This window comes from Lemur catta, chromosome 16, assembly GCF_020740605.2.
Source record: "Lemur catta isolate mLemCat1 chromosome 16, mLemCat1.pri, whole genome shotgun sequence".
NCBI classification, from domain to species: Eukaryota; Metazoa; Chordata; class Mammalia; order Primates; family Lemuridae; genus Lemur; species Lemur catta.
The window spans coordinates 35,054,668-35,198,846 of record NC_059143.1 but is presented as its reverse complement, the minus strand read 5'-3'; the positions used below and the strand labels follow the sequence as shown (position 1 = coordinate 35,198,846).

Below are 144,179 nucleotides of genomic sequence, written 5' to 3'. Positions count from 1 at the left end.
ACTTGAGATCACAGTGCTGCTTTTCAAAGAGAGCCCTCTGGCTGGTGCATGCATTGTGCCACAGTGGGAGTGGGTATAGCAGGCCATTTAGAAGGCTTTGCAGAGGCCCAGGGCCCAGAGGACAGTGGCTGGGGCTGGGCTGGTGGCCATGTGTTGAGCAGAGATGGGAAAAGAGGAAAAGAGCCATGGGCTGGCCTCACTAGCTCAGGAGACTAGAATCCTTCATGTGGAAGACAATCAAACAGCACACGTGTGCATAAGGGTAGCCTAAACTGCATGTCCCCAGGAGCAGGTGGAGGTCGGAAGACAAGCTGATGAGCCAGGTTGCAGTGGTCAGGGAAGGCTGCATGGAGGAGGAGGACTTGAACACCTTTGAAGGGATGGTAAGTATTCGGATTGGCCTAAGGGCTTGGGCACACACTCAAGATAGAGTGTTGGGGTCAGGCTCTGGATAGGCAGAAGGGTAGGCCTTGAGGTGACATGCTGTTGAAAGCAGCCACGAGTATCCCTGGTGAGACCCCTTCATGTTGGGCAGGACTGCAGCCCTGCAGTCAGGCCTAACCCAAGGGCTACAGCCAGATGTCTGCACATGCAGAGGCTGTTAGCAGGAGAGGAGGAGACCACCCGTGAGCCCCCCAAGGGCCTGTAACCTCTCTCCTCGAAAAGTGGAACTCTCATGTTCTGGCCACTGCTAGAGGTGTATGGCTCCCATGCCCTGGGATCAGAGGACTTCAGCCAGGGCTGGCACTGCCAGTGCCCAGTGAGTACTAATTCCAGCGTTAAACTTCTGCTCTAGACTCTCTTTCATCTCTAGGGAATCTCACACAGTGGGTTTTAATTTTCCACCAGATCTGGGCATTTCAAAGTCAGGGGAAGAAGGGATGAAGGAAGCGGGTGTCTGCCCTGACAAATGAGTCCGTGGAGTGGAGGTCTGAGGAGGCTGATCTGACTCTGCTGTGTCCTGGGAATGAGCCCCACTCTGCTGACCACTCAGGGACACATGCACGTCTGTCCCTGGGGCAGCTGGTGGGGTCTGAGGGTGTGTGCCTGGGCTCTGTGGCCCCCGTGCTGCTGTGCTCCTGTGCGAGCCCCCCACTCACACGCTCGGCGCTCAAGTTGCACAGTCTGAGCATTTTCACTGGCAAGCACTACAAATCCAGCTCATCTGGGGCCCGGCTTCAGAGAAGCCAGTTCCACAAATATCGACTGAGCGCTTTGTCCCCTTGCTGCTTTAGGGACAGTCATTTGTTTAGGGCTACTGAGACAGGCTTGGAGCATCCTTCCTAATGCTCACAACATCCCTGCAACGTAGGTGTCATAGACCCCTCTGTGCAGGGGAGAAGAAACAGAGCTTTGACTGGTAAATGTCGTGCCCAAGGCCACAGTCAGTGAGTGGTAGCGCCATGGTCTCACCCCCAGTCTGACTCCCAGTCCCCTCCCCTTTTGCTCCCCCACTGTGAGCCAGTCCCTGCCCTTAAGGTGCTTCCATCCCACCAGAGAGAGAAAATGACAGACATGAAACAGTGACTACCACTGAAAAGTCACAGAGCTCCCAACACTCAAGATGAGACCAGGAAGAAAGGAGCTAGCTCTGTGCCTGGAACTTCCTATTTAATATCACATTTAATTCTCTTCCAACATTATGAGAAAGGATAAATAATATCCTCTTTTTTACCAACATCACGTAAGTACCATGTCACATAAATACAAATTGGCATTAATATTGCTATGACGTTGTAGTAACCCTATTTTAAGTTGAATTTCAAATTAATTTTGGGATCCTACTCTAAGCTCATGCTCTTTACAACTTGTAAAAAAGGAGACAAAGTCATGTACACATCAGGCTGGTCGCTCGTTGCCATGGCAACACAATATCCGCAGGACCATCCCTAGCACCTCCACCTGCCACAGCTCTCTGACACCCCTGTGCTCCCCAAACTGCTCAGCCCTCCTCTCTGTGGGCGCCGTGTTCCTCCTTCTGCAGGGAAAATGCGCACACTCTTCCAGTCTGCACACCCGCAACCTGCCCCTCAACCCCCTGATCCCCCCCCACTCCACCGGCCCGTGAATCCCATCACAGCCCCTTTCTTTAACAATCAGACCTCCTTACCCAGCTCCTATCTCCCCACTTTCTCAGAAAACGCCTCTCTCGTGCTTGTGTTTTCTCCCCTCTTCCTCCGTGACTCACCCTCTGTGCACCCTTCCCACCTCCTTCTCCTTGGTGTCTGTCTTAGACCATTGCATTTGTAGCCCCCAAAGAGCATCAGGTCAAGGTTGCTAAAGTTAAGTGCTGTGCTAATAATACTCTACCTCTAGGGACGGGCACGCCTTAAGTTTTGACATGAGATTAGACAACAGAAAAAGCCAGAGCCATCAGCCTCTGAAGCCTTGGACAGCGCCCTGGGGTTTCCTTTACCAGATCTGTCCTGCCGTGTCCTCTCCCACCGAAAGCTAAGCCTGCCAGTCCTCACCCACCTTTCTGGTACGTTCCAGAGTGCAGGAATGTGCAATACTCAGCTCACTTCGCTTCTCTGACAGGGTGAAATATTAGAAAGCTGCTTCCTCTCAAATATGCCCAGATACACCATTCTAGTCACTAAAAGAAGAGGCGATTTCGCATCACTAAGTTCGGTAATTATATTTTAAAATACATTTTCCCCCATGAGATTCAATTAAGTGATTTTTATTTTGGATGAAAATGAAATGAAATGAAAATATGCAGCCCATAAACGTATTTATTTTTTCTTGAATTGGCCCTCATTCCAAAAAAAAAAAAAAAAGCTTTCTCACTACTAATATTTGATGTCACACAGACTTTGATTTAACTCCTGCCTCTGCTGTTCTCCAGCTGGGCAACAAGGTATTTAAGTGCTCTGTGCAGAGTAGGGGTCAGAGTGAGCCATTCCTGAGGCTGTAAATCAGGTAGGTAGCCAACCAAGTTGACACATGAACAATTGGCAGTGAAATGCCCAACTATTTGTTGAACATTATTCTGGGTGTTTCTGTGAGAGTGGTTTTGAAATTAACATTTCAATCAGTGGACTTTGAGTAAAGTATATTGCCTTCCTTAATGTGGGTGGGCCTTACCCAATCAGTTGAACAGAACAAAAAGACTGGCCTCCATCAGCAAGAGGGAATTTCTCAGCAGACTGCCTTTGAACTTCACCTTCATCATTAGCCCTTCCCGATTCTATAGCAGTTTGGAATATCAGCACTTCTGCGTCTGCAGCTTGCTGGTCCACTGCAGATTTTGGACTTGCCAGCCTCCATAATCATGTGAGTCAATTCCTTATGATACATCTCTTTCTATATATATTCACACCTTATTGGTTCTCTTTTTCCACACGGACGACTATAGAATGGTTCTGTTTCTCCAATAGGATGACTAAGACACCCACCCAGTGCAATGCCTGTAGTGTAGCGAAACCTAACACGACTCGGCAGTTTTCAGATTGTGAAGTCCTCACCCTCAGATTTATCTGGTGTTGGATGAATTTCAGTTAAGCTTAACTGGCAAACTCAGAAATATAAATGATAAATCAGGAAGCTTATAACTGGCAAATGGAATAGAATTTTGCCTTTGCAAAATTCCTACTCAATTCAGTATCTGCAGTGGTTATTTTTCAACCTTTTAATTGTCAAAGGCACATAAATGTAGGGACCTAACAAAATATTCTAAAGCAAACAGATGGGTAACCACCTCAAGGTCAAGAAATGAAACCTTGACCCCGAAAGGCTCCAGGTCTGTCCCTATGATCTCACAGTAATCCTTCCTCATCTTTCTTGTGGCTTTCCCACCCAAGAATGCATCACTGAATCCCCACTATACATATCCTTCTGCACCGACTTCCTTTCACTCACCATTGCACTCGTGAGATTCATCTATGTTGTCGAGTGTAGCTACAGTTTGTTCAGTTCTATTCCTGTATACTGTTCTGCCTTATGAATCAACCACACTTTATTTATCTACTCTACTGTTACTAAACTTTCAGTGTGAAAAAAGATGACCTAAATTCAGAAATATGGTGTGCAACTGAGCCATGGCGTCATTGTGAGGATGCTGAACGTTTATAAATGCACCTGAAAATATTGTTATAAAACCAACAAAAAAGAAGAGAAACTTTGATCTCTCAACAAATGGATCAATTGAGTGTGACATACTTCTGTGGACATGAACCACATTTAAAACTGACCAAAAAATGCATATTGGAATAGAAAAGATTAGGGACAGCTTATTATAAAGCCAGCCACAAATGAACAAACACATAACGATAATGAAGTCTAGTAAGGAGACAACTTAACAACCAATGCAGTTGTGCTCTAGATCATATACATGAGGCCCAGCACGGGTGAGCTTTCGTGGAGAACTTGCTACAGGGCTCTCTGGGAACAGAAGCAGCGTATTAAATATAAGGAATGGAGAGAACCACTGATTGTTCACGGCCATGCTGAGCGATAGTGGATCCTCAGAGCAAACCCTGCCAGCCACTCTGCAGGGGACAGAAAGATGCGGAGAATGAAGTTCAAGGCTGGCATGCACATCTTTGACCAGTTCACCTCCCTGCGTCAGAACAGCCAGCAACACTTGTCCAAACCAGCAGGCAGCATCGGAGGGCTTCTCAAGCTTGCAGTCAAGGCTAGCACGGTCCTTCCTCAGCGCCTCATTCCCTGCAAGCTGATGCTACTGTGATCACAAATAAAAATCCTTTTTTTATTTATTAATAATTTTTGTTTAATCATTACTGTTATTTTCTACTAATATCTTTATTCTGACATATGTTTCTGGTGCATTATAGTCTAAGCAACGTTTTTGTGGGTGAGTGCGGCACTGTTATTTATAAGTTAGGACGTGAGGTTTCAGGATTTCAAGTGTTTGTCAGGAGGGGACTGGGACATGGTTTCTACATCACACCAGGGGAAAGGGAGCCAGCATTTCATGAGCAATTGCTCAGTGCCCAGGGCTTACACGAGCCATCTCATTTCATCTTTATAAACTATCACCCCCACCAGTTCCATATTTTTGTCTGCATTTCACAGTTGAGAAGAGGGAGGTCTAGAGAGGTGAACGACTTGGTGTGGTCACACAGCTCATAGGACCAGCTAGGAATCTGGACTCTGAACTCAGACAGGCTTAGGGGATGATGGAGTTTCACCACTTACTAACTGTAGATCTTGGCAAATCACTTAACGCCCCGTGTCTCACTCTCTCCATTGAAAAGATGGGGATAACCGTGCTACCTGCTCCATGAGATTGCACGGGCAAGGTGCTCAGCACAAGCCTGGTCCTCGAGAACACTCTCCTACAGTAAGCTGCTCTTGTTAAATGGCAGAGCCAGGAATCAGACCAAAGTGGAGACTGACTGCAAACATCCTGCTCTGTCCCCTGTCCTGTGCAGCGCTGATTAGCTCATGTTTCTGCAATCTGGGCAGGCTTCGGCAGAGAAAGCTGGTCTCTGCTCTATGTGGTGTCGGTTGGGACAGCCCGGCGGGGGCTAGAGGATCCAAGCTGACCTCACAGCTGGCCCAGCTGGCCACTGGCTCAGCCTCCAGGGCTCCTCTTTGGCGTACATGTGGCCCGTCTGTCTCCTGCAGGGTAGCTGGCAGCCATGGTCACGGGGCAGGGGAGGAGGAGAGTCTGGAGTCAGCAGGAATGCGGGTCTGAGGAGGTGAGAGACCAGAGTTACCCAGAAAGAGGAGGGCAGGGGAGACCGGCTCCTGTTTAGGATTCTTTGTGCACGATCTTACATCTTTTCTGTGGTGACCTGCCCAGGAGCAGGGAGAGGTCACACATTGAGGGAACAGACAAGGCCTGTCTAGCTGCCTCTCCCTGTGTGACAGACCCGACCAATCAGGAGCCTGCATTGGTCAGGGAAGAAAGTGATGCTCTCAGCCATCAGAGGAGGTTTGAACCAACTTGTTTTTTCTCCAAAAGGACCAGTTTTCAGGGAGCCATTCTCATTCTTCTGTCCACAGAACCCAGCACCAACTCCTCGGCGCTGACCCAAGGTCCCCAGATCCCATCCCTCCTTCCTTATGCAAGCATTCCTTCTAGAAAACACCCCTCCCCGACTCCCAAACACACCCTGTGCCTCCCTGCCTGGGCTGTGGTGTCCTGGACACCTCTGCCAGCTCCTTTTCATCTCCTGTGACTCTTGGCCCATTCAGAGCCCAGCCACAGCTGCTCGTCTGAGAGGCTTCCCGGCCCACGCTGGCAATCCCTCCTCTGAGCTCCTCACCCCCCAGCACGCCCCAGCACTCATCCGCATGGTCTTATAAGATGTTGTGTGAAACTGTCTCATCAGCACAGCTACACAGGAGGCCTATGTCATTTTTCTTTCCTTCAAAGTGCTTAGAGCAGCGTTGACCACATATTAAGTACCAAATGTAAAGGTAGAGAAAGATGATTGTTCCTGGCCTCAAGCCCTCAGCTTTCTGTGCAAGAAAGGCACAGATTCTTTGATGACTAGCTGGAGTTAGGGGGCATCACAGTGAAGCTCATAGTCCCCTGGAAATCAACAAATATCTATTCCTATTCCTATTCCTGTTGCCCTTGAATGTTCCTTATCCTCAGAACCATTAGAAGTGCTGAAGAATCCCCCTCATTTGTAGTTTGTTTACATAGGCAGGGAGGGTGGTGTGGGCCACGGGGCCTTAGGCTGGGCTAACCAGAAGCAGAGCCTGAGGCAAGGATTCAGCACACACGACTGACAGGTGAGTGTGCCCAGGAGCAGAGGAAGCAGGACAGGCCAGGAAGGAGCTCAGCCAGGCTGTGGGAAGTGGGAATGTGATCCTGTCAGGAGCTTTAGAGCACAGATTGCGTGGCAACGTTAGCACCACCATGAGAAAGTGGTAGCATGACCAAGTGTCATGGTTTGCCTGGCCCTGTCCTAGTTTTAGCAATGAGAGTCCTTCATCTCAGGCAAACATTTTGTAAGGGGCCTGGCTTTTAGGTTCCAAGCCAGTCAGTCAGTCCTTGGCTTTGGGCTGATCCCAAGCAGGGGAGGAGCAGGGGCAGGTGGTGTTCCTTCACCCAAGGGCAAGTCTGGAGACGCAGGGTGGGAATGGCATACCAGCCCAGGAAAGGGGCTCTGGGGGATGCGGGAGAGGGGGTCGCTAATGGCATCCACTGCACCAGGCAAGCCCCCCAGAACATCTCTGCCCCCCTGCACAGTGGGGCAGCCCTGAGGCGGGACAGGCCATGTCCCCTCCTGCAGTTGCCAGCAGAGGCCAGCCTCAGCTCAGGACCCAGCCCGGCGGCTGATCACGAGAACACCTAATAGGTTTCCTACAAACCCTGTTGGCTTCCTGCTTGTTTGTGACTCAATTAAATTAACAAATTGGTGTCTTTGCCCAGAGTCTTTCTGCCGCCTGTATTTTAGCATATGCCAGTCAGGGTGGCCCAGCGACTCCAGATGGCTGCGAGCACACTCTGCGAATCCAGTGCCAGCTCATCACTGGGGACGCGTGTGTGGCGAGGACCCGAGACACAGACACGGAGCCATAGCGGGGAGAGAAGGACCGTGAGGGGCAGGAGAGAAAACAGGAGGCAGAGAGGGAGAGGGAGGGTGAGCGGAGCCCAGAATCTTCCTCACGGCTGAACCTGGAGGTGCCAAGGACCCTAATTTCCTGCAGAGAAGCCCTCTGTACCAGAAGGTTGGGGGGAGGGGTGTCTGATGAAGACTCTTTCAGCCTCGAGTTTCTCTGGAGGACCTGAGATTCGTGATTCTCAAAGTGTGTTCCCTGGACCAGCAGCCCCAGTCTGCCTTTGGAGCTTGTGAGAAATGCAAATCGTCAGACCTCACCCCATCCCTACTGCACCAAAAGCTGGGGGGTGGGGGTTCGGGGGGGCTGTGTTTTAATAAGCCTCCAGTTGGTTCTGATGCCCACTCAAGTTTGAGAACCACCAAGCCTCCTCCTGGGACACTTAAGAGTTTGACCTGCTCTCAGTCATAGCCACACAGCTGTGGCCTTCCAAGAGGAGTGAGGTGGGTGGTCCTCAGAGTCACTCAAATGATACCGCTCCAGCCTTCAATAAATGTAGGAATTGGGGGGCCACGTGCAGTGGCTCACGCCTGTAATCCTAGCACTCTGGGAGGCCGAGGCGGGAGCATCGCTTGAGGTCAGGAGTTCAAGACCAGCCTGAGCAAGAGCGAGACCCCGTCTCTACTAAAAATAGAAAAATTAGCTGGATGTGGCAGCGTCTGCCTGTAGTCCCAGCTACTCGGGAGGCTGAGGCAGGAGGATCACTTGAGCCCAGGAGTTTGAGGTTGCAGTGAGCTATGATGATGCCACTGCACTCTACCAGGGTTGACAGAGTGAGACCCTGTCTAAAAAATAAAATAAGTCAGAATTGGGGAAGCAGGGGGAGGAGTGAGGGAAGAACCCAGAGGAGGGGAAAAGACAACCTGGAGAAAAGGGTGCTCGAAAGGGCTCGAGCTTCAGCTGGTCTGTGAGAGCCCACAAGCAACAGGCTCCCGGCTGCCCTCCCAGAGCAGACGGGAGGAGGCACTGATGGAAACGCAGCCCAACCGCAGCTTCCCGATGGAAGGTCAATCCAGGGATTAATTGTGGTATCTGCTGGGAGAGGGGACGGGGAGGCTGGGGAACAGGTGGCCCAGACAGAGGCTCCTGCCCCAGGCCTGGAGCTTCCAGAACACCGCTGTGCTGGTTTCTGGGGCTGAAGACTGGGGGAGACAGGCTTGCTGTGCCCCCTGGTGAGAGTCCTGTTCTCATTCCAGCAGGGATGGCCCATGTGCCTGGCATGGGGTAGGACAGTCAGTGGCCTCAAACTCAAAGGTCTTTTGGGTCCACACAGATGATCTAAGAGAAGCAGGTTGGACGTGCAGATGTCGTGTGAGTGGGAGTTGGCGTGAACTGGAAACGCAGGCCTTGTCTAGCCCATGCAGCAGCTGCCAGACTCCAGCCTGTTGGCAGCACCCAGAAATGTAGCCCTCTGCTGCTGGGTTGGCTGACTTTTTGAGCAGGTCCCAAATCGGGATGCAGGTATACAACTGCGTGTCCTGAGAGAGGAGCTATAAGAAGCTCACATATTCCTTGTGTGAAGCAGAGATCCACCCTCCTGGCAGTGGACAACGGGCTTGTGAAGGGCCTGGGGTGTCGGGACTCCCTCCCGTAGGGCGGCATTTTACGGAGAGGACCACTGTCAGCATGTCCCTCTATGAATTCTGATCCCTGTCCCCTCTCTTCTCTCTCAAGGGCCACTGCATACATTCTTTTCATACAGCCTCTGTCTTCAAGAATATAAAATATTTATCTTTTCTACTTGACACAGCACAGCTTAGGTCCAAAAAGTTAAATAACCTGTGCCCAGTCCCCAGCCAGGAGGTGGCAGATCAGGACCAAGACAAGAATGTAGTGTCTGGCCCTGGGGGTCCTGTCAAGGATCTGTGTAGGGAGGGTGCTGGGGGCAGGCGGAGAGGGAGGAGGGGGCGGAGGAGGCAAGTGCTTCTCAGTCTTGTGTCATCGATGAAGTCCTTTGGAGTTGGCCTTGGTGCTGAGTAGCAGCTTCAGCTCTCCTCACCGTTGCCTCCTTTAGATGTCCTCAAACACCTAATATTTATTTCTACTTGGAAACAGCAACAAATCAATGAAGAAGCATCAGGGATGCAGCTCACTTTCCTCTGTGAGGTTCCAAGGCCTGGTTCTTGTTTTCCAATTGGTATATCTGGGCATGAGGGTGTCAGTCCGCTGTGGTTTGAAAACCTCAGGTCTAAGGATACCTGCAAATTATACTTATGGTCCTTTTGTTTTTCATTTTCTTTTCTTTTCTTTCTTTCTTTCCTTTTTTTTTTTTTTTTTTTTTTTGAGACAGGGTCTCACTCTGACCCAGCCTGGAGTGCATCATAGCTCATTGCAACCTCCAACTCCTGGGCTCAAGTGATCCGCCTTCCTCAGCCTCCTGAGTAGCTAGGACTACAGACATGTGCCACCAGACCTGGCTAATTTTTCTTTCTTTCTTTCTTTTTTTTTTTTTGTAAAGATGAGGTCTCACTCTTGCTCAAGCTGGTCTCAAACTCCTGGCCTCAAGCAATCCTGCCTCGTTCGGCCTCCCAAAGTGCTAGGTTTACAGGCTTGAGCCATCACACCCAGCTTGTTTTTAGTTTTCAATTGAAGAACGATGGTTACTTTTTACTTATATACTCCTGCATGATTTGAGAGTTTTTTTTTAAAAACAAAGAGCAGGTGCATTATTATAATTTTTAAAGACAACAAAGAAAAAATAAAAGGTGTCATAGGAAGTAGCTATTTGTATCAAACTATTCACTCTTTTGCTTATTTTAGTTTTGTTGTTGGTGGTGGTACTGAACTCTAAATGCATCAGGAGCAAATGGATTGACACTGTGGGGTACTTTGAACTCCCCTCTCTGAATTAACCCTTTCCTGGGTAGCTACCCCCCCACCCCGGGAAGGCTGGAGTACCTCCTGCTTAGCTTTGGCTGGTGCACAGCAACAACGACTGACTTTTCCATTTCAGCAGGCAAAGGAGGTGGGGGTGGAGATTAAGGTGGATTAAAGGATTACGTTTAGGAATAGTTCCTCGAATGCCCAGTATCTACAGAATTGAATTTGGATTGAGGTCAATAGCATGTTCCCGTGAAATCAGGTAATTATTTTAGCGAGCACCTGCTTAATTCAGTGGGAGAAGGGCTCTGGTTTACTAAGCACTTGTATGTGTCAATATCTTGAATGCAGAATTGGCAGGAGCGGCTGTAGGAATGACCCCAGGTGGGAGTTTTTTCCTCGCCTTATTGATTAGCTGGGTTTTCAGCCATGTTTGTCTGTCTTTTCTAGAGTTGCTAAAAGGAAATTATATTCTGAAATAAATTTCCCTGAAGCACAGCCAGTTATTGAAAACAAAACAAAAAACCAATTTGTCCAATATATGAGAGATGCACAACAAATGGTGATATGTGAAATATAGACAAAGGATAGGCAGGGAGGTGGCAAGGCATTGGAGTACCCAAAATACTCTTTGTTTAAAAGCAAAATAAATAGATTTTTGCCTCATCTAGACGGAAAGAGAAAGGAGAAAATAACCCTGGTGGTATCTCTCCACTTTTTGTCCCCCTTCCCCAATTTCCATCCCACCCCACCACTGGACAGGCCATGAACCCTGGACAGCCCCTTTTCTGAGCAGGGCTTCGAGGGCCCCGCACACCCGAGGGAGCTGGCAGGAGCGCCATGGGCGTGGGAAGACGGAGGCCGAGGAAGGCTGCCTTGGCTTGAAGAGGAGATTTATGGAGCCTGAGGCAGGAGGGAGACCAGAAACGTGTTCCAAAGGGACGGAGCCGCAGGAGCCCAGGCCCAGGACCAGCTTGGGGACCAGATACAGTGCATGTAGGGCCAAAGGCAGGCTGGGTCTGTTTCCTCTTTGGCAGCGTGGGCGCTGGTCACGCTAAAAGTTGCTGAATCGGGAACCAGTCTGACCACAAGTTGGAGGCTGGCTGTGGCCTAGTGGGAGTGAACTGGGTCAGGCGTCTGGCTCAGGGGCAAGGGACTCAGCCTCTTCCCAGGGTGATGGTGTTGACTCAGCTGGCACCAGGCGGCATCACACACTGGGTGGGCCTGGAAATGGGGGCCTGCTGCAGACACCCCAACCCACTCTCTCGGTGCCCGCAGAGGGGCAGTGCCCAGGGCAAAGCCAGCCCTCCTAGGACAGGGGAGATGCTGCCGGAAACCGTGGGAGGCTGGGTGGGAGGCGGGGCTTCTTCTAAGAGAGGCAGTGGCATTAAAAACCCCAGAACTTCTGGGGGGGTTCAGATAAATTTGGTTTGAGGCACAGACTCCAGTGTGGTAAAGGAAGAGTGCCACGCCCAAAGGAGATTCAGAAATGGCAAGTGGAGCCATCTCTGTGATTACCGCTAAAGGTGGGGTTGCCAGGTAATGTACAGGGTGCCCAATTAAGTTTGAATCACAGATGAACAATGAATAAATTTCTAGTATGTATCTATCTTCCGGATATTGCATTTCTATTTTTCTTTACAAAATTTGGCAACCCTAGCAGAAGGAAAGTTACAGGTAACTTTTATGTCCTCCTCTGACTCTGTATTTGCTAAATTATCTCATGAACAGGTATTACTTTGGAATCAGGGGAAAAAAATCCCAATCTTATACTCTCTGGTTCTTGAATAAGTGGCAGTTTTATTGCTGGGTCAGATTTAGGATATGGAAAGTCTAGAAGCCAGGAGAAAGGCTGGGGCAGCCCAAGCTCATTGCCACACCCACACTCAGGCCCACGGGCCCCGGAATGTGCAGCAGCTTCCAGCCTTACACTTGTGCATCATGTGTCAATGCCCATCACATCCAAGCTCCTTAAAACTCCATGTTCCCTCCCTCCTGCCCCCAGTAAATCCATTAACAGCCTCTGCACCCTGAGGCCCGAGACTGTATAGATCTTCCCTGCCCATCAAGCCTTTCCTGGGAGAAAAGAGGCCTCAGCACTCCCGTCTGCTGATCTTACAGATGAAGCACTCACACAACCTTTCCTGGCGAGATGCTAATCTCCTGGAACATCCTTACTAAGAGGTTATGTATAAAATCACACACACACCAAAATTTGTCACCTTATTCCAATGTTCCACCCTTGCTTATTTTTAGCCGATTGGAACTGTTAATGAAATTCTGTTTAAAAAATACATCTGTATATACCCAAAGCATCTTTAAATATTTAAAATCCAGACTATGATCAGAGCACTCATCCGGATCTCCCTATTTAGCGCTAATTATAAACAATGCAGTCTAGCCGTTGTCTTTAATGGCTTTATAAGTATTAGGCTTGTCTTTCTAATTAGACTATAAACTAGTCTTTTGCGCCTCTAATGTCTCTCAGAGCACCTGTCACGGAGCGGGGCATGCACGGTAAAAGTTTAATGATGTGTCTGACTCCACTTGGCCTTCGTCTTCTGTTTGCTCCTCTTCTTCTCCCTGCCTGAGTGCCCCCTCCCAGACCAGCACCCCCCACCATTAAAACAGGCTCAGCTTTCTTACCCGTCACCTTTAACATCTGTGTCCCCTGGTGTGCTACTTACACACTTTAAAGTTAGTTGGCACGTCATTCAGAATCACACTTCCTCAGCTATTAAGTATGCCCAGAATAAATCTCCACTTATCTCAAAATGGGGGGTAGTGATCTCTTGCTGTCTGAGTATTTATTAACATGCATTAGGTATATTCACCAATGGTCTATATAAACTTGGACACAGTGGTACCCTATGATGTCATTTAAAGGAATAAAATATATTTTTCCCTAAATAAAAAAGCAAGGCAAACTTTAAAAATAGGGAAAAACACAGAAGCAAAAAACAAAACCCAGACTTTAATTCTCTCATACTATACTCATTCATATGTTATCTTTCCAGTAGTTTTCTATGCATACAGGTAAGCGTGTATGTAGGTATCTACATAAATGTGTATGTGCACACGCTTTAATGTATATCACAAAAGAAAGGCATATATCATTTTGTCTTATGGTATTCATTGAGCAACACATAGTAAACCTTTCCCTGTGACCAGTCCCTTATTATTAAACATTTAGGTTGTTTTCAGTTTTTCTCTGTTACAAATAATGCTGCAGTAGAGTCCTTGTTCATGCACCGTGTGCTTACCTCTGCTATATTTCTTTAAGAAAAGAGTTCTTAGACAGGAAATAGTTGGTGATGCCTAGTGTAAGGCTTTCAATGTTTAGCCAACCCATTCTCTGGCGAGGTCTCACTGTTTACACTCTGCCCTTGGGAACCTTAATGAGAAGAAAGTGGAGGGTTTGGGATCCCTCCCCACTCCTACCTCTAGTCATTAACTGGGAGGCAACAACAGCTTTTTCTACAGGCTCCAAAATGCTTCTCTATTTGAAGCCACCCAATCCCATTCTAGCCTTTTTTTTTTTTTGAGACAGAGTCTCGCTCTGTTGCCCTGGCCAGAGTGAGTGCCGTGGCGTCAGCCTAGCTCACAGCAACCTCAAACTCCTGGGCTTAAGCGATCCTCCTGCCTCAGCCTCCCGAGTAGCTGGGACTACAGGCATGCGCCACCATGCCCAGCTAATTTTTTCTATATATATTTTTAGTTGGCCAGATAATTTCTTTCTATTTTTAGTAGAGACGGGGTCTTGCTCTTGCTCAGGCTGGTCTCGAACTCCTGAGCTCAAACGATCCACCCGCCTCAGCCTCCCAGAGTGCTAGGATTACAGGCGTGAGCCACCGCGCCCAGCCTAGCCTTCCTTCTGGGTACATTCACTCACTCATCCAACAAATATTTCTTTGAGCTCTTACTATGTGCCTGGCACTATTCTTGATGCTGGAGGTACAGCAGTGAACAAAACCAAGACTTAGTAGCTACTCTTTCCCTATCCCAGAGAAAACTCCTACATCATTATTCCTTTATGGAGTTTTTCCTGATCACAGCCTGAACGTGCAGCAGGTGCTGTGGAGCACGGGAGGTATGGGATGGGGTGGGCCACCGCGCTCAGCGAAATTTTTATCTATTTGGAGGAAATAAGCCTAAATCTCACACGCGCGCGCGCGCACACACACACACACACACACACACACACACACACACACCCCAAAGCAAAACAAAAACAGAAGTAATCTTTTGGGAGAGGATGTAACAAGTGCTAAATTGCTGGGTACAGGTGCTGTAAATGCTGCAGGAGTTCGGGGAGGAGCTGTATTAGTGACTCTCCAGGTGCAACAAAAAAACCCTTCTACAAGAGCTAGGCCAGTCCCATCATTTTCTGGATGTGGACGCTGAAGGCCCCTGAAAGGAAGGGGTAGAGCAAAACGTGCACCCTTTGCAAGTCCCAGGGGCACATCTTTGTCTGACACAGGGATATCCGAGGGGCCGAACTCAATAGGAGGAGAAAGACAAGGTAGAAACAGGATGGTGAAAACATCTCGGTCATTTAAAAGAAGAGTAGTCCCTTGGCGGGTACTCACCCCTCGGGCTGCGTCCTTGACTGCACTCCTCCAGCCTGTGCCCCACGTCTGCAGTGGGGAGGGCAGCTCTTCCCCATAAGGCCTGCCAGGAAAAGCCTCTGTAATTGCCTGAGGTCAGGCCTGAAAGGTCACACATAGGATTTGGCCTTTAGTATATGCAAGTGAAAAAAATAAACCAAATGACAGCAACAACAGCCACAAAGAGCTGATCTGGGTGTTTCCAGATCACCTGGACCTACTCCACCTGTGTGTAAAAGGTAAAGAAACAGTTACTACCTATTTGATACTTTTAAAACTCTTATTTCAGGCTGGATGGGTGGCTCATACTTGTAATCCTAGTACTCTGGGAGGCTGAGGCGGGAGGATTGTTTGAGGTAAGGAGTTGGAGACCAGCCTAAGCAAGAGCGAGGCCCATCTCTAAAACAAAATAGAAAAATTGGCCAGGCGTGGTGGTGTGCACCTGTAGTCCCAGCTACTAGGGAGTAGTCTGGGGCAGGAGGATTGCTTGAGCCCAGGAGTTTGAGGCTGTGGTGAGCTTTAATGATGCCACTGTACTCTAACAAGGGTAACAGAGTGAGACTCTGTCTCAAAAAAAAAAAAAAAAAAGAAAGAAAGAAAACAAACTTTTTTCAGTTTCTATTTTTATTCAAAATTGTACATACACAACATATTTTTTTATAAAAACAAATGTTTCTAGTTTTGTCGTTAACAAAACAGCAGTCCATTGTTTACCAGCCTAATTTCTCTCTTCCCAGAAGAAACCACTTTTATCCTCTCAGCTGATTATTTTGGTATTTACATGTGTGTCTCTAGATAGCATCCCCAAATTGTCCCTTTTGCTTTTTCTGCTTTAGCCATGACCTATGACTTGCTATTGTGGACGACAGCGCTCAGCTCTCTTGTCCCCGGCCATTCCCAACACACACTGCTTCCTTTCCAACCCCTGCTTCCCAGCCCACTAAAACTGTCACTTGGATCAAATCAATACAGTCATCCCTTGGTGTTTATTTGGGGGTTGGGGAGGATTGGTTCCAGGACCCCTGAGAATTCCAAAATCAGAGGCAGCTTAAGTCCCTGACATCAAATGGGGTAGTATTAATATTTGAATATAACCTACACATCCTCCCATATGCTTTAACTCACCTCTAGATTATTTATGGTACCTGATATAATGTAGATGCTGTGTACATATTAAATAGTTATATGATATCTTTTTTTACATGTATTTTTTATTGTTGTATTGTTATTTTCTATTGTTTTTTTTTCCTGGATATTTTGGATCCACAGTTTGTTGAATCCACAGATGTGGAGGGTGAACTATATTTATTCTTTGCATTATTATGGTTAGGTGAAGGCTACCTATAGCTGAGCCACGTGCTAGATTGTGATTACTTTTACTTTCCTGTACTTTTTGTTTTCACTAGAATAGTTATCTTATTTTCTCATTTGTGTGTTTTCTGGGTTTCACTAATTCAACCCCAAATTCTTGGCCAGTTGACTGTCTGCTCTCAAGAGAATTGTATGCATCAGTTTTTCTAGTGATTTACTCTTCATAAAGAAACATCTTCCAGAGCCTTCTGGCACACTCCAGTGTGGCCTGGCTCTTCTTTACCACTGGTACTCACCATTCCTCCTGGCATCTCCTGTTCCCATCATTGGGGGGATCCCCTACCCCCCACCTTTTGAGGTGGCTCTCTGGTTTCCTGAATCTCAGATTTGTCTTCCTCTAGGTTTACTCTCTCATTTTGGTGGAGCACATCCCCTAGTAGCTTTTGGAAAATAGTGTATGGGAAATACATTTTTCAGACTTCAACTGTGTGAGAATGTCTTGATAGGCTGTTTGGCTGGAGATTGTTCTAGCTTGGAAACAATTTTCCCCCAGAACTGTGAAGACCTTGCTCTGTTGCCTTCTTGCTTCCTGTATTGCTCCTCAGCAATCTCCTGCCATCCTGATTCTTGATTATTTCACACTTAATTTTCTTATTCTCCTTGGAAATGGCAGGATCCACTTGAATCCAGTGTTTTGAATTTTCCAGTCATGTACCTCCATCTGGGTCCATTTGGACACTCACAGCGTTTCCAGTCCAGAAAATATCTCAGGTCTGGGGAATTTTATTGAATTATTTCTTTGATTTCTTCTCCTCTATGTTTTTCTTTCTCTTACTTTCTGGAGTTTCTATGCTCAGTTGTCAGAACTCCTGGACTGATTTAATTGTCTTCTCTTTTCCATCCAATTTTTTACCTTTTTTACCTTTTGCTTTCTTTTCTGGGAGATATCCTAAATTTTAACTTCCAAGTTTCTATTAAGTTTTTCATATTTTCTCTAGTATTTTCCATTTCTAAGAACTCTTTGTATATATGTGTATGTGTATATACATAAAAATATACATTTTAATATAATATATTACATATATGTATTTCCATATAAATACATTTTATATAGCTATGTTTGTATAAATGATGGATAGAGGGGGTGTTGGTTCTTGTTCTAAGTAGCAGACTCTTTAAACAACTTTATTTTCTGTTTGTTTTTGTCTCTATTTTTCATATTAGAGGACTTCTTTAGCTGTGTGGTAATCCTGTGTTTGTCTACTTATCCATCTATAGCAAACACTTACATAACTCCTACGGTGTGCCGGGCACTATTTTAAGCACTTCACAAGGACCATTTCACTTAATCCTTACACCAACCCTATGCTGCAGGGTTACTGTTATTCCCTTTATAAGAGAGAGGGGTGTCGTTTATACTTAAGTCCTGGGGACAAAGAATCTTATTAAGAACTCAGGGCTGTAAGTGAACTTACCAACTGCAAACTTCATCTTGGTGTGTTTGATCTTTCTCTTGTGGAAAGTGCATGGCAGTATCTTCAGGTCTTCCCTGTGCGGCTGCTCAGATCATCAAAGGAGACTACTGAGCTCCTGCCTAAAGGGTGAAGGTCTGGCTGGCAGATTTCTGGGCGTGGGGGAGATGGCTCCTGGGGACTTCGATGTCCCTGTCCTCTGCAGTGCCTGCCTCTCCCAGGCCAGAGGACCTGAGTGTTGTTCTGTCCCATCTTTGTCCACAGTGGAGGAGAACCTGGCCACCTGGACTTGGGCAAGGAATATGGAGATGTGACTGCCTCGTCAGCAGACCTTAACCAATTCTCCTAATTTTAGTACCCCACACCCTCACCTCCACTTCCAGAAGCGCCTGGTGCTGCCAGCTCTGGAGCCACATGGGGATTCTGGCTTACAGATCGGCTTGGTTTCCCACATTCTGCACTGTTGGCTTAGGATTCAATTTCCTCTCCATTTTCTTGTGCCTGCTAAGTAAATTACTCCTTCTCTAGTTGCTTTTCAGGTTTCACATTTTGTTGCTGTTTTCTATTCTCCCATTTCTCCATTCGTGTGGGTCTGTGACTTTAAAAATCCCTGTACTGGCATTCTAATAGGGCTTCATCAAGGAATGAAAGCCAATGTTTGCATCTTTACATAAGACTCCCGGCTGTTCAAATTTTCCCTTTCTTTGCCTATCTATTTATTCTCCTACCTAGAAATCATATAGTGAGAACAGAGAAATGCATGACCTTGTCATAAGCTGTAGAGCCTTGCATTTAGGGAAGGGTATCAGAAAAGGGGCAAGGAGGGACAAGAAAGGACAGGAACTGTATGGCATATATGAGAAAAGCATGTTGGACATTACTATGTAATCGTCATTGTGATACTTTCATAATATTAATTTTTTAAAATAGGGCTAAATGAAGTCTTGGTTTATGATGTTACACTGAAAATACAGCATTTCTTTCTGGGGGATTACACTCCACCAAGGACTTTAGTTTAGAATATCCAGAGAGAGATGAGATTTTAATTTTGATCCAAAGGAGGTATGTGTTTAAAAAAGGGGTGGGGATGTGTGTGCTGCATTAAAGGATTGGCCTAGGCAAATAAGGATGGCCTCAGTGGCACACGGGACTTTAGTGTCCCAGCCTGGAAAACCTTCTAGCCCAGGCACTGGTCTTTAAATCCTGAAGAGCTAAGTTCAGACCTCAGGCTAGGTGTCTTGCAGGTATGCATGTCTTTCCCAGCGGGCCTTCTGTAAGTTGTCATTTGTATATGCTTTTTTCATAACGTGGATTGAAATCAGATCCTTTGAAACAATGATTCTTAACTCCATCCAAGTGGCAGAATCACCAGGGGAACTTTGAAACATAAAGACTCTCAGACCTTATAGCAGCCCTCCTAAATCAGACTTTAAAGATATTTGAGAGCCACTGCTGGAGTAGTAGCTCTGTGCATGAGATTCAGAAGATGTATGACCTCCTGGAAATTATAGGCAACACTGAACCTTGAATCTGACTTTATGTTTTTGAGAAAAGAACCACTGCTTTCATCATATTCTCATAAGAAAACTTCATAGCACTTATCACTACCCTGTCACATATATTATATTACATTATATAATTATTTGTTTGCTATCTGTTTTACGTACCATAATAAAGGAAGAAACGTTGTCTATTGTTAGTGTCCCCAGAATAGAAATAATCCTTTTCCCAGCATTAAACACATATTGGTTGAATGGATGAAAGAGTGAATGAATGAAAGAATTCCTAAGCTCCCCCTCTCCCCCAAAGGCGAAACTACTGTGTAGAACAAAGTGCAGTGGAAACTCTGGATGGAAATTAGATATTTATTCAGATTCCATGAGCACAGTGCTGGCCTGGATACAGGGGGACGGGAAGGAGTGAATGCAGAGGTCAGTGATGCCACCCCTGGCCCTAAATCGCTTGAATCTCTACCTACACTCTCGTTCAGGGCCCTTCATGGGTGGGGGCATTTTTTTTTTTTTTTTTAACACAAAAGAGATCTGACTGCTGTTCTGGTGTTATCTCCCTGGCTTTATTTTTAGCTCTTCTGGTCTTATCAAATAACTGAAAGGACCCTCTCTCTCTTAAAAAAACAAACAAACTGCTCTCCCACAGCCCTTGGCTCCAGAGCTGCTGAATGGCTGTTCATTGCTGGGAGAGCTTAACTGACAACTTTGTCACAAGACAGGGAAGGAGCTGTTTGCCGCTTCAGCTGCAGCTCACTTTCTTCTTACCGCCAGATCTGTAGGAGTGACATCTGGCAAATACTGCCAAAGGGGTGTGAGCAGTAGTGGGAGGGGTCCAGGGAATTTGCAAGAGAAGGACCATTTGATTAAGAGATTACTTGATAGTAAGTTGTCCATTAGAGGCTGAAGCTCCCATTGGAGACACTTGAGAATGTCTCAGAAAGGGCTGAGATGGCCTAAACTGGCACATGTCCTCTTTCTTTTATTCTTAGCTTCCTTTTGGTGATGTCACAGCTAATACCATCCCTTACTGCCCTTAACGCCCTGTCAATGACACCCATACCTCCAAGGGCACCCCAGCCCTGATGGCCTCGATTGGGAAGGCCATGTGACTTGGGATGGAGTCACTTGTGGCACAATTGAGGCAGAGCATAAGGATGGGGGGGTGCAAAGGCTTTCTAAAACAAGACAAGCCAGCATGTGGCACTCCTGGGTGTACTGATGGTGACTGGCTGGTAGGCACAGGAAGGTGGTACGGCTGAGGAAGGAACAGCTTCTACCAGCTGCTGCTCAACAAAGAGACCTACATGTAGGGGTTGCTCCTCTATCCTTCTCTTGCTCCCCTTGTCCTACCCTTTTGTGATACTTTCACTTCAAAGTTATTTTTTGTGGCCAGCAGAATTCTAGGGTGGCCCTCAAGATGCCCCACCCCCTAGCACGGTGTATGTGTCCTAGATAATCTCCTCCCCTTTGAGTGTGGGTGGTTAGGTACGTGGCAGAGGTGAAGCGATTTTGCAAAGGTAATGAAGGTCTCTAATCAGCTGACTTTAAGTTAATCGAAAGAGCAATCATCCAGGGTGGTGGGCCTGGCCTAATCAGGTGAGCCCTTTAAAAGAGAGCCTGGGAGTTAGAGATGGAGAAGGCAGAGAGATGCACAGCAGCAGAGGTGCTCTTCTGTCGGCCTTGAAGAAGCACCTGCCACATTGTGGAAAGGGCCACACGGCAGAGAACAGTGGCCTCTGGAGCCTCTAGGGTCTCAGACCTACAACCACAAGGAACTGAATTCTGCCAATGATTAGTGAGCGTGGAAGAGGACCCAAGCCTCGGATGACAGTGCAGCGTTGGCTGCGACTCAATTTCCACCTGGTGAGCCCTTGAGGAGAACCCAAGCTAAACCACATCTAGACTCCTGCCCCACAGAAGCTGCCGGATGATAAATTTGTGTTGTGTTAACCTGCTACATTTGTTACATAGTGATAGGAAACTAATACATCCTTAATGTTTATTTTAATTTCATCTAACTGGTATTATGATCATGACTGTGGGCAGAGTGGGGAAGAGAGAGGCAATAAATCAAAGTCAAGCTAAACTGCTGGCATTTGGATCTAGAACCACTTACCAGCTGGGCAAACGTGGGCAAGTTACTTAACCTTTCTGTCCTTCAGTTTCCCCCAGCAGGTGTGATGACAAGAATATTGCCTTATATTGCGAGGAATAAATGGTTTAATATCTATAAGGCACTTAGAACATTGTCTGGCACATAGTAAGTGCTGAGTAATTGTTAATCTTGCAGTGATTCTTGGGTCAGAAATGTGGCAGGAACCTTGGGGGGCATTGATGGCTGTTGAGAAATGCCACCATATAAGATACATCGTGTTAATGACTCTCATTCTGGGCTCCTGGACTTGCTGTCTACTGGCTTTTCACTATAATCTTAATTATCAGGTCAAGCATTACCTCTAGAAAGTACTTTTTTACTTATTATTTTAATGGGCATCTACCCAAAGGAAAAGAAGACATTCTATAAAAAAGACATCTGCACTCAGATGTTCAGAACAGCACAATTCACAATTGCAAAGATGTGGAAACAACCCAAGTGCTCATCAATACATGAGTGGATTAATAAAATGGGGTACATGTATACCATGGAATACTACTCAGCCACAAGAAACAATGGTGAACTAACACCCATTGTATTATCTGGATGGAGCTGGAGCCCATTCTTCAAAGTAAAGTATCATAAGAATGGAAAAACAAGCACCACATGTACTCACTATCAAATTGGTGTTAATTGATCAATGCTTATGTGCACATATGAAAGTAACATTCATCAGGCATAGGGAGGGTGGGAGCGGGGAGGAGGGGATGGGTAAATTCACACTTAATGGGTACAGTATGCGATGTCTGGGGGTTGAGCACGCTTGTAGTCCGATTTGTGTGGTGCAAAGTAAATATATCTAAAAAGTACTTTTGAAGAACGTGACTCTTGCCAGGAGCTTGGCTACTGACCCAACTAGGAAATCTTCTTTTAAAACCATAATACTATGGACCATTTGAGGGATTCATCTGGACAATCCAAACACGATGAATTCGCAATTGTTCAGAAGTGGAATCAGTGTCTGGTTCTCATTCTATTCCAGCCCTGGAACTGACGGATTGATCCCAACAGCACAAGGCAGGCTGGACAACTGCAATATGTCCCAAATGAGAGAATTTTGCTGTTTAGTAACACACTAATTCAAAATAAAGAGTTTTATTATAATTTTTGTAAGGAAAAGAGACACTAAAGCATCTGGCTTAGAGAAGTTTTGGAAGTTGGGAAACCTGAGTTCGGTCTCATTAGTGCGCAGGCAATGGAGCCTTTCTGGATGTCAGCTTCCTTTTCTGTGAAACGAGAGGGTTGTTGTCCAGAGAGATGGCATCACCACTCTCTCTGAAATCCACCAGAAAGAACAGAGCCTGAAACAAAGAAAAAAATTTCACCCATGATATTTCTAGAGAATGACCACAATCTCACACCATGAATAGTATAAAAATATTCATTCATTCACACATGCATACGTACTTCATGAATTCAACATATATTTACTGCCATGGAGGTACCAGCCTGGTCCTAGATGCCAGGGGCTTTAGCTGCCAGGTATAAAGAAAACTGAGCCAAAAGACAGGAGAGCACCAAGGTCTGATATCTTTTCCCTCTAATTCAAAGCAGGTACGGATTTAGAAATGTAAATAAAAGGGTACGTAGAAACTGTGTAGTGAAGAATTTAACTTGCCCAAAGAGAGGTCTGGTCTTTGCCCTCAGCTTCTGGGAGGTAATCTCTAAAGCCTTTGGAATGTCATGCCTGATAGGAATGTTTTTGTTTGTCAGGGAGCTCCGGGTCACTCCAGATAGTCTAACAATGTGATTCAGGGTGGGGGCTTTGGGTCACACAGTATCAGCTCCACCTCTGGAGGGGATGGATACTGAGATGGTCACATGGGCAGTCAATGATGCCTAGTGACAGCACCCTAGTAAAAGCAACAAGAGCAAAAACAGTGGGATAAATTGAGAAGGAAAATTACCAAAGTGCTGGTCCTGGAGAGTTTTATGGGTGAATACTTCAAGGAACACATTGATTTTGACGCTATTCAAATATTCCAGAGCATTACAAAATAAGGAACCCTTTCTGCTCTCCTAAAAGCCTGTAAAGCTAGAATTTCAGTCATTATAGTGATACCAAAAGCTGATAAATGTGGCAGATGCACGTGATCACCCGTGCACACACACAACCCATGTGTTGGATGAGATGCTTTGAGCTGCAAGTAACAGAATCCTTGAGCAAAAGTCACTTAAATGTCAGGCCATTTATGATGAAATTTAACAAAAGTCTAGGGGTGGGTGTTTTCATTTTTGGGTCAGGCATTTAATGAGGCCCTCTGGGACCACAGCCCCAGGGGTCCTGTTCTCAGAGGTGAAAGAGCAGGAATCAATAGGTAGGTGGAGGAGCCAGAGCCAAGTCTGGAAATGAAGCTGGTGCAGCCCATGCCATGCTGGTTACCTGTGTCTACCCTGTGTCCCTTTTCATGGGCCCTTTTCCATGATGTGTCCATGCCCTGTTCCAATTGACTGGGGGGGGGGGTATTCTGTATTGTATCTGTTTTTAAATATTTTGAATATCGCCCTAAATATACCAATTGTCTTTGGAAATTCAGTATCTTCTAAAATTGGCGTTTCAAATCAGCAGAGGAAATAGGGCTTATACAGATACCCACTTCATTGTTTAGAACAAATTAAAGCTGATTCCCTGCCTCACTGGTCCTATTGGTCATTACCAATAATTCAAAGAATAAAATGTTTAGAGAAAGAAAACATAAGTTTATTACAAAAAAACAGGGATGAATTATTTTTATAATCTTGGAATGAGAAAGACCTTTCTAAGCATGATGTGAAAACTACAAGCAATAAAGGAAACATTTGATTAATTTGACAACTTAAAAAATGTAAACTTTTTGTATGGGGAAAAAAAGGACATTCTAAAAAAAAGCCAAAGGTCCAAAAATAAAAACGTAAAATCACTGCAAAAGCTTATTTTTGTTTGACATGTGACAGTTAAACGGGCTAATTTTCCTTATGTACAAATCCATGAGCACTCTTACAAATCAAGGTCCAATAATTAAGAAAAAGTCCATGCCATCACTAATACTACTTTACACACATAAATCTCATTCTTACTTTGTTTGTCCACTAGATAATACCTAATGTTGGATAAGGTATGGGAAAATGGGCACATTCATATGTTTGTTAATACAACTTTTTTAAAAGGAGCATTTGTCAAATCCATTAAAGCTTAAAATATTTATACCTATTGGCAGAATCATTTCTGGAAGCATCCTTTGTAGCTTCAGAAAGTTGAAAACAACTCAAATGTCTATTGCTAGGGGATCAATGAGACAACTTAGTGTACATTTACTAATTCAACCAAATGTTGATTGTCTACCGTCTGATAAGCTTGCACTTTCGTGGGAGGAAATGTAGAGCAAATAACTAAACAAATAGTCATACGAGGTTTGTGACAAATGCTTTGAAGGAAATAAACATGATATGTTATAGAGCAAGAGTTGGCTAAACATGGCCCCTGGGCCAAATCTGGCCTGCTACTTGTTTTTGTATGGCTTGTGAGCTGAGAATGATGCCTGCATTTTTAAATGGTTGGAAAAAAATCAAAAGATAAATGTTATTTCATGGTATGTGAAAATTATAATATATGACATTTCAAATTTCAGTGTCCATAAATACGTTATTGGAATGCAGTGATGCCTATATGTTTGCTTATTGTCTATGGCTACTTTTGCACTGCAATGGCATAGTCAAGTCATTTCTATAGAGATTTTCTGTCTTATAAAGCCTAGAATATTTACCTCCTGACCTTTTGCTGGAAAAGTTAGCTAACCCCTATTTTAGAAGGAGTTAATAATAGAGGGTCCAAGAGAAATGAAAACATATGTCCACACAAAAACTTGTACATGAGTGTTCAAAGCAGCATTTTTATAAGAGCCCCAAAGTGGCAACAACCCACATGCCCTTTAACTAATGATGAATGGATAAACAGAATGGATAAATGGTGAATAAATAAAATGTAGTATATCCAGACAATGGAATATTATTTGACCATGAAAAGGAATGAAGTACTGATATATGCTAACACATGGATGAACCATGAAAACATTATTCTAAGTGAAGGAAGCAAGTAACAGAGGACTATATACTATATGATCTCATTTATATGAAATAAGCAGAATAGGAAAATCTATAAAGACAGAAAGTACATTGGTGGTTTCCTAGGCCTGGGGGGTTTGGGTGCAAATGGGGAGCAATTGCTAATGGGGGTTAAGAAAATGTTCTAAAATTGATTGTGGCAATAGTTTTACAACTCTGGCAATCCCAGCTGCCATCCTGCCTGTGTGACATTGCCTGGTGGGTGATGTGGAGACACTGAATGGGATAAGCAGGGGAGTGACAAGATCACAAGTGTATGTGATAAAGAGGAGTATGGCAGTGGCGGATAGCAATGCAACAGGGAGGACACTGAAGGCATGGACGAGTCAGGAGGCTGCTGCCATCCTTCACTTCTGAGTAGTGAGGCCTTGCAGTGGGGGTGGTGACAGTGGCCCCCAAAGAAATAGCTGAACATAAGAGCTATTTCCATGCAAGACATAGCAGGATTTGGTGTTTGATCAGACTAGGGAGGCTAGGAGAGGAGGAAATCAAGGAGGATTCCAAGGCTTGGATGTCAGACATAGAGAAGCTTCTAGAGTCAGATGCAGGGGAAGTATATATACAAAGAACAAAAGGCTAAGGATTCCCTCACCCTTGGGGAGTATCGCATGTTTAGAGGGTGTGCAGACCCTGTTAGTTGCCAACACGGTATGCAGCAGATTTTCTTTACTAATTTATTCCTGAGCAGCAATGCGCCTGCTCCCAAAAATACATTTCCCGGCTCCTTCACAGTAGGGATGAACATGTGACAGCCCCTAGCGATGAGACTTAAGTGGAGGTGTGTTGGGTATTTCTGGGAAGGCTTTTCTTTCCTCATCTAAATGAGAGCCTTTCTTCCTTGGGGCTTTCTTCTTCATTCTGGCTAGATGGAGGCAAGAGGTTGAATAGTCATTTTGCAACCATGGCTAACCATGAAGACGAAGAGCACATGCTAAGGATGCGAGAGCAGAACAAGGTTGCTTGAGAAAGTGGAGACTTTGTAGAGCCATTGCACCAAACCTGGACTGTTTACCTCTGCATTTCTTGTGATCTAAGATATAAAATCTTGGCCAGGCATGATGGCTCACACCTGTAATCCTAGCACTTTTGGAGGCCGAGGTGAGTGGAATGCTTGAGGCCAGGAGTTTGAGACCAGCTTGAGCAACATGGTGAGACCCCATCTCCATAAAAAATGGAAAGATTAACTGGGCATAGTGGTGTGAATATCCTTTGGTCCCTGGGCACAACTGTGTGCCTATTGCTCTGTGTTGGCCAGGCCCCAGCTGCATGGCCTCACCCGGGTCTGAGTGCCCCTTTTCAGACCATGTGGCAGCCAGGCGCCTGCCCAGGACGGTAGGGGTGTGGACCCCTGTGTGCTTGTGGAGCAGTGGAAGGCCCTGGAGAAGTATAGTCGGAAGACAAGACTGGAAGTGCCATGGCAGCAGTCATTGGACTCCTCAAGGGACCACTAGGAAGTCAAGTTTTACCTTAACAGAAGACTGTAAGCCAGGCGGTGGTATGTGCCTGTTGTCTCAGCTACTCAGGAGGCTGTGGTAGGAGAATCGCTTAAGGCCAAGAGTTCGAGACCACAGTGAGCTATGATTGCACCTGTGAATAGCCATTGCATTCCAGCTTTGGCAACATAGTGAGACCCTGTCTCTAAAAAAATATATATATATATATACACATATATGTAAATGTTCTAGACGGAAAATGGCTTGTTTTGAGAGGAAGAGGAATTCCGTGGAGCTTGCCTCAAGCACAGGTTAGGTGACACCGTCAGGAAGAATGAACAGGATTCTTTTACTGGGCAAAAAGTCAGACCATATGATGTTTAAGGTCCCATCCAATACTAAGATGCCAGGTTCCGTGGCCTGATACCGTGGCAGTTTACTGGGTTTGTAAATGGAGAGTATCCAAAGTCTATGTATGTGCACGTGTTTATGTATCTCCTGATCATTGGTTGTTAAAATCCTTCCGGCCATAATCCCGAAAGGAATAGAAAGCACAATTTTTATTGCACGTAAATGGACATAGAATATCACAGATTTAGAGGTATATTTGGCACTGAAAATACATAGCTGCCTTGTTTCCTGTGTGCTAACATGGAACAATAGTCAAGATGTATTAAGTGGAAACAAAGCAAGGGCCAACAGGGTAAAGAGAATACGTCCCTCTGTTTTTAAAAATGACCTGTGTATACATAAACATATATATGTATATTCACAGCATCATTCTAGAAGGATACCCAAAAATCTGATCCCAGCAGTTTTGTCTGGGGAGAAGAACTGAGTGGCTGAGTGTAAGAATGAGAATTACATTCCACTGGTTACTTTTTTGGTACTTTTTGACTTCTGTACAACGTGCTTGTATAACCTGTCAAAATAATAATAATAATAAAAAACCTTAGCTGCCTTACCAAGAAACCCCAGTTAATGGCAGGCACAGGGGGGCTCTAGAAAGGGCAGCATTTGGGGTCCAAAGAGGAAAATATCTGTATTTAAATACAATTTAGCCCTGCCCAAGTTTAGAAATCACTTGTGGTGAATTCCAGGTGGGACCAGATTAGTTCGAGCTTGAGTCACCCTCAAATACGTCATAAAAACGAAAAGAGGTTTCGTGACTGTTGATGGGTAACAAGTGGTTACTTTGGGCTGTGTTTTCCTCGGACGCTGTAGCACTCCCTGGATGAACGGTTTGGTGCCCGGGTCCCATCCTCCTTCTTGCACTAGCTAACGTGACCTTGAGTAACAGACTCCATTCTCTGGGCCTCAGGGAGAAATAACAAACAAGCTCACAAAGTCATTGTCTAATTCATTCCGAACCAGGGTGTGCTTGTGGAAACACCCATCACTGCACAGCAATAAAACCCCAAGGCTGGTCTTGGGGAATCAGAGAGCATATCAAGGAAACCACAGCAGAGCAGGGCTAAGCCTCAAGAGAATTACCATATCCTGTTTTCTGCCGGAGTCTCGCCAGACTCTTAGGCAGGTTCCAGTGAATCACCAAATCGCTCTGGGCACGGTTCGGTGCACAGATGGCGCTGGGAGCCGGGAGAGCCTCGCTAGGCGGTAAATCTCCTCTCCCGCGCTAATCCCAGCAAGCATATGCTTAATTAGGCAAGGGTGTGCTGGACTTCCAGAGTACAGATAATTGAAAATCAGTGCAGGGGATGGCTTGTTTTCATCTTAAAAAAACACATAAAATATACTCATATGGGTGAATGATGAAATTAAGGAGGCTCAACTTTCTTAACCTTTGGATTTTTAGGGTACACTTTACAGAAAATAATCTTAACTAAAACACCACCCTGGAGTCTCTTCTGACCTTGTTTAATATACAAAAATATTTTAAAAATATATTTATTGTACTTTTTTGATTTAAAAGATAATACATGCTTTTATAAAAATGTAATTTTATGTAATTATTGTTGTAGATATTTGGAAAACAGAAATATGTAATAGAAAAAATAAAACTTATGAAAGCAAAAGTGAAAAAAAGAAAAAAGGTACTACATGAGCAAAGTTGCAGATTACTCAAGTTCCACTTAGCTGTATTAAGAAAATATAGTTTCATTATTATTTAAGATTGAACTGATACTTAATATTAAATATCAATATTTTATCATTATGTCTCTGATATTCCTCATGAGCATCTCCCCACTGGGTGACGGGAAGCCCTAAGACCTCCAGTGAATAGTATTCCCATCTCTTCTGGTCTAAACATGCTATTTTCTTTTTTCTTTTTTGAGACAGAGTCTTGGTTTGTTGCTGAGGCTAGAGTGCCATGGCATCAGCCTAGCTCACAGCAACCTCAAATTCCTGGGCTCAAGGGATCCTCCTGCCTCAGCCTCCTGAATGGCTGAGACGACAGGTGCATCCCACCATGCCGGCTATTTTTTGCTATTTTTAGTAGAGATGGGGTCTTGCTCTTGCTCAGGCTGGTCTTGAACTCCTGACCTCAAGGGATCCTCCTGCCTCGGCCTCCCAGAGTGCTAGGATTACAGGCGTGAGCCACTGCGCCTGGCCTAAACATGCTATTTTCAATTCACAAATTCATACTTCTCAGAGACCAATCCCCCATGGGGTATCAGCTGCTCAGGGATAGAACCTGAACCTGTTACTGCTGAAGGGCACTTGTCCCCACGTGGCCTCTTGTGATTATGTGCTAGAGTACATTACTGGGGTCTGTGAGCCAGCAATTTAGTCTCGTTTGCTTCTGCTGGTCTCCTGACCCTCTCAGCATTGTTGTATTCCAGGGCATTTGGCTTTGCGTGGAACCTTTGCTAGCTGCAAGCAGGCCACGGAGAGCCAGGAGCACATGGTCCACCTAACTGTCCATCTCCTGCTAAACTTGTCTCAGATACCTCTGTGCTCCAAGTAGCCACAGGTAGGTTTTCTCCTGCATTGCGTCCAGGGAAATGAGCTGCTAGTCCCAACGTCCTTGGGCTTCCCAAAACTTATTTGGATGTTTAAGCGCCTGCCTGGCATATGTGGGGAGGAAAAAATAGGGATCCTAGCACCTGACTGTCTTGTACTACATCAACCTTTCTCCTCTGTTCTTCCACCTGAGCAGGAGAGGTCTGATTTTGGACTCTCTCCACAGTCTCTGTAGTTATTAATATATCACTGCATCTGATGTAAATGCATTAGTTTGTGCTATTTGTCACTTAACTTTTTTGAATGGCAAGCACAAACAAACTCTTATATTTAAATGACTGGTTTTCCTCCTGAGTAATCTCTTTAGAAGGTTACACAATTATTCTAAGGATGCTTTCATTGCTGGAAGTTCTTTGCTGATTTCCTTTGAAAATTGGCTTTAGAAGCAGCTTTGGAGTCACATAGAAAACCAGCCTTATAAATTAATAATACTTTTTTTTTTTGGAACCAAAATTACATACTGCAGCTTGATTACCTATCTTATTTGCTGGGTATTCTGTTTCTAAGGAAGAAATACACTTTTTAAAAATTCCAGACAGGGTCTCACTCTGTTGTCCAGGCTAGAGTGCAGTGGTGTTATCACAGGTCACTGCAAACTCCAACTTCTGGGCACAAACAATCCTCTTGCCCCAGCCTCCTGAGTAGCTGGGACTACAGATGGTGCCACAAAACTCGGCTAATTTTTCTATTTTTTGTGGAGACAGGGTCTTGCCATGTTGCTCAGGCTGGTCTCAAACTCCTGGGCTCAGGTGATTTTCCCACCTCAGCCTCCCAAAGTGCTAGGATTATGGGCGTGAGCCACCATGCCTTGCCAGGAAATACGCTTTTAAGGCATGTTGAACAAGAAGAAATGAATGGGCCTCACTTCTGCTATGTTTGTTTTAAAATTAGTCTTATGACTTTATAATTGCACCTGATCAGACGTGTGTATGCATGTACACAAATAAGGCTCAATCTTCCTGCTCTGCATATGTGGCTGTAACTAAAAATTCAAGTCCAGCCTGACAAAGAGAAGCATGAGAAAGGGTCATGTGCACCAGGGAGGAAGATGGCCTTCTAAAGACACTGGCCTCTAAACAAGCTGAGTGGGCAGCTTTTCCCTCCAGGAAAGGCCCCATCAGGCTCTGATCCTCCCACAGTTGGATTCACCATGGGGATGGGAAGTGATTCTTGGAACAGAATAAGCTGTGTATGTCAGGAGTAGAGCCCATGGTTCCATTTAATTTTTTCCAGGGCCCTACACATTTCTAACAACAACATTGACTAAAGGAAAGAAATGCCAAAATTGATATCCCTCTGGATTTTATACATTTCCCAATTTTCTAATTGCTACAGCTACTGCCAACAAAACACACTGAAAGAACGCCCCAGGAGGAGAGGTCTCGGAGCACATCACAGGATAGGACTGCAAATTTCAGTGATTACACACAATTAAAGCAGGCAGCCAACATGTCATTTTCTTTTTAGGCATGGGCATAGAATGAGAAATGACTTACTGGGTAGGAATAGATAGAAACAGAGCCGTTTCCCTTTGTGTAAAAATCATACTTGATCGAGTAGAGATTAAAGCTAATGTGCCCTCCCTATTTGCTTTTAAAATTGAGGGATGTGGAAATTAGTGAAATTAAATTCACAGCTGCATTATTTGCAAATAACAAAAATTCTATTTGATTTTGCATCAGCAAAAAAGGGGAACATTTTGGCTTGTGGAAAAAAAGAAAGAGTTGAACATCCAAACAATGAGAGAGGGAGAGATACAGTGGAGTTTTTAGGAATAACTGGAATTATGGCCCCAACTATGACTAGAACCATCTCCCTCTGTTCTGCATTTTGGCTTCTTTCCACACATTGACTTCATCCTGTCTCACTGCAGACCAGCCTTTTCCACATAGCAGGGTGGATGTCTGTCCTAAGCTCCTGAATTTTGTGGTCTCTGTACTGGAGAGACACTGCCTGGCATATTGTTTTTCATCTGAAGTTCAAAAATCCTGCTGTTAGAGTCACCGTACAAACCCAGGGGTACCATTCACACCATTAACATTACAGGTTTCAACAATTTCCCCACAGATGGGTGTAAAGTGTCTTGAGGAAGGGCCACTTTTTCTCATCTGCACAAAAGTGTCATATGGACTAATGGTGACCCTGGGTAGGGTTCTGATGGGCACTGTTTGGGCCTGGTGCCCACTCCTGAACCAATCATTCATGACCATAAGTTTGAGGTCATCTAAGAATATGGTAGCCCCTGTAGGACTATTATAAGTGGAAGACGAGCAGTTTGTAAAGAAGGGAGGCACAGTTCCCTAAAGAAAGGGATGTATGTGCTGGGCAGGCGAAATATTAATTTTCCACTATACCGCTGAAGCAGTTTTGTGAGCCTGTTGTATATTTTCTCTCTCCTTTGAAAAAATTTCTTGCTTCTGCTGTCCTTCTTTGCTAAATTTAAACTCTAACAGGGCAATAATTGAGGTTCCATATTTTCCCAGAGCCAGGGAAAATACTATGTGTTAAAAGAAGATAACAGTTCATTCATTAGGTGGTGCTATGGTTTGAGTGTCTGTGTTCCTCCAAAACTCATGTTGAAACTTAATCCCCAATGCAATAGTGTTAAGAGGTGGGGCCTTTAGGAGGTGATTAGGCCATGAGAGCTCTGCTCTCATGGATGGGATTAGTGCTGTTATAAATGGGCTTCAGGGAGCAAGTTGGTTTCTTTTCCCCTTCAGTCATGTGAGGACATGTAGACAGCACCAGAGAAATGGGTCCTCACCAGACACTGAATCAGCCAGCCTGATCTTGGACTTCCCAGCCTCAAGAACTGTGAGCAATATCTGTTGTTTATAAATTACCTATCTATGGTATTTTGTTATAGCAGCAGGAACAGACTAAGACAGGTGGTTATTCTGAGTATAGAACATCTTTGTTGAATTGATTCACCTGCTTTCTTTGACTTCTATGTTATCTATACAAAATTCTTTGACCCGTGTTATTTCTCTTGGAAAGAGACTGAGTTTTAATGGACTTGAATGAACACTTGGATTCTAGTCCTAGTTTTGCCATTAATTAGACAGCTACCTTAGGATGAGTAGTCCAACTCCATATTTCTTTCTACCCTTCTAAAAAATGGGGAAAATCATATGTGCTCAGACCTATCTTAGGAAGATATTGCAAAATTCAGAGAACACAATTAATGAATGTGAAAGTGTTGGTAGCAAAGGAAATGTAATGATCTGTATTAAAACATTAAGATCAATCTTCAGGCATTATTTGAGAACATGACTCCCCTCACCAGAAAGTGACAGGTGCTCCCATTGATCCAGATCCCTAATGATACACTTCAGTGCTTCCATCAGTTGGCTCTTGTCAAAGAACTGTGATGTGGCCATTGTTATGGGAGAATTAAAAGCCATGAGTGGCTGAATTTGATAATCCTAGATTGTATCAAAGATATTAGCCTAAGGAGAAAGAAATACTTTTCTAGTACCAAATAATAACTGTTCTTGCTGCTATTCTGGACTTGGGTACATAGAGATATATTTTCAAGAAAATCTTTTGGTCTTGTCTTCATCCTCATTTACCCAAACTCTTTGCATCATCTTCCACTATTTATTCTTATTAGTATTATTAATAATAATAGTTATTTACTGAATCCTACAAGTAGTATTAGTCACCCCTGCTGAAAATTTTTGATGTGTCCAACAGTATGCTTAATGCATTATCCCAATTATTTCTCCCAACAACCCCATTTGATAAGCACAATTATCATCTCAATGTAACAAAGCAGGGAAAAAGGCACATAGAAAATGGTGGAGCTGGGGCATAGGCTTGCCTGGCTAAGTGAGGAAGCAGTCCCTGTTAAGTGTTGCTGGACCATCACTATCATTTTGCTACCTTGAAGGCAGGTTCTATGCACTGTCTTTGTATCAATAACTTTTACAACTATCATCATGCTTTGCACAAAGCATTCAGTATGTGTTGGGCAGTTGGTAAGTGCCAAGCATTCTGCTAAGTTCTGCACAGGCATTAGCTGCTTGTAACAAACCCCAGAGATGTGTATCTTATCTCTATTTTGTAGAAAAAGAATATAAAGTTTATAAAGATCAAAGTGATTTACTCAAAGTGACCCAGTCAAGCCAGGAACCCATACCTTGAGCTTTTCCTCCTCTTCTAAGGACAATGGGCACCTCTTGGACGCTGCCCTGGAATTCAGAATTTGTGAGGCCTGGGCTTACCTGTTGAGGATGCCCTCGTGTTCCAAAGCCCAGACTCATGAAGTTTTGCTCTAGTCGTCTCCAAAAGACCCTGTTAACCAACCTCCCAACCAGCAGAGTTTTCTAAACAAAATATTAGGTCATATTTCTTGATACTATTATTCAAACTTTCTATATCCTTTCTGATTTTTGTCTGCTTGATCTAGCAGTTCTAAAAAAAAGCAGGTTAATGTTTTGCACTGTGATTACAGAATTGTCTATTTCTCCTTATAAATGTATCAGTTTTTATATTTCATATTTAAGGGCTGTGTGGTTAGGTGAACATAAATTCATGATTACTATATATTCTAGTTAGATTGTTATTTTTATTATTATATGATGTACCCTTTCATTCCTAGATGGGCTTTATGCCTTAAATTTTATTTTGTTTGATATAATTACTGCTATCCCTCCTTCCTTTCCTTCTTTCCTTGCTTCTTTCTTTCCTTCCTTCTTTTCTTCTTTCTTTCCTTTCTTTCTCTCTCTCTTTTTTTTTTTTGAGACAAGATCTTGCTTTTTTTGCCAGGGCTAGAGAGAGCAGAGGCATTTCATGGCTCACTGCAACCTCAAACTCCTGGGCTCAAGTGATCCTCCTGCTTCAGCCTCCTAAGTAGCTGGAACTACAGGCATGTGCCATCATACTCAGCTAATTTTTCTATTTTTTGTAGAGACAAAGTTTTGCTATTGCTCAGGTGATGTACGTTTTTCAATCAACTTTTGAGTGAATGTTTAAGTCTGCTGGATTTTTACTCCTTCCCCTTCAAGCAGAGGGTCTTTTCCTTAGCTTGGCATTCAAAGCCCTGAACAATGTGGCTCCTCCTTATTCGTCCAGCTTCATGTTTTTCCCTGCATTCTCATGCCCTTCCCTTCTCTCTCCTTTTTCCTCTCCCTCTGTCCCATCCAGGCATGCCCCTCTCACATCTGGGCCTTTGCACATGTATTTGCCTTTGCTTTCTTGGCTCTTTGCCTGGCTACTTCCAGCGGTATCTTCCTAAGTACAATTTGCCCGTCTGACCACCAAGGCTAGGTGAACTGCCTCTCCTGTGGTTGTCTCCTTTAACAGAACAGAAGATCCTGGTGGGCAAGGACTATATCCTAATCCTTGTCTTCTCAGTACAGTGGACAGTCCCTGATACAGAGCAGACTCTCCAAGAACACTTGTTGAATGCATGGGAAACTTGGCTCCTTGGCGTGTCTTAACAGAAGTCACAAAATGTCATTGGAGAGATATTCATTTTCATTAGTTCAGTGAAATATTATATATATTGGTAAGCAGTTACAATAACAAGAAGTCTGTATGTTTCCCAGGTAAATCTTAGGCCTTCAATATTCATAAATAATCCATTATTAAAAGCCTGGCAGAATCTTGTAAACTGCTGGGCAGCCTACTTAGAGACAGAGCATCAGAAGGGTGGAGGAAATTTTAGAACAAACTTATGTTTTAAAAAGTAGTAGAGAAACATACATGAATGTTTAGAGCAGCATTATTCACAAGAGGCAAAAGTGGAAACAACCTAAACGCCTATCAACTGATGAAAGGATAAACAAAATGTGGTATATACATATTATGGAATATTACTGTTATGAAAAAGAATGAAGTACTGATATATGCTGCAACATAGACGAACCTTGAAAACATACCAAGTCAAAGAAGCCAGTCATAAAAAAATCCACATACTATACAATTCCACTTATATGAAACACTCACAATGGGGAAATCTATAAAGACAAAAAGTAGATTAGCAGTTGGCTAGGGACGGAGGAATGGGGAGTGAATGCTACCAGGATGGGGTTTATTTTGGGAGTAATACAAATGTTCTAAAATTAGACTGTGATGATGGTTGCCCAGTTCTGTGAATATACCAAAACCATTGAAGTGTGCGGTTTAAATGATTGAATTTTACGGTATGTGAATTGTATCTCAATGAAACAGTTTTTGAAAAGTAGTAGAGAACATTTGTTGCAAAGTTAAACCTGAGTAGGCTGTGAAAAAAATTAATTTTCTTTATAATCTTTCCTTGTAAAGATTTTTTTTGTGCTTCTTGGTAAGTGAAAACTCAAATCTCTAAACTGTGGGCCTTTGAAACCCTGTGCACATAGGCCAGAAAGCCCCACTCAGTGCTGACCAGCCAGCAGGTGAGGAGTTGTGATTACAGGATGCTAAAGATGCCAGCAAAGCTGCTGCTGTGTGACGAGCTCGAGGGAGACAGCTGTAAATGAGGGAGTGAAAAGATTATTCGAAGCACATAGCACAATTAGGAAGGAAACAGCAAAATTGTGTTTATGGTGTAAAATGTAAACACGTACCTGGAAACTGACAGCTTGTAGAAAACACAATTGTTTTTGATGTAGACTTCTCTCTGGCTAGCTGTCAGAGTCGGGGAGTACTTGTCTCCAGCACCAGGGTAGCTGGGTGTAGTTGAAAGGAGTCTGGTCTGGGTCTTGAGATACCCAAGTTCCAGTTCTGGCTCTTTCATTTATTCACCATTCAACAAACAATTACTGTAAGCCTACTGCATGCCAGGTGCTGCACCTATCCTGGGTGACCCAAAGTTCAAAGACACAGAGCTTACCTCAAGGATCTCACTGTTCAGAGAAAGACAATAAAAAAGATGTAAGTAAGGCTGTGATGGGGAGGAGGAAAAAGGGGTAGGAGTATTGTTTCCTTGTTAACTTAGGGTCTCTTTGCTGTCCCCTAAGCATATCCACTTCTTGAGGAAAAGGAACCTTTTTTAAAATTGTATCCATTTTTAAAACACAGCTTTATTGAGACATCATTCGCATACCACACAATCCCCAAAGTATATGATTCAATGGTTTTTAATATAGTCACAGAGATATATGATCAACACCATAATCTAATTTTAAAACATTTTCATTGCCAGAAAGAAATCATGTGCTTATGAGCATCACTCCGCATCCTGCCCGCTCCATTCCCAGCCCTCGCCAAATATAACACTAACCTACTTTGTCTTTATAAGTCGGCCTATTCTGGAGCTTCCGTATAAATGGAATCATACAGTATGTGGCCTTTGTAACTGGCTCCTTTCACTTAGCATATGTTTCAAGTCTAAGATTCATCCATCTGGCAGCACATCTCAATACTTCATTCCTTTTCATGGCTGAATAATATTCCATTGTATGGATGTGCCACATTTTGTTCATCCACTCATCAGTTGGTGGACACTTGTGTTGTTTCCACTTTTTGGCTCTTATGAATAATGCTGCTATGAACATTTGTGCAAAGGTTTTTGCATGGACATATGTTGCCTTTTCCTTGGGGTATATACCTAGGAGTGGAACTGCTGTGTTATATGGTTTCTCTGTTTAATCTTTCAAAGTACTGCCAGATTGATTGTTAAAGTGACTACACCATTTTACATTCTCACGGGCAACACAGGGAGGTTCCCATTCATCCACAACTTTGAGAACAATTATTTTCTGTCTTTTTGACCATAGCCATCTTAGCGGGTATGAAGTGATCACTTTATTCATTTTTGAATCCCTCGTGCTGCAAAGAGAACCTGGCACGGAGAGATGCGCAATTTATTTGTTCAGCGAATTTGAGAACACGGTGGACATTTGTCATTTAGGGGGTCCCCAGCATCTGACCCCTTTTCCTTTGGAGAATTCCCTCTGATTACTGGAGAAGAGCAGATCCCAATTATAATACAGAAGCCAGAAATAATGTCAGCTCCTTACTTTCCCAGCCCTGCCCACAAGTAGAACACAGAACATATGTTAAGCTTGGTCCACCTAATGCATCTGCCCCAGGCTTCAAAGAGAGGGCTCTAGCAATGCAAAGCGGGTTTGGTGGAGGATCCATTCTGGTGACAATAGCAGGCACTGCCTTGACATCTGGTTTCCAGGAGTAGTGTGAGTGGTGGGTAGTACTGGCGTCCAGTGCCATCGGATTGGAAGCGGAGCCGAGGTATCCTGTGTGGAATGGTGGTGGCAGTGATGGTTGCCTCCTACCCCAGCAAGCTGTGCTGTGTCTTGGCTGTGTTCCCAACTGCTACCCAGCCTTCCTTGCTCTTGCTTCTTGTCTGAGCCTGTTTCTGCAGCCTTCCCAGCAATAATTGTGTCAGCCACCCAATGTCCTTTCCACAAATTCCCTTTCTTCTTAAGTCAGCCAACATCAGTTTCTTCTGCTGCTTGCAACTAAGAACCCTGCTTATGACAATGAATACTGAATGGGTGCGTGTGTGTAGGGGAGTGATCAATGGCTGAATGGGGCTATGAGGAAACAAGGCTTTGAAGGATGAGTACAGGTTGGTCAGGCACAAAGGGGCAAGTGCATTCCAGCTGAACAAAGAGCACAGCACACACACGGGGGAATAAGAGATCATGGTGTACTAGGACAACTCTCAGGAGTTCAGTCTGGGTGGGGTACAAGGAGCAAGGTGGGGAGTATCGTGTACTAGGACAACTCTCAGGAGTTCAGTCTGGGTGGGGTACAAGGAGCAAGGTGGGGAGTATCGAGATGTGAAGCTATAGAGACTGGCCTGGGATAGATCATGAAGGATCTCTTAGGTTATGCCAAAGAGTCGTGATTTTATCCTGGGGGAGTGGGGAGGAAAACTATTAACTTAATTGAGGTAGTGACACCAGATTTGCATTCAGAAAATATGCTCTTAAAAAAGAAAAGTCCAGCAGCAGGGAGGAGAATGAATTGGAGGGGAACAAGACTAGAGATAGGAAGGCCAGTTAAGGAGCGACAGCAGTAATTCCAACGAAAGATAATGAAGTCTGAATCAAGGCAGTGAGCATGGAGAGGAGGCATTGGATCTGAGATATATTAAGGAGGTAGAGCCAATAGGAATTTTGCCCTCATTTTGATATATAGGAATTAAGGAAGAAGGAAGATCATGGATGACTCCAAGGTTTGTGTTTAAGTAGACTGGGTAGGTGGTGGTGCCATTTAAGCATGCATGCATTCATGTGTTCAACAAATGTTTAATTAGCACTTAATTGTACTTAGGTGCTGGATATAATGCAGTGAAAAAAACAAACCTGGTCCTATCTTTTGGTAAAATTACCCTATATCATGCTCAGTTTATGTGTCTTCTCAGATTTTCTGGGCCTCACTATTTCTGGGACCCTTGACCTCTTGCTCTGTCTCAGCTGCCACCCTGAAAGACTTAGTTAAGTCCCTGTGGTTTGACTGCCTGAGGCCAACCAGCCACTTACCCAGTTTCCTCCCACCACTTCTGGACTCCAGGGCACGGAACCTGGCTTTCTGAGTGACCGTCAAAGAAAATGGATAACAAAACTGGGAAAGTTAACTCCCAGTGAGTGGGACAAGCTATAACCAACAGGAGACAGGAGACAAAAGGATAAAATTCCTTCCTTTTTCAGATTGTTTCAAGGTACGATATCTCTAAACTTTCTGTCTGGAGGTGTCCTGTATGGCCAAGCAGCTGCACCTGCCGAGACAGGATTTATTTCTTCACCGCTTGTCAGGGAGCAGTGTTTAGCACAGTAATGCATCACCATGCATTGTTCCCCATTTTTCCTTCCCCTTTCCCTCACTACTGCTGCCCTGGGATTATACCTCCTAAACAAAGCATCGACACTTAATCCTTACATTAGGCTCTGTTTTCTAGGGACCTGGGCGCAGACACACCCACATAGGAAAGCAGGAGATGATCAGTTCTGTTTTGACATGCTGAGTTCGAGTGAAGTTGAGTGAAAATTACCCATCCATTCAAAAGTATTTGAGTGCCTACTATGTATGCTTGAATTAGGGACACTATGGTGAACAAAATAGACATGTTTAAGTTAGGGATACAGTGGTGAACAAAATGGACACATCTGCTCTTGTAGAGCTCTTATTCAGTGGGGGGGGGGTGACAAATAATAAATCAGTATAGAAATAAACTGACATTATGATTCCAGATAAAGATAAGAGTTTTCAAGAAAAATATTAAAATGTGATGTGACAGAGTGTGATGTGTGTGTGTAGGGAAGTGGTAGTGCTAATTTAGACTGGGTGGTCAAGGGAGCAGAGAGCAGGTGGAGGAAAAAGACTTCAGAAGGAGGAGCAAGTCTTTCACAGAAAGTGGCTGGAAAGGTGGGTCTGGAGACAGTTTCCTTCGTCTATCATGGGGGATTTAGATGTGGGTAGGAAATGTGCCTACATTTGCACCATTAAATTGTTGGTTGAGGACTATGCACACACATTGTAATGGAAACTGGGAGTACGAAGAGTGGCAAAGGTTCAAATTGGTTGTTTTGCAGTATGGGTCTGAGTGCAGACCAGGGACAGTGGAAGAGTTAGTAGGCAAGTGTCAGAGCAGAAAATGCAGATGGTATGTGCATAATCCCTGGCACTAAGTGGTCATATGACTTTGGGGAAGCCTAGGGCTCAGTTTCCTTAACTGCAAACTAACAGCATCGAATCAGGCTCCACGATGATATAAAGGCAAGGAGAAGGTGATATGAAACCTCTATGTAGCTATATAATGTATCCCTCGAAACCCACCATTGAAGTCTTTAGGACCCAATAGTAATTGGCTCTCTCCCACCATTAATTACATTCTGGCCACTTGTCAGCTAACATAATTGTCAGACTCCTTCAGCAAAATGTCTTTTTCATAGCTAAGGACTGTTTACAGTAAGGACAAACAATTGGGACTCATTAATTCAATAATTAGGACACTGATTATGCATCTATTGTCTACTCTAGTCAGCTATGTTAAATAAGCTCTTCAGTCTTCATCAGAGCAATTATGCTAATATGCTTGACATTTTCCAAGAGTATTATACCTTCATACACTTATCCTGCCTAGCAGCAGCCTGACTCAGTCAATATTGTCACACATAGACAATTATAATCAAGGCATAAGGCCCTATTGTTCACATAGGACTACCGAATAATCTCCTCTCACAATAGAACTTTAAACACTTTGTATATTGTTCTAGACATTGGCCCCTGTTTAGTCTTTTTCCAAAATATGTAGATCTCAGATAATATTTAAATGCCTTTATGGGAGCACTCATTACATTGGAATTGTATTGTGATTTTCCAAGTAATATTTGAAAAACCACTGGATTAGTTATCCAATGATCCATTAATCCAATGTTCATTTATACCTTTAAATGTATAGACAAGAAATATAATAATAATTATCAGATGCCTGGAGAATGATGAGAAATATAACTTGTTTTGCCATATATTTTTCTTTCAGTCAGAGATAACTTCTCTTTCAATTTCTTTCTCTTTAATTATAAAAGACCCTACATGTATGTCTTATTTTTTTGAGTGACTTTGGGCAAAGAATGAGAATTTTCCCGCATGATCAACTAATGCTTTTATGGTAGGCACATAACAGGTATCTGATGAACACCTATTAATGCTTTTTTCTTACATATTCCTTATTCTTGTCTCTAGCATTTCTCATCAAATGTTAAATACTTTTTCTTTTTAGCAAAAACTAGCATGTGAATAAGGACTGTGTGTATGTGTGTGTAGAGACATGGGTACATATCCTCAACATAAATTCATTTAAAACATGAAATTTCATTGTATTGATATAAAAATCCAGCTAGCATTGGATTTCATCATTATCATTTACAATAAAAGTAACCCACACATTTGTTCTTTACATTTTATGTAGGTTATCTCATTTAATCAGTGTCCTTTCAGTTGCAAATAACTGGATCTTTTCTTAAGATGTAGTGATGCTCATTGTAACTTAGTCTCACTCAGATAAGCAAATGTAGAGCTTGGATGCTGACAAGAGATGCAGCAGTTGTATTGACGGCAACTAAAGACTGGAAGGATGGGGCAAAGCTGTGTAGAATGCTTGCAGACCTGAGACATACATGTCACTTTTCTGTTACACAAATGCTGTATTTCACTTTTCAATTACTTAGTATTTTGGTAAGGGTGTGGGAAGACAACTTAGGATAAGCTGTCCTTGTCCTTCAGGAATTTATAGTCTAGATGGGGAGACAAATATACACACATGAGAAGTTAAAACACTGCTGAAAACTAACCTAATGGATCAACACATTAATCAAAATGAAGTCCTGGTATGTATATCATCCTGACTATAAGAGAGAAGATTCACAGGTGAGTGATACAGCTTTAGGCAAAGGTAGCCAGGAAGGGCTTTATAGATTGAGAGGAGATGAAATATGAGTTGTCTTTTGAGAAAGGGATATATATTTTTAAAAAATCAAACTATGGAAGAAATAACGATGAAATTTAAGTTTTCTACTTAAGACCCTGAGGCTCTTTCCAGAAGTGACCACTATTACCATTTTTTCTTACGTGTCTTTCTAGTGCATTTAGCCACTTTCAAATGGATTCTGAATTGATTTAATTGATTTTACAGTGTCATGTGTAATGAAGGGTTAAACTTGGTTTCTATCCATATAAAAATAAGACTCAATATAATTTATACAATAGGGACCTACTGATAGATCTCGAGGTACCCTAGAGGATTTCCAAGCTGATTGTTGCCATGGCAATCCCTGCACTATGTGCCTTCAGTTTCTGTCTTGACCCACTTTGGTTTAGACGCATTTCCAGCAGAGGGGACAGTCGGCATGCTCCCATTTCTAAGCCCCTTGGGGTTATATTGGAAGCTAGACAGCTCCTCCTCCCCTTACTACAATCCTGTAGATCCTGGAAGGCTTTCCTGAAGGAACGGAAGAGTTATGGGTCTATAACACTTCTATTTAAGAAAAAGAGTCTGATGCTTTGGAGAGATGTTCTAACTTAGCCCTCGGGCAGACTACCCACTGAATTAATGTAACCTCAAAGTACCTACCTCCCCTACTATGAGCAGATTTTTCTGGAATCCCAGCCAGCCCTGCTTTTGTACATACCCCTACTACCTAGGTGTACACCCAAATTCACATCCTGTTCACATAGGAGAAAATATCTGTGTGACCCAGGGTAGCTTTCCATAGGCCATTCCATATTGACACAAGTCATATTACTGTTGACTTGTGTTAGCAGGAAGAAGGACCAGAAACAGCCTCTCTAATTCTAGGTTGAACAGGCTTTGCCCTAGCCTAGTGGCTCTGGAAAGTGGAAACAAGGCACAGGAGGTGGAACAGCTCCACCAATTGGCTTCGTGAATCTCCTTCACAAACTATTTTTGAAAAGGGCTTAGTAGAGCTGTCTCTAAACTGACCATGGGGAAACCACCACAGAAGTAAACTTTCGAAGGAAAAATTTCTGTCTAATAGGTTCATCTTTGCATAAATGCTTGTACACAACAGAAGAGAAGGAAAGTTAACGATCATTGACTTTCCTTTAACTTCAAAGCCCTGTGCTATTCACTTTCATATTGATGGTTTTATTTAATCATCACACAACTGTATTTAAGTATCATTGCAGGTGAGTTCCACTTGCCAAAGATCACAGATTTGGAACAGAATTGCATTCAGAACTACAATTTGCCTGATGCCTGACTCAAGGGTTCACGCTCTTCATTGCAACCTTTCGACGAGAAAAGTACTTCCACGTCTGAGGAGAGAAATAGTGGAAATAATGGAAATTTGGAAAGGACACCTGGAAAACCTGTATGATTTAGGGGATGGCCAAATATCGCTCAGGGTCCACTTGAAGGCACCTCCTCTGGGATGCCTTCAATTCTGACAAGAGCATACTTCAAAAACTCTTACTGTTGGAAATGCACATTTGGTACTTCCTGATTACTGATTTGTATTGCTAGTTACTCTTTCCCGCTCGCTTACCTTGAATCCCCAATTAAATCTATGAAGCACATGAGAGAGAATGAGTGCTGCACAGGCAGCCAAGAAAACTGTATTCTAGTCTTGTCTCTGCCACCAACTACCTGTGTGAGACCGAAGTTTCTTTTCAACTTTAGTTCTGCAGTGCTCCCTAACATAGAAGGCGCTTAATAGATACTTGATGTGATTAGTTGGGTTCAATATTTTGTCAGCAGAGGCTTGGGTGTCCCTAAGGTAAAAGCAACAAGGTTACCCCTGGGAGGGGTTACCCCCTGGGCAGCCATAAGTTTAGGGCCTTGCTGCCTCCTGTAAGGCGGATGTCTGAAGTTGGGGCCTAGAATATCGCCACGACAGTAAAGGAAAGGGAAAATAACCCAGCAATTAAGGGGCATGGTGACAGCACTTATCTTTTAGACTTCACAAGGATCCTTTGGAACATGCATTATTAATGCCATTTTTACTGAAGATGGTACCACGAAGCAGGTTAGACAAAAATACCTGGCACCCCCTATCCTGGTCCTACCGGCACGTCAAAGCCCCGTGCTCTCGGCTTATTTACATCTCGGACTCGCCCCAGTCGGCAGCACGAGGGCCCCGCCCACTCGCCCGCTTATTTGCATAGGGCGCGCCCAGCGGCGGGCTGGTACCGGGGCATCTCCAGAAGCCTCTGTCCCAGGCGCGTCCTGGCCTTCGGGCAGGCCCGAGGCCTCCCCCGGGGATGAGCACGTGTCCACTCCCAGCTTCACGACGGAAAGTGGACGAGGCGGCGGCCCCCCCCCCCCAATGGCGCTGGCGAGGAGCTGGGAAGGTTCCGGGGCTCACTGGTCGCCCGGGTTGCCTTCCACCGCGGAAGGCTGCAGGCCTCCGATCCCCTCCCCCGGGCCCTGTGCGAGCGCGCCGGAGACTAACTCAAGCGAAACCGCGAGCGTCCCAACCCGCCCGGCCGCGCCCCGCCTCACCTCACGCTCGACGGGGGAGGCGGGACCAATCAGCGAGCGACGTCTCCCTTCCGATTCGAGGCCCCAGACGCGCGGCTCACACCCCGAGCTCCCCGCGCCCTGATTGGCTGCAGGCGCCGCCGGTCCGGCCGGAAGGCGGAGCGGGCCGAAGGCAAAGGGAGGTGGGGAGGCGGTGGCCCGCGACTCCCCGCGCCCTGCTCGCCCCACGGCCCTTCCCGCGGCGCTCGGCCTCCTTCCTTTCCTCCTCCGCTCCCTCCGTCTTCCGTGCGCGCCCCGCGCGGCGCTCGGCCGGCGTGCCTCGCGCCCTAACGGGCGGCTGGGGGCGCCAATCAGCGGGCGGCAGGGTGCCAGCCCCGGGGCTGCGCCGGCGAATCGGCGGGGCTCGCGGCCCGGGGTGGGAGGCGGGTCTACCCGCGCGGCCGCGGCGGCGGAGAAGCAGCTCGCCAGCCAGCAGCCCGCGAGCGCGGTGCGAGCCGCCGGGAGGTGGGTGCGCTGCGCCGCGGCGGCCGGCGGTCGAGGGCGGAGGGCGGAAGCGGAGGTGGGCCGGCGGTGAGGGCGCGGCCGAGCGGGCGGCCGGGAGGGGATGCGGGCGCGCGCCTGAGGGGAGGAGGGGCGGCGCGGGGCGCGCGCCCTCAGCCCTCGTTCCCCGCGGGCGGCGGCCGAGCCCCCACCCTCCTGTGCGCCAGGGCGGCCGGCCGGGCCCGGCTTGGGGGGCGGGGCGGGGCGGGAAGACGGCGTCGGGGAGTGTTTTCAGTTCCGCCTCCAATCGCCCATTCCCCTCTTCCCCTCCCAGCCCCCTCCATCCCATCGGAAGAGGAAGGAACAAAAGGTCCCGGACCCCCCGGAGCTGACGGGGCGGGACCCGGCCCCTTCGTGTAGGTAAAGCCTGGGCGCCCGCGGGCCTCGGGCTAGGGGTGTGTTTGTGTTTGGCCGGGGCCGGGGTGGTTGGCCGTGTCACATGGCCACAGTTGGGGGGGGTTGGGGTGTGGCGAGTTCGGGGCCGTGGGCGCGCCGGCCCTCGCACGGGGGTCCGGGCCGGGCGGGCAGGGGCTCGGCGTCCCGGAGCTGCGTGCCCGACCGGGCCCGGGGCGGGGGCCGCCTGCGTTCCTTCCCCTCCGCGGCCAGCGCGCCCAGTAGTTTGTGGTTCTGATTTTTAAAGCCGAAGGGCCAGAGCTCTTGTTTTAGGAGTTGTTGGGAAGCCCCGTTAGGAGCGGGTAACACTTTGTTTCCACTTTTTTTTTTGGTCCTGTAACCTTTGTTAGCCATAATACTTTCAGGTTTTGAATTGCTGGTGTGTACTCTAACCCAAACACGCACACGGCTGATACTCTGTCGCGATCATCCTTTACTCACTTGTGAAAGTTGCTGTGTGAGCCTATTAGCTTTTATCACACGCCTGTAGAAAGCATGCTAATTGATTTCACGTATTTCAAACTTGGTTTTCAGAATTGCAGCTTTACTTTTTTGTTGTCTTGTGGGGGATACTGTCCTTAGGTCAGGTACTTTTGTCTTTTACTTTCCTTACGTGGTTATGGTTTTCTTTTGATCCTAAACAAAAGAAAAACAGCACCCAGGTTAGTTTTGTTATTCCTATCTCTTGACCCTTTATAAGCTAAATACTACCAGTTGTCAGTCAAACCTTTAAGAAAAAAGTCTCCAGGTAAAACGAATTTGCGAGCAGTATTTTTCATCAAAGTCGTATCTCGTTTATTGCTGTAGTTTGGACTATCTTGAATTTTGGCATGTTAAACTTTTAAAACCACATATGTAAAATAATAATAAATAAATAAATAAACATCATAATAAATAACCTGTCAAATCCACTTGGAGTAATTTCATCTTTTCAGAAATGGTCCCTGAAATGTGAATTAATTTCCAAAATTCCTTTTCATTTTCTCTCTGCTTTCATATGAATTGAACCTGTATCACTGATAGGATGTTTTCCTTGAGCCTAACGAGAATAAATTTGCTGTTATTCTGAAATATATTTGCTGCTCCATTTTGCCCCCTTTAAAAAATTTTCCTCTTACAGAGAAGTTTGTAAGTCATGTAGTTAAATGAAGTTTGGACAGTTTTAATATATGAAGTAGTGAAGCAAATGCAACACAAAGATGGGAGAAATAATGTAAAATGGACTTTATAAATGTAGCATGGCTTGAGGGTTTTTTTATTTGCCTTAAAAAAAAAACCCATAGAATATATTTAAAGAATTTCCTCCACCAAGAGGTCATTTAACAAGCATTTATATTAAATTCAAAAAGTACCACTGCTTTTATTTTGTGAAGTTCTTTAGTCTTTGCCATAAACTTAGCTGTGGTAGTAAATATAAATAGTTCTTGTTTTTGGGCATTTCTAAAGAGAGTGCCCACTTTTAATGTTAAAATCTGCTGGATTTAATTGAGTTTAAGGAAGTTCATTGGCTAGGTTTAATTAATGTAATGTGATTGGAAACATTCATTTCTGGGCTTCTTTTAAGTAAGAAATAGCTCTGAGAGCTTGGTTTTTATACTTGATAGCTACACCTTCTAAAGTGATTTTGGATTATAGGTGTTCAAGAAAAGTTTGGTTTTTCAAGGTTGTAACCTACCTGTACCTAGTCATAAGTGGTCAATTCAACACAATCTGTAAAGTTCATGAAATAATAGTCTTGTAAGAAACTGCAGGGTGATTTCCTGTTTGTAGCTTGTCAGGTTTGGTATGTGTTTTAACTCTTAGGTAGAAATATTGGGGATAATTTTGTGTGTTTCACCAAAAGTTCTCTTTAATAAGAACAAAGGTGGTTTCTACTTCTAGATGGCAAGAGGTCTCCTTTTTATTTTCAAATTGAAAATATCAGAATCCTATTGCTATAAATCTTATTACTTCACATTTGAGGGAAAATATATAAGTGAAAAAACCTCAATTTAGCTGCATAAACTGCTGGTCAAAGACCTATTGAATTTTTACATTTTGCAAATGTCAGTTTTGACTTTAGGTCTGACAGCTTTCCTTATTGTTTGGTTTTGATTCTGTTGGTTTTGTGCTGTAGGTAGCAGCTTTTTTATACAGGTGTTTTTGTAATGCATGTAAAAGCTGTATTTAGTGCAGTCTGGCAGATGGAGATTTATTCATATTCTTGGGACAAAAGTCATTTTTAGAGGGTGGAGAGGGGCATGTCTTTCAGATTTCTTGTTTTTTCTTGGGAGTAGGAGAGCCATTTTTAGGCCCTTAGTTTTTTTGTAAGTATTGCAAAGGTATGTCAGAAAATGTGAAATGTAAAGAATTCAAAACTAGTTCAGGAAAGGTTATGCATTTATTTAACAAATAACTTGTGTTTGTTGAACAAGTGGCATTTATTCAAAAACAGCTTTTTCTGTGTGTCAGGCTGTGAACTAGGCAATAAAGTATCTAACAGCAAACAAGTACATCCCTGTTCATTAATGGAATTGGAAAAATGGAAACTCCTCATTCCCCAGTGTTTAGAGTATGAAAATTGTTAATGTACAAATTGAGGGAGCATGCAATAAATTCATCACTGAACCAATTCGTGAAGTGTGCTTGCATTGCTTCCTGTCAAATGTAGAGGATAGCACTAGGGAAGATGTGAAGTGTTAACTTATAGTTCACTGGGAATAGTCGCCATATTAACAGTATATTTTGGGGGGGAACTTGGCACCAATATTGCACGGCTTATACAAACTGAAGATAAGCCCAGTCTTTCAGAAACGTAGTGTATACTTGCAGAGGTACATGTCATTTGTCCTTAATTTGATTACCCATTGCCTTTTAGTTATCGAAACAGGTTAAGGAAAGAAAGCAAACTTGAATCAGTCAGGTTCCAATCAAAGGATCAGGAATAAAGTATGAAAGTAATTGGTTAAACTGAGAGTAAAGTTTGGGCAGCAATCTCATGTAGTGGAAAGGCCTTGGGTTTTGGAGTAGAGCCCTAGGCTAATGTTTGGTTTCTCAGTTTACAATATTGGGCAAATTACTCCTTAACCCTTGAGCCTTGATTTTTCTGGCTGAAAATGGAAGTAATAACCCTTACCTTTTAAGGTTATTATAAGGATTAAATGATCACGATTAAAACAGCTAGAACATTGCTTCAGACATAAGGGTCCTCCCAAATGATCTCTTCTCTTCTAGTTGTGGATTGCAGTTATTTGGGCTCTTTCTAATCCACTAATATCCTTGAAAAGCAGACACTAAGCCCCAAAGGCTTTGGGGTAGCCAAATTGTCCAAGTCCATGCCTTAAAGCATAGGAAAGCCTTGGAGACCCTTAGTTAGAACCTGTTTGCATTTATTTAAAATGTTTCTGACAAGCAGAGTTTCTGGCTTCTAAGCCCACAGTAGATGAGAAACACATAGATTATGCCTGGTGTGGGAGGTTAAGGGGCATGTAGTTGTGGGGTGGGTAGGAAGATGGGGGACTGTTAGCCTACTGTCTATTGTAAGAGAAAACAGATAACAGCCTGGTGAGGATAATAGAGATAATCTACAAGACACAAAAACAAATATTGAAAGCCTGACTAGCATGTCTGGGGCCATTCAGTGCAGGACCAGACCTGAAAGCATAGTAATGAATGTTCTTCAATTAACTTAAGTCATGTTTGGGAAAATCTGTTTAAGAGTGCAGCAATCTACATAATATTCTTTAGATTGTCATTCAGGATGATTAACAAATGTTCTTAAAGGGGTAGGACATTGTGCTATATAGCTTATGACTTATTTCATGATAGATCCGTAGTACCTACTATGAAAAAGATGTTTTTCATTTGTTTTGCCATTCAGAGGGTCATGATTCCACACTGAAAAGACTTTATGCTAGTCAGTATAGTAAAGAAAGGAGATCTAAGTGCTGTAGCACCCTATGGCATACCTTTTTTCCAGAGGAAGTCTTTTTTTTTTTTAATCTGTGGGCGTGTCATGTAAAACTTTTCACTCAGGCTTTGAGATAGAGTATGTTAGAGATTTCCAGGACAAAGCAAGTGTGGCTAGTTGGTCAATCTCTGTTGAGGGCTTCTTGACTCGTATTACATGTGACTTTTGCCCAGTATTCACTTTGATAATTGTTTTTGGATCCTCTTCCTCTCTACCTTAGGGTTACTTTCTAAACCATCTACTCCATCACATAATTATTGGTGACCTTGTAATAATGTAGCCTTGGCTATTAAAAAAATAGGAGTTTTTTTTAACAGCAGCCTTATTAATTTAAAAATGCATAGTTAGAGGCTTATTGCTTGTCACTGACCAATTTTGATTATTTCTTCAGGTTGGTATAATTATGATGTATTCAGTTAGGGCATATTTCAATGCTGATTCTAGATTTACACCTCAGAGATAGCTGTCAGCTTCAATTCAGCAATTTCATCTAGGAAGAATGTAATTTTGCTAAGCCAGGTGGATTTAGACATTGCCTCTAATTGGCCGGATACCCAGAAATATTAGGGTAATTCTGTGACTTATGTGCTTACCTCACGTTCTAGAGTGTGAGTTTTCGTTTAACTCAGTGGGTTCCTCTTATTTGTAACTGAGCCATGCTGATGAGACAGGTGCTTGGTACTTTAGATGTATCTTAAGATTTGTACTCTTAAAAAAGTAGAAATCCTAAAATGATTCATTTTTATTAAAATGTGTGAATTTACTGTGTAATTGTCACTGATTCGTCCAGGTAGCTCTGTAATTTTTCAAAATCTGGGATTACATTGGCCTCAGGGCTGTAGGGCAATGGAAAGTGAGTGTAGACTATAGTTGCTGTCTGTTCAGTATACATGCCTCATTTATATCTGAAAACTTGCATTTCCTTGAATAATCTACATGGCCTTACTTTCCATTATTTTTTGGGGGGAAAAGGATATAGTTTCAGGTTTAAGGTATTCAGCTAGAAAGGAAGAATAATCTTGGGTGAACCAGTGGAAGTCCATCTGTTCATTACCTTGAGTCTCAAGTCAAAAAACACTTTTGATCTGAAGAAGTAGCCTAGTAAATCTGTGATCACGTAATTTGCCTGTGTTTAAAAGTGAACTGCATTGTCACATGCTGCTTCAGCTGCTTCCAAAAATTCTGTAGAGATATAATGGTTAAGGTCTTGTGAACATTAAGGAAGTGATCCATCTTAATCACATCTTCCATTTCAAAATGTGGGGTGGCAAATCTGATTTGCAGAGTCCTTTTAAATGATGCAGTGGGAGCTGGGCCCTCGAGCCTGCTCCCTTGATTTGAATGAACTATTGAAACTTTCTTGTTGACCAGAAATGCTTTATTTGTGGCAGAGAACACAGATTTTCTATGTATATATCAACTTTTTAAATACTTCACAGACAGGTGGTTAGGCTGTAGTTCATGTTAGGCTGTCAATTAAGCTTTTCTTTTTAAAACGTTTTAAGTATCAGAAGGGTCCAGCTTTGGCCCAAGGCTCATCTGTTGGGTCTTTCTGCTCTGAACCAGTAGTTTGAGATGTTAAAGCACTCACTCACTTGCACACACAGCAGCAACCAGAAAGCCTTAAGAGAGAAGTATGCAGTCTCAAAATGTAAAACAGATAAAAGGAGTAAAGCTCTTTTGTGGGAGGGAGAATGGGCAGTTGTCAAAGCCCAGTCAGATCAGTTTTCTCCTAGTACTTACCCCGGAAACCTTTGAAGGACCACGGTGGATCAACAGGTCTTAGAGAAATCTTTGCTATGGATCTCACTGGCTAACAGGTAGCTGCCAGCCACATGTGGCTGTTTGGCACTTGAGATGTAGGTACTGTGACTGAGGAACTGAATGTTAAATTTTATTTAATTTTAGTTAATTAAATCTAAATTTAGGTAGCCCTGTGTGTCTGATAGCTACTGTATCGGACAGCACAGATAAAGGACATTCATCGTTGTGGAAAGTTCTATTGGACAGTGCGAGTGTAACTTTTTTTTAATTAAACTTTTACAGCCTCAGGACCCTGCCCAGATGATTTGATGTAGGTGTTAGTTGCTGCTTCAGGAGAGGATCAAGACAGACTGGGAATTTGAAGGGTAATTGGAGTACTTAATATTTGTGCTGAATTGAGTCTAGGCCCATGTATGTCACCTGATAGGTGCTTTCTTTTTAATAATCTGGGGATAATAAACCATTATGTAAGTTGTGTGTTTGCATGCTGAATATAGAGATATGGATTCCATACAACTCATTAAAGGTGAAAGGAATATAACTTTTAGGTAAAAAAGTTTCTTTACATAGCAGTTCCTTGGTAATGTGGACTTTCACTAAACTAATGACTTGCTTCTAGGGTTAAATTGAAACTTTCACATTACATTTGACAGTCTATAAAATTGAACACATGAATGTTTTTTGTTTGCTTTTGTTTTAAAAAGGCACATTACTGATTATTCGCCAAGGGGCCAACTTAGGTTTCTATTTGGCAGTGTTTTTCCATACTAGCTTACACTTTGTAAAGAACATATTAATAGTTACAGTGAGAATTGAGAAATCCATATTTTTTAAAATTGGTTTTTATGTGTCTTAACTTTTTTTTTAATGCTTTCTATTGTCCTGTTACTAAAGATTTCTGTGACTAAAACAGTTATAAAATTCCAAGTCATTGATGATACTGCTGTTGTCTCTTCTGTGATATGTTTGAATGTAGATTGCTGAAAATGTTAACAGTTGTCCCTTGGTTTCTGTGGGGGATTGATTCCAGGCCCTCCTGAGGGTACTAAAATCTGAGAATGCTCAAGTTCTGTATATAAAGTGTAGTATTTGCATATGACCTATGTACATCCTTCTGTATTCTTTAAATCCTCTCTAGATTACTTAATACCTAATACAATGTAAATGCTATGTAAATAGTTGCTATACTCTGTTGTTTAAGGGATAATGACAAGGAAAAAAGTCTACATGCTCAGTACAGCTGAAACATTATTTTTCTAATATTTTCTATCCAAGGTTGGTTGAATCCATGGATGTAGAACCCAGGGATACAGAGGGCCGACTGTACAATGATTTTATACTATTTCCAGTGGGACCTTAGGTGTTCAATATGAGGTAGTACCATCATATTTAAAGAATTTTATGTTGAAATAATCAATTTTGGGTTTTTTTCAAAATAAAAATCTATAGAGGTGTTTGGGGGATATTTTGTATTTCTCTGTAGTTTGAAGATACTGGAATTTCTATTCTGTGCCTTTTAAAAGTGCAAGCTATATTTGCTTTCTGTATTTAATCAGTTTCTCTGTTCTTGACTTCAACTTTGTAAAGTGTTTTTTACCATGCTTTTTCATATTTCCCTTCCTACTACCCTTTCAGATGAATGGCCAACCTTAGCAGTCTTTTCCCAGTGATCATACTACTTCCAGTGACTGCCATTATTGTCTATCCTCTCTTTATCTAAATTTCTTAAAATGACACAGACATGCTAGAACAGACAAAGATTAGGCCGTTTCTCCTACTGCAAATATATGGAAATGTAGGATAAAATGTTAAGACAAGTTTTCTTTTATGTATGTTTATAGTTAATCTTAAGGAAGAGAGAGAAAATGCCCAGGTACTAGACTTAGAAAAATCAGTTTTAAGGGAAAGCTGGCCTTGGGGAGTTTATTAGAGATAGGATCCAGTAGCTGGGGAGGAGGTTGTAAAGCCATTTGAAGAAAGGAGACAGAATTCTGGGAACTGTATACTTAAAAAGAAGAAACACATAAAAACTGTTCTGACAGCATTGAAACATCTGGGCTTATGGAAGAAAGATGCCTCAAACTTCTCTATGGAAGAACTAGGAAAAAACTAGTCTTCAGATGAACTTAAATAGCACCATAAGGTAAAGCAGGATAAATCAAAATAAATCTGTAGCTAGACATGGAATAATGAATTTTCGTATAGGTAATAAATTATTGTAATTTGGAATTCAGAGGATACATAGTGAAAAGTCTCTTTGCCAGCCGGTCCCTTGCCAGCCATTTGCCTTTACAAAGGTTTTGGTGTATTATTGCTCCAGAGGTTTCATTCATCTATGAGCAACTTTGTATATTACCTTTTAGGACAAATGGTCATATGTTTCACTTAATAGTACATCTTGTAGATTATTCCATGTCAGTACATAATGGGTTGCATAATCTTTTGTATGAGTATCTGTAACATATTTCATCAGTCCTCTGTTGATGGACATTTAGGTTTTTTTCCAGTCTTGCGGCATTAAAAACAATGCAACAGGGTGTGGTACGCACTGTTGGGGGGATGGGCATGCTGTAGCTCTGACTTGGTGGTGCAAAGACAGTATGTGTAACCTAAACATTTGTACCCCTGTAATATTCTGAAATAAAAACTAATAAAAAGAAAACCAAAACAATGCAACAGATAACTTTGTTTATACATCATTTTGCACCTACGCAGTTAAGTCTATAAGAAGGATTTCTAGGAGTAAGTAAAGTAAGTCAAAGAATATCTACATTTCTAATTTATTTTAGAGAAGGTACTTTATTCATTTTTTGAATAAGTTATATGTGCACATGGTATAAAAGTCAAAAGGAACAAAATAGTAAATACAAAAAAAATAAGTCTCCCTTACATCTCCTACCTCCTCCTGCCCAGTTACACTTCAGAAATGTAACCCCTGTTACTAGCTGCTTGGGTATCCTTGCTACATGTGAGTATTGGGCACTTGAAATGTAGCTAGTCTGAACTGAGATGGGCTGCAAGTGTAAAATGAACACTGGGTTTCTATAACACTTAGTACCAAAAATAGAAGGTCAAATATCACAATAGTTTTTAATACTGATTGCATATTGAGATGGTAATATTTTAGATATACTGGGTTAAATTAATAAAGTTACTAAATCATTAAAGTTATCAAGTTCATCTTGTATCTCCCAATATAATGGTATTAGAGTTGGGATCTTTGGGAGGTGATTAGGTCATGGATGGGATTAGTGCCGTTACAGAAGAGACCCTGGAACTATCTCTATCTCCTCCAAATGAGAATACCACTGAAAGGTGGCCGTCTCCAACCCAGAAGAGGGCCCTCACAGTGCTGGTACCCTGTTCTCAGACTTGCAGCCCCCAGAATTGTGAAGGCATTTGTCTCTTGAGTATTCCTGTTGACAAAACCACTAAGACATTCTGATTCTTTTCTATATTACTTATTTTTTTCTCCCTGGAAACTTTAGGCTGTTTCTTAGTTCTTGGCATTTTGAAGTTTCACTGCTATGGGCCTTGATGTAGGTGTGTTTTCATCTATTGAATTGGGGTCTCAGTGGGCCCTTTCCATTTGGAAACTCCTGTGTTTCGGTTCAGGGGCTTTTTCTTGATTTCTTTATTTGACCTCCTACACTCCATTATCTCTGATGTCTTTCTGGAACTCCTGTTTGAACGTTGGACCTTTAGAACTGGTCCTTCAGTTTTCTTTATTTTTCTCTGCTATTTTCCATCTTTCTTTTCTGCTTTCTGGAAGATTTCCTCTACTTTGTCTGCCAACCCTTCTGTTTACTGTGTCTGTCTGTGTGTGTGTGTGCGTGTGTGTGTGTGTGTGTGCGTGTGTGTGTGCGCGTGTGTGTGTGCGCGCGCGTGCGCGCGCGTGTTTTCCTTTTTTCCTATTTCTGCTGTCATGAGCTATCAAGCTACCCGAGAACTATCCTGTTCTCTGAGTGCTCCCTTTGAGAGCATGCTGCTCTTGTTTCAGGGCTGCTAATCTCTGGCTACATTGATGATTTTTAAAGTGTTTTCTTTTTCTGTGTAGTCTTAATTTTCTTGGAGCTGCATTTTTCTGTTTTTGCTTTTCATTTTTCCTCAGATAATTAGAGTAATCCTTGATTAAGAAGTAGAAGTCTAAAAAGCTGATCAGAAACTGAGCATGTGGGTGAAGCTTGTCTCTTTTCAGTTTCACTGTAAAGAGATTTAAATGGGCTATTGGTTGGTAAACTCTCATTATTAGTATCTTTATGCCTTTCCTTCTGGACTGGTCAGGTACCCTAGAGAAGAGTCTTTCAATCTGACTGGGTATAAATTTCACTGCATTTGGGAGCCAGAACCCATTGCAGGAAGAGATTTGGGGGTGTCTACATTTAGCATACAATGTGCTCATGTTCCTTTATTCCTTCTGTTTTCCTTCCAGTTATACCTGGCCAGGGATACTGCTTTACCCTCTGCAGAGAATAAACATTGAGGCGGAGGGACAGTTACCCAGGGACATAGAGTGCAGGAGTGAATCTAAGAATCTAATTCCTTTTCCAATAGCTCTCACCTAGTCCTACCTATTTTATCTCCTCCTCCCTCCTGGCCCTCAATTCCTGATATGAGTGGTGCATGGTTCCTTAAGCTTTTGAAGATTCTGTATACATCAGGATGTTTTTCAGCCTGCCCTACAGGTAGCCTAGAATTAGTGGTCTCTGACCTGTTCAGTTACTGCTCATCCATTTGCCAGCTTGTAAAATTCTGCTTCTGTTTTCTCCTTACCCCTTCTCTTTATCCTCATGAGATTCTGTTCTTTAATTCCTTTATTATAGTTTTTAATAGGCTCCTGTCTTCACCTGCAATCCACTGATGGGTTAGTTTTCCATTAAAAACATTTAAGAGTTACCCTCCAGAAGAATTGAAATATTGATAGAATATATAACTCCAAGTCGGTGGAGATAAAGGTTGGAAATGAATAAAGATAGGATCATTCCAGTATAATGCAGAGGAGGAGAAAAGGAGCAAAGAAAAGACATAGGAATTAGAAAACACAAGATAAGATGGTAAAAATAAGCTTAAATATGTCCATGTAAACCCAATACATAATTTCAGGTTAAACTTGCTGGTTAAAGGAGAATAAAAAAAAAATCCAACTAAATGCTTTTTATTAGTAGAGATATTCGTAAAAGTATGATGACATGGTTTAAAAGTGAAGGAATGGAAAAAACCTAGGTGTGATTTATAAGGTAAAATTGACAGAATTACAAGGATAAATCAACAAATGTATGATTGTATTAGGAAATTTTAGCACACTTCTCAGTAATTTAAGAAAAGGTAGGTAAAAAAATTACAAGGTTATAAAAGATTGGAAGAGTACAGTTAACAAGCACCTAACAATTACAGAAGATATATTCTTTTCAAGTACCCATGGAATTTTACAAAAACTGGTTATGTGCTAGACTTCAAAACAAGTGTTGACAAATTCCAAAGAATTCAGTGCAGTTAAGTTAGTGACATGGTAGAGGAGGGTATCAACAAATCCCCAAATCTATAGTTGTATACTAAAAAACTTATTTCTAAACTTATGAAATAAAGAACGACTCAGTGAAAATTAGAAGATACTTAGAACAGAATGTTCAAAACTGGGATACAACAAAAGTGCATTTTCCTTTATGGGAAGTTTAGAACCTAGTGTTTAGAACCTTAATGTTTATTAGTAAAATAATAAAAAATTGATGAAAATTTATGAGCTAACCATATAATAAGTTAAAAATTGATGTGCTGACTATATACTATGAGTTAGAAGGTAATGGGTTAGAGAAAGGAAGGAAATAATAAAGTTAAGAGTAGACATTAATTAAAAAAAAAACCTTATAGTTAATTAAACCAAGGTGCTAAGCTGAAAAGACTTAAGTTTGCCAAGGTTGATAGAATAGAACAAGAATGTACAGATGTATTAGAGATGAAAAGAGGGTATAACTGTAGAGAAATTGAACTTTAGAAACTAAACATAACTGTGAATAGCTTTACTCCTTTAAATTTGGAAAAGGGAAAGCGGAAAATTTCTAGCAAAATAAATTACCCAAATTGGCTTAATAAAAATTGGAAACTTGATTATGATTTAAAAATTTAAATTCATAGTTAGAAATCTACCTACACCAAGCTCCAAGTGAAAACCCCAGATGGACAAGTACTACCAAACGTGAAGAATCAGTTCCAATCTATACAAAATGTTACAGAAAATAAATCATTTTGCAAGCCACTATAACCTTGATACCCCAATCTGGTAGTATGAAAAGGTGAACATATAGGCCATGTCTCTCTGTTGAACATGGCAATAAAAATTGTACATTGTAAGGTACTAGCATTTACTTAAAATGCCATGACTAATTAGGGGTTGTCTCAAGAATGTAAGGATGATTGAACATTAGAAAACCCATAAATAAAATCCATAACATTTGTACATTGAAGGAGAAAAGCCATATGATAATCTTGATAGATAACAGGGGAAAGGCATATGATAAAATTTAGTACTTTTTTTTTTTTTTTTTTGAAACAGAGTCTCGCTTTGTTGTCCAGGCTAGAGTGAGTGCCGTGGCATCAGCCCAGCTCACAGCAACCTCAAACTCCTGGGCTTAAGAGATCCTACTGCCTCAGTCTCCCAAGTAGCTGGGACCACAGGCATGCGCCACCATGCCCAGCTAATTTTTCTATATATATTTTTAGTTGGCCAGATAATTTCTTTCTATTTTTAGTAGAGACGGGGTCTCCCTCTTGCTCAGGCTGGTCTCGAACTCCTGACCTCGAGTGATCCACCCGCCTCGGCCTCCCAGAGTGCTAGGATTACAGGCGTAAGTGACCGCGCCCGGCCAAAATTTAGTACTTGTTCATGACAAAAATGCTTAGCAAAACTAGGAATATAAGAGAACTTACCAAAGTGTCAGTTAAAACAGAAGAGTACATATGGTATAATTCCATTTATATGAATTTCTAGAACAGGTTAAATTAATACTTGGTGATAGAAATCAGATCAGATCTGCCTGGGACGGGGAGGGTGGATTGACTGAAAAGGGACACAAAGGGATTTCTGGGATGATGGAAGTGTTCTGTCTTGATTGGGATGGTGGTTGTATAGGTGTAAAACATTTGTCAGAATTCGTCAAACTCCATACTTAACATCTGTACATTTTATTGCGTTAAGTTTTGACTCAGTAAAGTTGATTTTTTAAAAAAATATATAAAAACCGATGCATTTGTGTGTAGCAGCAACAAACAACATTGACATTTTAAAAAGTCACCGTTTAAAATGGCAACAAAACCTACAAAATATCTAGGGAAAAATACAACAAAAATGTGTGAGACCTTAATGGAGAAAGTTTTAAGAGACATTAAAATCATGAGAAGAGATGTTTGTGTTTATGAATGGAAGATATATTATCATAAAGATGTCAGTTTTCTTCTACTGACAGATTCATTGTCATTCCAGTTAAAATCTCCCAGCAGGTGAAACGGAATTTACTTTATCAGGTATCAGGACATATTATATAGCTTTAGTGATAAAGATATGATGGTTTTTACCTCAGAAATAGAATAATGGAAGAAAAAACAAAGCCCAGAAATATAAGTAGCATCATAAATTGGTAGGGAAAAAGTCAGTACATGATGTTGACGTGCTTAGTTATCTCTGTTGGCAAGGGGAAGAGACCTCACACCATCAGAAATAAATTCCAAGTAGATTAGTTAACTAAAGGTGAAAAGCAAAACATTAGACTGTATGCCTTCTAGATAACAGCATGTGGAAGGATTTTTGAGAAGATCCCAATGTATACTTTGTATAGGATTTAAAATAATTGATAAATTTGAGCACATTAAAATACTGAAGTACAAGAAAGTAACATGTAAAATATGTTTTACATGTTATTTGCTAAGTGAAAACATATGCAGAATGTATAATTGACAAAAGATTAGCATCCAGAATACACAAATAATTGCTGTGAATTAAGGAAAAGATAGTGAATGTGAACAAGTAATTTATAGGATGAGAATTTAAAAGATAAAAAAATGTGAAAATACTTTCAAACTCATTAGAAGTCAGAGAAGGAGTTTAACAGCCTTCTATGTTGCACTCATCTTATTGGCCAAAATTAGAGGGACGAAATAATGTCAAGCATTGGTGATACTGGGTAAAACAAGAACTCATGGTTCCCTGGCAGCAATGACCATGGGTGCAACCATTTTGGCAGTACTTAGTAAAGTTGCATATGTACATGTCCTACCCGTGCAGCATTTCTACTCTTTAGTATATGTTTTAAAACAGTGGCTTTCTTATACTGTTTTTTTTTTTTATTATTTAAAAAAATTTTTTTTTTTTTTTGAGATAGGGTGTCTGTTGCCTTGACTGGAGTGCAGTAGTGCTATCACAGCTCACTGCAACCTCCACCTCCTGCACTCAAGCGATCCTCCTGGCTCAGCCTCCCGAGTAACTGGGACTACAGGATCATGCCACCACACGTGGCTAATTTTTTAAATTTTTTGTTGAGACAAGGTCTTGCTATATTGCCCAGGCTGGTCTGGAACTCCTGGCTTCAAGTGATCCTCCCACCTTGGCCTCCCAAAGTGCAAAGGTTACAGGTGTAAGGCATCACACCTGGTCTCTTATGTGGTTTTTGGCAGACCCATAGTGGGAAGTATATTTTACATGTGACAAAGACAGAATTGAAGTTTATTTTCTGGTTTTTTTTAAATTGTTTTAAGATATTTGTCAGGATCCACTACATTGATTTCATGCTCACTAATGGTTCACTACCCTCAGTTTAGTGAAATTACAGAGTGTAACATATGTTGAAATGTTTTTTGGTTAAGCCTGTGTGTGTATACATACTAGGTTACAGTGTAAAATGTACTTCTCACTGTGGGACTTTTTTTGGTTAAGAAGTTTGACAGTTTCTTCCCTGGAAGAGTTTTCTCATAGTATAAGAAGATATATACCAAAATATTCATGGCTACTTATAAGAGTAGAAAATTTGAAACCTAAATAGACACCAAGAGGAAAATGGACAGTGAACTATAATCGTCATATAATGGAATGCTATATGACTAAAATGAATGAACTAGAATTTCGGATTGATTATATATCAGCGTGCAGTTGTAATACTGAATGAAAAAGGCAGAGTGACATGATTGATATTAAACTTTCATATAAATTTATAAAATGTGCAAAACTGTATTGTGTGGATACAATATGTAGCAAAAACTGTTAAATGACCATGGGGAAAAATGAGGATAGTGATTATCTCTGAGAAGCAGGAGGGAGGGAAATGGGATAAGAATGGTATACATAGGGGACTTTAGCTGTATTCATCATGTATTATTGCTTATATCTGATCAAATACTGCAAAATACTAATTTGACAGCTAGATGGAAAGTACAAGGGTGTTCAGTGTAATAATTTTTTTGTTTATATAATTGAAATATTTAATTTGGTGGGAAATATTTAATTTTTTAAATGAAGTGCATATCCTATTCACAATAAAAACCAAGATACCTACCTGGAGGAATAAGTAAATTTAACAAGACATGAGACCTTTTATGGAGAAAGTAATAAAGCTTAGTAATGGCTATTGAGTCCAAAATAAATGGAAACATCTCATTTTCATAATAGGAACACTTGATCTTACAAATATATTCTCCACAAATTAATGCAAATTCATGGCACTTCCAATCAAAATCCTTTAGGGTTTTGTGGAACTTGACATGCTAAACAAAATAACAGTAACACAAGTTTGAACACAAGTAAGGGGGGACTCACCCTAGTCAATATCAAGACTAACTAGAAAACAATAGTAATTAAAATTCTGTGATATCAAGTGTGAACAAACAGGCTCAATGAACAGAATAGAAAGCCCACAATCAGGCCTTTATTTAATAGGGATTTGCTATGTGATGGGGTGGCATTATGAATTACTGAAAAGTAAGCTTCAGTAAGTGGTGCTGATACAACAGGCTGTCCTTATGGGAGATGTGTGGATCACTATCTAACCTCTTAAAAACAAATATCTGATGTATTAGAAGCCTAAATATGAAAAGTAAAACTAAAATGTCTGTAAGAATATCTAGGGGGGATTCTGTACACATCACGGTACTTCTTTGTGCCTCATTCCTCCTTTGTAAATAATAGTACCTACCCTACTTTGTTCTTATGAGGATTCAGTAAATTCATCCTTACTGGGCTTTTAGACTTAAAAGTGCACTCAATAAATGTTTCCTACTATATTTGGGGACAGAATGAGATTTCTTTGAAAAGAAGCAGAGTTGTGTCATTAAAGAGTTTAGATTAAAATATAAATTTGTATGTTCCAAAAGACAACATAAGAAAGTAAAAAATAATTATAAGGATTTAGAGATTTTTTTTGTAATAATTCAATGATAGGGTTTATGTCAAAATAAAAACAGTAAGAAAAGTACAATACAGTTGAAGACTCTGGAAAGAATATACACTGTAATTTAATAAAACATGCAGAGAATGCTATTTATCAAACTATTACAGAGTCATAACTTGAAGGCTTTATTTACTAGAAGTTCAGGATAATCAGATCTCTTACCTAATTGAAACTTTCCAGTGAGTAATTTTAGAATCCCAGTTTTACTAAGGTATCATTTGATAAGCTTTCTTATTCAGCTGTGTGAGGATAAAGTCTTTCCTGTTCTTTTGAAACCTGCATTATGTAAGTATCGCTTATTGCTGGAATTAGACACAGACTTGGCATCTGAACTTACATTTTAATTCTTGCAGATATTGAAAAAACTTTCTTCAGTAGAGAGCTTGCTGCCATACTGCTGAAGGAAATCTATATAATCTGTAAATGAGTCATTCACATCTTGATAACAACTTTATCATAAATCTAGTTTAGTTATTTTTTTATTCCATTTGTTTTTGACTTGGAACATACTACTGTCTCTTCCTTGTCAACCTACAATCTATTTACATTTCAAAAATACTGGCTAAGTATAATTCATTAGTTATTTAAAATAAATGCTCAACTTGTTGAAATGTATTGTCATCATTACCAACAAATATTATTTTATTACATAATTAAAAAATTCCCCAGAGGTAGTTAGCTGTCAGCCAGCCATGGTTACTAAGACATGAAAAGGTGAGGCTGGTAACTGTTAAGGGTTTGTTCGCTTAGTTCCAGAGTGGTTATAACTGCTGCCGTAAGACGTAGGACACTGAGATCATGTGGTAATACCAGGTCATGTGACCATTAGGATGGTCTACAATAGGCTTACACATGGGGTTTTCATTTCCATGAGGAGAAAACATTTTAAAGGTTTTATAGGAAACTTTAGATCCCCAAGAAGATAGCTTAACTCACAGGAAATATTTCACCTAACAACAGTGTAACAGAAAAACTGTTAACTCAGGTTCTTTCTGATACTGGAAATCCCTTTAATTTTTGCTGATTATACAGAAGTTTGATTTTTATTCATTTCCTTTGGCTAAATTCTTGTGAACGGAATAACAGCCAAAGATATAGACACTCCTATGTAGATTCTTTTTATATTTGTTTTTTGCTGTTAGTTTTTCACAAGGAACAGGGATCACTCATGCTAGCTTAAAAAGAGGGTTTGTTCTAAGGATGAAATTGGTATGGAGCTGAAACAGGCTTGAACAGTCCTCAGAAACCAAACCTAGGGACTGGCTGCTTTACTTTTCTTCAGGACTATAGTTGTGCTGCCCAGCTTGGGCACACTCTCATTTGTGCACTGATTACCTTCTTTCCTGAGTCTGTTGTATTTTATCTTACCTCCTAGGCATGTGATGAACACAGTTAACTTGTATAAAGGCATGTATAAAACTGACCCTGTAACCTTAGCTTTCAGGTTTGTTCCTCTTTCCTTGTTCCAAATAGTGATTAATGTGCTATTATATGTTGCTCAGTTACATTAGGTAGTCATATCAGTTATCTTTGAGTCTTCCTTTTCTCTAGACTGTGCACATCCAGTTGGTCAGTAGGACATGAGAATTGTCTCTGAAATAACTGAGTTAATTTCCTATCACTAGCACTAATTTCTGTCTTCACCTTTTCTTTCTGGGCTGGGCTCATCTCCTACCACAGTGCTGCCTGTACTCCATATTCTAGCAGTAACCTAGATTTTTTTTTTTTGTCGCTCCTAAAATATTTCCTGTTTTTAGGAAACATGCTGAACTTTGTGCCTGGTGTACAATCTCTCTCTTCAGACTTCTGCTATGGTGTCGTTTTTGTGACGTCTTTCTCTTCCAAAGTTTGAATTAATCATGCTCTCTCTGTGTTAGGATAAGATTGTGTCACATAGTATTAAGGTTATGTGGTTGGCTTCCTTAGGCATACTTTGTGGCTCAGAGTAGGAATTCAGCAGGGGCCAAAGTTAGTGAGGTATACCTTTTGCTGCCTGGTAGTTGCAGACTTCTGGTTGGTAGATTATTATGTGTGTTTGATGGAGTTTTATGTTTATTTTATCAAGTTGTAGCTTTACATACTTATAGTGGTTATTTATGTGTATTATTATAAGGTCTACCACTATAGACAGTTTAATAGGACTACTGTTGGGTTCTCACTGTTGCTCCTTTACTTGCCTTACAATTCCCTAACTTTGAGCAACCTCACTTTCCTGCCATTTGTGTTCCATTGCTAACGAAAGTCACATAATCCTATTTATTGGCTCCTTTCAAATTTGTTTTTCTTTTAGAGGCGGGGTTTTGCTCTCTCACCCAGGCTGGAGTGCAGTGGTGTGATCATAGCTTACTGCAGCCTCAAACTTCTAGGCTCAAGTGATCCTCTTGCCTCAGTCTCCTGCATAGCTGGGACTACAGGTGCTTGCCACCACGCCTGGCTAATTATTATTATTTTTGGGTAGAGACAGGGTCTTGCTATGTTGTCGACACTGGTTTTGAACTCCTAGCCCCAAATGATCCTCCTGCCCTGGGCCTCCTAAAGTGCTGGGATTACAGGCATGGGCCGCCACACCCAGCCTCCTTTCAGATTTTGTTTTAGCTGGGTTCCCAATGTTGCCAATGCAGCATTGTTATGTGGAATTCCATGTGTCCCTAAAAAAGAGTTTACATGGCCAAATTTATGAAATTCAGCATACTATGTTACCTTTTCCTAGAGACCCTGAAGACAGTCTCCTGAATTGAACTTGAGGACCCATTAATTTTCCCTTTTGAGGGGAATGAATATGATTATTAATTAGGTTGTGACCATTATTTCCTAGCACACTGTGCAAAAGCCCAAGTATCTTTAGTTGAAAGACGATTTTTGAGAATAGTCTTGAGAATTTATAGTCCTTTTATGAGATTATACTTAACATTTCTTTTTTAGTAAATGTACAGTTGACCCTGGAACAACACAGCGGTTGGGGTGCTGTCCCCTTGCATAGTCAAAAACCTGTGTATAGCTTGATTCCCCCAAAACTTAACTACTAATAGCCTACTGTTGACCAGAAGTCTTACTGATAACAAATAGTTGGTTAACACATATTTTGTATGTTAACATGTTATAGACTGTATTCCTACAATAAAGTAAGCTAGAGAAAAAATGTTATTAAGAAAATCGTAAGGCTGGGTGCAGTGGCTCACTTCTGTAATCCCAGCACTTTGGGAGGCCAAGGTCAGAGGATCACTTGAGGCCAGGAGTTTGAGACCAGCCTGAGCATGACAGCAAGACCCTGTCTGCACAAAAAATAGAACAGTCAACTGGGCATGGTGTTGTGTGCCTGGAGTCCTAGCTACTTGAGAGGCTGAGGCAGGAGGATCGCTTGAGCTCAGGAGTTTGAGGTTGCAGTGAGCTATGATGATGCCACTAGACTCTACCCTGGTCAACAGAGCAAGACCCTGTCTCAGAAAAACAACAAAAGAAAATTATAAGGAAGAGAAAATGTATTTCCTATGTGTTAAGTGAAAGTGAATTATCATAAAAGTCTTCATCCTTGTCCTCTTCACCCTGAGTAGGCTGAGAGGAGGAAGAAGGAGGAGTTGATCTTGCTGTCTCAGGGGTAGCAGAGGTGGAAGAGGTGGAGGAGGTAAAAAGGGAGGTGGGAGAAGCAGGCACACTGTGTGTGACTTTACAGAAATACATTGTAATTTCTGACTTTCTGCTTTTTCATTTCTCTAAAAATGTTTCTACACTGTACCAATCTTCCTCCTATCATTTGCTTTAGTTTGAGTGCCCATATCATAAAAGGGCCCATGTCGTAAAAGAAAGCAAAAGCAGTCTTGGATTATAGGAACCCTTCTACCAGATTGCCTATTGTCAGTTTGTCTTATGGCACTGCTTCTTTTATGTTTTCTTCCTCACCGTCTGACACTGGTTTGGAAGCACTCATCTCTCTCAAGTTATCTTCTGTTCAGTCCTCGGGTGTGGTGTGTTAGTTCTAAGATCCGTATCTTGAAACCCTTCACACAGCCTTTTTTGGGGGCTGTATCCACAGTCTCTTTCGTGATTTCCTTGATTTGCTGGGTTGTAAATCCTGTGAAGTCATGCACAACACTGAAACAGTTTTTTCCAGCAGGAATTTATTGTTTCAGGCTTGATGACTTTCACGGCGTTTTCTGTAACGACGATGGCATCTTCAGTGTTGTAATCCTTGAAGACTTTCGTGATACTCTATCAGGGTTCTCTTCCATAGCATTGACCTTTCCATAGAGTATTGTGTATAATGAACCTTAAAGGTCTTTATGACCCCCCCAATCTAGAGATTGAATTAGAAATGCGTTTGGGGGCAAGCACACCATTTTGGCAACTTGTGTGTTGAATTCACGGGGTTTTGGGTGGCCAGGGGCATTGTCTGGTAGCAAAAGAACTTTAAAAGGCAGCCTTTACTGGGGAACTTCAGGGATAAAGCATCAATGGAGCCAGTCCAGAAAAAGGGTTCTTATTGTCAGGCCTTCTTATTGTACAACCAAAAGACTGGCAGCTGGTGTTTATCTTTTCCCTTCATGGCTAAAGGGGTAGCAGCTTTATCAGGGCAGTCCTGATCATAAACCTGACTGTATTTGCATAAAACAGTAGTTAGCTTATCCCTTTCTGCCTTAAATCCTGGTGCTCACTTCTCTTCCTTACTAATAAATGTCCTTTGTGGCAATTTTCCCCAGAACAGGACACTTTTGTCTGCATTAAAAACCTATTTAGGCAGATAGCCTATCCTTTCTCCTCAGTGATTTTCTTAATGGCATCTGGGAACTCATCTGCTGCCTCTTGGTTGGCAGAAGCTGCTTCTCCCATTATCTTGACACTTTTTAAGACAAACCTCTTTCTAAAATCAGACCATCCTTTGCTGGCATTAAATTTTCCAGCTTTATGTCCTTCACCTTCCTTTTACTTTATGTTGTGGCGTCGCTTTTTCTCAGAGTTTCTAGGTGTCCTTTTCTTATACCAATCCTGCACTCACATAATAGCTATGTTTTCAATACGAGATAAAAAGATTGAGCAAAAAGTGCAAGGTTTTTGTACCTGTTGGCGTAGCTGCAGTGACTGCTTCACAAATTACCTTTTCTTTTTTTATAGTGGTCCTTATGCTGGATTCATTTATGTTGAAATGACCGGCAGCTGCGGCTTGCAGACCTCGCTCATTCTACAGGACATATCAAGCAATTCAACTTTTTCTTGTAATGTCACAACTTCTCTGCTTCTTGGGAGCACTTCCAGCATCACTAGTGGTACTTTGTATGAGTTCCATGGTGTTATTCGGGGTTTACAGTATCGCGCTAAACATGATGAAAAATGTGGGAGAACCATGAGAGATCACTTTTTACTGTGATTGATTTACTGGAGAGATGAACTGCTCATGTGGAGTTGATTAGCATCACATGGTGTTTTAAGCAGATACTTGCAACACTTGAGCTCATTGCAATACCAGCAGGAGGTGGTTATGAAATTATTACAGTAGTACAGTAATTTAATACCGTGTATTTATGATTGTTTACATTTCCCTTGACTATAAATGGCACCGTGTATGGTCTGTGTTTGTGTAAGTTTTGGTAAATTTTAAGTTTTTATTTATAATAGATGTGTGTATATTCTGTGGTAGTAAATAATAAAATAGACTAATATCTGCGTATATTTAGTGCATTCATGACATAACTTTTTTCTTAATTTTTTTGATATTTCTAGGCTATGTGGCTCATCTGTGAGTTTTTTCAAATTGTTACAAATCTTCAAAGATTTTTCCCATATATTTATTGAAAAAAAATTTATGTATAAGTAGACCCACACAGTTTATACTTGCATTGTTCAAGGGTCAATGGTATAGCTCTGTTACAGCAACCATACTTTCAGTACTTCAAATAACTTTGTGACTGGATTTCATTTGGGCTCTCACTTTTTGTCCTCAAAACAATACTCCCCCTCTCCCACACACTCTGTCCCATCCTCCGGCGTTTGCCTAGATGTCCTTGCAGAGGCTACCTGCTTGTTGTGGGTAGACACCTCTAGGCTTACATCTTTGGTCAATTGCAACCTCCTCCCTTTTGAAATCTGCAATGCACATTGGCATATTGAAGGTTTTGAGACATTCTTAAGTAAAAAAAATCTACCTTTATTTAGGAACTTTCTAATGTATTCAGAAACTTAAAAATTTTTTTGAATTGTAATTTACGTCTGATGAAATGCACAAACTTTAAATGTTCAGTTCTGTGAGTTTTGATAATTATATATTCACATGTGACTACCTCTCAAAAAAAACCAGGAAACAATTTTATCACCCCAGAAAGGTACTTTTTGCCTCTGTCCAGGCATTTCCGTTTCTCTTCTCCAATCCCTCTGATACAATCATTTTGACTTTTATCATTAGATTAGTTTTGCCTATTGGGGAAGTCATAAATGTTATCAGTCTATATACATATTTTTTATCTTTTGCCCAGCATGATGTTTTTGAGATTCATCCATGTTGTAGAGTGGGTACGTAGCTCACTCATTTTTGTTCCTGAGCAGTATTTTGTATGAATATACTGCATTTTTTTTGTTGTTTGTTGTTGATATTTTGACTGTTTCCAGTTTTTGGCTACTATGAATGTGGTTACCATGAACATTCTTGTACAGGTCTCTTTTTGTGGACATATTTTTTTATTTTCCTTGACTATATATGTAGGCATGGAATAAAATAGATTAACTTTTTAGGAACTTGACAGTTTTCTAGAGGTGCTATACCATTTTACCACTTCTGTCAGCAGTTTTATAAGCATTCCAGTTGTTCCATGTGGTAGGCTGAACAGTGGTCCCCAAAGGTATTCTGCTTCTAATCTTCAGAAACTGTGACTGCTATTTTATATGGCAGAAGGGACTTTATAGATGTGATTTAGTTAAAGATTTTGAGATGGGGAGATTATCCTGGATTTTCGGAGTGGGCCTTACATATAATGAATGGCAAGTGCCCTTATTAGAAAGGGGTAGAGGGAGATTTGACTACAGAAGAGAAGGCAGTGTGGCAGCAGAGATTGGAGTGATGTGCCCTGAAGATGGAGGGAGGGAGCACAAGCCAAGGACTACAGGCAGTCACTTGAAGTTGGAAAAGTTAAGGAAACGAACCTCCTCTCAGACTCTCCAGAAGGAACCAACCCTGCCAAACCTTGACTTTAGTCCATTGAAACTGATTTTGCTAAATTTGTGCTGTTATAAGGCACACTGGGTTAGTGATAATTTGTTTACAGCAGCAATAGCATGCTAATATACTCCACATCCTCACCAACATTTGGTAGTGTCAGAAATTTTTTAAGCCATTCTAGATGGTGTGAAATGGTATTACATTGTGGTTTTACTTTGTATTTTCCTGATGATCGATGATATTAAACATCTCTTAATATGCTCCTTCATCCTTCTTTATGAAATGTCTGTAATTTGTCCTTTTCTTATTTAACAAATAATTGAGTTTCATCTTTTTTTTGGATTTGCAGGAGTTCTTTTTTTTTTTTTTTTTTTTTTTTTTTTTTTTTTGAGACAGAGTCTCACTTTGTTGCCCGGGCTAGAGTGAGTGCCGTGGCATCAGCCTAGCTCACAGCAACCTCAGACTCCTGGGCTTAAGCGATCCTACTGCCTCAGCCTCCCGAGTAGCTGGGACTACAGGCATGAGCCACCATGCCCGGCTAATTTTTTTGTATATATATTTTTAGTTGGCCAGATAATTTCTTTCTATTTTTAGTAGAGACGGGTCTCACTCTTGCTCAGGCTGGTCTCGAACTCCTGACCTCGAGCGATCCACCCGCCTCGGCCTCCCAGAGCTAGGATTACAGGCGTGAGCCACCGCGCCCGGCCCTGCAGGAGTTCTTTATACAGTCTACATGGTAGTCCTTTGTTAGATACATGCACTATAAATTTTTCCCCTATCTGATTTGCCTACTTACTTTTCAATGATGTCTTTTGATAAGCATTTAAAATTTTGGTGGTTTACTTTATATATATATAGGTTTCGAATATCCCTTATCCAATATGCTTGGGACCAGAAGCGTTTCATAATTTTTTGTATTTTGGGGATATTTGCATTATATACTATAATGAGTGTTTCCTTTGAGCACCATGTTGACACTCAAAGAGTTATGAACTTTGGAGTGTTTTGGATTTTTGATTTCAGGATTGGAATGCTCAACCTGTATTTCTTTTATGGCTAGTGCTTTTTTTATCTTAAGGTCATGAAAATATTCCGTGTTTTCCTCTAAGGGTTTAAGATTCTGCTTTCCCATTGAGGATGGTATGAGATCATGCTTGAGGCTTATTACTTCCATATTGTTGAAAGGTAGATTGACTTGATGCCTTGGAAAATGAGTTGACTGTATATGTGTGGATCTATTTCTGGACTCTTCTGTTTCACTGATTTTTCTTTTTTCATATGCCCACTCTATACTCTTTTGGTTACTAAGTTTTGTAAGCCAGTCTTGAGATAAGTTTATGTAAGTCTTCCAGTTTTCTTTTTTTTTGTCTTTAAGATTGGTTTGGTTATTCTAGTTCTTTTTTGTTTCTGTATGAATTTTAATATCATCTTATCAATTCTTTTTAAAAACTGCTAAAATTTTTATTGGGATTACATTGAATCCATATGTCAAATTGAGAATGGACATTGAAACAATATTGAGTCTTCCACTCTATTAACATGGTCTATCTTTGTTTATTTATGGCTTTTTCATTTTACTAAGCAATATTTTGCAATTCTTAGTGCAGAGGTCTTGAGTATCTTTCTTTCGATGTGTAATTGTTGCAAGTGTATATCTTGAAATTTCATTTTCCACCTATTTTTGGCTTGTATATAGAAATACACTTAGTGTTTGTATGTTGACCTTACCTTTTGACCGTGTGTCTTGAAATGTTGCTAAATTTACTTACTAGTTCTAGTGTTTTTGTAGATTTCATGCAGTTTTTTATAGAGACAGTCATATCACCAGAGAGTAAAGTCAATCTTTCTTTCCAATCTTTGGGTAATTCATTCACCCTTTCAATGCCTTTCTTTTCTTTTCTTTTCTTTTTTTTTTTTTGCCTTATTGTCCTGGCTAAAACATCCAATGCAGTGAAAAATAGTGACAGTGGACATCCTTGTTTTATTCTCAATTGTAAGGAAGAGATTTAGTATTTTCCTGTTACATGTGATACTAGCTAGGTTTTTCATAGATCTCCTTTTCAGATTGAGGAATTTTCTCTTTTCTAGTTTTGCTGAATTTTAAATTATGGATAGGTGTTGAATTAACATTGTCAAATGCTTTTTTTCCTTGCTCATTTGAGAGAATCATAGGGATCGTCTCCTTCATTCTGTAAATGAGGTACATGATTTTTGAATGTTAAACCAGTTTTGCTCCTTGAGATAAACCCTACTTGGTTATGATGACCTTTTCTGTATATGTTGCTGGTTGTGATTTGCTAATATTTTGTTAAGCATTTTTGCATCTGGTAGGGACAGACCTTTGCTGTGTATTAATGCAGGGTCTTGGGCCCAAGCCGGTTTCTTGCCCCTGTACCGATGTCAGACAGCTTTTGCTTCTCATTTTTCAGCATCAGTGTACCTTAATCTAGGACTGGTGGTAACAATGTTTCTTGCCTTCTTCTAGCTGTAGACTATGGTTAATGTTTCATGGTGAAAGGCTTGTTTGTATGTGGTAGGTAGGCAAGTAAATTCTGCTCCACAAACACCCTTCCACCCCCACCCAACAGCACATGGCTTTTGTTCTATTCTCCCCCTTGAGGCAAGCAGGAGATCTTTGCTTGGCTCGTGGGAGGCTTTCCTACACATCACCTCATGGTTCAAGGCATTTGCTTCATATGAGATGCCATCAAGGGGGAGGAGCTCTCTCCTCTTTCTTGCATTTTTCAAGAGCACTCAGTTGAGGCCCTTGGAAAAGAGTTTGTGAATGAGTGCAGATTCCCCTTGTGTCTATGGTTTCCAGGGATTTTTAACTGTCATCCTGCTGATACTTGGCCTTTAATCTTTACTTTTACTTTAATATTCAGCAGATTGACTGTGACTGTGTTTCCTTTGCATCTGTAGGTTGGTATCTGTCATCACTTTTGAAAAGTTTCTGGCGGGGCATAGTGGGTCATGACTGTAATCCCAGTGCTTTGGAAGGCTAAGGCGGGAGGATTGCTTGAGGCCACTAGTTTGAGACTAGCCTTGGTGTTAACATAGCAAGACCCTGTCTCTACAAAAAATAAAAAAAACTGGGGTGATGGCGCACACCTGTAGTCCCAGCTACTTGGGAAACTGAGGCAGGAGGATCGCTTGAGCTCAGGAGTTTGAGGTTGCATTGAGCTATGATTGCAGCACTGCACTCCAGCCTGGGCAACAGAGTGAGCTGAGACCCTATTTCTTATTTAAAAAGTTTCTGGCGATCATCTCTTCATATTTTTTCTGCCTCTTTCTCTCTTTTGTCTTCCTCTAGCACTCCAGTTAAACCCAGTTGACATTTGGTCTGAGGTGTTCTGAGTTTTATCCCACACTTTTTTTTCGCTCTTTGTGTTTCAGTTTGAATACTTTAATTTGGCTTGTCTTTAAGTTTACTGCTCATTTCTGTCTTATTAAACTCAGATGAAATCTTTTATTTCTGATAGTATATTTTTCATTTCTAACATTTCCCTATGATCCACTTTTATAACTTCAGTATCGATGATGAAATTTCTATTATGCATGTCATTTTTGTCTTCAGTCACATTCTTTAGTGTTTTCATCATGTTTATTTTAAGGTGTGTGTCTGATAATTTCAACATCTGGTTCCTCTCTGATTATATTAATAATTTCATCTTTCGACTGTGCTCCTCCCTATGCCTTGTAATTTTTGATTGGATGCTGAACATTTGTATGAAAACAATAGAGATTGATGTAAATGTTATTTTCCTCTAGAAAATGGCCCATCATTTCTTGAGTCAGTCATTGTGGGGCTAAGTCAATATGTATGATGTGTAGTTGAGCTAGTCCTGGGCTTTGCAACTTTAGTTTGATGTAGTTCAAGTGTTTTGAGAAAAAAGCAGTAAGATGTTCCTTTTTGCAAGGTGTGTTGTCTGAGTGCGATTTTGGATATCTATTTTTTGCTTTGTATCTGAATCACCAGCTTTCTGAACCATGGGAGATTTCTGTATAGCACAGCTGTCAGTTTCTTGGTCGTTCTGGAGTTGTTTTTTGTTTGTTTGTTTGTTTGCCTCTCCAGTCAGTCCTGCCCCAGGCTTTTGTGCCTGGTGAGATATCTTTCTGCTAGTAATACCTTCTAGAAGTTTCTCTTAGCATTCCTGCCCTCCAGCCTTGGTAGTTCAATATCTGGAATATCTGAGTGGAAGTTTCTTTCATATTTCCAGTCCCACCCCCAGTCCTTGACAGTTGAATGTCTGGAATCTCTTGGATTGTTTTCCCTTGCCTCTCCTGCCTGGTGGCAGGTCCATCCCTGCAGAGGATAGATTCCTTGCATTTGAGGGAGATCTTCAGCTTCTTAGGAGATCTTTAGCTTTCCAGCCCTGTTCCCCAACTTTTGACATATTAATACTTTGGCAAGCACTTGAAGACCTACAGAATGAGTCATTGGGTGGATGCAGATTTGCTCTATAAAGATCCTTGGAATTCTAAATATGTCGTGTCACTGTATGTGTTATTGTTAAAATTCATTAAAGTTTAGCCTGTTTTTTTTTTCTTACTCTCACCTATGGCAAGATATTTCCTCTTTAGTTACTCCACCAGGAAGGAGACTATCTGTGGGCCTCTCTTCTATCAAGGCTCAACAGTTGGAAATTAGTTCTACTTAGGTTACTTTGCATCCTTAGCTCTCTGATGGCTCAGAAAAACCTTGATTTTATAGCTTATCCTGGCTAGTTTTGATTATTAGGATGAAGGCAGTGGTCTGTTGTTACTTACATCCTAATTAGAAGTGGAATTCCTCCTAGGAGATCCTTTTTAATATATAGTCTGATAATAATATATACCTGATAAAATTTCTGTTATTTCACCCTTGTTGATTTTCTGTAGTATTTCTCAGAGCTGGGGTTAACTCTCTAGTTCTGTCTTCAAGTTGTAGGTGATTTTATTTTGTCTCTTATTTTGAAATTAAAGCCATCCATGTTAATTTGAACTCATAGATTTGGGGGAAAATTTACCATTGAAAGGGAATAAGGATTTCTTTTTTTTTTTTTTGCTACAGTGGAATAGTTCTCTGTGATACAAGACTCTTTACTAGAAAAGCCAAGTAACTTATAAAATTTGTATATTTAGAAATAGAGAACTGTGGAAGTAAAAATGATGACAGAAAGTAAAATTCTGGATCTGGGGGAATACCTTTTGCTAGTGAGCTGAGAGGTCTACAGCTGAGTATGAGGCGTAGTTTTTCATAGACACAAACTAGAAGAGGGAGGCCTTTGGGCTGGAGCCTGAGTGGCAAATTGGAAACGTGAAGGACCTTTAAACACAGAGAAAGGACCCCCTCAATATATTTGCTAAATTCCATAGTTCAACTGGGCGGAAGAGATAAATCAAAATTTTAGAAAAGGAGATTGGGATTTCTTCTAGTCCTGTAGTGTTGAGATAAAGATTCTCTAGGGGAAGGGACCTTGAGAACAATAGGTGAGAGTTGAAAGCCTTTGAGGAAGTGGTGAATACACACTGATGATTTTCAACACACCCAGTTTCTTCCTCCTCTAGACATTTGCCGAATTCTGAAGTTGCATAGGCTAAAGAGCTAAACCAAAAATATTTTTAAAACAAAGCAATTCTTACAGTATCTAGGGAACCTAGAAGATAAAGATCTACTTGCCGGCTAGCCTTTCACATGTCCCTTGGAACAGGGTCAAAACCAGAGGTTGTTTTGTTTATAACAAAACTACTACTTAGCAGTATTCTGTGATTCCGGCATCGTGGAGGAAGTAGTAAAAGTATATGTATGAGATGGTAATAAGTAAAGGGTGAATAAGGAACTATCTAGGGTAACCACTAAAAGTAAAAGAATGTATAACAAATGAATAGAGAGTAAAATTGAAATAATAGAATATGATAAATTCAAAAGAAGGCAACAAAGAAAAAGGCATCATAAAATAGGCAATGAAATTAGTAATCATATTAAATGGAAATGGACTAAATATTCTAAGTAAATGGCAAAAATTATCAGACTGGATAAATAATAATCCCTCAACTATTTGCTTCTTACAAGAGACACACCTTAAATGTAAGTACCCACCAAGGTTGTGAAAAAACAGTGGGGGAAGTTATACCATCAGAAAGCTGACTGAAAGAAAGAAGTTGTAGTTATGCTAATCAGGCAAAGTAGATTTTAATACAATAAGCATTAGTTAAAAAAAGGGAACTACATTTTATAATGTAAGGGGATTGATCCAGCAGAGTTATCACAATCCTAAATCTGTACCCAGTAACATAGCTTGAACATCTATAAACCAATTTTTAAAAATTTTGAATTAAAATAGACAAATATACAGTCATGATGGGAACAGGTGTGTAGAGGATATGTACATCACAATTAACTGACTTGATCTAATTATCACACATAGAACATTGGAACCACTGATGATAGAATTAACGTTTTTCCTTGCACATGGAAGTTGTACCAGAATTTACCATAGGTTGGGCCATAAACAAAGCCTCAACAAAATTCTTTGGCTTTTAATAATTGAGTGTGGTCTTTGACTGTATTATAATAAATAGAAATTAACAAAGGGTAACTAGAAGAATTGTACCTCATGGTGGGAAGAGAAACTATACTGGACTTTACTCACTATGCACATTGTTACTTAGATAAAAATATATCTTAAAAAAGAAGAGACTGAATTAAAGATCTTCTCAAGGGCAAGTGAAATTGAACCAAACCTTTTCTCCACAGACTCTATTTATTTTTATTTCTTTATTCTTGTTTACTTCATACTTGATGCATTTTCCCTCCTTATCATAACTTAAGATTTTGTTTTTGATACTTAGTTATGAAATTTTAAAACTTGGGAGGGAGTGAGCTTGTTAATTTTTTATGTATTTTTCTTAAGTCTTTTGAGAATAGATTAAAATCCTAAAAAGTGAGAAAAACTTCCTTTTTGTGAAAATATTTTAATTATTGACACTATTAAGAGTTAAAAATAAAGTAGTATTGGTAGTGAAACATTATTCAAAGTGGTGATAAAAATTTTACTTGCAAAATTATTATATTTGCCAACAAGACTGGGAGTCCTTATAGTCTTGTTTTTAGAAGAGTTTGTTCCTGTAATTTCTTTAAGTTAGTAACAATAACATTTTCATGGGTGGAAAAGACTTCAGAAAAGTCTGTTGTTGAAAGTAATAATTTGAATTTCTATATCATTTTATAGTTTGCTTTCTATAGTATGTTGAAATTATTACTTGATGTTAAAGTTGGTCTGTGCATCATCCTGTCACTGTCTTTGCTAGGTTTGGCCCACGAGGCTGTTTTCCCGGTGTGGCTTGCTGCTGTTGGTAAGAACATGTCGTCCATCTTGCCATTCACTCCGCCAGTTGTGAAGAGACTGTTGGGATGGAAGAAGTCAGCTGGCGGGTCTGGAGGAGCAGGCGGAGGAGAGCAGAATGGGCAAGAAGAAAAGTGGTGTGAGAAAGCAGTGAAAAGTCTGGTGAAGAAGCTAAAGAAAACAGGACGATTAGATGAGCTTGAGAAAGCCATCACCACTCAAAACTGTAATACTAAATGTGTTACCATACCAAGGTAAGTGTCCTTAGATCCCAAGTTTGATGATCATACTTCTGGAAATTGTACAAGGGAGTCTGAAGGAAAGTTATTGAATTTGTGTTCAAGTTACCTGTAAATAGTGATGATTAAAATATGAATGTTTTTAACCTATTGTATAAATTTTGTTTTACTAGTTGACATGTTTTACTAATCATTTTCTCAGGCAGTGAGAAGGCTGAATCAAGCAAAATAAGATACTTAGATTTATTGTTTGTTTTATCTTCATTGCCTGAATTTGTGTTATCCTCATTTCTGCCATTTAATGATATTTGAATAAAGAATTAAAGCTTTTTCTATCACTAGCATGGTAGTGACTCACAGTTTTCTCCTCCCTTGGTCAAAAATTCCATCAGTAAGGAATGAAAAGAGGCTGCTAACTTTTTAATGAATTTTAGATAGTTTTTGTTTGAGTTGCAGTATTAACTTCTAAGAAAGAACAGTGTGTGAGGCAGCTTCTTAAGTGTTGTAGGTAGTAGTCAGAACATGCTTGAAGACCCACCTCATATTGGAAGGACCTGTTGCTTAAGAGATTGAAGTTTTCTGAGTATAAGTTTAATCATTTATAGGTAAGTAACATTGTCAGAAGTATTATTTTTTAATAAAGTGGCAGGTGGGTTTTTAAATGTTATACTACTTTTCTGTGTACGTTATAGGTTTTGGGGGGAGTGTCAAAAATGGAGAATTCTCTAAAATGAGTGTTTGCAATGTCATACATGTGGACCAGTATATGGCGTGTGAAACCATTCTAGTCGTTTCCAGTGAACTTTGAGAAATACACTCCTAATGCTTATAGATGATAGATTCCAGTAACACCAGCCTGTGCACTTGCAAATACTAACAGTAGAATGTTTCCTGCCTTGTTTGCTAGACTGTCTCTTTTTCCTGACATGTTTCATGGAAATCTTAAATAAGGGTCACTTTTCTTGGTTTATTCTTTTGTTTTACAGATGCTTATTGAGTACCTGATATATGTGAGGCACTGTTTATAGATACATGGGGAAAAAATGATGAACAAAACACAAAGTCCCTGTCTTTTTAAGGGATAGATACAGTAAACAAGTGAGCAAAATAATATAACTTGAGATGGTAATGAGTGCTAAGAAGTCAAGTGCGGTGATACTGACTGAGGAATAAAAAAGCTTCTTTGGCTTTGATTGTGACACTTGAGCTGAGCTCCAAGAAACAGCAGCTAGCTGAGGGGAGCGTCTTCTAGGCAAAGGAAGGAGCCAGTGTAAAGACTCTGAGGTGGGAAGTAGCTTCTTGTACTAGAGGATTTAAAAGGAGTGCAGTGCAGATGGAGTACGAAACTTGGAATGGGTTCACTTATGTAGGGCATCGTAGGGCACTGTGAGAGTTTGGATGTTAGTCTAAGTACAAGGGGAAGCAAATAATTATTTTTAAGTGGACTTTTTAAAAATCCATTTTTTAAAGGATTTTTAAAATTTACATTTTACAAAGATCATTTTGGCTGCTGGAGACAAATGATAAGGGGATAGCAGTATGTGTGCAGTAGGGTCTATGGAAGCAGGGAAATCAGGAGGCTGTATGTGACAGGAATCAGAATTCAGTATGACAGAGTCTTAACTGGCATGGCTGTGCTCGTACGTGAAGTGAATTAGCATGTGTTTTAGAAGTAGAACTGACAAAACTTGCCGGTAAATTGGCTAAGAAGTAGTCAGGCTATACTTAATTTTTATTGTGTAATACATGGCATCTCGGTTCAGTAAACATTTATTAAATGCCCACTACATGCCTGTGATATTCTTCCTCACTGGAGTTAAAATGTAGTATTTGCTCTTAAGCTGCTTACTTTCTAGTAAGAGAGGTAAACTTACAAAGATAATTTCATAAGATGTGGTAGGTGAAAGAAGTATGCTCGGGGAGCTATGTCCAGAGGAGGATTGAGGAACATTTCCTTCTGGATAAATATTGATGCCTGAGTTGAGTTGGGTGGAAAAAAGGAAGAATTAGGAGAAGGCTGTTTCGTCACTGGTAACACTGCGGTTGTGGGGAGATAAAATAATAGTAAAACACCAGTTCAGGGTATCTTACCATCTTGCTTTAAATCTTCTTTACTCTAAAATTAAAATGTTACTTATGCTCTGTTCTTTGCATTCTTTTTTTTTTCAATTTATATATTTTCTATTGACCTTTCAGTTTACTATTCCTGTTTTTGTGCTGTATCCAGTCTGCTGTTAAAACCATGTAATAAGTTCCTAATTTCAAGCATTATATTTTTCAGTTTTGGTTTATTCCTTTGATATTATAGATCCCAAATCTGTGCTGAAATAATCCATTTTGTCTATTTTTCTTTATATTTATAATAGTTACTTTAAAGTCTCTGTCAGTTCTAATATCTGGATCATCTAATGGTCTACTTCTATTATTGTCTGTCTGTTCTTTTATCAGTCACATTTGCCTGCCTTATACGTCATGTAATTTTGATTGTATGCTGTATATTGCATACATTATATAAAATTCACATATAAAAGAATGCTTCCATTGATGGCTTCCCCAGAAGAGTATTTGACCATACCTACCTATGTCAGATAGATAGTGAGAGAGACTGATCACCTTAATCTATACAGGGTTTGAGCTGGATTGCCATTTCAATTTGACTTAGTCTACCACTGGTTTCTACCTTTGCGGCAATCAGGGCTGTCCTGAGATTTTGATTGAAAGCTTGGCAGGCTGTCACCTAATCCCTCAAACACTGTGGGATAGTCATTTCTACCCTTTTGTAGTATGAGGTTAGCTCTTTAGCCTCAGCTTTAATATCTGATAAGCGTTTTGAGGAAGGATGCTCTTGTGAGTGTCAAAAGTTCTACTGTGCTGCTTTTCCTCAGTAACTGAGTTACTTTTCTCAGACCAAGCCCAATCCTCAGCCTGTACCTAGAATTTGCAAATGACCCCAGGGGAGAAAGTGATGAGAACAATAGATGACAAGTAACCTACATTCAAAATTGAGGTGCTACCCCATTCATGCAGGATTTGCAGAAAGGATTCCCTGAGGCAGGCATTGCTACAGTTAAACCCATCACTCACCTATAGACTGTACAAATCTAGTAAGCTCAGGAGAAGGACCCCATAGTGAGAACTTCTTTGGAGAGAATAGTGTATGTTATGGCATTTCACCTTTTAAAGTCCGATTTGAAGGACTTCACAAGAACTTCTCAGTTTGACATGTGTCTGCTGAGGTTTGAGAGATGAATAGGCTGGTACCTGACTTCTATCCAAAAAAGTCTAAAAAGTGAGATACCAGCTGGAGCTGCCTCTGTATCAGTAGAATGAAGAAAGGGCACTACGGGAATGGCCAGCACTTTCAGAGTTCTGTGGGTCAAAGATGGAAGAATTCTCCTGTGGACTGAGTAAAGTAAGATAGTTGAAGTTGTCTTGTCTTGAAAGGATCAAGAGGCCCAACTTGGTCAGAGGGTCACGGTGATCCAAGCAGACCAGCCTGAGTAGTTCCTACATCAGGAACTAACTGTAGGTAAGAGTCAGTATTGGACTGCCACAGGGCCCCACCACCACGTTGTTGTCACATCAGATTACAGTCTAGTCAGCCACATGAGATTGTTCCTCTTCCTGCTATTCCAGAACCTGGAGGGGCCTTAAAAATAATAGCTGCAGAGTCCTAGAGGAGGTGGAGTGAGTAAAATTAAATGAGGTAGTAGGGTTTTGGCTTAGATGAGGCTGAATTTTTAATTTCTAAAGAGAGATTTATTGTTAATACATATATCCGGACATGACTGGAAAAGCCTTGAGATCTTTTTTGAGATTTTGTGCAGAAAGGATGAAAGCAGTTTGAGTAAAGCTTTTTGGAAAGCAATGATATGGGATTTGCGGGGTAGGGAGCTCACCAAACGCTGCTTATTTTGTGAGTGGTCTGTATGCACCTCTTGAAAATTTAGGATTCCAAATTCACTGGTTGCTGGGGACAGGGAGACTATATGGGGACAACAGAGAGATGTTCCATGCGTCTGCATGGAATATGTTTTATTTTAACAAAACAAAAAAAATTTTTCTAAACACAAAATATTTAACCATGATACCTGTAAAATTATCTAGTGATGCTTTATTTTCAAATAAACTATTTTATTGTAACTGTTATAACAAGAGTTTTCTTCTATTACCATCCTTGTTTTTTTCCTTGGAGGATTAGGTTAGTTAGTCTTTATTCTGAAATCCAGCTTTTAATTCTGCCTTTGGGTTATTATGTAAAGCATTGTGAAATGGTCTTTTTGAGGCTCTTACGAAACCATGATCACTGATAATGCTTAAATTAGTAACATTAGAACTGAAATATATAAGGAGATTTCTGCCTAACTCCTTTACTCCAGCCTTTTTTCTTTTAAAACTTTGCTTATCTTTATGGCTTTATCTTTACGTAAGAGGATATAATTTTTCCCAAGTTTGCTAGGCTAGTGGATGTTGAGGAGGTGAAGGAGAGTCCTATGTTGAAGATGATGTGAAAGTCCAGAGTTAGATAGTGAACAGATATTTATAATGAAAAATGCTGTAACTTAAAATAGTTTTCTTCCATAGTTTTTATATGATGGCTTATATCATTTGAATTAACAGGTATAAATAATACATTAATCTGTGCACTGAAACATTTTAACCTAAATATTGTAACATGTTACCTGAGCATTTCTTTACAGCCAGAGTCAAGCATTACAAAAATGTAATTTACATTTACAGAATGTACATTTATAGAAATGTAAAAAGCCGCATTTCAGGGTCACATTCTGTATTGCAGTCCTTGTTTTATGTTTGATGTGTAGTCATCCATTGGTATCCGCAGGAGATTGGTTCTAGCACCCGCTTCTCAAATACCAAAATCTAACATTGCTCAGGTCCCTTATGTAATAGGGCATAGTATTTGTGTATAATCTGTGCACATCCTCTTGTATACTTTAAATCCTCTCTAGATTACTTATAATACGATGTAAATGCCATGTAGATATACTATATTACTTTTCATTTATATTTTTTCTTGTTGTTTTATATTTTTTCCACAAATATTTTTGATCTATGTATGTAGAACCTGTGGATATAGAGGGCCCACTATGTATTTCAGACTTTTATGCATTTATTTTAAAAGATTAGAATCACATGTACTTATATTTGGTGTTAACATTTCTTTTGTTATTTAGAATACTGTTTTTTTAAATTGTTAAAAACAGTATATATGAAGATAAATGTAGAAAATCTATAAGCTATATTATTAAAGAAAATACGCCTGAGCCCTTTAGAATGTTAGCTTTATTTATTTTTTAAAGTAAAAGTTTGTTTTTGGAAGGCTTGAATTATTCCAAACAACCGTCTTTAGAATTGATATTTAAATTTTTTCTATGGTGGGGACTGTTTTGTATGTGTGGGAGATATTTTATTGTTTTTCAAAGGCAGTAGAAACATCTGGCAAGATCTCAGAGTAGTGCTTTTAATACGACATTTACAGGTAGAGGTGAAAAATATTGCGAAAGCTTTTTCAATCATCACCCAGTCCTTCCTACTGCTTCTAAGAAGGGCTGTACCATACCAAAGATGAGTAGAAGTATCCATTTCATTCTTGTAAGACTATGTGACTTACAGGACTGTGACTATGGAAATTCTGTTGTCTCCCTCTAATTTATTTATTTATTTATTAATAAATATTTGAAAACCCAGTCCCCCTATTATAATTTGGAAGGGGCTCTACCAATTTATTTGTTAAAAGAAATTTTCTTTCCTGAGAAAACACCCCTTATAGTGGAATTTTTAGTTTTTATAATTAAGCATGTTCTATAAATGTTTTATAGATCTGGGATACTATACCAGTGTTATTGTTTTAGTTTTGACTTGCTAAGTTTATATTCTTTGTTTCTTTTTTGTAACTATAAGAGTCAGAATAATGTTACTCATGCTATCTGTATGGCCTTAGACATAGTACTTTACCTCTGTGCTTCTGTTACCTCATTTGTCAAGTGGCGATTACAATGCCTAATTTATGGCATTGTTGGAGGATTAGTGATCTAATATGTGTAAGGGCTTAGTACTGTGCCTGATACATTGTAGTAAAGTGCGTAGTGTGAACTATATTGGGGTAGACTTACCCCTAAAATTTGATTTTGATGTGAGACTGATATTGCCACCTACATGTACCAAGAGGGCATGAAAAAGTTTATTACATAATGAGGCTTTCTGAGTAGAGCAGGGGAGGCTCCCAAGTTGGTTCAGAAATGTCTTGAGAGAGCAGTGATAGGAGACTGGCTTGGGGTTTTATGGTGGTTAAGGGATGGGGCTAGGGGCTGGTTGTTATACTCATGCATGTGCCAAGATTTGCCTGGTTTGAAATTCCCCTAGCACCAGAAAAGGGAGCACCCCAGCTTTCTTACCAGCTTGCCCAGATTTAAGGCAGAAGGGGAAGAGAGAATGGTGGGGCTTGAAAGCTATTAGCAGTCAAATATTAAAAATAGAGTTAGATTCCCTATTAAACTCCAGCAGGGTAAATAAAAAGAAAACCACACTTAGGTGTATCATAGTCAAACTGATGAAAGAGTAAATCTTTATTAAAGCAGCCAGTGAGAAGTGGTATGTAACATAAGGAGCAATGTATGAATGACAGGTGTTCAGAAACAGTGGAGCCAGAAGATTCTAAAATGATATCTCTAAAGTACTGACATCAGGAGGTCATAACAATAAATGTGTGTCTGTTGTGTAGAGGAGCTTAAATACATGCAGCAAAACTTGACAGAATTAATGGGGCAAAATCACTCCAGTTACAGTTGGAGAATTCAGTTAGACAGGAAAAAAAAAAGTGAAGACACAGGTTTTAAGTTGCATTGTTAACTACCTGCTTGATACTTACAGAATACTAAACTCAACGTTAGTAGAATATAGTCTTTTCAAGTGTTTGTGGTAACCTCACCGAGAAAGACTTTGTAGGGCATGAGTCTCAAATAAACTTTAAAAGATGAAATCCACAGGGTATGTTCTCTGCCACTAATAGAATAAAGTAAGGCATCTGTTGACAGTTGGAAATTAAACAGCAGAGTTCTGTAACTCATGGGTTATTAAGGGGGAAAAACCACAAAGTAAATTAGAATATATTTCAAGCCAAATGATAATGAAAATAAAACATACCAAATATGTGGGATGCAGCCAAAACAGTGCTTAGTGAGAAATGTAGAGCTTTAAAGAAAAAAGTTACCTACGATTTCATCTGAGAAACTAGGGGGGAAAAAAGGTAAAATGGAAAATAAATAGAGAAAGAAATACTAAAAATAAGAGCAGAAATCAATGGCCAGAAAAGAGACAATAGAGATAATTAACAAAGCCAAAAGCTAGTTCTTTAGAAAGATAAAGTCCTCTTAGACTGATTAAGAAAAAAAAGAGTGAGAGAGCCCACAACCACCAAGTGCCTGTATCAGTAATGGAAGAAGGATTATCATAGTAGGTCCTATAGATGTTAAAAGGATCATAAGCAAATATTATAAACTTTATGCCATTAAATTTGATGACTACATGTAAGGGGAAATTTAGGTTGCCTCCAACTACTACAAGAAGAAACAAAATCTGGATAATCCTATAATGATTAAATAAATTGAATTCATAATCAAAATCTTTCCCACAAAGCAAACTCTGCATGCAGGTGGTTTTACTGGTAAATTCAAACATTTGGGCAAGAAATAATACCAGTCTCATAGAAACTCAGAAAAAAAGTGTTGTTTTATGAGGCCCACGTAACCCTCATACCAAAACCTGACAAAGATGACACTAATAGGAGAAAGATTACAGATTAATATGTCATGAACATAGATGGAAAAAGTATTAAATACAGTCTAGTGGTATGCAAAAAGGAGACCACATCATGATTGAATGGGGTTTATCCCAACAGTGCAAGGTTAGTTTTTAGACTTTCAAAAATGAGTCAGTATAATTCATTGCATTAACAAAGGAGAAAAACCATTACCATCATCTCACCTGGTCAAAAGCATTTGACAGAATTCATCATTCATGATAAACACTCTTAGCAATTGAGAAATATAAATACATCCTCTGATGAATACTTAAGAAAAGCTAACAGTTAAGAATATACTTAATGATGAAATATTATGTTTTCCCTAAGATCAAATACAAGACAAGAATGTCCACTCTTGTGTCTTCAGTTCATTAATTTAGTGGAAGACCCAGTAAGTGTAGTGAATCGGGAAAACAAAATATAAAAGGTATAAAGATCTGAAAGAATGTTTCAAAATTCTATTTGTAGGTGACATGATTTATGTAGGAAATCCTAAAGAATCTATAAATACAGCCACTAGAACAAATGAGTAAATTTAACAAGGCTGTACTTCACAGGTTTAATGTTTAAAAGGTAATTATATTTTTCTAAATACTAGCAGCAAACAAATTGAAGTGATATTAAGAAAATTCCATGAATAGTATCATCAGTGAAATAAATCCTTAGGAATACATTTTTAAAAAAGATACATGATCTCTACATGAAATTTCAAAATCTTCCTGAGAAATTAAAAGAGATGAAGTTCTGATTCTCATATAGCCAGGTATGTTCTTACCAGATTGACACTCCCTCAAATAACAAAGTTTGTGCAAAATTCTAAAAATAATACAAGGTCCTAGAGAATAAATAAAAATAGACGTATTTTAGAGGGAAGAGGGGATTTGACACTTGGTAAAAGGGAATGACATGGGTGAATTTCCTGTTTTATAGCTTTTGTCCATGCAAAGTGTGAAGGCTAGCCAAATGCCAGTACAAAACCCACTGTCTTTCTGGTCTGAAGAACCAGAGGTAAGAGTTGGGACAACCACAGCTACTGAAGAGTGGGGGAAAATCACAGCAAGGAAAAAGCTCTGCAAGGGGAGCCCCAGATTCTGCTTATAAACTTTTTCAAAATCAGCTGACTGCTAAACTCATGTGTGTAGGATAGACAGTACAGCCCAGCTCAAGGTAAAAACAGTGACCTGAATTGCTCAAAGGCAGTTTGGGGTTTCAGTGCAACCAGGTTCATTGTCTGCTAAAACAAAAATTAACACTTATTGGGAGAATGTAACATAAACTATAACCTCTATCACATAAAATTCACAATATCCAGCATAAAATCCTAAATTACTTAACATATGAAGAGTAAAGAAAACATAACCCTTTCTCATGAGGAGACCAACCCCAAGACAATCTACATATTAGAATTACTATACAATAAGTTGACAGATACATCTTATTTGTGAATTGGAAAACTCAGTAATATTAAGTTAGAGGATTTAAATTACCTGACTTTGAAACCATAGTAATCAGTACAGTCTGATAATACGAGCATAAAAACAAATAGATAAATGACATAAAATAGCCCCCAAATAGATAAATACTTGCATCCTTATTTGATTTGCAACAAAGTTGTCAAATTAACCCAGTAGGGAAAGGAAAGTCTTTCAGCAAATAGTGCTGGAATAGCTGGATATCCATATGGAATCCTGTCCCTACCTTACACCATTCAAAAGAAATTAATTCCAGATGAATTATAGTCCTAATCAGAAAGCTAAAACTGTAAAGCTTGTTGTAAGACATATAGGAGAAAATATTTGTGATTGGGGGTAGACAAAATTGTTTTAAGTATGTGGAAAGCAATAACCATGAAAGTTGCTAACTTAGACTTCCTCAATATAAAAAGCATCTCATCAAAAGACATTGTTAAAAAATGAATAAGCAAGTCAGAGTGGGAGAAAATATTTGCAAAACATATTTCTGACAGAGGATTGTATCTAGAATTTATAAAGAATTTTTATGACTCAATAATGAAAAGAAAAATAGCCCAATTTTTAAAATGAACAAAAGAGTTGGTTACTTCACTGAAGATATAAAGATCCAGTAAAGAAATATAATAGAAAAGTGTGCATTATTATTAGACATCAGGAAAATGAAACCACAATGAAATACCACTGTACAACCACCAGAATATCTATAATTAAATGGACCATACCAAATGTTAATGAAGCTATGGAGCAACCAGGAACTCCCATATGTGGAAGGAGGGAGTACAAAGTGGTACTTCTGCCCTGGGAAAAGTTCTGGCATTTTATTGTAAAACTAAACATACTTTAACCCAATAACTCAAGAATTTCACTTCTAGGTGTTTACCCAACAAATGAAAACATATGTCCACAAAAAGATGTATGCACACTTGAGTTTTCATATCAGTTTTATTCACAATAGTTAAAAACCTGGATACAGATCAGATGTTCATCAATATAAGAATGACTGAAAAAATTATGATTTGTTCATGTATTGGAAAACTCCTCAGCACTAAAAAGAACAGATTACTATCATACGTTAACACAGATGACTCTCATAATTGTGCTGAGTCAAAAAAAAGCCAGACCTAAAAGAATATATGCTGTTTAATTCCATTTATATGATGTTCCAGAAGACCTTAAATCTATGGTGAAAAAAATCAGACTAGTCCTTGCCTCTAGGGATGGGGGAATGGATGGCAGGAATTGACTGAGAAAGGGGCATGGGTGATGCTCTTGATAGAGTTGAGAACTATACAATTTATGCATTTGATAAATCTCAAATGGTACCGTTAAGATTTGTGTTTCATGCTGTATGGATTTTACTTCAAAAAAAGGAGTCAACAGTGAACTCTAGTTAATAATAAGTATGCTTGAGTGTCTAGAGTTGAACTGTCTGCTACTTCATTTTTAACATATCAAAAAATAATATAGATTAATGGATAGAGAGGTTAGGTGGGTAGATATATGATAGAGCAAATAAAACAATTGTTAATTGTAGAATCTAGTTGATGAGTATGTATGGGTGCTTACTCTACAGCTTTTTTTTTTTTTTTTACTTTAATGTATGTTTGAGATTTTTTTGTAATACAAAAATGAGGAGGGGATAGAATGCATGTTCACTGAGGTATCTGAGAAGTTGGAATAGATACTTGGAAATTGGTGGAATTTTTTCTGAGGTCTCCCCCAAAAAAGTTTTCTTGATTCTTATAAATGTATAGGCATCAGCTCTACAAGGCTTTACTAAAACTTTTGTAATAGAATGGGTGGTTAAAATTGTCCTTACTTCATAAGCATCAAAGACTTTGGAATAAAGCTATTTCTGACATCTCTGGACATAATGCTTGAACTTATATTGTGTTATTGATTAGGAAGACTCAGCATTAGTATATTTTTTTAAAATTCTATTTTCTGTGCATTCTTATAAAATTAAACAAATAAGAGTACCATAGCACAGTGTGGTGAGCTCCACTGAGAGCCAAGTACAGCCCAGGTACCTAGAATCTAGACATACTCTGTTTTGAAACCCTGATATCCTAGGATGCGTATTTGTTGAATGAGTTTGTTTTTGAATGGTTAGTATTTTATTGCTATAAGAAAGATAAAACTGAAAAACATTTTCTGTACAGAGTGAAGGTTTAAGCCAGTTAAGGACCCTGTTAAACTGTCTCCAGATTTAATATTGTCTAGTTATCCCTTAATTATGAGGGAATACAAGTGCTCATTAGCTATTATTGATGATTCAACTTTTTGAAACAAATTTCCTGCTATTTTTTTTTACATTTCTCAATTTTTATTCAAAAATATCCCATTTTCAAGAGATATAGTTGTTAGCATTTGCAAATGTAACAACTTAAAAAAATTGGATTTCCAACTATTAATACTTGTTTCTCAGGATTGTCTACGTTTTGCAAACAAAACAAAATATAGAGGGAAAAATTAGATTCCGAGGCAAATAAAAGGTATCATTGTTAATCATCAATTAGGAATTTTGGTTTAATCAACAATCACATTGTTTTCAGTGACATGATAATAAGTAAATGACATATAAACATTTATAGTTAAATACTTCAGTCTATTTTTTGTCTTTCAGTAACGTTTGCATTTCTTTAAAAAAAGTTTCCACTCTTATAAAAGATTGAAACAACTAATTTAAACCATCATTCTACAGAAGTGTGTACCCTGAAAAGCTTAGGCTTTTCAGCCAGCCAGAAGTAGTTATAAATCCTGGTTTTTATCACATTAGCTCCATGACCTTTTGAGTTATTTAATTACTCAGGTTTCTTTCATTCTTTTTTGAAAACAATGGTAATGTTAATTCAGGTTGTAGGGTTTATGTGATTATAAATTGATTAATGTCTGTAAAGCACATAGAAAATGCTTAAAATAAGTGTGGGCAGCTTTTGGGTAAGTTTTCTGTAGCCAATGAAAGCTTCTTAATTTGTTCATTTGTATCCTTTGGTAATTTGTTAAGGATAACACGGTTCCTAAAGATCCTTTTTGGGTAGTGGAGGGAAGGTAAAAAGCTGTGGAGGAGGTAGGTGTTTTCTTGTTTTCCATTCCCCATCTAGCAACTTCTGTAGTGATGGTGGAGTATTCAGACAGAACGTATAATTATGGAGACTTTCTTTTTATTATTACAATGATTAGCTCTTCATTCCTGAGCTATTTCAAATACAAACTTTTAGTCTCAAGTCATATATAAAAATGAAAGAATTATCCTATTGTAAGTAGAAATAATTATGGATGCATAGTTACAAGTTATTCCCTAGAAGTCTGTATTACATGAATATATCAGTAATTAAGAGCTGGATACGCAAGTAAATTTTTTTTGTTGATATCATTCTGTTAATTTATTAACCCCTTTAATTTTACTCAGTGTTCAGCACTAGGTTGTCGCTTTCCACAGTGATAACCTAGATTGTTACCCCTTTTGATTTGTAGAAGAAATACGCTCTAGGCAAGAAGATTAGGAAAAAGAATAAATGAGTAAAACCGGTTTATTACTTTTGACATTAGTTGTTTAACTGAAGCAGGAAATCATGCTAATGTGGCAGGAACAGTAAAACTAGTGTAAAGGTTTAACAGATTCTGTGATACAAGCCCTCTTTTGCCCAAACTAGGTGTTGTTTTCTTGAACTTGGTTCTCATTGCTTCTCTTATATCTCTCCATAGCAAATATGTGAATAAATATACACGTCCTTAATACAAAAAAAGTACATTAATTCACACAAACATGTAATGTCTGGGTGATTGAACCAAAGTGAAAAATATTAATTTAAATGTGTGTATAAAATGTGTGTAAGTATATAATTTGTAAATCACACACAAGATTTTTTAAATTTTAACTTCAGTTTTCAAAGGTTAGTTTATTCTTAGATGAAGAAAGTCTTCAGTGTATTAATTTTACTTATACTTACTGTAAAAGTGATTACTAGGGAAATTTGATAAGGATTTCTGCCAGGTTTACCACCAAGTCATCCTGTTAGTTTAGTGATCAGCTGATATGCAATATGCCATCACATGTTGTTGGTACATTAGTATCTTTATGATTTCAGTAGCTATTCCACCTCTCTTCGCCACATCTCTTTAATTCAAGTTAGATAAGTAAGGAAGTTACACAATTGATAGGGGATAATCTGCCTTTAAGAAATTGGGTTCCATACGAAGAACTTCAGGACTTTGCATGCGAAACACAGGTGTGCCTGCTCCTCTCTCTGTATATTGATGCAGGGCCAGCATCATAATTGGTTTATGGTGTATTACATCTTATTTCCACATATTGTAATATTTTATGTGCATACTGTTTTAATTATTGGGAATTTATGGTGTGTTTCAGAATCTGTCAGGGCCAGTCTTTACTCTTTAGTTAGAGTTGTCCTGGTCATACCTATTTATTTTGGCATTTTATAATATTTGGAATAATCTCGTCTGCATCTTTAAATGATTCATCATTTTTATTCAGATTACATCAAATATATAAATTTGGTGGAATTAATAGCTTTATGATGTTACCTTCCTGTCTAGGGACATACATGTTTTGTTCTTCGCTTGATATACTTTGTCTTCAGTTATGTTCAAAATGTTTCTTTGTATAGTTTTAACATTTATATTTATCTAGAAGCTTTGTATGCGGCCTTCAGTATCCATGGCAGATCAGTTCTAGGATCCCCCATAGATATCAAAATATGTGGATGCTCAAGTCTCTGATACGAAGTGATGTAGTATTTGCACATCTTATGTACATCCTCCCATATACTTTAAATCATCTCTAAATTACTCATAATACCTAAAACAACGTAAATGCTGTATAAATAATTGTTATACTATATATTTTTACGTCTGTCTTTTTTTATTGTTGCATTTTTTTTTAGTCTTTAGGAGTTTTGTTTGTTTGATTTTAATATTTTCGATTCATGGTTGGCTAAATTCAGGGATGTGGAACCTTTGGATATGGAGGGCGAATTGTGTTTTGTTATAAATTGGATTCTTTTTAAAAATGTTTTTTTCTTATATACACACAGAGATTTTACTAGCTAGAGGCAAATTTAACGTTTTTTTAAAAACTTTCCAATTCTGTGAGGGAGATAGTATAATAAATGATAGAGCTGAGGCTTAAATAAATACACCCTATGATGCATTTGGAAAGTGGCTAAGTTAGGGGCCTCTGTTAGCCACTAGATTGATTGCAAGTTCTTAACAATTACTGTTTATTCTTCTCTGATTCCTTTCAAGGCTTAAATAAAGCACAATTTAAGCTCTTGATGTTGTGTTTTAGATTCTGGTACTCACGTCAGTCCCAGAATAACTTAAGTGAAATGTTCTTTCTGGTATCATAAGAGCAGAACAGCCTCTTGATATCTACACTTCTGTTAATCATTTTCAAAGAAAGAAGTATCAGCTGTATAATATTTCTTCCTTAAATTCAGACTCACAAATCTCTAGAATTTAAGTGATTGTATTGTGATTTAAACTGCATTATGCTATATGTTTCCAATAGAAATTTAATAAATATCTTTTAAGTAAAGGAACCATTTATTTCATTTTTTTAAATCAGTATATCTTTGAGGAAAAAGAAAAGGTCTAAGTTATCTTCTTATTACTTGGCTTTTTCTGACTTTTATAATCCGGTAAATTTTGCAGTCTGAAAAAGCAAGAGAATCTGTAAAATATTTCAGGGAGGTGCTAGAAATTTTCTGACCTTTTTTTTTTTTTTCTGTTGAGTTACTCTAGCCCCCAAAGCAAGGTATGACATTTTCCTCCAGCCTGATGACTGTCCAAGAGAACTTGTAGCACTGAAACCTAGCATACCAGGTGACTGTGTTGCCTGGCCACAGGAAGTCAGCACTTTCTACCATTTCCCTTTGAAATGTTGGTCTAGTTAGCTCACTAGCAATGTGTACATTTGGAATTTAATCAATTATTTGATCAAAAGTTGTTTTGAAGCATTCCTTACTTCTCCTTGAAATTTTGATGATTTTGTAATATGTGAGAAATAGAACTGAGTTTCAGAAATTACCTTTTGAGTTAAAAGTACAGCTTAGTACCTGAGAGACTTGGCAGTTCCATTCCAAAACTTCCTTTTAAGCTCTTCTTCCCATCTCCCACTGACCAGAAGTTACTTTGAAATGAAGTAGTGGCACAGAAGATAGGAAGAATTGTCTCTGGGCTGCCCATGTTCTGCAAAGAAATGTGAAGAAAAATTTTAAGATGTTATGCTATATTAGAATGGCTTCAAAATCTACTACTTTGTCCATACTAGTGATAAGACTGCAGTAATAATTTTCAGTAAAACTGAATATTTAAGTATCATGACCAAATAACGTGAAAACCATAACTGTGGATATGTATCTATTTTACTTGGGATTTTTCCTACATTAAAAATATCAGTTGGCATCTGTGTTCAGATAATTTTTTTTAAAAATTGTATTATAAAATGAAGCACTGTTAGTAAGATCCATGGCATAGGTATTAGATCTTTTGTTTTGAGTAGAGGAAATTAGAAAGGGCATTATAGGTATGATTCATTAAGCTAGAGAGCATTGGTGTTCACATTTTAAAAACATAATCATAACTTATCTGGAGTCACATGTTCCATTTTATTGGCTTCCTTCATATAGAAAATATAGTAACTAGCACTAAATGCCTGTGAAAAAGTGAAGCAATTTATATTTTCTGGGTGAAGGAAGTATTCTGTACATTCTCCATGTTTTACATCATGGTACTTTGAATAACCATGCTTCCATGTTCACATCAATTTTTTGTTTTTCAATTTATGCACAGCACTTGCTCTGAAATTTGGGGACTGAGTACACCAAATACGATAGATCAGTGGGATACAACAGGCCTTTACAGCTTCTCTGAACAAACCAGGTGAATATTCTGCCCTCTATCAAATCTTAGAGATCTTGTGGGTGGGGGGATGTTTTGGAAGACCTATACCGGGTTGCTTAGTATAATTTTGTCTAGGATGTTTCCTTAATGTAAAATAAGGCATAGCATTTAAAATATCTGCTTGCCAGTATTAAAAATATATTAAATGTTTCAGCTGATGTTTTGATCAATGCAATTCTAGTTTTGAATCTTCTTTAAATTATTGCATCCCCTAAAGAGTAAGAACTTTTATAACTATATACTCATTTTAGTTTGAGATTAGATTATAATCTGTTGTTGGCCTAATTTTTCAGTGGATACATGACCAGTTTTGCTAAATTTCTTGTTATCATCGAAATCTCATCTTTATACTAATAAATACATAGTTATTTACTGAAGCCCTTATTCCACAATCAACAGCAGGCTAGCTTGTTTTATGTTACCTTTTTTATCACCTCATTCTCTTTTTTGAGTATATGATATCTGTTCATTTCATGTCATCATATTCATCACCATCTGCATTTATGTGTGAACTATATAGATATACCTCAGTTCTCAAAGTAGTCACAACTGGATAATGAGTTACATTAGTCTGAGTAAGTTATTGTCACATCATTGTTGGTATTTACCATTCTTCACAAACTAGTTCTGTTTTTGACTATTTAGTCACCTACAGAATTAATGCCCTTAGAAGCATCTCTAAAATGTTTGATTTACTAAATTTAGAAGTTGACAGAGTTTTTCAAGCATAATTGTATAATATTCTTTTGTAAAAATCAGTTTCTCCCAAGTAATTAGCCTTTCATTGGCATTTGAGTCATTTATGTAGCATATTTATAAGAAACATCTAGTGCTGCTGCATACTTTTTTTATCAGATCCACTAAAAAGTACATTTTTCTTCCTGATTCTCACTAAAACTAACTAAATGGCTATCATTTCTTTCTTTATGCTGTTATTGTACTAATTAGCCCATTTGACTACACCAGTTTTTTTTTAAAGTTCCCTCCTTTTCCCCTTGCTTTTCACTAGGTCTCTTGATGGTCGTCTTCAGGTATCCCACCGAAAAGGATTGCCACATGTTATATATTGCCGATTGTGGCGCTGGCCTGATCTTCACAGTCATCATGAACTCAAGGCAATTGAAAACTGCGAATATGCTTTTAATCTTAAAAAGGATGAAGTATGTGTAAACCCTTACCACTATCAGAGAGTTGAGACACCAGGTAGGAAAATAGCAGGGTTTTTTCCTGGTTTCAAATTAAATGCCTAAACTTAAGTATATTTAGGTATTCTTGTGACCCAGGGAAATTTTAGTGTAAAATTCTAATTTACTTTAAATTCAGCATATTATTTGGTGGTAATTAAAAATGCTTTTTATTTTTTGAAATTTTTTTATGGAAAGACATATCTTAGAGGGAAAGGTATGTCAGTTTCTTGGACTAGCATATCACTTGGCATCAAAGTACATATCCAGGAAATCCCACAGATTTGGCGTCTGCTTAGAGCTAAACTGATACACTGCTAACTTCTCTGCTGCAGTGACTTGTTTTCAAGCATGTTGTTCTTTGAGTGTTTTTAAAAGTACTTTAATGACATCATTTGTGTATAAGCAGTTTAGTAAAGCTTGTAGCAAGACTTCATTTCTTTAGCTGTCTACTTGAAACTTTTTTAAGAAAGCATATAGCTATATTTTTAGAAAATCCCCTGAATCTGATTTTACAAATCAAGCTAATCTTTCCTCAGCTTTTCAAATGGGAATTTATGAACTTCTATGATAATATATTATTACCAGGGTCACATTGTTCCTGAAAGTACAAGATAATTAGAGTGTGGCAAGTTAGATGGTGGAGTACACAATAAGTTTAAGCCATAATCAGATTTGTCAGTTTCTCAATAACTATTATATACCAAATAGGTGGATCCTAACTTTTAAAAATTAAGCTACTTTCTTCTTTTTCCTCTTTTTCCTCTTCTCCTTGGTGAAAACTTGTGTTAAAGTATCGATCTCCCCTTTTGCTTTTTGCCATAACTTGGATTTCTCGTTAACTTTTTCAGTTTTGCCTCCAGTATTAGTGCCACGGCACACTGAGATCCTAACAGAACTACCGCCTCTGGATGATTATACCCACTCCATTCCAGAAAACACTAATTTCCCAGCAGGAATTGAGCCACAGAGTAATTATATCCCAGGTATTTTTGCCTTCTGAATCTCCTAAAACTTGGATAGATACAAATTTTGTTCATAAACATTCAAGTATTAGTAAATTGTTCTACTTTTCTAAAAATGCTTCTGAATTTTGAATAGAAGAATCTGATTTGTTGAGTGATTATTTTGTGAAATATATAACCCTAGTGCATTAAACAGTTTTGTTTGGAGAAAAGTTTTACTTTATATTTCATTTTCTTTTGCAGTGGCTTTAATCAAAGTACTGTGAGAAGCAGAAAAGAAAAGATCTTAGTAAGTTTGTCTTAGTTGTTGAAGCTGAGAGAGATGCAGAATGTAAGCAAAATAAATGATAATAGGAAGAAAGTATTCCTGAAATACATGTAACTAAAAATCTACCAAATAATCACTTTTTCTTAGATAATTTGAAAATGTTTAAGAAAAATGTAACATTTCTATAGGAGATATAATATTTTAGCTCTGTAGATTTAGCAATACTTATACTGAAAATCACAAAACCTCTATTTTAGTAACTCCTGATGAAAAATGAATTAAACTACATGGTTCTCAAATTTTGCTGGAACTGTTGTATTATGTGATACAGTAATATTCTATAATACCATACCTGCCCTTTTAGTTTTTACTATTTTTTAGGACAACAGCTAATATTTTGTTACTTCTCTTGTTATGTTTCCCTTTTTGTATGTTTGGTTTTTCTCCCTAGGACAAACAAAAGGTGTGATATTAGGATGAGGATTTTTAGTGTCTCAATTTTTTTCTCCTTTCCTAATGTTCTTCTATTCTATGCATATTTTTATTTAAAAAAAGTAAGAAATTAAGAGCTTCAAGTACATTAAATAATTATTTCTTAATGTATCCCATCTAATGTTTGTTCATTGAAAACAGTGTTAGAAATATAAGAAAAGGAAGAAGTGCTTTTTTAAAATAGCTAGTTTTACAGATGGGAAGTGGTTTTGGAAGTGTTTTAATGCACATTTCTTTGATTACTACTGTATTCCAAAAAAGGATTTAAACCTGCTTTTTGGGTTGCTAGGAAATATAAACTTTTTGAGAAGTTAGGAGGAAAGGGGAGAGATGTATGATAGACTAGGATGAGGATGTGGGAGTATAAAATGGCATTTCCTAGGTGGTTTGTCTTTTATAAATGTAGCTTGGAGTGGAGTTTTGTGTATGTGTGTGGGGAGGGAGGAGGCATTTTAAGTCTGATGCAGGAATTACTGTTATTTAGCAGTACTAGGAAACTTAGGTTGTAAGCGTATTGTCTTGTAAGGCACATACCCAGTAATTATTTGGAAGAATGTTAATCAGAATATTTAGTGGCTTTTACTTTTGTTTTTTATTCTTTTAATTGTTTAGTTTTGGGAATTTTATGAAGTAGAAAATCAGAAGTGGATATTGCTTTTTGGAACAATGAAGCTTTATCCATCTCCTAGTGATAACAAAACTAAAAGTTTCACTTTTAATTCCACTTCAGAAGATATTTTTACATTTTTCTCTAAAATGCTAACAGCTTTATTATTTTATACTTAAATAATAATGGAGAAAAGTAAGGAAATACTTTATCTTAAAGTATTTTAAAGTTCAGTATTTCTTTCTGTTTAGATCTTTGAGGCATTGGTGGTTAAACTGGCAAAACTTAGCTCTATTTAAATTTATTAGCTTTAACCAAACATAATGATATATATTATTCTTATTTTATGTTCTTTATTGTTTGATTATATAAAGATATTTTATTCTTAGAATTAAAAATTAAAAATTTAAAATTATTAAAAATTTGGGGATATTAAAAATTTGGGGATACTGACACTTAAATGAAAAGTTTGATATTTAAAAACTTAAAATTTATAGTTAGCTTACTGAAGAGAGATTGTAAAGGGTTAATAAAGGAAACCTTTAATGCCCATCTCTCTCTCTCCTTTTTGGTAATTACAAAGCTCTTTTTAGATATATGCCTCCATTGTCTTGAATTCCTTAAAACTCTTCAGCAGTGTAAATGTTAAACTGTTAAATCTTATGAACCTATTTTTCCTCCTTAAAATTACAGTTGGTGAAATTGTTTAGATGTTTTTTATTTTATGAGAAGCTTATTCAGCTGTTCAGATGCCTCCTGAATATAAACATTTTGTTCACAAAGTGTGTTGGAAATGACACATTAGAATCTTAATATTTATTTTCAGGGAGTATTTTGCTTCAGTTTTGTGAAGTAGTCTATATTTGAATTGAATTTCCTACTTTAAACACTTAGAATTTACCAGTTAGAAATTCCTGGAGAAATAACACTTTTTAGGTAGAATTCAGGCTAGACCAGTCCTGAACCATACTATTATATTTTGCCCTATAGAATTTAGTATAAGATGTAAGCCTCTATTACTTTTGTAATCTGAAATTGTGTGTATGTGTGTGTGTGTTTGTCCTTTGATCTCCTAAGTACCCATCCATGCTGTTCATTAGTTTTAAAAAAAATGTAGGTACTAATGTCTTTGAAGCCTACTAATTCAGAACTGAGGTGTCTTTGAAGTTATATTTTTGGCTCTTGCCCCAGAATATATACATATGGGAATGAGCCAGATATGTAAATAATGTCTAAGAAAATATGTCCAGGGAGCTGGATTGTGTAACAAGTAGGTTTTAAGGATTCACCTTTAAGACTTGTTTGAGAACCTGTCATAAGCCCTCAGTATCCAGTACTGCTTTTTATAATGATGTTATATAACATTCTTATTTGTTATTTGGAGTGATTCATTGGTTATCTTTGGTAGTTGGAAGAAAAGGTGGCAAGATTACATTGCAATTATACTTGATTTGGTTTTTATAACTTTTGTAGAAACGCCACCTCCTGGGTATATCAGTGAAGATGGCGAAACAAGTGATCAACAGTTGAATCAAAGTATGGACACAGGTAAAAAATGTCTTTCAGAATTCCTAATAATTAGATATACATTTCTTGAATTGTTGGAAACTCACCAGAGATATTCCTTTTAAATCTGGAGTTGAGAAACATAACAAACAAATTCTTCTATCTTCGTTTAACCAGATCTGAACCTGCAGTGAATGGGGGCCATGTTATCACTGAAGAATTAACATATGCTACTCTGCAGAATAATTGTTTCAATTTTCTTCTTAGAGTGAATGAAAATCTGAGAATACTCATGTGCTTTTATTTCTTTTTAAACACTTCTGTTTAAAATTTTAGTTACTCTATGAATAAATATCTCTTCATGATACAAGACCATAATTAGGCCACTAACAGATTTTCAGAGGAATTTGAGGATGAGAGATGAGGATCAGCTTTTTAATGCTCCTTTAACTTAATAGTGAGTTCTGAATTATAGTAGATTGCTTACACAAAATACCTTGTATTTGACCTAATTTGATTAATTTCTCATATTTAATTATCAACTCCAATTATGAAGAAAAATTTTAACATATATAGATATTACATACATTAAAGCTTTAAACCAGTTGTGTAATAAAATGTATAACTGACCAGACCTAATAGGTTACCAGTGAAATCACTTTGATGTCATTGTAATTGTCTTCTTTGATTAATTCTACCCTGTCTGTATCTTAAGGATTAGACGCCTTAATGTCACAACCCAACAAATTATACCACCAATCTTTCTGTACATCTTACACTAACACATTCTGAAGTTAGGCAAATCTAAATTATTTTTAAATGAATTAACATTGGTGGAAGAGGGAGATTTTACAGTAAATTTGTTGTTTAAATCATTCCATTTTAAGGACTCCCAGATAAAGGAGCTTCTGCTGCAGCTAATCATACTTACGGGTGTTGGGCATAGCAGATAGCTAAGAAAGTCAGAGACTGTAATGATCATTGAAAATAACATACCTTATTGCAGAGGTCTTGATGCAGATTATATTTGGCTTTCCAAATGTCTTCCTAAGATGCCTAGATGTTAAAGAACTCTATCCTTGAAGCAACATTGTTCTTTTTTTTTTATCTTACGATGGACAGCTGTTACTGTGGCATTTAAAAGTGAATGGCATGAAAAGATGCTGTAAATGTTGTTAAATAATCTTATTATAAATACAGAATACATTTTGTTTTATGATCACCATTCTCTTACACATTTAGGGGAAGTTATCTAAAAGAGCATGACCCACAGCTCCCAAGCTTATACCAGTGGCCTAAATGTAGAAAAAGATAGGTCAGACCGCCTTTTGTACCTCTCCTTATCACACGCCATTATAACCAAGACAAAATACCAGGCAACAAAGGTGAAATGGCAGCACCCAGATAACTAGATGAATCAGAAATAGAGAACAGATAATGAATATTTTTTAGAAGACAGAACATTCTTAAAAAATACAATTATGTTCTTTTTTGTTCCTCAATTGAAAAATCTGTACAACAGGTACAACTAAGAAAGGTCAAAATGTATTTATAACAATGAACTAAAAAAATTCACACATAATTGGAATTATGCAAAATGTACAATATTAGTCATTATAATCTTTTTTCTTAAAGCAAAATATTAAAAATAGCCTGCATATCCATCAATATGGGATCATAATGTAATGTTATGTGGCTGATAGGTAGATAAACAGACAAGGAAATACTAAGGAAACATTATCAGCATAAACAATCTCTGATAGTATAAGTAATATGGAGATTCAGCATTGTGTTACCATTTGTGTATGACGGGGAGGACACAACAGAAATATGTTTGCTTATACAAGGAATTGTCAATATTAGATGCTTTGGGGACAGTGAACTGGCTAGGTCGAAGATGAGACTGTTTATTACCTTTTGTACCTTTTATATGTTGAAGCCCCCCCAAATTAAACTAAAATAGTTAATATAGTTTGAATTTTGGGGATTTAAATAATCTGTGTATTATTGGTGATAATTACCACCAGGTACAGCCAATTTGATTACTTGATCAAAAGTTCTGGAAATACTTGAACTTCTGTTTTAAAATTGAATCCTTTTGTTTTAGGCTCTCCAGCAGAACTGTCTCCTACTACTCTTTCCCCTGTTAATCATAGCTTGGGTAAGTTGCAGATACTTGCCTCCCACTACTTTTTTACTATATCATATACTTAATAATAAAAGTCCTCTCTGGAAGTTATTTTTCTTATATATAAGAAAGGGATCTTAATGAATATTAAAATAATTATGCAAGTGGTTTAAATTAGTGCTTTTTAAAAAGGATAGTGATAGTGTGCCTCAATATTACTAAAAGTTTTCTACTGGCACATACGGGTATAAGAAACAAATAATATTTTTATTCATTGGAATCACATTCTTTATTCATGGAAAATTTTATAAACTAATATGGCCAGATTTTTATGAGTATGTTTACTTTATGATATGTCTTGTATATACACACACATACAAATATCACATAAATGTGGTATGGGAGCATATATATGAGAGAGAATATGTGTATGTACAGATATGTATGAGTGTATGTACGCAGTCAACCCCTCTGTATCTTTAGGTTCCATCTGCAGATTGAACCAACCTTGGATTGAAAATATTTTTAGAAAATAAAACATTAAAAATACAACTATTTACATTGTATTAGGGAGTTATAAGTAATCTAGAGGTGATTTAAAGTATATGAGAGGGTGTGCATAGGTTTTATGCACATACTATGCTGTTTTATATCAGGGACTTGAGCATCTTCAGGTTTTGGTGTGAGTTGGTCCTGGAAGCAGTACCCTCAGCTACTGAGGGATTGACTGTATGAACTCTTCTGTAATCTATTTTTGGCCCTCATTTTACCTTGCTGTTTCACAATTTGTCTTCAGTTTCTCCATGTTCGAAATTTATTCTACACAATTGTCAGGATTTTATTTTGTTCATAGTATTTCTTGTATGTTTTAGTCAATATTACAGAAGTTGAATACATGTAATCCAGTTTTCCAGTGAAATAAGTATTCTCTTGATTCCATATTCTGTTTCTACTTTCATATTCTTTGTATTTTATTACTTTTTGGTTCTTACGTATTACCTAGGTTTTCTATTTTTGTAGCTAGGGTAACTCACTGAGAATCTCACGGTAAAATAGACTGTCAAAAATATGTCATATTTTGTATCCTTTTGTTATGACAGTTTTTCTTATGGCTTTTGACTCATTAATCTTTGCTGTAGCTTTATTCTATATAGTTTATCTTACCAAAAATTAGCTTTTTAATGCATTTTAGAAATCCACCAAATAGGGCAAATTGACTTTTTTGGTCTACAGTTGTTTTATATTTGAACAGGAACTAGACTAAAACTGTTGGTAAAACAAATAATCCAACATAAAGTGACTTAATGACATGGGAAATGTGAAAAATTGATAATCTGGTATGATCTCTAGAAACTGGAGTTCTATATTAAAAATATTGAAAATTTGATATGATCTTTGGGAACTGATAAAAATGTTATGTCTACTTCCTGAGCTGTTGCCAGTGTATGCTGGCATAGAACGTGTAAGGATGATGGTATTCAATTTATTTTTGGCTTGAATTGTTCACACATTTCTTATTTTTATGTTTTTTTTTTTTCCAGATTTGCAGCCAGTTACTTACTCAGAACCTGCATTTTGGTGTTCAATAGCGTATTATGAATTAAACCAGAGGGTTGGAGAAACCTTCCATGCATCACAGCCCTCACTCACTGTAGATGGCTTTACAGATCCATCAAATTCAGAGAGGTTCTGCTTAGGTTTACTCTCCAACGTTAACCGAAATGCTACAGTAGAAATGACAAGAAGGCATATAGGTATGTTTTATTTTTCCTGTGTGAAAACCAATGCCATAATGCTATACACTCATACTGTGGGCATTATGTGGTATGCAAGAGCTTGTGCACAGAAAAACCAGTGTTTTTTCTGTTGGTTAAGTGCACGGGCTTCATTGCTTCGGTGATTCTTCAATCAGCAGATTCTTATTTTTGACTGTTCTTTATTTGGCACCCTTGATAGTGGAAAATCCTTCAATAAATATGTGTTGAAATAATTTGAATTTGCTAAGTCTCTACAAGTCATAAAATTGCCATGCTCCAATTTTGAAGTTATAATTTTTATGAATCATGAATTTATTTCCCCAGTTTGTTTATATCTTCAGGGTATTTTCTCTCTTCAGTGAGTTCATGTATTAAATCAAATCCTCTCCCTATTATTCTGAGTTGAAATATCTAGAACAAGAACTACCATTTAATATAATTCAAAATGTAATTCAGAGGATCTCAAAATGTGGTCTGGGGACCTCTGGTGGTCCCAGAAACTCTTTCAGCAAGTTCTTCAAGTCTAAACTATTTTCATAATGGTAGTAAGATGCTGTTTGCCATTTTCACTCTCATTCTCTTGTAAGTCCAGAGGCTACGTGCCATGTGATTTTATAAGAGATGAAATGTAGATCTGATTTGAGAATCCAGTTCTTTTTCTGTTAGGCCAGACATTCAAGAGATTTTAAAAAATGTGAATTTCTCGGTAATTTTTTTACTTTGGAAATACAGTTGTTTACGTAAACATTATTATGTTAATATGTAATGCATTTGTTTTGATTTTTAAATGAATTAATACAGTTTTTTAAATCTCGGTTTTTGTATCTAGTATGGTAAGTTTCCATAATGTAATCTACATAAAGAAAAGCTCTTTGGGGTCCTTAGTGAGCTGAAAAAGGTTGATAGCTACTAATGCTTGAACATCATTGTCATCACCTTAAAGTAACTTCTTTTAATAAGAGTTTGCTTCTGTTTTTTTAATTATTATTACAAATAATGTTGATTACCAGAGTGATTTTTGATACTGCAAAATGATAGTGACTACAGTCTGTTACTTGGCTTCATGTGGAAGTTAGATCATCTTTTTGCTTTTGATTTCTAGTGTAATAGGTGGTTTTGATCAGAGAATATAGTCTCAAAAATCTCTACTTTTTGGACTCAGTGTTTTTCTAATGGCCAAGTACATGATTGATTATTTTACAATATCGTATAATTACAGAACCAGGGTACCACGTTCTACATTTAAATCTGGCTTATTGGTTGTTTTGTTAATTTTCTTTTGCTGTGTAACAAATTACCACACACTCAGTGGCCTAAAACGAAACAAATTTATTATCTCTCAGTTTCTGTGAGTCAGGAGTCCAGGCATGGTTTAGATGGCCTTCTCCTCAGGGTCTAAGGAGGGTGAAATTGAGGTATTGGCTGGGCTGCGTTTTCATCTGGAATTTGAGGTCCTCTTCTAAGCTCACATAGTTGTGGCAGAATTCAGTTCCTTGCAGTTGTAGCACCGAGGTCCTCGTTTCCTTGCCACATTGGTCCCTGCTATCTTCAAAGCTAGCCAGTAGAGTGTGCCTCTTGTGTTGAATCACTTTAGCTCAGGACTGCCTAGTCCATTTTAAAGGATTGTCTGATTAAGTCAGGCCCACCAAAGATAATCTTCCTTTCTTAAAGTTGACTGAGTATATCTGAAAAATCCCTTAATGGTAGCACCTAGTGAATCACAAAGGTGTGTGTGCACCAGGGCTGAGACTTTTAGGTGCCATTTTAGAACTCTGCCTATCACAGTTGTTTTTAAAAATCCTTATATCTCATGTTATTTTGTGTCAAATTCTGAAAGAAGTATATTAAAATCTCTCTGTAATTTTTTCTTATCTAATTCTGCTTATACATGTTGAGATTCAGTTGCCACCATAACATACGGTTTTTACAAGGGCAAATGATTCTAAACCTCTTGATTTTTTTTTTAAACTATCTTTTTTTTTAACCTTAGTGGATTCTTTAATGAAAGACTATTGTAATGAAGATATATTTATCCAGTTCCTTCAAAATTAAATTAATTTCTTTAACTTATTTTAAAATAATGTATAATTTGTATGAGACTGTTTTGCTATTCATGTACTTTTCTTCATTGTTTAAATACTTTTGATAAGTATGTATGTATTTTAAAAATCAATAAAATTATTTAAAAAACACTTGGAAAAACATAAAATGATGTATTTAAAAGTTAGACTTCAGAAAAACATAGGTATGAAAAAGGTCCTGGAAATCCCTTAGATCATTTTAGAATTCCAACAAGACTTCAAGAATCAGACTAAAGTAGTTAAATGTTATAAACTAATCCTGTATGTATTTTATTTTAGGAAGAGGAGTGCGCTTGTATTACATAGGTGGGGAAGTTTTTGCTGAGTGCCTAAGTGATAGTGCAATCTTTGTGCAGAGCCCCAATTGCAATCAGAGATATGGCTGGCACCCTGCAACAGTGTGTAAAATTCCACCAGGTATGGATCGAACAATATAGATAAACCTATCACATCAGCTTGCTTAGTTTTTCTAGTTGCTAATTTTAGGAATTAGGAGATGACTGCATGCTCATATTCTAGAACCTATAGCTCTTTTATGATTACTTCTCAATAATGATACTCTTTTTACACAGTTTCTTTTACTTTTTTCAATCATAGGCTGTAATCTGAAGATCTTCAACAACCAGGAATTTGCTGCTCTTCTGGCTCAGTCTGTTAATCAGGGTTTTGAAGCCGTGTATCAGCTAACTAGAATGTGCACCATAAGAATGAGTTTTGTGAAAGGGTGGGGAGCAGAATATCGGTATGAAATACATATTCAGTTCAATTTTCACAGTATGTCTTTTTATCTCAATCTTTGCATCTTCTGGAGTTCATTTTTATCTGTGTATTGAGGTAATGGAATCAGTAGATCTTTATATAAAATGATGAAAGAAAGTTGGTGGCCTCTGGATTCAAAACTATTGCATGTTACTGGGCTGGCATTATAGAAGATATGATTAAAACATATATAGGTATGTATTTTAACATATGCAGAGTGTTATACCATGAAAGGGGTATATTTGAAAGTTTATGTCAGTTCCTGAAAAGAGACATTTTCACTGTTGATGGCACATGATCTGGTCGAAAAGATCAGTAGGATTTAAGTTGTCATAGATGGGGATGGTGAGCAGGGTGGGAAGTGATAATCCTGACAATAGAATAGCAGTTTAATGTGAAGTATAGAAAGTAGAGAAAAATGAGACTGAACAAGTAGGTTGAGATGAGTTGAATATAGGTGAAGAGGTGGAACTTTATTCAGGAGTAGAAGGGATACTTGCTGATATGCCAAGCACTGTGGTGTGTTTTAAATGTAGTATCTAAGAATTACTGTTTCTACTGTTACTCCTTTCCCTATGAGGTTTAAATATGTGAAATTGCAATCTGTATAGGTAACAAATGATTCAAACTAATACATAATTGAAAATAGGATTAGAAAAGTTTGACAATTTGCCCAGGGTCACATTGTAAATGGTTGAAATGGAACTGGAAGACAGCCCTCCTAACTCTAACCTCTTCTCTAAGGATAGTAGTGATAATTGCATAACTGTTTTACAAAAACTAATTTGTAATCAGTGGATGAGACAGACTAGGTTATTACCAAATTAAATAATTAATTGGATTCCACATCAAAGAGAGGGAAGACTTCTTCACCATATTGAAGGATAGAACTTAAGTAAAATACTTAGTCTTTCTTCAACTCTGATTGCTTACTCTCTGCATGCAGGAAATACTCATATAGTATCGTAATTGTATTCCTGCTTAATCCAGCAATTTGGTCCCTTTAGAATTTATCTCATTTGATTTGGATGGGAAATGAATACTTCTATAGATCTCTTAAAAAGAAAAAAAGTCACTGAAAGTACTTCAAGGATCAGCCATTTTTCAAAATAATAATCAGATGTCCAGAATTTATTATTCCAAAGAAATTAGATTTTAGTGTATACAACCTTTTAATTTCATAATCTTTTTTTTGTATTCTTTTAAACAGAAGGCAGACAGTAACAAGTACCCCTTGCTGGATTGAACTTCATCTGAATGGACCTCTACAGTGGTTGGACAAAGTATTAACTCAGATGGGATCCCCGTCAGTGCGTTGCTCAAGCATGTCATAAAGCTTCGTCACCAATCAAGTCCCATCAAAAGACTTAATGTAACAACTCTTCTGTCATAGTATTTGTGTGTGATCCCCACGGACTGTTGACTATCCAAAAATTCAAGAGAGAAAACAGCACTTGAGGTCTCATCAGTTAAAGCACCTTGTGGAATCTGTTTCCTATATTTGAATATTAGATGGGAAAATTAGTGTCTAGAAATACCCTCTCATAAAGGAGGAAGAGAAGATTTTAAAGACTTAATGATGTCTTGTTGGGCATAAAACTGAGTGTCCCAAAGGTTTATTAATAACAGTAGTAGTTATGTGTACAGGTAATGTATCATGATACAGTATCACAGTATTGTGCTGTTTATATACATTTTTAGTTTGCATAAATGAGGTGTGTGTGTGCTGCTTCTCGATCTAGGCAAGCCTTTATAAAGTTATAGTACTTAATCTGTTATTCTCACTTCTCTGTTATTTTTGTGTGTCTTTTTTAATATATAATATATATCAAGATTTTCAAATTATCATTTAGAAGTAAATTTTCCTTGTAGAAAAACTAATTTTTCTGCCTTTTACCAAAAATAAACTCTTGGGGGAAGAAAAGTGGATTAACTTTTGAAATCCTTGACCTTAATGTGTTCAGTGGGGCTTAAACAGTCATTCTTTTTGTGTTGTTTTTTTTTAATTTACTGCTAAATGTTATTATAAGGAAACCATACTGAAAATCTTTCCAAGCCTCTTGCCTCCATTCCCCCTTTTGTCCTGATACCAAAACAGCGTAGCATGACATCATCACCAGTGATAGTTGCACTGATATTGCTGGCACCAGTTAATTCTGGAGTACAGTAAAAATTCATACAGAGTAAGTCCCCTTGTCTTACACCAAATTTCAACAGATGATAATTGACTTGTATAACCTAGCACTCTATTGATTTATCCTTCCACCTCATAGAAAATGCACAGGTGGTAGTATGATTATTTTCAGGGATATACGAGAATTACTTCAATGTATTTATCCTTTTTTTAAACCTAATCTATAAATAACCCTTTTTTAAAAGGTATTTTAAAATATTTCAACAGCAGACCTTCTGCTCTTTGATTAGAATAGTTTCATTTGATTTAATTACCAGATTGTATTATGAAATGGACCTTTTGTAAATATAATGGTTTCTGCAAAATACCTAGAAAAGTAATGGTAAGGTATGATCAGCAGATAAAGGTCATCTGTTTTTAAAGTATGTTGTGTTCAATTTATAAATTGAATGTTATTCTATATAATTATGAATTCAGAATTTTAAAAATTGGGGGCGAAGCCATTTAGCAAGGTTTTTAGCTTATTACCTGCAGTCTGAGCTGTTCTTAACTAATCCTGGATATGTAGTTGACCATATTTTATGCTCTGCAGTGCAAGGAGATTCCAGAAGCTCTGTTGGTAGTCCATTCTACAGCAGATAGTTACTATGTCTAATGTTGACTCATTACAGTTTAAACATTTCTTGTTTGCATCTCAGTAGAAATGGAAAATAACCACTCCTGATCCTCTTTTCGTAAATTTTCATATTTTTGAAGATAGATGTCTTTGGTACTTGTTCTTGGAAATCATATTCACCTGTATCTATAAGTATCATTTCGATACTTTCAGCATTTGGTTGTTTTTTACTGGAAACTCCCCACTTTCCTATATTTGTGTGTAAATGTATGTGTTCATGTAAATTTGGTATAGTAATTTTTTATTCATTTGACAAATATTTATTGTTCACCTGTTATGTGCCAGGAACTTTATTTCGTAGCCTTTGGGTAAAGGTGAACAAGACAACTACAGTTCCTGCCTTTGCTGAAACAGCAGTTACACTAACCCTTAATCATCTTACTTGTCTATGAAGGAGATAAACAGGGTACTGTACTAGAGAATAACAGATGGGATGCTTCAGGTAGGACATCAAGGAGCACCTCTGAGGAAGTGATGCTGGAACTCACACCTGCCATTGAAGGAGCAAGCAACGTGAAGAGCCAGGGGAGATAAGCATTCTGGCGAAGAGAACAGCATCACATGCAAAGGCTCATATACTAAAGGAAACTCATGAGTAGGTATTAATGCTTTATATAGAAACCTCTATACAAATCCAAACTTGAAGATCAGAATGGTTCTACAGTTTATAATATGGTGAAGGTGGCCTTATTTTGTGATAGTCTGCTTCATATCATTCTTACTAATATATCTTCCTCCTCAAACCTTTACTGTAAAAATTTCTCATTTGCACTAGGTCAGTAGCACTTAATTTAACAAACCTTTCCTGTGCAAACTTTCACCATTGTAGTGACTTGCTGCTTGCTTCCGGCCTTCCTGCCGCCCACTATGACTTCTGCCCATCCTGTGACTAGAGTAAATGTCCCAGGTATCAGGCTGGCTGGAGATAATGAGTGGTGCTTCTGCCCTTTGGAAGTTTTTACTTAAGAACTTGTAGTGATGTTAGGGAACAGTTCTGGGGGCATAGAACAACTTTGAAAGTGGTAGAAGATTCTGGCAGTTACTCCTGCATTGATACGTTAAATGAAGCGGTGCCTACTATGGCATTTCAATAGTGGAGCACATCTCTGCAATTCTGATGTGACTTTTCTGTAAAATAAGAAATTAGGACTCTTTGGAAATACCTGTTGTATTGAGTAGTTATACCTGTTGAGCAGTCGACTTCATCATGGTGGTGAATACATTTGTGTGAATATGTTTAATGCTTTTTAATGAGATACTGGTTTTTGTAGTTTATCTACTGTGGCCTAATTTTTATCGATTTCCCTCCCCTTTCTAGGTGTGGTTTTCTTTCTTTTAAGTGATAGGGTCTCCTCTTTGTTGAATTTTGTCTTTATTAAACTAACAACACTATTTAGAGTTTATCCTCCACAGTACTGGTGATTTTCTCAGTTAAACAACCTGAGAACTGGATGACTATGCTTTCTATCACATTTCTAAGATGAATGGGGGTTTTCCCAGTGGGTTCTACAGAGATACCTTGGGGCTGGCTTGGGGGCTTGGAGGCTGGTGAAGTTTCCACTGTCTTTGATCTAACCAGTGTCAGCTTTATTGTTATTCTATATTCGAGTCCTACATAAGACTTTTTTTGAAAAAAAGAGTTTGATTGTTTTCTAAAACAGGTTTGAAAAGCCTTTATAATCCCTGGCTAAGAAAATGTAACTGGATTTAGACCAGCCTTTTAGAATACCACTGATTGTGCTCTTTTCATCCTACTTTGAAGAAGCTTTCCTGATTAGGTTTGAACTGTACCCATCATATACTGATTATACATTATGATACACATTCAGTCAGTAAACATTTGTTGATGCCTATTGTTTACCCAGCCACTGTGATAAATTTTGAGTAATGAAAAGATGAGTAGGACCCTTGAGCTGTGCTTGGTCTTGTGAAGTCAAGACCTATCATTTTGCCAGAAGGAAATCTGCTTAACTTTTCTTGAAAGCTAACTATTCTTATTCTGAGTATATACCTGCAAATTGTTTAATATCTAGTTATAATTTTTACCTAAAATATATTCAGTTTTGCTCGATTCATCTGTCTTTTTAAACATTATCAGATTTTTCTCCTATGTTAAAGTTATTTTAATTTCACTTTATTTATGCCTTTATTGTCAGTTTCTTCAAGACTAAGACTTTGAAGGTGAAAAACAATCAGTCTAGTGTCTTACTAGTTGAAATAAAACAAAAGAGAATATATACCCAGTTGGTTTCTCTACCTCTTCCAAAAGCTGCCCATATATACCCTTAAGATCCTTCTTTTTTTTTAATTGCTAAATACTTTGGGCATTTATTCAATATTAGGCACCCTCCTTGTCTGAGGGTAGAATAGGTTGACATATAAAGTAACACAAGGCAATCATCACTGTACTTAAAATCTGTCTTCACATACCGCCTTTGCTTTAAAAGGTGAACATTCCATTTCCCAGTTTGTCCCGCTCTCCATGCCAAGGCCTCCCACCCCCACCCCGCCCTGCAAGTATCTCTTTAGATAACTAAGTAATCTGTGGACATGAGCCATGAGTGATCTTTTTTCTTACTTACATCTAGGGCATTGATGTTTAGACATATCAAATGTTTTCTTTCTGTTCATCAACTGAATTTTATTCTTCCTCTCTTCTCCTGACAGCATGTATACAGGTGATACTTGCTGGTTGCCCTTTCTCCTGTCAGCCATGTTTTATCTGCATATATCAGAATGTTTCTCTCCTTTGAACTTATTAACCAAAAAAAGGAGGGTGCTTTTCATGCCCAAGTCCTAATTTCTTTACCATGATGGTTGATAAGCTCAAATTGGTTGATCACTTAAATCCTCAAAATTGCTCAGAAATTCTTTCCAGTTAAATGTCTTTGTGACTGGCAATTGACATAAATTATCAGATTCTATTTTAATTTATGTTTAAGCTAATGAACTTTTCTGGCAGTTGCAGCCAGTGTTTTCCCTATAATACCAGCCCTGTTTCCATCTTGAAGCATATTGGATTGTTACAACATGCACTTAGTACAACCAGGAGCAAAGATGATAGTGTGTGGTCTCCAGAGGTAGTCAGAATCCTGCTGTTGAATTCCTTTTATACCTTCCTTTTCAAATTTTCATTAATATTTTGTTTGTATAGACTATGTTTTGTATGTGGTGATTGAGGGGCAAATTATTTCTTGGAGTAAAATTCTTGTTTTGAGCCTCACAACCAGGAAATATGAGCTATACTCAATAGCCTCATGATAGCCTTTATGATAAGAACTTGTCTCATATGTTCATGTAATTTTGTGAGTAGGAGCTATTTTATCTTGGATATTATAGCTAACTTAATGTATAGCAGAACTGCCTCAATCTTTTTAGTAGAAAATAAAGTATATAATGTACATGTATGAATTTATATATATACACACATACACATAGAAACTAACAGTTGGGGTCATTTTAACAGTGTTAAATGATTCCATTGTTTTTATCTCACATCTCAGTAAAAAGTTCTTAGTTTGCTTGTAGGCATTTCCTTTTATGGACAGACCACCAGAGTAGATTTTTTTTTTCTGCCAGAGTCCTAATTTGGCAGTTCAGTTAGTGTGCCATTTTTAGGCAACTTGACAACTAAGAATCATAGCCAGAACTCATTAACATCAAATAAAGCTCTGTCATATACCCCTTCACTAAATTATTACACATCCGATGGTCTCTGGGACATACTAACTTAGGGTTGACTTTTCTTCCTTCCTTCCCTTCCTTTCTTTTCTTTCTTCTCTCCCTCCTTTTCTCTCTTTCCTCTCCCCTTCCCTTTTTCCCTTTTCCCTTCCCTTCCCTTCTCTTACCTTCTTTCCCCCTACCCTCTTCCCTCCCTCCCTCCCTTCCTTCCTTCCTTCCTTCCTGTTAGATTGTGCCCTCCTTAATTCTTCTTCCCCTGGTGTGACATTACTGCCTAAGTTACCCAGGGAAGTGCCACTGCAAGGTCAAGTTTTCCTGTATCTTACAGCCTAAAGGTGGTTCAGATCTGATTTTCTTAGGTGTGCTCAACAGAATTGGATTTTCCAAGGTTTCCTGGGCCATCCCTGACCCACAGGGAGTCTAGCCAGAGCATATTAACCTTAGTTAACTTCAGTGTCACTTGGTTTGCTGCCGTGAGATCCATAATGGACTCCAAAATTCACCATTGCAAGGAAAGTGACATTCTTCTACCCTCCAAAGAAATAAGAGCTCTTAGTTTCTCCAAAATTCCCAATGTGCTGTTCTGGGTGGGGGATAGAGATAGGGATTTACTTCCTATTTCTAATTAAAGATGATAATTTATTGAACAGTGAGATCTGTAATATATTGATTTTAGGACAAAAGTGAAGTTACAGAATTATAAAAATACTTAGATATTATATATTTTCCATTTCTCACAATTGACTGTTCTCCTTTTTCCCTGTGGCTTTAAAGTTTTTGGCTATTTTACAATGTTAGTCACTAGGTAACTTGGCATATTTCTAGTTCTATATTAAGTTCTACCCTTTACAATGCTGTATCAAAGTTGGTTCTCAGCATTTGTCTGTAGGAATAGAAATCTTATTAAAGTCTCTGTTCTTCCAATAAATTTTCCTTTTTTCAGTAAGTCCTTAGGAAAATATGTTTGCCATTGTTATTATTCACATTCTTGATTGTTCAAACTGAAAAAAAAGTTGATGAGAAACTGTTGGGTCGTTTTCTGGTGAATATATGTACCTGCCTTAAAAATGTGATCATTTGTTGGTTTGTACAACTAATACACACAGATTAATTAAACTTATGAGAAATAATTATCATATATGTAACAAGTAGGTAACATACATGAGTTTTGAGGTTTTTTTTTTTTAAACCTTATTTCTTGGCAAAATGCAGAAGCCAAATTAGTATTTTCTTATACCAGCTTTACCTCAGACCTCATTTTTGGTTTTTTGACCCTGACTTTTAAGACATAAATATTTGTATCTTTTTATTAGTGATAGTGAAGCTGTGGCACTAACCATTTTATACAAAAGTAAGAAAAACTATAGAGATTAAAATGGAAGCAGTTCTTCAGTTGTTAAACTAGATTACAGCATTGTAGGCAAAATAAAAATGTTCATATCTGAAAATATTCTTTTTGCCATCTTTTCCCAAGGCCAGGCCTTCTGGTGGAGCACAGTTAAAAGTAACATTCTAGGCCTTTGTAATCTGCGGGAAGTATCTCCAGTTGGCAATCTTCTTTTCAATATGTGACGCAAAAATGTGGGAAATAGTTGGCATAAGAATGTTTTCACCTAAAAAAAGAATGTGAAAAGACCTACAAAACTGGATTAATCTCAGAAAGATACAATAAAATACTATATAACTGGACAAAGCCAGAAGAACCTTTAGAAGATTTGTCTGAAAATTGATTTCAAGAGTGAAACTTTCATACACTGCTTACTAATTTGCTTGATTACTACCAACTGTTCTTAAAGTTATCACCTTTAAATAAGCTATTTCTGGACTTCCTAGCCTTTTAGCAAGCTTGGAGGAACTAGCTATTAGCAAGTGACCTAAAAATATTTATGGGGGCTAATGCCCTTAAAGGTAGCCTTATGCTCTTGAAAATTCTACCTTTTCTCTAGCAATTTTAAGGGAGGAGGGAGCCAGCTGCCTTGGTGTTGCCTGGGACTGAGGGCTTTTCTGGATGCAGGACTTTCATTGCTAAACCCAGGCAAGTCCCAGGCACACCAGGAAAAGCTGAGCACTTTAGGTGGTCTTGTGATTTGCCCTCACTTCCCTATGTTGTCATAGGGCAGCTGAACTTAGTAGCAACTATGGCTGTCAATATTTCTGATAGTTCATGGGACGTGTGTTCTCCAATTACATTACTATGGGTAGAGCATGACATTTATATCAAGTAATAGCTGTAAGTACCATCATAGTGGTGAGACTAACAGTGGTCCAGCAAAAGTAACTGGTGGTTTAATGGAACAGAGAAGAGGCAACTAGATAGCTAAATTCTTTTGAACCTATGTGTAGATGTAAGTACAGATCATGTGTCCTTATGGGGTTAAATTTAATCTGAAATTTAGAGTTTTCACAGCAAAAACTGAGTGTGATTGTGGATTTCTTTTCTTGTGAGAGGAAATAACAGCCTTTGATGCTCTAGCCTATACTGCTTTTTCCAGTCTGTCCTGTTCAAGAAGCCAGAATGTAGTATTATATTTCTTTCGGTGACTGTTGTATTGAAATTATTAAATGCATCAGCCAATGGCAGGTGAAGGAATTGAGTGTCCTGATACAGACTGAGCAGTTGTTCTCAATTCCTTAGCCTCCTACTCCTAAGGTGCTTACCAGCTAGAACACTGAGCACATGAGGTGACATTTTTCTAATATGGCACTAACTTTGTAATGCAATATGATGGATGCAGACTCTGTTCTTGTTTCCCTTTGGTAGTCCTCAGTGGCTGCATCCTCTGTGCACTGTGATGGAGATGTTAAATGTGTTCTTTGTAAGCTTTCATTCTATGATTGTCAAAAGTATGATGTGGTCCTTTTTATTAAACAATGAGCTGAGGCTTTATTACAGCTGGTTTTCAAGTTAAAATTGTTGAATACTGATTTCCTTCCCCCACCCACACCAAATATTTTAGTCTATTTAAAGTACAAAAAACAAAAAAACAAAAAAAAAACTCTGCTAAAGAAAACATTGCTTTACATATCCTGTGATTTCTGGTCAACTTTTATATATATTTATGTGCATCTGTATGTGCTTTCACTTTTTACCTTGTTTGCTCTCTACCTGTGTTAACAGTACTGTCACCATTGAAAGGTGGACAGTTTTCCTAGCATTAAAAAAAGCCATTTGAGTTGTTTACTGTGTTACTATGGGACTAATTTTTAATTGTTTAATTTGATTTTTATTTAAATTGATCTTTTTTGAGAGGAGATTACATTTTCGTGTTCACTTCCTAAATTATATAAGGAAACAAAAAAATTGTGTATATTTCACATACGGAAGTATTATCTTAAGAGTGTATCTTTTTATTTTTTAAATTTGGTGTTGTGTAAAAAGATTATCCCCCGCCCTCTGGCAGACAGACAGGTACTGCTTAACATACTACACACACACACACACTGCACAGTGCTAGTTAGTTATGTACTTTAGTTCATTTCAGAGCTTTTCTGTGCCAAATTATTGATTTAATACATAAGATTTTTGCCGTAAACAAAAATTAGAAAGTGACAAGTTTACTCGTAAAATGTGCTTGTAACAAAAAAGCAAATATAATTTTTTTAAGTCTTCATTGAAAAATACTAGATAAGACATATTCTACTCATAATTAGTTATATCATTGGCATGAAATAATCGAAAAATTGAAGAAACTTTTTAGATCAGGCAGACTTTCTTTGTGCTTTGCAAGAGCTGAGTTCTGTAGATGAATTAGTATTTTTCTGGTTTGCAGACTGTTTTCTTCAAACAATTTTAAACATGCTTTAGGATGAAACAAAAAGGGAACTCAGAAGCTAAAATACACTGTCCTGCTTGGCAGTGAACAGCCCAGGGACTAGCATAGTTTTATCAAAAATTTTTTATTGGGGGAAAACTTACCTTTTATTTCAAGGCAGGAATGTCACTCACTTGCCATATTGGAAAAAAATTTAAAACAGGTTTACTAAAATTATTACAACATGCAACCGTGTAAATAATCTTAAAGGATTCCTTTAACATTGATCTACAACATGACTTTAGTTGACAGATGACTAAAAGAGATCCTCCTTGATTGTCACCTCACACTGGGAACACTTTCTGCTGATTAGCCTGCTGTAATGACACGGATTATCTGTACCAAGAAATTTTTATAATGGCCCTAAGTGTCCATAATTGCACATGCTCATCAAGTGACTAAAGAATTTGGGAGAAGTATTAAGGTATATGGCCTCTCTCCCCACTTGGCATATTCTTTTTTCCTCTTATTTTCCAAAGGTTGGAAGCCCTTTAGTGTAGGAAGCAGGCATATTAGTATCAGACAGATGTAATCCAATGCAGTCATTTTAAGCACCAGCTATGTCTAAGACCTAGCATGAAGACTCTTCATTTGCTACTGAAAAACATGTTTGTACCATATAGTTGTCCAACTTCCTTTTTGACGAACTCATGCTTTTCATCAAATATACAATGAAGAGCCAGGCGTGGTAGCATGCATCTGTAGTCCCAGCTAACTCTGGAGGCTGGTGCTAGAGGGTCACGGGAGCCCAGGAGTTCAAGACCAGCCTGGGCAACAAAGACTACATCTCTAAAAAAGATTATGTAATTAATCCAACCTAGAAATTAAAGTTTACAAATGTAAAAACCCAAAAGAAACAGCCAATTTTACACATAACAAAAGCAGTCTTCTACTACAATAAATATGTATGGAAATGCTTATATAATTGGTTTAACTGATAATTTTATTAAAAAGCAAATGTCATGCTACTTCGCACATAGTTAAGACTTGTAATAATGGTCTTAAAATCAACCACATCAGTAGAAGGCAAGATGGAATCAGACTTAACAAGTTCAGTGATAAGTCAGTATGCTTAGAGACTAAGCAAGCTCTTTAGGAAGCTAGAAGAGAATGTGTTACTGTGCTCCAGAGTTCAAGCTTACGTGACCATATTGGTTATAGAATAAATGGAGTTTTGAGGTAGGGATTTGCCAGTTTTTACATTCTGTCTTCAAAAGTTTTGTTGGCTGCCTCTGCACCTGTCTTAATGTTATGTGGTAATAAGATTAGTTTAAAAGTTTTAAAGAGGTTTATGAAGGAGATGTAATCACAAAGGAGAAGGTGCTTCTGAACTGAACAATGTGGTCCAGGAAGAAGATGAACAAAATACTGTTTAAACTCAGTGTTCAATGGCAAATTCAATTTGGAGAGATGGAGAAGACTTTGGAAGGAAGTCAAAATGAGGTTTTGGAACAGAATTCTTGCTCATGTCTGAATGTGCATGCATGAAAACTGGACAAAATAGTGAGCTAATGCCATATATGGTGAGTAGAAAATTGACAACAGGCTGAGTAGATGCTACTGTGAAGCCCACATCTAATAATAGAGTCTACAGTGTAGCTCAGAGTTAAAAGCCATAGATATCTGTATGCTTTGGGTTTCATAGTCTGTATTGAAGTTGTACCATTGAGCACTTTGGGATAATGGTTCTGAGAATACCAGCCATAACCCAGCCAAGGATGGGCTACATGTTTGGGGATTGAAAAGTTGCTACATAAACGCTGGTAGCCTGTGTGTATGTGTAAGTGAAACTTGGTATTTTCCTCACTTACAGGTTGCTCACTTACAGATTGTTTGTGTAGAGAACCTACTGAAATTTTAGCAGAATTATATGTATGTGTGGATTTTCTGGTAAGTATCAAATCATCAGAGGCCTTAACCACTGCCCAACAGCAATTCTCTACTGAGACCACCTCTCTTGAACATAAGCTAAAAATTCGCATATTGATTTTAAATATTACTAGTTCTTTTTTTTTTCCATGAGATTTTTATCTCTAAACTGTATTGACTTATGGGCAGTAGTTGGTCACACTATTTATTAAAATATAAGTGCCATGTAAATAAGATTTTAATACAAATGATGACCCACTTTTAAATGATTGTTTAAAAGTCTGTTAGGACTACAGTGGGAAAAAATGAAGATTTAAACAAGCCTAGCTTACCATCTGGAATAAAAGTATTTTATAGGAATATCTAGATTGCCCTTTTATATTGAAAAAACAGGTTAGTGTCTTTGTTTTACCCAAGAACCACAGCTACTTCATTCCAACTTTTAAGTCAAGATCTTGAATAATAGCATGTGGTATCAACACGTTTTAAAAACGTATATAGGTCAATCGCAAACACATTTTCTAAGGAATTGAATTTTAAAGAGATAATTGACTGCTTTCGTCTGTAACAGAATTAGTGGCCTCCAAATGACTGTGGATTCTTGCGATGCTCTGAAGTTGTTAAAGGGGGGATTTTCTGCTACAAGTTACAGTGTAAAGGAAGTAAGAAGCAAAGGAAAGTTCAAATTTTTAGTTCTGAAATGAAAACTGCTGACAAAACGTTTTAAAAGTTTAATGTTTAGCATTGTTTTCTATCCTTTATCGTTTCAGTATCCAGGCACTTAAATTTAACATGAAATCAAATGTTAGTTAATAAAATCTATCTAGATTTAGTAAATTTTAGGGTTCAAAGTTTCTAACAGTTTTTGTATAGCATGTCATATGGTATGATTTTTAATTGTCAAAATGTCAACTTCATTCTTTCTGTGCCCTGCTTCCCCTTTTGTTCTAGTCTATTCCTAATCCCCTACAATTAAAGAAGTCCCCCCCAAAATCTGCCTTATCTTAGAATACTTACTTGATTTGTTTTAGTATTTTTTCAGAATCGAAATTACAAAAGGGAAAACTGTCTAAGAATCTGGCTTGTTCATATATTCTTCAAAAGATCACATTTGAAAGCGGGCATATATTTTGTGTATCCACTCTTCCCCAATTTATATCTGACCATTGTAAGAGTGAATTTGTTTTTTGTTTTTTTTCCTAACCAACATTGCCACCAAGGAATAACTAATCTTGGCTGGAAAGGGGTATCAACTATAAAATCCTTTCTAAGATTAAACTGGAAAATGGGTGTTCTATGCGATTTATACTCTTTGGTTGTCTGGGTATTTTCTCCACTGGAATTAGCAGTATCTTAAAGACCATTTTAACAAGAATGCTGAGGATGGAATGCTTGAAGAAATAGTCCTGTAACGGTCAAATACTTCACTTATCTTAGATGGTGGAATCAAAACTCAGTTGCCTTGTTTGAACAAACTTTGTCAGTCTTTAATGACTTGGGACAGAATAACATTCTGTAGTTTTAAGCCTTGGTTATCATTTCTGATGTAATGGAAAATGCAGTTGGACTTAGAGGTCTGAGGCTTTGACCCTGATTGTGCCAATTTATGTGACTTTAGATAAATCATTACATCAGTCTGCCTCAAAGTTCCCTGTTTACTCAAATTCCCCCAAAATGTTGAAATTAATTTTCAGTGTGCTTATGAGGATTAAAAGAGAGCACTGGAGAGAGCATTTAGTTGAAAGTGGCCACTCACTATTAGATGGCAGTCTGCACAGTACACAAAATATCAGGAGATGCTAACTGAAGGTTTGCTAACAAATCTGTCTCCCAGAAATGTTGCAAGTGAGATGTCAAACTCAGAAATGTCAAATAAATTAAAACCTATTTGCACAATTATCTATTACCACAAAAGTAATGTGACAGCCACACGTGTGTGCGTGTACACAGAACCAGTGGTGTGCAATAATAAAAATTCAGTTTATGAGTTATTAGAAATCTGTACTTCAGAGTACTTGTTAGTCTCTTCCATGAATCTGACTACAGGTGCTTTTAGAGAAAAAGCAATAACTGTAGATGACAAAAACCTAGAATAACCATGATTAAAAATTTGATGAAAGTTCACTGTAACCAAAAATTGACAAGGAAATTTGATTTTTGTGGCATATAACATAACCAGAATTATGACTGAGGACGTAGTTTTTAAGTGTCTTAGCACAATTTTGGAACATTCATATCAGTAACATACCCATAAATGCAACTGAAAGAAGATCTAGTATCACATCATTTGACAGTGCTTTCCATATAACTTAATACATCAAATAAGCATTATTTAACATCTCTACAAGATGAGCTATACATCCCTTGAGGCTTTCCAGAAACCCAACTGGAAAATCCCAAAGGTCATTTTAGGTCAGAAAGGCTTAATTTAGGACTTTATCCTGGGGAATGCTTTCATAGATACGTCAAAAGGTTCAAAACACTTGATCAAAACAAGGTCACTGGTAACCAGAGTGATAATCAAAAGACTTCAAAAGCAATACAGAAAAGTTACATAGATAGAAAAATGTAACCCTTTCAAAACTCAAGTTTTCCTAAGTAATCAAAAAAACTAATAAAGACAACACAGCAACTTACCTTGACAAAACATAAAATCTTTTGTTTCTTAGGCAGAAAAACCTGCAAATGTGATTGCTTCTCCTTATGAGGAGCCTATTTGGATATCATGGAAGTAAAACCTGAAAAGGTAATTGAATTTAATCAGACACAGGAAGAATGTGTCCAAGGTTATTAGTGTATACCATATTATAGAGGAATGCAAACAAGAAAACTAGTACCTTGAGCAGGAGAATACATGGATCCTAGAAAAACGTGAGAAATATCCTGGTTACATTGAAAAATCGAAATATATTAAGAAAAGCCAAGGGTACAGAATCAAGTTATACTAGAGGAAAACATTGCTTTTCTAGGCCTTGGCGACAGATTATTTCATTATTAGGTCATAACAGCAGAGTTAGAACCAGAGGGGAAAAGTTACAAGAGCCAGTGAAAAAGTTTTGTACATTCTCAAAGGGAGAAAGAGCTGAAGGCAATGATGCCTGACCTGCAAATCATACGCAGTGAGAAATGGCAAAACTTGAACTTCTGAGATACAAATCTGAGAAGATTCCAGAGGAAAACTCTACCTTGAGACATGAAATTACCATTTTCAGCGAAAAAGGCACCATTTCTAACCTGAATCTAGGGAAATTGAATGGTTCTCCAGAAGAAATGTGGCAGAAACAGAAATTGCGGTTTAGAAGATGGCTATTAAAGAAACAGATTTTAGAATTAAAAATCAAAACCTTTTACAGTTTTTCTGAGAGCAGATCAATGCTTAAAAAAAAAAATTGTTCTAACATAGGGACCCATGTTTTTAGTTTTATATTAGTTTATACCTTATATGTAAGTATATATGTATGTACATGGTATATATTAGTATATATAATATATATACACATTACTTCATATATACAATTATATATACACTATACACTGCATCAGTACATATATACATAAAAAACTCAATCTTTAGAAAGACCTATAAATAATCCCCTTCTAATTATAGCCAATTTGATTACAGAATTTCTTTCATAAATTTATCTTTCATAAACCTTTCACAACCTGCACAGAACTTTGTTGACATGCTTAGATTTTCTGCTTTGTCCTATACTTTCTCTTTCTTAAATAACTAGTTATCTAATTACAGGACAAATATACCATGCAAGATTCTTTCTCATACAAAATTATTAACGTTTCCTACCAAAAGTACATCCTTATACCCGTGGCTTTCTTCACGTTTCTCTCTCCTGCTTACTGTATCCTTTCTATTTTGTTTAAGGCCATATTTGGAAACAACCTTTAATAAACTCTGAATTTAGACAAAATTATTTTTTCAATAAACCATTTTTAAGCCTTGTTTTTCCTCATCAAAGCATCTTTTTTGATGCACTTTGTATGCAGAATTATATTAGAATTTCAACTCATTAACCTTAATTTTTAGTGGAAATCTAAGAAGCAGAAATTTTTGAGCTGTTATATCAGTAGTTTATGGATGAGAACCATTGTATAATTTTTAGAAACATGTTTTCCCCCAACGTAGTTTTTATGTGTATTAATAGACCTGAATATATTTAGTCTTTCTATAGAATTAAGAAGACAATACAGGTTCAGCAATTTGTGTTTTAGTTTTTATCTTACTTGGAAATGATTCAGACAGTTAATAAATATCTATTAATTTAACATAACTTTAACACTTCAAATTACATGAAAAGATTCCATAAGCATCCCATTGTAAACTTTTTTTTTTTTTTTTTTTTTTTTTTAAAGAGACAGAGTCTTGTTATGTTGCCCAGGCTGGAGTGCAGTGGATTTTCCCAAGCTCCATCCTGCAGTCTCAAACTCTTGGGCTCAAGTGATCCTCCTGCCTCAGCCTCCCAAGAAGCTGGGACTACAGGCTCATACCACCACCCCTAGCCTTGTTTATCCCATTTACATTTCCTTAATTTATTTTTAACAATTACACCTAGATTACTTGTGAAAAATGAGGTATTAGACAAAGTCACCATTTCAAGTTATTACCCTGTTAACCATTTAACACATTTTTGTTTTAGCAACAATTTTACAAACCACCTTGTTTCTCAAAAGATTTATGTAAGTAATGTGAACTAAAAGGCATTTGGATTAATTGCTATATATTTTGTATGAGCACTCATTTTATCTAAGCCAATCTGAATAGAATTCCTTAAGGGATTTCTGGCCAATTATACCAGGTTTTACCATGTAGACACAGCGTACAACATAATACGTGAACATGTGTAAACCTAAATATACATACATGAGGATCTTACACGTTTCATTTTAGAATTTTAGTCATGAGGTAGTAATACAGACTCACTAGTTTGTAAAAGACAGTTGGGTCCAAATTATATTTCTAACAAAATGGAACCTGTTCACATGGATAAACTTTATTTGCTCCATTGGTAATCTTAAGAAGACTGTGGACCAAAATTTTGGGTAAAGCAATTTGGGTTTTTAAAAATCCCCTTTTAAGGTTGGGTTTGGTGGTGCACACCTGTAATCCCAGCTACTCAGGAGGCTGAGGCAGGAGGATGGCTTGAGACCAGGCTGGGCAACTAGCAAGACCCTGTCTCTAAAAATAAAAACTTCTTTTACCCTTTTTTCAGTTTCAAATGAGTTTAGGGTTAAATATTCAAATGTTTACATTTTTATCAAGGACTGGCTGCATTGTATAAGGAAAAAAAAAATCCCAAGTAGCCCTAGTAACAAATTTTTTGTCTGCCATTTTGGTTTGCTTTATCAGTGCAGGCAGGGAAGCATTTTAGCAGCTGTTAGGGGAAAGTTGGCCTTTTGGGGGGAAGGGAGGCCCTCTGCATGGCAGTCAAAGCAATTGTTATGCTAAATAGATACTTTGCATTATTGCCCTTAGCTCAAGATCTTGACCTGTTTGATTTGAGAGCCTAACTTGTATAAACATTTATCTAGTTCTTTTTCTTTTAGACTGTTAATCCTTCAATTAACTGTTCCCTCGCCCTAAGCAATTTCTCAACACCTGTGGGAAAAGTCAGCAGATTCAAAGTAGGCAGAAAAAAAATTAAAAACTTGGAAAACTCTGCATGTTAACTCTATAACTGTAGTCTCTTGTTACTAAGAAAAAATAAACTTGGTGAGTTCAGATGATCTCCATATTGGCCTTTGATCCAAAAACATGCTTGAAGAAAACTCAGGTAGCTGACTGGAGTCCCAAAAAACCTGGCATGCCTTAATGTTTGAGAATCCCCATTTTGTTTATTTCTTGAGAGCAAGGAAAATCCTATTAATTTTGTCAAAGAATGTCTGTAGTTGGGACTGATGTCTTAGATGGCGGTGACTGCCCTAGTGGCTTTTCACTAGCCATTCTGTGCCCGACATTTGGAATATTTTTTGTTCTTGGAAGGTTTTCAGAAACAAGGGAATAGAGCCAAATCGTTTGCAGACACGTGTAACCAAACCAAAATGAAACTCAAGAGTATTTACAGAAGTTTTAAACCAGGTATGCCGATCAAACAAAATATTAAATTGGGTGTGCAGAAGAACCAAAAGTAAACACCAGAAAAGACATGCTTCAGAGACAAAGTAAATTTTGTAGAAACCAAAGTACCCAAAGCAGAAGAACACTTGCCTTTATACCAAAAAGGACTTGGCAAAAGATGCCAAAGTCTTATCCCAGGAAGGATGTAAAGTCCTTTATTAAGGTGGTCTTATAACCAAAACAAATCCCAAATAAAAAGCTTCTACCAGAAAGAGGGAGGCTTGGCCTCAGAGGAGACTCCAGGGGAGAAAGGCGAGCTGTGTAACTGGAGAGCTCAAAGGGCTCAAGTGAGTACTGCACACTGGTTCCGAGAATTGCTGATTTCTTCTGAAAGGAATCCTGCTTCAGACCCCACTTTTGGGCACTGTTTATATCAACCTGAATAAACAGAGGCTATCTAAAAGAAAATGGTATTTATTTGGGAACAGAGCATTGCAATGGGAATACATGTGTCATAGCCAACTATGTGGGTATTCAGAAAGGTAAAGGAAGACGGGTTTTAAAAGGAGAATTACATAGTTGTTTTGAGATGATTGTCCTTGGCTACCAGGATCAATAACAAGGGTGGCTCCAGTCTGAGGTTGGACAGGCAGTTGCAGGGCAGATGTCCTTGCAGAAGTATTTTATGTGTAAGATTGTGATAGCCTTTGGGCAAGGTTGTGGTTTTTAAGGAGTTTTTTGTGATAGTCTTTGATATCAGGCATTTATGCATGAGAGCCATCTCTTCATGGACTTCCCCGGCTCTATTTGTCAGGGTCTTTTCTTTTTTTCTTTTAACACAAGTGCCTCCATTTTGATTCTGACAACTTTCACAAAACAGAAAATATTTTGGACATATATAGTATTAAACATGCTACGTTTGTGATTTCTTCTTTGTTAATGTTTTAATAAATTATTTAGGCGGTTATTAGACTAGAATCTGTCTTTTCTTATTTTCCAATTTATAAATATATTATCCAAAAAACTATTAGTTTTAGGATGGTCATTGTTCATTTTTGGTATTTTTTAAAGCTACCAATTGTGTATAATCTATAAGAACATTTTCTTATAAAACCCAAAACTTCTGAACAATGCATACATAGTACAGTTTAAAAAAGAAAGATTTCCTTTCATCTCAAACCCATTTTCACTCTCCCATCCCTGAAAAACGTCTTTTGGTATTTTTTCTTTTCTAAATGGAATGAGTGCTAAAGTTTTCAAGAGGAGCTGATCGGACCTGCCGAACCATTAGCCAAATAAACTGATTTTCTTTATAAATTACCCAGCCTCAGGTATTCCTTTCTAGCAGTGTGAAACAGACTATACCTAACTCTCTTCCTCAATTGTGAGCTCCTTTCTGGCTTGGAAGGCTCCCTGACCTTTCCTCTGCACTTTTAAATGTATCCCTTCTTTAAGCTCCAGTTTAAATTCCATCTCCTCTGCAAAGTCGGCTTTAACCATCCCTATTAAAAATTACCCCCTCCCCGTAGTAATAACTGGCAGCAGCATTTGGATGTTCATGAGAAAATGTGCCCGAGAACCCCTATGGGGGCACTGGGGAGACGGTGACGTGGACACTATTGAAAGAAACCTTGCCATAGCGAGTTTGTGTGCTACAAAATGGTTATGTAGGTATAGGGAGCCTTCAGGAGGAATGCTTTAGATTTGATTAGTACTACTTAGGATATAAACCCCTTGAGGTCAGACACTAAAACCACTTTTCTTCAAACATTTTTTTTATACGTCTGTGCTGCATGTTTGTGTCCACTTCATTTTCAGCAGTGCTTCATGCATAGTAGGCGTGCAATAAATGCTGCTTGATCAACTGGCAGGTGCTCGGAAGACTAAACTTGGTTGATTCTCTCGTGATGCCTTCGTTTCCTGAGAGCTCATTAATTTTTAAGTTGTTTTCCTCGAAATGCATGGTATGCTCCCCATACCGTTGTTTTTGGCCTACCAGAGGCTTCTATCTTGATGAGCTGCTCTTATTTTCTCTTTTGTGATCGAAGATTCTGACAAGCTTTGAAATGTGCTTGGAGTGAGGGTAGAGTAGGGGGAGACTCAGGGTTGGGGACCAACCCACTCAATCCAACTGAGAGATGTAAAGTGGTCCCTTAGGGGTGCAGAAGCACTGCTGTGGATTAGCAGCATCAGCCTTCCAGTGTGGGAGGCCATAAGCTATAGGTTTTTCTCACTCTGTCCCTGGAAGCCAAATGGACAGCAAATAGTTTTTGCCTTCTTTATTGCACATTCAGGGCTGGGGGCTAGAGGTTAGACTGGTCTCTGGAAACTGGCTACTGCAGTGTGGTCCTAATGAACACCCCACGGCACTCCACTCCTTGGTATGGTAGTGCACATTCCAACAGAAAAACCTGGAGGTCAGTAAGTACTATCTTCAGAGAACAAGACAGGCACAGAAGTTATTTTGGCATAAGAAAACCATGATTTGCACCCCACGGTGTAAGATGATACTGAATTCAGAAGACGGTGCAAGAGTGTGAAGGCTCAGCCATGGCTGCTCTTGCTGATACATGGGGCTATTTTATTTACATTTCTAAATCCAATATGTTAGTTGGTCAGTCCTTTTAAGCACCAAGTTTGTGTCTAGTATTGTGGGCATAGTAGGAGAAAGAAGCTCCATATTTGGAAAGACCTTGATTTGCAGTCATGGGTGCAGCTAATGCTGGCAGTGTGGAATCAGAAGATGGAAAGCCCAGTCTGAGGCACAAAGTGCAGCAGGATGGCAGTGGGAGCAATTAGGATGAGCCAAGGTGGGCTCAGAAGGTGGGTAGCACTTGTCTTTGAGAGCATAACCTGAGCACAAGCGCAGTGCTGGTGGTGAGCTTAGTGGGGAGGGGAACAAGAGGAGAGTGGCATGGAAGGGGGTGGGCAAGGAGAAATCCCAGGAAGTTCAGGAACAGGGCAATGACTTGGTTGGTGACCACTTAGTTTATTTTCACATGTGTACAATTTGGATTTCCTTGGTTCTTAGTATTCCTGGGTCAGATGACTTCTTTCCAGGATAAGAAGCCGTTTCACAGCCCGTTTACCTGGGCCGTGCTATTTTCCAGTGGCTCCTCTGTGACTGCTCGGATCAGCTGGTCCGGGCAGCCAAGATGGCAGAAGCCCTCTGACTTCATGTCTGAAAGGATACGTGTTTCAACTCTATAATTACCAGCATTTAACAGACCACATCAGCCCTCTTTGGGATGGCTTTTGGCAAGTGGGGTAGAAATCTATTATGCATTCAAATTATACTCAGTCGTCTCTTTAAAAGGTTTCCGCAGCAAGTCCACCCCACTCCATATCCAAGAATGTCTCAGGCTGTGAATCAAAAGGAAGTGGGTAGTTTGTTCTTTTTGGTTGGAGATTAAAAAGACATCTCCGCCCAAGTAACAGGTACTTGGTGGGAAAAAGTGACATCTCCCTAAAAGCTTAATCGTCAGGCAGAGAGAGGGGCAGGGGAGTGCCCAGTAATGGGGAAACCTCAGAAGATTTAAAGAGAATTACAGACAGACAAGGCTGAACATTGGCTGTCATCCAACAAAGCTCTTAGAAGATTGGAGTCACTGGCCCGTTCTTGAGCTCTGACCTAGAGGGAAGAGGAATCAGCGAGACCTGGCACAGACTCCAGAGTGCTTAATTGTCTCTCTGGTTCTGAGTCCTCTGTAGCCCGTCGGGAAGAGGAGTGGGGTGGAGGTGGGGCAGGTAGGCCAGTCTTCCTGAGTGCCCACATCTAGACCAGCTAGTCTGCTTCACTGGTCCCCTGCGGGTTGCCTTAACCTCTGCTTGGTTCAGTTTCCAGATTGCAGGGTTATAGAATGCCACCCACCCCCCACACTCACCCTGCTTGCTTCTGGCCTGGGAAACTGTGACATTCCTTTGCCACCAGCTGGCATCTGCCATATGCTATAAGGAACTAAAGAGGAATTGGGGAGGAAGAAACCAGACAAACTGGAGTGCTTAAGATCTGACCCTGAAGTGCAGAGACCCTCTCCATCCTCTTGATCTCTCGCTCTCTAGAGATGCCCTGGGAGACAGTGCTTGTTCTGGGGATGCTACTGTTGGGAATTGTTAACTGAGAATTCTTCCTTGAGCACTGCCTTAGGTACCTTTACTAGGTTCCTTTTTGGAAACAGCCATGTACACTAGATCCACTGCTCTGGACCCTTATTTTGTCATTTATTATTTCTTGAAAATTATTCCATATTAGTAAATAAAGAACACTCTCATTTCTTTTTCCAACTGCATAATATTCCATTGTATGGATGCACTGTCGTATATCAGGGAGACATTGGGGCTATAGATATAAATTTGGGAGTTATCAGATTAGAGATAGTATCTAAAAGATTGAACCTCCAGCTTCTGGTAATCACAGAGTAGCTTTAATCAGACTAACTGTTCTGCTGATAATATTCATAATTATAAACTCTGAAAGCCTGGGACAGTGACCTAAAGCAGACATATACTGGAAGAGATTCAACCCTTGAGAAAAAGGAACCACACACTGGGTGAGATTCACATTTAGATGGCTTTTCCCTCTATTCACTGGCCCATGCAATATGCAGGGAATAGAACCCAAGCAGAAAGTGGCAGTCTAACTGTGCTGAGGCTTCTAGAGAAGCTGGAAATAGAAGAGGAAAGGAGAAATCATAAAGCAGGAAGTTCCATAAACTGTGTATAAACTCTTTTTAAATCCTTGCCTGACTCCTTAACTGTGCGTGTAGGGGTCAAAACTCCAAGGTTCCCAGGAGGAAATAAGGAAGACTGAAAGAGCTGAGCAGAGATTTTCAGCTTCCCACAACAACGTAAGCCCTTCCAAGGTAGAGGGGCTTAGTAAGGACCTCGGACTTTCCACTGAAACTCCAGAAAGCCCACACCTTAAGAGTAAGGACACATCTCCAGGAATAAGGGATTTACCTTAGGACTAAAGACCAAACTGAAGGAGGCTCACCATAATAGAATCTAAAATCTAGCCATCTCAGGATCAAGAGATTATCTGCTAGTAATTTAACAGCTTTCTAGAACAATCCTCTTCAGAAAAAGATAACAGAACCTAGAGTCTGTACAATAAATCCTCCATAATGGCCAATGTACAGTCTAAAATTATAAGAAATACAAAGAAACAGGAAGATGTGACCCACAGTCAAAGAAAAATCAGTCAACAGAAGCAGATAGATAATGCAGATGTTGGAATTAGCAGACAAGAATTTTAAAACAAGTTTGATAAGTACTTTGAAGATTCAACAGGAATAATGAATTGGTGAATATATAGAAAATGTTAGGATAAATATGGAAATTGCAAAAAAAAAAACCCAGTGGGAACCCTAAAATTGCAATATACAACATAATGTAATCGAAAATTCAGATTAGGTACAACCAAAGAATGAGGCACTGAACTTATAGTCATCATCCAAATGAAGAACACAGAGGAAAAAAATATTGAAAGAAATATAGAGAACAATGATCTGTGTCAAGAAGTGTAACCCACATGTAATTGGAATTCCAGAAGAAGAGAGCAAATGGGATAGAAAAATATTTGAAGAAATATTAGCCTAAGTTTCCCAAGTTTCCTCAAAAAAAGCAACCCACAGATCCAAGGATACCAGTAAACCATAAGCAGGATGGCCATAAAGAAAGTCATACCTGAGTACACATAGTTAAACCATTAAGCCAGCACACCAAAAATAAATACAAAAATATCTTTAAAAATAGCCAGAGAAAAAAGACACATTACATACAAGGGCATACCAATAAGAATAATGGCTGACTCATCAGAAAAATAAAAGTTACTAGTGTGAATGAATCTTTGAAGTGCTGAAAGAAAAAAAACCTTTGTCAACCTAGAAATCTATATCTTCCAAAAATATAATTCAAAAATGAAGATGAAATAAAAATATTTTCAGATACACCAAAGCTAAGAGAACTTGTTGCCAGCAGACCCACATGGCAAAAGATGCTATAGGAAGTTCTTCAGGTTGACAAGAAATGATGCCAAGTAGGAAAGGATGAAGCAGGCTAGAATTGATAAGTATGTGGGTGAATACGAAGTCATGGGATGGGCAAGATCTTCAAGGAAGTGGTTATGGATAGAGAGAAAAGAGGTATAAGGATTGAGCTTTTGGGTTTGCTGATGAATCGCAAACTCAAGGTTTTTGACCTAAAGATTTGAAGTATGGAGTTGCTGATAACTGAGTCAGATGACTTGGGGGTTGGGAGGAGTAGTAAGTTCAGGGGTTTAAATCAAGAGTTTAGTTTTGAGTGTGTTGAATTTTTCCAAGTGGAGCTGTTGATGAGGCGACCAAATGTACAGATCTGAAGTTGAGGGGACGAGGATGGGGCTAGAGATGTAAGTCTGGAGTCGCAGGATGCAGGTGGCACTCGGTGCTGCAGACTGAGGTACCCCCTGGGAAGTGAGCTCCGGTAGAAGGGAGGTGTGAGGATTACGCCTTGGATTCTCCAAAGTTTAAGGGTTGGAAAGATGAGCTGAAAGTAGTAAGGCGATTGAGCAGAATGACCAGTGAAATGTGAGAAGAATGAGGGGACAGTTCTGTCCCTGAGGCCAAGTTTCAGGAAGACAGTTTGTCGGTGTCCAGTGCTGGGGGCGGTAAGAAAGGTGAGGAGCGATTGACCATGAGATTGAACATGTGGAGGTCACTGGTGGCTAGACGAGACCAGTCTCTGTGGGTAGTGGACAAAAATCCTGAACAGAGGAAGGCCAGAGAGAATGGAAATTGAGGAATTTGAGCACAGAGGTAAGATTTTGAGGTTTTTTCCATAAACAGGAGCAGAGAACTGAGGTGGTAGCTGGAAAAGGAGGCGGGTGGAATGAATGTTTTTAAAGACAGGAGATGATGCCGCATGTTTGATACTAAAGAGGAGGATCCCGCAGAGGAGGGGGAAGGGAGGGTCTCGGGAGATGGGTGATGACAACGAGGAGGTGGCAGGAGATGAGGGTGGTGCAGGTGCGGAAGGGTCTTTGGGCAGCAGCGCTGAGCATCGAGCACAGCGAGAAGAGAGAAGGCAGACGGCAAATCACATCTCCCTGGCCCCCAACTTCTTCGCCTGTGGCATGGGGATTAAAAAGAAAATATTTTAAAAATACCGCCCTGTCTTGCCAACCGCATGGAGCGGGACCCTGGTGTGAAGCTGAACTTAGCCCAGGCTGGAGACGTGGCTTAGAAAGGGCAGGGCCCTATGCGGATACGAGGCTGCCAGACTGCTTGGGGTGGTCCTGTGTGGTCTGTCACACCCCCCAAGTCTCCATCGCTGGCTGTCCCTTCCAGACGGGGACAAGGTCCAAATCACACACTTTGGAAGCGGGGCAGGGTAAAGCCGGGTCTGTCTGACTCCACGCCCTTCTTTCCCTGTACCTTACTGCCCAGGGGCTGGGAGACTCCCCATGCTTGTGACGCCCCCTCCTTTACTGAGAAGCCAGACAGACCTGCACGCCCGTGGGCCCTGCCCCTAGACCCTGTCTGTGAGTTCTGGCTTCAGGCTTCTTGCCCAGCCAAGCTCAGGAGAACCTCGGCAGTCCTGCCGGGCTGCCCCTCCGGCCAAAGACACTGGACGAGAGCCCACATACTTTTTACTCCCCTTTCTCCAAGGCACCAGCACTTAAAGAGGCTTCGTGAGGAGGAGTGGGAGGGTCCAGACAAACCCCGTTTCCCAGGATTGCAGGGTGCATGCCTTGGCTGGGCGAGCCGCCCCGTTGTTCTGGGCACTTCTCCCAGGAATCTAGTGTCACTTCAGGCTGGCTCTCTGGGCCCACCTGGCCCCCTCACTCGCCCCCAGCGAGCTCTCACTGAAGTCGGGGCGTGTAGGAGGCGACCTCATAGCCAGGGGCTCTCCCAAGTGATCCCATGATGTGCTTCCTCTGGTGTTCACACCAAGCGACCTCACCAGCGCCGGATGGGGCAGGAAAGGCGAGGACGTGTGTACAGAGGGGGAGCTGAGCCTCTTAGAGGGGAGCGCCCACCCAAGGTCGCATGGCTCATTTCACTGTCCCTCACTGCCAGGGAGAGCCACAGGGCACACAGGGCGGTGTGTGCCCCTGAGCTGAGCAGGCCCCGGCGCCCCACCTGTGACACTGGCCTGGCTGACTGGGAAACCTCACCCCGACCCAAGGCTCCAGGCTGGGCTCGCTCAGAGAGTGCAGAGACACTTAGGGTGGGCAGGCCAGTGAGGGGACAGCTCCTGCCAGACTTCTGTGGGTTTCCCAGGCTCTCCTGCAGGAGGGGACCCGCTTTTGTATTTTACAGAAGGTAAGTGTGTTAATGTGCTCAATCACCCAAAACTGAACCTCAGATTCTTTTGCATGAGCTCTGGGCTTTTGGGTAAACTGCTTCCATTTGCCTAGTTTCCCATGGGGGTTGGATTCAGGGGTTGCCCACAGTGATTCTGAGAGGACAGGATGCAAGCTGGTGCCTGGCCCAGTCCCTGGACCTCAGTCTGCCACAGAGAAGGAGGGCATTCGGGGTGTCTGGCTGGGTGGGGAGTGTCAGCTGGCAACCGTGTCCACTGAGGCACTGACTCACCGCCCTGCGGCTCTGAGCAGGTCGGGCAAGCCAGCCTCAGTTTTCCCAGGTGTAAAATGGATGCAAGGCCATTTGCTTCCGTGGGAGGGCCTGGAGGGCTGTAATTATGGAAGGGTGTGTGAAGCCCTGGGAGCCCCCGATGGGGTGTCCCAGGGAAGCTGCAGACAGCCATGGGTCTCAACTGGTTGAGGGAGTTATGAAATTCCTTTGGAAGAAAGAAGATGCTGGGGGTGAGGGGCAGGATGAACGGCAACGCGGGGAGCAAGTGTCTGGCGCCCTTGGGAAGCCATCTTAGCACACCCCAAAGCCCTCTCTCACAATTCAATCAAGTTGTTGCTTCTGTTCATACCAAAAGGGCCTTTTTAAAATACAATTAGGCTCTGTTTTATTATGTGTGACAGACGAGGCCATTAACCATTCCGACTATTAAATCAGACTTCATTAAAAAAAATGGAAGTAACTGTAAATTGCCTTGGGTCACAATCGTTTAGAGCCGAGACATTTCAAAGAAAAACATTAGGGAGCTCACGACCATGATGAAGTTAATCAATTTGACATCCCACGGAGGGGCTGGGCGGGCGTGTCTGCACCAGAAGGCGCAGCCTCTCCCCAGCCGGGCTGGGGGGCGGGGGTCTCTGCCCCTCCTCGCTCCAGAGGACAGCCAGGAAGGCTGTGAAAATAACTTGAAAATTTGGGGGAGAGGGAATTTCTTTTTCCCAGAGAGGTTTTATTGGTTTTCTTTTCTGAAAAATTATCTAAATATATCAAATGTGATACCAAATCATACATAATACATTTTTATGTTTTTGCACCAAAAAGTGACTTTAGAGCTATAAGGAGCAGTGCTATATGAGTGTAATGGATCTTCCCCAGCCCCCAACATGGGGCAGGGTGGCTTCTATGGCGTCCTGATTTTGGGGTAGGTTGTTCCCTTTTCAAGGTGCCTAATGTTGGCCCCTGAGTTGGGGTGAACCTTGCCCCCCTCTCCTGTGGGGGTGGAGGGAGGAGGTGCAGAGGCCATGCAGCCAGGGGCCCTGCAAGCAGAGGGGAGGAACCCAGCCCCTGCGCCCCCTCCTCCCCAGGCCCCGCTGAGCCAGGAGGGAGCAAACCCCAACGCTGCTTCAAGCAGGCCAAGGAGGTGGGGGGCTGAGTTGTGTCTGGGCTGCGTCCTGGCCTTGAGATGGCACCAGGCACCATGAGGGGAGGGAACGCTCAAGGCCGACCCAGGGGGGCGGTGTAGGGGTGGGGGAGGTAATGAGGGGCAGCTCTGGTCATAAACCGCTGGGAGAGGGGCCCTGTCTAAGCAGGAGTTTCCTGGGTGGGTAATTAGCGTAAGTCCATTGTGTTTGTCTCCAGGGCAGAGATGGGAGGACCAGGGCTGTCAGCCTCTGGGACCTTGTCCCTGGGACCTTGCCTGTCTTTCCCCCACCCCCTGCCCTGCTGATTGAGATGCACCCCAAGTTCACCTTCCTTCTGGTGGGGCCTGCAAGGGGTTCATCTCCTCCATGAAGCCCCTCAGGCTGCCCCTGGGCTGCGCCTGCAGAGCTGCTGAATCAAGCGGTCCCCTGCCAGCAAGCCTGCCCGCCACCCTCCCCCTGCCCTGTCTTCTCTCTCCCTGTCCTTGCACACCGCCCTTCCCTGTCCTCCGCTCCACGGCTCCACATGACTCCCTACAGCCAAGGACACCCGTGCCAGCCTCGAGCCCCTTCAGATGTCCCCATCCACCTCTCTGGCCTCACGTCCTGCCTCGCTGCCCCAAACCCTTAGCACTCAGCACTGTGGCTTCTCCGGCCTCCTTGACTTTGCAGGTTTCCTCTGCTAGAACTGCTTGTTCCTCTCTTCCCCACCCAGGGAAAGAAATCCCACTCGTGCTGTGCGGCCCAGCCCAGGGCCACCTCCACCTGGAAGCCCTTCGCAGATCGACCAGTGTTGGCGACTCACACATCTTCCCTCCCTCCCTTACCCTCTTCCTCTCTTCTCTCCTTCCTTACCTTTCTTCCTCCTCTCAACACATATTTCCAGAGCAACATGAGTGCCAAGCACTGTGACGGGAGCTGAGGACTCAGCAGTGAACAGGACAAGGTCTTTGCCTTCACGGAGTTGCCAGGACAATCGATGTACTATCAGGTGGTGACCACGCTATGAAGCAACACGGGGTGGGTAAGGGCGGAGGGAGCGCTGGGGAGTGGTCAGGAGGCCTCGTGCTGAAGAGGCCTTGGAGCGGAGACCTGCAGGGGGCGAGGGGACAGACACTCCCGCAGAGTGGCCCTGGGCCAGGGCCAGGGCAGCCCAGGGATGGGACAGCTCTTGGGACCAGTTTTGCATCGTATTGTCACGACTGCGGTTATTCCAGCTCCTGTTTCCTCTGGCCCCTGGAGCCAGTCAGGGGCAGGGAGGTGTCTCCTTCCTCTCTGGACCTGCGCTGGAGCCCAGGACAGCGTCGGGTGCCCGTGACAACTGGCACATCCTGACAGGATGCGCGGACGCAGGAACAAAGGGAGACACGAGCGGATTTCTGGACTTGGGCAAGGCTGCAGGAGGAAGAGAAAGAAGGAAAGAAGCATATGGGTTTTGTATTCAAGGGATTTTCAATCACTTAGGGAGAGAAGACATACACACACAAAATTAGACTTACTTTTAAAAACTTATTTTAGATATGAAGTTAAAGAACTTTAGATGGTATCTTAGAATCAAAGAATTTCACATTTCATCTAGGATGAGTGTCAAACACTTCCAAGACCCTTAGATGCTGCTGCATTTAATCCAAGAATACTCCAGAACACTTCTCTGGGGGTGACTTCTGTTCCCCAGCCAGCAGGTCTACGCAAACCTACCCCCAAAGGCCAAGGGAGCTGAGAGGCCGAACAAAGAGGCTGACAAATCCAGTTTCTCAGAAAGAAACATTTAGTAGGGACTTGACAACAGAAGCCATGTCTCGGGCCAAGGCCCTGGGCGTATACCACAGGGAGAGGGTATTCGTGCTTAGGACGGCTGAAGTCCACCCCTCGGGGAAAGGCAGGAATGCTCTGTGCGTCACAGCCCAGAATTTGCCTAAGGGCAGGATTTATCAGGAGTTCATGTTCACTGTGCTAATAGTAGATAAAGTCGCAATCTTAGAGGCATTCCCGGAACAGGGTTAATCAGAAGTCATTGTGGCGGGTTCGCATCCAAGATGGAGTTGCGTTAGCCTCCACACTTCCCAGGCCGGTTTAGACTCTCTCGTTGCTCCCTGCGAGCCTTCCTTGCTTGTTTTTAACCCCAAGGTCTCCTCCCTACGCCATGCCGCTCCCTTACTCAGCAATGTTGGCCCACCACGGCCGCTCCTGCCTCTTGTCTTCCCAGCAAGCACCGTGGTGAGAAAGGCTCTCTATGTATTGACGATTTGCTTACCGGGAGCAAATCCACCTACCGTGGCAAGCTCATTTTATTGTCTGTCTCCCCCAGCTGCGTGGAGGCCACCTGAGGGCCGGGGTCGTCTCTGCCATGTCCACTTTCGTATTCCCATGCTTACAGCAGCGCTGCTTCTCAAGCACTACACACTGCGTGAATGGACGAAGGCCAAGAAAGCCTGTGTTATTTCCAAAGACTCGATCCGTTCTCGAGGGATGGAGATTATGAGCCCACCACGGGCAGCTCCCTGATGATGGGGCCGTGTCTCCTTTGTCTCTGGATGCCTTGTCCCAGCAGGGTGCTTGGCACGCAGGTATGTTCAGCAAACATTAGAAGGAAGGGCCCGGCCAAAGCCATTTACAGTCTGTGACAGTGATCGGCCACCTCTGTGTTGCCGGTGCAGCGTCAGGCACAAGAGGGCATTGGCACATGCTGTAGACGGCAGAACGAATGGATGGGTGGGCAAGGAAGAAATGAATGAGTCCCTGGACTTGTGCCGTGCTTTGGGGAGCATCTGTCCCCAGGTGTCCACAGTGCCCTCTTGCCCCAGTGAAGCAGGACACAGCCTCATGTTCCAGCTTGGCACTCCGCGACGCCATCCTGTGGCTCTCTTCTCCCCAGCTGGAAGCAGACCACCTGGAAGCCACACGGCCAGCGCTGTCGTTCTCTCCGGATTGTGCCAGTGCTGAGAGGGCAACGTGTATTCAGATAGAACCTGTGACGGTCTGGGACTAAGGTTAGCGGCTCTGGCAGAAGGAGAGCCTGAGTTCGAATGTCTGTACGTTTTCCTTGTTTGTGCCGCTACCGTACGTGTGACTTTCTGCAGAGAGGAGAATCAGGCCTCAATCTTTTCTTTTGTTAAGAAGTCTGAAATAGAAATCCTTAAAAATTTTGCCCTTGGGCAGACAAAATCTAGGTTATTCCATCCATGGGTACCCACACTTAGGGATGTGATGGGGCGCATCGCTGCTGGCCTGCTGGTCACATGATCTTGTTCTTGTAGAAGCAGACAGGGCTCCTGGGCCCCGCTCTGTCCTCGTCCCTGTCACCAGACTGGAGGAGGTGTCCCAGCCTTGGCCAGGGGAATACGGGCTCCCAAATCCAGCCCAGTTTGCGCCACCTGCCCCCTCACTGTACTTCCTGCATGTGGCTCTCCAGGCGCCCACATGCCCTGGAGATTATCGCTGTTGCCAACTGTTGTGGTTTTAATCCTTGCTCTGTTTTTCCTTCCTGGAGACCAGGGATCTTCCTGAGGTTCGTCCCTACCGAGCTCCTCCCGTGCACTCCGTGGCCGTTTCCTCCCTAGGCCGCTCTGCTCCCGGGGGAGGAGTGAGTCACTGGAACCGGCCTGCTGGGGTGAGGGGCTGGGGGCGGGGGACTGGCTTCTGGGAGGTGGGGGTCCCCCTATTGTTTCCTTTGGCCCTTTGCTCCTGGCTCAGTAAAGGCAGGAGCACGTCTCAGGGATGACCTGGGCTTGGCCAGCCTCTGGTTTTCCCTGCAGCGGAGGTGCTTTCCACGGCTTTCTGTTCTAACAGGGGCCGCTGTCTTTGGAGGTGGAAGATACTTTCTGCTTATACCCAGCTGTGGCCGGTTGACAATGCCTGATGCCAGGAGCGGGTGTCCAAGGAATCACTGGTGTGTTCTGAAGAGAGCTCGCTTCCTGGGATCCTGCCCGAGCTGCCCGATCCCCCACACCCCAGCTTTAGGCCTTCAGACCCCAGGGCCCTGACCTGGGAGCCAGCGGCTGTGGGTTCTAGTTCACACTCTGCCTTTCTCAAGCTGGGCAGTCTTTGCAAATCACAAATCCCTGACCCCCCAACTTCCTCACCTGTGAAATAAGGATTAAAAAGAAAATATTTAAAAAATACTGCCCTGTCTTGCCAACCTCATGGAGCAGGACCCTGGTGTGAAGCTGAAATTAGCCCAGGCTGGAGATGTGGCTTAGAAAGTGCAGGGCCCTGTGCGGATACAAGGCAACGGCTATTTTTATTTTTAACATTGGAACCCGGTGCCCCTCTGGGCAGAGCCATCCAGGGAAGAGACAGCCATTTGGGGGTATACGAGCCTTTGGAGGGGAGGTAATGAAAAATATTGAAGCCAAGATTAATTGCCTTAAGCAATCATGAGAAAGCACCTTCCCCCTCACTAGCTACGTACTAGTAATTAACAAATGTCACCTGCCTTATTTCCCTTCTGCCATATTATATAACTCTTCAGTTTATGGAAAAAGAGACTATGGTAAAAACGTTTATTTGTAGGATAAACAGAAAATGTATCACTGAACTGTGGAGTCAGGTGCATCCTCACTGGCTGTGTTATTCTCTGAGTTCTCCACCATGGAATTAGGGTGTGTCACACAGCCTTTGCTGTGGGCACATTCCTCACTCCTGGGGCATCGTCCCCAGGCCTCTGACCATGTCTCTGGCTCTGAGGGGGATGGTCCATCAGTGTACCCTGGACTTCCAACGACTCCAGTGATCCTGTACTTCACACATCCTCAGCCGGGGTCTCCCTGCCCCATCTATTATCTGTCGTGACTTCAGAGCTTGAGAAAGGGTGAAAGAAGACATTCGTACAGGGGTGTGGGGATGGGGCCTGGCAGTCTTACGGGGCTTCTTGAACAAGCTCCCCATTCTCCTCCACTCTCCTGTATGCCCACCTCTCCAGAGGCATCTGCTGGCCAAGTGTCCCACTCCAGTAGAGAGGAGGACAGCCAGCGACGGGCACTTCCAGCCCTCCGCCTCTCGCTGCCTCTCCTTTGTCCCCCTGCAGCAAGGCTCTGCACCTCCCAGCATGGGCTGACTGTCCCCTCCTGCATCCTGCCTTCTCCCTGTCTCCTGATCTCCTGGACCAATATGCTCTGTCTCTCCCATCAAGAAGGAAATCCGCCCCCATCACCTCCTCGCCCTTCTGCTCTCATTCCCAGTCACGCTCATCAGAAGAGGCGTCTACACATCCGTTCTGCTCTCCCTCGCCTCCCCCTGCTCTTCAGTCCACTCCAGTGGGTTTCTGACACTGCGCCTGCTTCCTCAGCCCCGCTGAGCAGTGCCCTGCATGTTGCCAGTTTATCAGGCACAATGAAGCACCGTCCTCTGCTTTGCCCTCCGAGTCCCCTGCAGCCGGTGGGCACCTTGCCCCTTTGTCATTCCCTGCCTCCTATTGGTGGCAGGGACCCTCCTAGTTGTCCTGTCCTGCCCCTCTGGCCACTCCTCACTTGCCTTTGCAGACTCTCCCACCTCCCCATCTGACCGCTGGATGCTGGGGGTCTTCAGGGCTCTGAGTCTCATCCTTGTGTTCCTTTAAATCTTTTTAGTATGGAACATTTTGAACATACACAAAAATAGGAGGACGGGTATAATGAACTCCTATGTACTCATCATCCATCTTCAACAATTACTAGCTTATGGCCTAAATAGTCATCATATTCATCTTCCTCCCAGTTTATTTTTAAGCAAATTTCACACTGAACATTATTTTATATGTGAATATTCCAGTATGTTTGTCTAAAAGATAAAGACTCTCAACACACAGCCGCGATATCATCAACACAGGGAGTAGTTGACAGTGACCTGAGGTCCTTGGAGTCCCTGTCGTTACGAATGTCATGTACTCCCGTGGTCTTAAATACCCTCTGCAGGCCGAGGACTCTCAGGCTTAAATCTTCTATCCAGGCCTTCCTTCCCACTCAAAATCTTATTTCTAATTCTCTACTTGACATTTCTGCATGCTGGACTCAGAGGCATCTCAGATTTAAGATGCCCAAAACCAAACCCGGGGTTTTCACCTCAACCCTGCACCTCTAGCAGCACCAGCCTGTTCCTAGATGCCCACATCAGAGACCCAGGCATTGTCCTTGGCATCTTCTTCACCCTCACCCCTCATCCAATCCATCCCCAAGTCCCGTGCCTTCCTCCACCAGAGAATACTCACAATACGCTACAGTCCAGTCGTTTCTCCCTTATCTCTATGTCCACAGCCACCACCCTCCCTGCCCGCACTGCAGAAGCCTCTTGGTGGTTTGCTCCTCTCACTCGCACCCTTGGTCGACACTCAGTTGTACATACCAGCAAGTCCATGCTGGGTGTGAAAATATCGGAACGCTTTCCTGCCAGTTAGTCAATAACCCCTGCCCGTGCCACTCCCCAGCCCAGGGCTCTGCTCCTGCCCCAACCACCCGGCCTCGCACTACCCAGAAAGCCCAGCCTGGCTGAGCAAGGAGCCTCTGGGACGCTGCTGTAATTTGGGTGCATTTGTCCAAATACTGAAAGATTCATATAGTATTCAGATGACCTAAGACTCTAGGTCCCCCTCCTCCAGTGTCTCTCCAACAAACAGAATAGTATACATTTTAAAAATACGTGACCCTACCTCTGGGAGAGGGGAGTAATGACTGAAGGGGGACATGAGGAGAAATTTGGGGTGCTGGTAATGTTCTATTCTAGATTTGGGTGGTGGTTACACAAATATGTTCACTTTTGAAGATTCATTGAGTTGGGCACTTAAACCTTGTGCATTTTTCTGTCTGTCGGTTATATTTCAACAGAGTTTACTTAAAATATGTGACAGATTTTCCCTGTGGCTTCTGCACAAGAGGGCAGCAGGCACGTGCTCTGACCGTTTCTCCTGCTCACATCCTCTCTAGAAGGCTCCTTCAGAGGGTGGGTTTCTGTTCACCACTCCCAGCTTTGCAGTGGCCTGACCATGCCAGAGCTCACCCCCAGGGGTGCTGTGCCAGACTCCAGTCATCGGGTGGCTGGATCAGGGGAGCTGGCCCCTTCTCCCTTGTCCCTCCCTTCAGCCTCCAAAAGATCAACTCCAGGCTATTCAGGCAACTGAATTTTTTTTTCTTTTTTTTTTTCTTTAACTCAGGGCTTAGGAGTGTTTCAGGAGTTATGGAGAGCCAGGACAAAGATTCAACTTCCGGCGCTGTTGTACTTCCCCTTGAATCTCACTAGCGGAGATATCTAAAGACATAGGCCAACCAAATAAAGCCATGGAGAGATGCTCAACCTTACTGCTAATTAGGGAAAATGCAAATGAAATTCCCAGCAACATACCATTTCATACACATCAGTTTGGCACAAATTTTTTAAAAGTCTGGTAATACCAAGTGTAGGCAAGGATATGAGAGTTCAAGTTTATACAGGCGCCAGTGTAATTGGCAGAACCATTTTGGGGGAGAAGTTTGGCAACAGCCAGAAGAGTTGAAGATGCTCCTGCCCCATGGCTCCGGCATCCCACTTCTAGGTCTGTACTGTAGAGGCACAAGGATCCTCTTGCAAGGTCACTTGCGACATTAAAAAAAAAAAAATGGAAACAACCAGAAAATACATTGAAAAGCTGTGCTCCATCCATATAGCAGTTAAAATTAATGAACTACAGCCACATGTATCAATATGGATACATCTCAAAGACATAACATTGAGTGGAAAAAACAAGTAGCAGAAGGAATGTCTAGTATGAAAACGTTTGTATAAAGTTTTAAAATATGCAAATGAGTACTATAAAATGTGTATGGATACATAAATATGTATTAAAACTATAAAAATCTGCACAGGAATCATAGACACGGAATTCATGCGAGTGTTTTTTTCTGCGGAGGAGGAGAACAGTGGCAGGACTGATACGCAGGAGGCTTCAACTCTTTCTGTTGTTTCATTTCTTAAAAGTGAAAGTCAGAAGCAAATTTACCACCAGCTTAGTGGTAAATTTTATAAAGCTGGGTTGTGGGTGGATCTTTATTTTCTGTATTCATCTATATATTTGATATGTTTTCCCATGAAAGCAATCAATTAATGAAAAAAGCTACTCAGGCCTCCCCAAGGCGGCGGGGTGGGGGGCATGCAAGATTCCTCCCTGTTCCAAAGGCTCACCTGCCCCGGGTTCAAGTCTTTGCTCACCAGAAAAGCGAGCGCCATTTAAAGCGAATTTGCTGTCGGTGGCAACAGACCCTAATTCAGGGCAGGAAAGAAGCCAAAGCCTCCTCCAGCTGGCATGGACCAGCTGAGAGGCCCTGCCTCTGTGAAAACTTTTTCTGGGGTTTGTCTTTTTATACCAAGCATTTTGAGGAATCCTAGATGACCCAGCCACTCGAGCTTTCTGCTGAACTCCCGCACGACCACGAGCCCCTCGCACCTCCACACTCCTGCCTCTTGGAGGTGTTACCACCTCATCTCAGGCGCCCCCAGCTCCTGGAGATGCCACACCACCTCTTCCATCCCGTCTGCTCTCCGTGACCCTCCAGGCCATGCTGGGATGTTGGGGATGGGGATTGTGTCCTCCCAAAATTCACGTGTTGAAGTCCTAACCCTCAGTACCGCAGAATGTGACCTTATTTGGAAATGGGGTCATCGCAGATGGAGTTAGGTTAAGATGAAGTCACTAAGGTGGGTTCTAGGCCAATGAGACCGGTGTCCTTATAAAAAAGAAAGAATTTGGAGACACTCATGCACACACCCACACAGAAGATGAAGGCAAAGATCGGGGTGATGCTTCTATGAGCCAGGGACCGCCAAGGATTAGCAGCAAACCTCCAGCAGCCAGGGGAGAGGCACAGAACAGATTCTCCCTCACAGCCCTAGAAGGCTCCCAAGCTGCCCGCACCCTGATCTTAGACTTCCAGCTTCCAGAATGGTGGGAAAATACATTTCTGTAGTCTGAGCCTCCCCAGTATGTGGTATCTTGTTATGGCAGCCCTAGGCAATACAGGGACTGAACGACCACTTAATGATGGAGGAGCAGAGGACCTGTGGACCCCTGAGAGCTGGTATGTTCAAGGTCACACAGCCACTAAGACCATGAGCCAACACCTGACTTTTCCGCCTGTGTCACAGGATGGTTTGGAAACTTTATATGAGGGAGTCGGTGATCATTAGGGCCTGGGAATAAAAACAGACTGCAGTTTATGCCTCTATTAAGTGTGATATATCAGAACCACTTTCTGGGTGGTCTGTTCCTGAGCTTGATCTAGGTGGTGTTTGGGGAAAAGAGTACTTTCACTTATCACCTGGCGATCATACAACAAGCCAGACTCCTGTGATGGGGCCGTCATAAAGACTGCAGCCCTCCGACAGGCTGTCAGCGTGCTGGGTAATTATAACGAGTCGGGCATGTCTGCCTGCTTAATTTATGGTACCTATGGCATTCTGGCATGGCCTTGGCCTTCTGATCCTGGCGTCCTTTTTGCCTTATATGCTTGGGTGTGGACCATTCTAAACGCCTTTCTTTGGGAGCCATCCATCTCCTCCCTGCGAGGGTGCCAAGCCGGCTCCCACACTGTGTCAGAGCCGTGGGCTGGTGCCGAGCTGTGCGGCGGGGAGCGTGTGTGGAGGTGGGCAGGACAGGCCACCCGCCAGGAGACCCGTGACTCAGCCTGTCTCCATCTCTCCATCCATCGCTGCCGCGTGGGCCTTGGCCAAGCCACTGCCCCTTCTGGGCCCCAATTTTCTTACTAGCCAAGCGAGGCGATTGCAGGGAAGATAAGCTCTTTCCAACCTGGGAGGAGGTGGAGACCAGCAAAGATGATAAAAGATGCCAAGAGTGGGGCTGGCTCACCAGCTATTTTTGATGTTTTAAAAATCCCATCTAAGTGCTGGATTTTTCTCCAGCACGAGCCGGAACAGGACACCTAATGTCAAGTATCTGTCAGTGCAGCTCCTGTTCTGTTCACTAGACCCGCTCTCTGACCAGCAGATATGTATCTTTAGGTAAAAATACAAGAAACATGAATTAATTCTTCATTTGTACTATTTAATTGGCAAGCAACACTTAAAACAGAAGTCTATTGGGACAGAACTTATTAAGTGGTGTCTTTGGTTTGGAAAAGGTAGAACCACTGGGCCAGGGGCCCCAGATTACCTCCTGCCCTGGGAGCCTATGATCCCAGCCCTACCCTGGGGTGGCGCCCCTGGTCTTGGTTGTCCACGGCAACCCCAACATCTGTGACCTTTCTCAAGGTTGTCAATGGCTATGCTCTATTCACTTCCCTTCCTCCCCTGGTTATGTCCCATCCTCCCTCTTCAGATTAGAATTCAGTCCCCTGATATGAGAGGGTTTCCGTCACCAATTCACTGGCAGTTGCTAAGACCATCCTTGGCAATTTTTGTACCTCCACATTGAGAATGGCTTTTGCCGATGTCTTTGTGCTGAAGGTGGCAGACCTTCCCTTGAACATGTGAAAGTCCTTGAGCATCGGAACAGGGTTTGAACAGCCAGAACTGGATTTGGGGCCATGGATCCTTCTAGCCTGTGCCCAGGACCTGTGCTTCTGGCGTTGTAGCGTTAGGGTTAATGAGGAAGAGGCTCAGAGAGTGGACTGATGATAGTCAGCACAGCTGGTGAGGGGCAGAGCTGGAAAGCCAACCCGGGTGTGACTGACCCCTCACACAGTGCTCTCCCTCCATGGCAGTGCCCTCCTGGCTCAAGGGGCCTGTAAGAGATGGACTCACAGGGCAGGACAGCCCTTAAGGGACCCAGTAACAAAACGCAGCGTGGGTGGGTAAGACATGTGCTTTCCCCAGCTCCGAAGGAACAGTATCCAGAGGAGATGTGGGATCAAGGCTGACTTCCGAGGCAGGCAGAGGGGCCTGCTGAAGGTCTAGGGTTGAATTGACTTGCGTGGTCCCCCTAAGGAGATTCATGGAGGCACACAGGTGCAGCATGGAGAATTGTGAAATCACAGGGATTGCTATTGTCTAAACACTTCTGCCTTCTTCTCTAGTAATAGAATTCTTTTCTTCCTTCCTTCCTTCCTTTCTTTTTTTTTTCTCTTTTCTTTTCTTTTTTTTGTTTTTAAAGCTATACACTTGGCTGCCCAACATAAAGGCTACATTTCCTGGTCTCCCTGGCTATGTGACTGCATTCTGTCCAATGGGGAGGTAAGCAAAAAGGAGGAAATGTCCATGAAGAGAAGATAAAGAGAAGGGATGTTCCTTTGTCTTCTTCTTTTCTTTTTGCTGCTCTCTGAAAAGCAGATGTGATGCCTGGTGCTGGAGCAGCAATCTTGGGCCTTGAAATAACCTTGTGAGCCAGACTTGATGGAACCCCGAGATGGAAGGAGCCTTTGTACAACAGTATAGAGTGTTACGCCAGCCCTGGGCCACACAACTCTGGACTTTTCTGCAAGATAGAAATAAGTTTCTATCTTGTTTAAGCCACTGTTCCTTTGGGATTTCTGCCCCCTCATTCTAAATTACAGAGAAGCTTTTATTCCTTTTTTCAGTTTTCTTGCAATTCTTCGGATTACCTTTTGGTGCTGATCTGCCTCGAACACCTCTCTAACACTTGCTCAATCTCCCTTGTGTCAGCAAAGAAAGAGCAGAGCTTATTCAGGCTCACAAACTTTGGCAGGCAACAGCATCTAACTATAATTTATTGACATTGTTTTGTTT

General features: G+C 40.3%; 2 protein-coding genes across 6 annotated transcripts; one reads left to right on the top strand and one right to left on the bottom strand.

The window, feature by feature from the left end:
- Positions 1-22,497: 22,497 nt before the first annotated feature.
- LOC123621719 (translation initiation factor IF-2-like) lies at positions 22,498-54,043 on the bottom strand. The gene is made up of 4 exons (XM_045527622.1): positions 54,026-54,043; positions 45,818-45,997; positions 44,852-45,556; positions 22,498-22,719 (listed from the first exon to the last, which is right to left on the bottom strand). The coding sequence occupies exons 1-4, from the start codon at positions 54,041-54,043 to the stop codon at positions 22,600-22,602; spliced, it is 1,023 nt and encodes a 340-aa protein (XP_045383578.1). The 3' UTR covers positions 22,498-22,599.
- Positions 45,250-107,471, top strand: SMAD2 (SMAD family member 2). 5 transcript variants are annotated; one of them, XM_045527944.1, is made up of 14 exons: positions 45,257-45,334; positions 45,645-45,726; positions 51,759-51,841; positions 52,752-52,850; positions 76,341-76,629; positions 92,725-92,814; positions 93,845-94,038; positions 94,871-95,005; positions 97,825-97,899; positions 99,965-100,018; positions 101,527-101,739; positions 104,103-104,240; positions 104,421-104,565; positions 105,793-107,471. In XM_045527944.1, the coding sequence occupies exons 5-14, from the start codon at positions 76,394-76,396 to the stop codon at positions 105,914-105,916; spliced, it is 1,404 nt and encodes a 467-aa protein (XP_045383900.1). In that variant the 5' UTR covers positions 45,257-45,334; positions 45,645-45,726; positions 51,759-51,841; positions 52,752-52,850; positions 76,341-76,393; the 3' UTR covers positions 105,917-107,471. The 5 variants fall into 5 exon arrangements, with proteins under 5 accessions (XP_045383898.1, XP_045383897.1, XP_045383900.1 ...); XM_045527941.1 differs by lacking the exons at positions 51,759-51,841; positions 52,752-52,850 and having other exon boundaries at positions 45,252-45,334; positions 45,645-45,730; XM_045527943.1 differs by lacking the exons at positions 51,759-51,841; positions 52,752-52,850.
- The last annotated feature ends 36,708 nt before the right edge of the window (positions 107,472-144,179 follow it).

What these genes read in the sequence shown, in the direction of transcription:
- LOC123621719 (XM_045527622.1), bottom strand. An exon ending in CACCCCAACCCCCCCCAACT is followed by an intron (nt 45,557 to 45,817) that starts GTGGCCATGTGA and finishes CCGCCCCCCAAG; the next exon opens with CCGGGCCCGGCCGGCCGCCC. An exon ending in CCTCCCCCGTCGAGCGTGAG is followed by an intron (nt 22,720 to 44,851) that starts GTGAGGCGGGGC and finishes TCTTTGTTTCAG; the next exon opens with GCTCTGTTCTTTCTGGTGGA.
- SMAD2 (XM_045527942.1), top strand. Translation starts at nt 76,394, where the DNA reads ATGTCGTCCATCTTGCCATTCACTCCGCCAGTTGTGAAGAGACTGTTG. An exon ending in AAATGTGTTACCATACCAAG is followed by an intron (nt 76,630 to 92,724) that starts GTAAGTGTCCTT and finishes ATTTATGCACAG; the next exon opens with CACTTGCTCTGAAATTTGGG. An exon ending in AGCTTCTCTGAACAAACCAG is followed by an intron (nt 92,815 to 93,844) that starts GTGAATATTCTG and finishes GCTTTTCACTAG; the next exon opens with GTCTCTTGATGGTCGTCTTC.